This window comes from Silurus meridionalis, chromosome 14 (assembly GCF_014805685.1).
Source record: "Silurus meridionalis isolate SWU-2019-XX chromosome 14, ASM1480568v1, whole genome shotgun sequence".
In the NCBI taxonomy this organism is placed as follows: domain Eukaryota; kingdom Metazoa; phylum Chordata; class Actinopteri; order Siluriformes; family Siluridae; genus Silurus; species Silurus meridionalis.
This window is the reverse complement of record NC_060897.1, coordinates 9,029,556-9,173,734: the sequence shown is the minus strand read 5'-3', so window position 1 is coordinate 9,173,734 and position 144,179 is coordinate 9,029,556. Positions and strand designations below refer to the sequence as shown.

The following is a 144,179-nucleotide window of genomic DNA, read 5'->3' as shown; positions in this document are numbered from 1 at the left end:
GATCATATGAATTAGCATTTTGTCTGACTACTTGACATTTTCAACATTAGTTTGCTATACCGTGTCCCTATGGGTTTCCTCCATGTTCTGCAGTTTCCTTCCTCCCTCACAAATGTAATTCTTATTGTAGGCTTACTGTAGACCATATTACACATTAAAAAAATTCAATTGATTTAAGTGGGATTATATTTCATTAGCTCTTTATTCACACTTGTTTTGTACAATTCATTTACAGTCCAAAAATTATGTAAAATTTTATTTACAGTATTAATTCTAAATTTATTTGGTGGACTAGATTATAACCTGGATAAATGTAATCAGGCCATATAAATTAAGTTTAGAATGTAATCTCAGATTCTGATAAAGAAAAATACCAGTAATAATCTCCTGATTTTCTTACGCCTGACTAATAGACTCTCGACAGGTCCTGTCCTCTTTTTTACATCATGGTTTTGTGGATTTTACTTTCAATTTAATCTTATTTCTTTATAAATGAACAACTTCCTCCTTTTCTCTCTTAAATAAAACTAAGTGAGGATTTTTTTAGATTAATTATCTATGACAAACTCAGCCTTAATATATGCAGAATGTAAGCCTGAGAAATTTAATATAAAACGGGTTATAATTCATGGAAGCTATAAAATTGCAAGCAGAATTAAATTGTTGGGAAATTCATTGCCATCATAAAGATAGGACTAACTGATATGACCTCCACAAAATATGTGCATGAAAAGACATTATTATTTAAATTATATTATACTGAACCACTGGCTTACATTCTGTATTTAATGTGAAAGGAATTAGGTCTGTGCAGATATCATAGCAACATGCTTATCTTTGCGTATAGATAATAATGTCATTCAACCCGTTCTCCCTTTTTTTTTACTCTGTGCACACTGTAGCAGGTTAGAGGCTGTCTTGATATTCACCAACATAAAAATACTTCTGCAACTACAGCAAATGCTAATAATGCAACTTTTTGCTCAATTTTCTCAAAATTTCCACCTAATAGCTAGCTCACGCCATTACACAACAACTACCAATCGGAGAGGGTGATGGCTAGCATGTGTTCTCTAGGAAATAGGAATCCAGCAACCATTGTCATAATTGTGTAAATTCTGCATATGAGTAAAATTAAACAAGTGTACAAATACATCACCATGCATACCCTTCACAAGAGTCTGACTGCAAATATTTCTTTCATGAATTTCCTAGCGAAACAGTGAGAGAGAATGAGACAGAGTGAGAACATACTTGAACAATTGACTGTATTGTACATCTTACAGATGAATGAAGCAGAAAATGAAATAGCACAAGGATAAAAAAGATGAGAAAAGGGCAAACAGAGAGGAATAGAGAGAGCAAGTATGAGACGGAGAATTAAAGAGAGGAGTGAAAGGGCAAACGCGTTAGAGTGGGAGAAGAAAAGATGAGAGAATTTTACAGCTTTGTGTTTTGGGAAAAAAGGTCGAGAGCGAAGCAATGATGGAGAGTGAGAGAGAGAGAGATGGACTGGAGGAAGACAGAGAGTGATAGTGTGCAAGTGAGAAGGATGGATGAGGAATCAGACAAGTTGTGAGAGGTCTTGATGCACTTGTTCACACTTGACCTCTTGACCTTTGACTTAATAGCTTAGATCATCTCCACGCACACACATACGCACAGTGCTATCATTTCTGTTGCGGTCAGACACAGTAGTTGTCATGCTATCTGGCCACAGAGCGCTTTTGTCCATGACTGTTGCAACTACCCACACATTTTCCTAATGACTAACGACATATCAGGATTAGAGGATCCTGCAGCCTACAGAAGCTCTGCTCTCAAATGATTTTCATCTGTGGCATTATATTTCCTGTTTTTTTTTGTTTTGTTTTGTTTTTTATCTAATTGACATCATTTAGTATTTAAATTAATTCTTAGGCAACAATGGTTATTAATGTATTCAGTAAAAAAAATGAATGCGCAAGGAGAAGGGTACGCAAGCATGTCTTGAAAAGTGTCACTGGAACTATTGTGAGACTTGTTAAATGATTGTAGGCTGCATATTTTAAAAGCCTCCAAATGCATGGTCGAATATTTTAGTGGATTGTTAATGCTTTGAAGATGTTTTGCAGACATATTCATTCACTCTTCTGAACAACCCACTAAGGTTGTTAAAGGTAAAAAATAAAAGTAAATCCATTTTTATGCATTTGGGCACTTTTGCCTCATAGGTTTTGGGATTTAAACGTAACCTGTAGCTAGCCAGTTGATAGATATGTAACTATAGATAGAGAAAACGCTATTGAATGCTATTGATGAAATTTAAACATGGAAGCCAAAACTCTAAATTGTTTTACATAAGTAACAGGTTTTACATAAGTTTCTGTGACTAATTAGAGGTTCTTGTAATTGCATTTGCAGTTTACATTTGTGCGTATGCTAAATCATATTCATGCTTTTTAAGTGAGTGAATGAGTTCACTTATGACCTAATTCACTCCTAGTGAATCAGCTGAGTCAGATAGTTTAGTGAGTCCCATTCAGAAAGGGTGATTTCCAAGTTTTTGAGTTGCATGAGCAAAATGATTCTTTAAAAAAAAGACAATTCAAATACATTATATAATTCACGAAGTTGCAACAATTACTATCTATTTACACAACTCAAGCTGTGATTTATCTGCTATAGACTCTATATTATATGTGAACATATCACAAAACTAAAGAGATTCCACTGACTCATGGAAAACTCTCCAAATGTTCATCTTTATGAGAACTTTATTAGCCCAATGCTCTTGTGAAGATTGAAACCTACTTCAATGTCTATGCAAAAAAGATCTGCATTTTAAACTGGAATTATTCTTGAATGTTTTGGGCTGTTTGCAGAGTTAGTTGCATAACTGACAGTCCTATTATGCAAATGGGGTACACTATTTAAAAATAGTACTATCAGGATATTCAGGATATAAGCATCAGGATATTCAGATATGCAAATTACTTGGTACAATGCATTACTGAAATTTAGAAACTAAAGAAAACAAAGTTATACTTAAGGTATTATTTTAGGCATAATATATACAATATTTGATTGATGTCTTTATGTTGCTTATTGCTTATTCATATTCTATAATTATTAACTAACCATTGGGTCGATGGTTTGGGATGGATGATTTTGTTATATACATTGTTTTCTAATAGCAGAAAACCCCAATTAACAATATTTTAATATTTAATTTATGATCAAAGTGTCTATATTCAACACCACCAGTTTTTTGGTAAAAAAAACAAAACAAAACAAAACATACATTCTGATTCTGGTTCATTCTTTCACAGGAAAAACTCTGTTGGGACAGAATATAGTTATTGTTGTTGTTGTTGTTGTTGTTGTTATTATTATTAGCATTATTAGCATTCTTAATAGAAAATTGCTAATCTACTTCTTGAACAGCTGGGTCTTTAGACTTTGTGTGAACGTTTTCTAGTATCCTATGTGTAAAATTCCCTAAAATGATTGCACAAGTTTAGGGCTTCTTACCCCTCAACACACACACACACACACACACACACACACACACACACACACACACACACACACACAGAAAGAGAGAGAGAGAGAGAGAGAGAGAGAGAGAGAGAGAGAGCGCCCTGCCCTGAAGGGGCGGGATAGATAAGAGCCACCAGACTGATGCAGAAGCGCTCGAGCTCACCGTAATCAAGTCAGTGGGGTTGACACGCGCGCAACGACGCAGACTGATAAGCCTCCAAGGAATAGAGAAGAAAACGTTTTCAATGGAGTCAAATACGACGAAAAGGAGTACAAGTGGATGCTGGTGCGTCATGCAGCATGTAGTGAGGGCTACAGAGGGAAGTGTATAAAACACTGAGCATCAGCCGAGAGTGGACTTTAAGAGCAGGAATCTGCATAGCTCTGAAGATTTTGCAAGACCTTGTAACTTTGCTTTACTTTACAAAAGTAGAAAGGAGGAAAAAACAAGCCGTTTAGTTTATAGCTCAGTATTGGCGTGTTTTATAGTCTATTCAGAGTTTCCTGCTGAATTTTCCCCTCCGGATTTTTGCATTCAGCTTCAAGTATAACAGTAGACAGACTACTCCAGAGACCGTGGAGAATAATCCGCGCGTCTGCTTTCTGAGTGGAAGTTTGCGTGTCCCGCGCGAGCCGGCGTGCGTCTGGACCGGCCGTGTGCTCGCGCGCCGCTGTCCCGCGCTCAGAGTGCTGAGCAGAGCAAAGGGAATCAAGCGGGCCGCGCGCGCCTCTCAATGCAGCGGAGCGATGTGCACTGGGCTCTGCTGGCTGCGCGCGCTGCTGCTCGCGGCGTGTCTGCGTTTCGGCGGCGCAGAGGTAAGAGACCTTTTTTTAAATTTATTTATTTTTTTTGCATAGCAGTCTCTCTTAACCATCTATTCTTATAGCAGGAGCAATGTTTGCAAACGTCTATCACTGAATAATTACTCTCAATGCTAAACAAGAAAACTCACAGGATGTTATTTTGGGGGTGCACTGAGTTCGATCCTTAGTATCGGAACCGATACAATACCGAAACACTTAATAATTTTTAAATATGACACAGATTAAGGACTTGTGTGTTAAAGCGTACTGCTATCACACCACTAAATAAGATTTTAGTAAAACTTTGAAAAAGAGGCTTGAGCAGATTCATTACTAGTGACGTCAGTATTTTTTGTTTAGAAATTGTTACAAAAACGTAGCCGGTGCACCTTAACATTCACATTTCTTTGTAAAAGTATTCAAGAATAACTGATTAAGTGTTGCTTAGGTTGAGGGAATGTGATCATGCTTTTATAGTTGAGGGAGAATGCAATGTCCATGCAATTATGTGACAGTTGTGATTTTGTGGGGACATGTCAGAAGTGATCTTTTTCATGAGGAGGAATGATCTTTGAGACTATGGATGAAGTTAAGGTTAGATTTATGCACAGGAATTCCGTTAATTGGTTTCATTATTAATTATGTCAGTGTACAATCATCAGACGGATTGTGATATTTGTGTATGTGAGTGTGTGTGCTGCAAAATGGGGTTCAGAAATAATTTGATCCATGCCATTACTTCTTTGTTTTGTTCTTTTATATTTGTAGCTATATAAAAGAAATGTTTTTATCACAGAGGAACCCAAAACCTTGTTTTACCTTGTTGCACATTGGTAAAGGAGTTTATATGACATTCTGTTTGGAAAATAATCTGTATAGAGCACCACATTAGTCACATTGATCAGATGACAGTGCATAAAACGTAAGTGACAGCTATTCAACACAGGGGTTATTTGAGTACCAAGTGAAATCAGTATGTACACATCTCCCCATACCAAAGAGGACATTATTATGAAGAGCCGTAAAAAAAAAAAGATCTTATGATTTGTTAGCCTTACCTAGGATTTTATTGTTTCAAACCAGGGAGTAAGTCTTTTTTAACTGGAGTTGTGTTACAGTGTGCCTAAGGAGGGCATGGGTTGATGGGTTTGTGTGTGTGTTTGTGTGTGTGGGTGGGGGTGTGTGTGTGTGTGTGTGTGTGTGTGTGTGTGTGTGTGTGTGTGGTGGTGGTGGTGGTGGTGGTGGTGCTGGGGGGGTAGGGGGTTGTATGTCGTGGGTAGGGGTGTTTTAGTTGGGGCTTTTTTAGTGGGGGATAGATTTTTTTTTTTTGCAACATGCATTTTTTTTTATCTTTAAGGCAGATCCAATAGCTTCAGGCAGTGTGTATTTTAGCCTCTTTGACTACAAATGTGTGTCTGCACTTTGAGGTATACTTTTAGGAAATCCCCTAGTAAGAACACCATTTTATATGTTTTATAATGCAGATGGAAAATGTTTATGGGAAGACAAATTATGCAGTACTGTAACTAAAGCTAAGTGAGGGCATGCTTTATTAGGTTTATAATGTCAGCTAACGTGTATAAATTTGGTGGTTGCTTAATTCATATTTAGTCAAAGTGGTAAGTTGTAGCATATATATATATATATATATATATATATATATATATATATATATATATATATATATATATATATATGTTAAAGGGGGAAATTCAATTTTTAGAAAATCTCTTTTTATTTTATTTTCTTTTTTTGGGAGAAATTTGCTGAGAAGATAATATTCATTCACACCAAGAGAGAATGAAATTGGCCTTATTTCAAAATCAAGGTGAAAACATAGATAATATTTGATTTTTTTGATGTGTTGGTTATTAAGGGTATGTGTTCTGTACACATTTTCCATATCTAATTATGATGTACCTTCCAAAGTACTTTTTCCTTAAAGTATGCCTCCCACAGTTTCTCAACAAGAAGGCAGAATTTTGAGCTATAGTGACTGGCAAAAATTGTTCCAAAGCTCTGCAAAGTTAGTGTCAAAATTATTTCTTTCAAATTGATTAGTTACAAATAAAGCAGTGAAGTTTAGGATAGTCTATACTAATGTCATGCTTTATCCAAATCGAATTTAGTGCATACATCAGCACTCATACAGTAAGTTTCTGAATAGACAGTAAATTATAAAAGGTCCATGAATGTGTGCTCTTTTTCGATAGTAAAGTGCTTATTTAGTTCTACCTTCTTGCATACAAAATCTTACACCAGCAACTTTAGTGTACACAAAATGAATGTGGGACGGTAACTCTAATGGTTTGAGACAGTGTTGTATCCTAAAAAAACTACACACGGTACTCAAATGTTTCTGTGGAAATTCATAAGCTACCACGAGAATTTATATCCACATCTACCACACAGTAGTATACCCACTGCATAAAAGGATTTTTTTTCATCCTCAAACTATTGGTCACAGTTTAAAGTAAGCCAGCTATTACTGGATTTTATTTCCTTCTCTATATTTGTCGAGGTATATACATGATCTTTCACAACATCAGATACAGGATATACATTGTCCCAATTGAAATTAAATGCTTTTTTTACCCTTCTGTTTTTAAAACATTAAATTTTTCCAGACAGGAGTGTCCCAGTCTTTTTCTAAAAATAAATACAAGTAAAAAGGCAGGTTTACTGAACTGAATATCCAGCTGTGAAAATATCATTATATCAGTACATTTATTTCATAGGACACCACTGGACACACATATTATATGTATTTATAAAGGTTACAAAAAGTGACAAAAATATCTAAGACTTAATGCTTCATTGTACACAAGAGATCACTTACATAAAAATAAGCATTACAATTTATGTCAATATTATATTATAATGCTAGTAAACATCCAGAAGATCACCACTACCACCCAGTGAGAGAATACTACCTAATTATGTCTGACAACTTGATTATTAATTTAGCTAATGTTATATGGTTTATGGCTATTATCACTTTGAAATGCAAAAGAAAAGCCTTTGTCTCATCTTCCAGAGATTGTGTGTTTGTATATAAAATAAATCTCTGTTGTCAATCAAAGTGAGACTAGCCAAATCAAGATTGTGTATGTGGAAGGGGGTTAGAACTTGTGTTAGACCTTACCTCTATACATGACATGGAAAAGCTGGTGCTGTTTGGGTATTGATAAAGACAAAAGTAGCAAAAAGACGGAGAATTAAATGCCAGAGAAAAGTAGCTCAAATATTTTGAAGATATATTTTTACATTTCTGGATGCACAATCACATTTTCATTGAGTTGTATTGTTGGTTTTAGTTGTATTGTTGATTTTTTTTGTTGATCTAATTGGCCAGTAGGCTCAGTTGGTTGATTTGTGTCTATATATTTAACCTTAGATATATATTTTGAAACCAATAATCATTATTAGGAGAATCATAAGGTAGTGACTATGAGCCTGTGTTGTTTGGTTGGACTTTTTGGTGGTTATGCAGTTGAATGACCTGTCTCATCCCACATGGGTATGTGCCTGAAGCTGAAATGTCAACGGGTCTTAATGGCCAGCAGCAATTATGAACACTCAGGAACACACTCTTGAGATAAAGAGATAAGGAGAAAAGTGCATGAGGCACAGAACTGGTGATCTCCAGCTTTGTATGCTGCTTCAACAACTAGTGAAATAATAAATCAGCCACATTGGTGATTAAGAATACAGCCACTCTTTTATCCTCATATATATCTCTCAGTGATATTACTTCTATTCTTCATCTGTCCATCCCCCACTTCCTCCCTGCCCCCTTTTCCTGTCCTATGTCTCCATTAAGTGCTGCCATATGAGTAAGAGCAATAGTCACCCAGTGGCCTCTGTCTGGACCCATGCTATGAAGAGAGTCCTTGTGCAACTGAGACAAACCAGCTTCCTTTACTTACCTACACACTTGTGTATGAGTATTGTGTGTAGAAACAAACACCTTAACACACACACAAACATCTACAAGCATCACATATACCTTTGTTTAGTTTAGGGTCTGAGACAATGTGTTTGGTTATACAGTATATTTACAGTTGATAAGTCTTTCTCTCTCTCTCTCTCTCTCTCTCTCTCTCTCTCTCTCTCTCTCTCTCTCTTTCTTTCTCACCCACTCTCTCTTGATCTCTCTAACTCTCTTTTTCTCTATCTACTAGAGAGATCCTCTCCCTGTAGCTCTGGCTGAGCTGGTGAAGAGCAGCTCTGTCTCCTCTACAGAAGATCTGCAGCTGATGTTGCTCTCTGACTCCGTAGGTAAATCTGCTCCTTTCAAATAAATAAATTTTTTCACATACTGTTTTACATTAGCCCTATTCATGCCTTTTTCCTCATAGTCGGTGCTCTCTGTTAAGTAATGTTGCAGTTAATAAGCATTATGTCTAGCATGAAGGTACAGTAAAGCTGCACATCAGCTGAGATGAAACACAGTCTTAAAGGTAAACAAAATTATAAAAAATACATGACATATTTCCATTAAAAAACTATCATGTAAAACAGAACATGCAGCAAAAAAATTTTTCAGTAAACAAAATCTTACTCTGCTGGTGAAATCAAACAGATTTGTGGTTCCAATGCAACTGTTTTTTTGTCTTCATTATTAAAAACATAAATGTAGTAAAAACTAACAGAATACGTATTTACTGACATTACTCTTGCACCACAGCTCTTTTCATTACTTTCTGTAACGGCAGTTCTAAAAGTAGTTCTAGCAGACAGGAAACATTACTTAATATACAGATACAAAATTGTTATAATTTAATTACAATAATAAATATTAATGTGATAACAGTTAACGTGAACGATGTGTATTTTTCCCTGATGAGCAGCCATGGCGACTGTGTCAAGGAAAAACAACCTTAGATGTTATGAGGAAGAAACCTTGAGAGGATCCAGACTCAAAAGGGAACCCATCCTCATTTGGGTGATATCAAGAGTGTGATTATAATCTTTAAACAATACAGAACACTGGAGAGTGAGAACTAACATGAGCACTGGAATGTAAGATTATGAGTAATGTCCTTTCTACAGTCTTATACAGTCATTTGAGGTTATGGATCCAGGAGCTACTGAGCAACTCATAAAATAGCTCAACATTTGCGACCATCATAGATCCAACACCAGCTTCTCCATGCCAGAGCCTTTAAACACTCAAAAAGGTCCAATGTCCAAACTCCACATGAAGTGGGATCCAAATAGCGCTGGTATGTCTCTAGATGGTTCGGGATGTTTGCAAGGTTGGCATCTACTTCTTTAAAGGTCCACAGTCTTCATGAGGTTGGACGTGACTGGAGCTGGTGCAACCTCAGTATGCCTCGGGATGTGTAGAGAAAGGACAGTGTCAAACAGAGATACTAAAAGCTCTAACTTTATATTTTCTGCCATGGGAAAGACTTCAAGATGTAGGAGTTTTCAGTTACACTGTACAAAAACCATAAAAGAGACTGCTGAGGAAACAAGAGTCTATAGTTATTATAAACAAAACACATGTACATAAAATAAGGCAAATTGTGACTCCTGAGTGACATAAAAGAAAAACATTAGACTTATCTTTTTAGAAGTGTGGCTTTGTATCCTAACAATGTAGTAACCACCAGCTAAACAAGGGTGTCTATAAATTCATGTACATGGAAGAGTGGATAGCTCTGGGGGAAAAACCCAGAGTGTCATGCTGCCCAAGAACTTGACATAAGCAGTGAAAGAGCTGGCTGTGGAATAGGAATTAACAAATTGTAGAACGTTTAACTAAATAAAAATGTAAAAAGATCACAATTTAACTATTTTGAAGAATTAAATGTGTATCCAGAATCATATTTCAATTCAGTTAAATTACTGCTGTTGGAAAAACGGAGATTAATCTTACTGATCAAATAGGCCACTATGTTTAACACAATTGGCTGTTCTGTTTCTATATAATTTACACTAAACATACTACTACAACTGCTACTACTATTACTACTACTACTACTTATAATAATAATAATAATAATAATACTAATAATAATAATAATAGTAATAATAATAATAATAATAATAATGTTGTGACTATAAGCCTGTGTCATTTGGTTTGATTTTTGTTTGTCATTATGCAGTTGAATGACCTTTCCACAGAGTTATGTGCCAGAAGCTGAAGTGTCAACGGGCATTAATTGACAACAAAATTATTTAATGGCCCATTTGATATCAAGGACTTGTTTCAGGGACATGCCATGACAGTAAATGTAACCATAAATGGATAAAAAGTTTAATGTGTTCTTTAATTAACTGAAATTAGCACACTGTTGACTAATTGCTGTGGTATAGAAAAACTAAAACACTTACACATTAAGTCACCTGCTGCTGATTCTTTTTCTAAAACAACACATTTTATTTTGTTTTATTCCTGTTTTCTTTTCACCTCTCTAACACACTATTACATTTTCCAATGAAGATTTGTTACTGCATATCATACAAATTCTCATTAATGCCAAGGAATATTATTGTGTTGTAATGTATATGTGAGAAGTAGAATCTGCTTCTTCTCTATTTAGCTAATATGCTTAATAATGTTCACATTATTATTAGGCCCGCTATCAGTCTGATTTGTTCAAATACTAAACTTATTCACTTATTTATTTACTATAGTGTATTCATGTATGGAAATGTATGCAGTTATATGTGCATTCAGAGTAAAGCATGTAAGAGAAGACTTGTCTGTGTGTATCATGCCTGTAAGATCAGAACAGAGCAGTACCATGCACCATTCACTATTTTTATAGAGTACATTGTGTTCCCTTAATAGATTTATAAGGGCAGGTTATGGACTTAGCAAACTAAACACACACACAGCCTATATAACAGACTATAACAGAAATATTGCTACAGTGCTAACTGCTGAAGGACATGCAGGCAAACATAGAAGTCATAATAAATGTTGTCAAGATAGTATCACTCAGATTAATATGGAAGCTGATCTCTTTTTTTAATCGCAGATGATGATCCAGAAAGCAGCAATACCAACAACACCAACAACCGGCTGCCAAGAAGCCTTCTGGGTAAGTTTCAGGCAGCATGTTATTTATATATTGTTTTTTTTCTCTGCTATTATCTCTCTAAATCTTTCTTTGTCTGTCATTCTCATGTTTTTTCACTTGTTTCACACTTGTTTTTTAAGCTTCTGATTAAGATTTTGTGGCAGCTATAAATCATGGAGATGGCTGACAATAAATCTTGTGAAGAATCCTCAGAGGTTGTTTTAAAAATCCATTTGGGTCTGAGCGAATGGCTGATGCTAGCTGCCTGCTTGACCCGTGGTTCTGTGTGTGAGTGCGTACGTGCTTGTGCAAACGTGTGTTTGGCTGGTGCCTTCATCTCAGTGATAAGAGCCTTTCCATCATACTAAGCGCCATTACCTCATTCCCCCAAATCAGCAAATTGAACTTGTCAATCAGTGAGGTAAAGGTGTTTTTAAGGGAGTTATATCAAATCACTGTCCCGATCATGACAGAGAAAAATGTGGAGCATCCATGTAAAGTGGCAGGGCATTAGTGCCAGTGCTGAGTGAGCTCTTTTTAAAAGACAAAATGTATTCTGATGCATCTGTTCTACCTCCTGGCTGCTTATTTAATTGAAAGAGCTTGTCCTCCGAGATCTCTGTTTTCTAACTGAATCAGCCACTTTCACTTTGACTTAATTTAATACAGTTCAGTGCAGCTTCGACAACATTTTCTTATTAGTATTTGTACAATGTTATTAAATATTTACATACATACAAGAGACAAGATAACTGGTATGGTTTGGGAAAACCAATTTAGTGCTGTTGAATTCTTTTAGGGGAAATAATTACATTTTCGTTTTTTGTCCCAAGCCCGGATAAATGGGGAAAAAACATGTAAAAACGTGCCAAATGAAACATGCGGATGATCCGCTGTGGCGACCCCTGATGGGAGAAGCCGAAAGAAAGTTTTTGTTTTATTCAAACTTGTATTTTTTTTAGCCTACAGCAAACTTTAAAGTTTTAAGAAACATTTATCACTGAAACACTATTTAATGTGCCTCCTCTAACATGGATATCATGTACTTCCTCTATGATACATGAAGCCAGCTAAACAATTAACGGAAAGAAATATCTGCCCTCTTTCACATTCATGAGCTCATAGTAACCCATGATTGAACCACATTGCTCTGATTAACAGGGGAAAGAGAATATACCACTTTAACTTAGACAGAATGGCAAATTTCTCTCGCTCTTATAGGATGAATTATTCCACCTCACTGAGAAATGCATTTTGTGTGTGTGTGTGTGTGTGTGTGTGTGTGTGTGTGTGTGTATTTACATGAACTGCATTGTTTCAAAGTATTTGGTGTGTCCTCCATTTTTGCTTTAAGGACATTGTGCAGTTGACCTTGCATTTACTTCACAATTGCAATCCCTTACGATAAATTTAGACCAAATAAAACTAAAAAGATTTTTAAAAAATCTGACCTTTTGTATGTAGCAGGGAGCATGGCCAGTATCACAAAGTTATATATAGAGCATATATAGAATCTTCACTTGTTTTAAATATTTCTAAATTCTAAAACCCCATATTTAAAATATTGTCTCAAACTTCTGGACCCCAATTGGATTATTTTTTTGTTACTCCTTAGGATTGAACTTTTACCTCATCAGGACTTTAAAAAAAACCTTTCTTTCGGCTTCTCCCATCAGGGGTCGCCACAGCGGATCATCCACATGTTTGATTTAGCAGATGTTTTTACGCTGGATGCCCTTCCTAACGCAACCCTCCCCATTTATCCGGGCTTGGGACCGGCACTAAGAGTAGCTGGGGTTGGTTCCCTGACCGAGGACTTAAAGCATTACAAATCCAATTCTCTTCTAGTTATTTGAAGAATACAGTTTGCTTTCGTGATAGTGTCTTATGTATTTTAACCTTTTTGCATAAGTATTTATAATATTCCTGTGCATTCCTCTGTAGATGCTCAGCCTGCACAGCAAGCCCAGTGTAAAGTGAGGACAGAGGTCATGGAGGTAACCCGCTCTATGCTAGACCGTAGCAATGCTAACTTTCTGCTGTGGCCGCCATGTGTGGAGGTGCAGAGATGCTCTGGTTGCTGCAACACAAAAAACCTGAAGTGTGTCGCTGTACTCACTCACACACGCTATCTACAGGTACACACACAGATATATTCATATTCTACTAGCTTTTATATTTAAATGATTTCATTGTGGTTATGTTGTGCTTTTAACAATGGACATTGTCCAAAAGCAGCTTTACAGAAATAAATATTAAATAAAGTTTCATTGTGATCATACGTTTTGGCTCCTTTAGTTTATTAAATGACTGATATTGAGCAACTTAGATTAATAATAAATATAATCATCATCATAATCATTTATTAAAAAAAAATTAATAATAATAAATTAAAGATTAATTATGCATACTAAACACATTTTCTTAAACAAACAACATTAAAGTCATAAACAATACAAATGTCACACCTTATATATTAACAGCTGTGATTATCACTTTGCAATAACTATTTATTCAAACATGCTAAGATGATCCCTTGTCTGGTCTAGGTTATGAAGATCCAGTACATGAACATGCGCCCAGTTTACAACAAAGCTGTAGTCTCAGTTAATGATCATGTGGAGTGCCGCTGTCAAGCTGTTCCTCGTCCATCCTCCCGCAGAAAGTCTACTGCTAGCAAACAAGAAGCAAGAGATCGTTCGGGTAAACCTCGTTTTAAAGATGAGCTTCATCGGAGAGATGAGCTTAAACCCAACCAGAGGCTTAAATTAGAGGATCTGCTAAGCCACAGCTGGCCACCTCTGGAGAATGGACAAGATGCCTGGAGCCATAACAATACGCAACTAAGAATGAGCAGAGGTTATTCATTTGGAGATGGGAGGAAGAGTAACTCCAGCTCCAATGACACCAAGGGTTGGTCTTCTGAGAGACAGGCAAATCCTATACCCAGTCACATTAACAAAGAAAATACAGGTTTAATAATACATAATGTATTGAGGGCAAGTGAAAAAGTGGGAGAGACAGGAGACAAAGGTGTACAAACAAACAGTACAATAAATGATGATAGGCTGATTAATCAGTCATTAGGGGTCCATCCCACTGAAATAACCAATCAGATTCCACAGCATGAATCTGAGACAATACAATGCACAGAGCTGAGCAAGACTGCCAAGAACAGTCAAGTACACAAAAATCATACTACTTCCCAAATGGAGACCACCCAGAATCAGACTCACAGTGGAGCACACGCTGGGCAAGCTAATCAGACAATGGTTTCTAAACCTGCTGAGAAAACCAATCAGAAGCAAGGCCATGGCTTTAATGCAGAAAAAGAACCTAGTGTAAGGACCAAGGGAAATGAGACCCCAGAAATGGAGAGCACTCAAGAGGAGACAGAGGGGATCAGAAGCAGGTCCACTTTGCTGAAGGAAATTAAGGCTTTGGAGGAGGAGAAAGAGGAGCTGCTGTTACTTCACAAGCGTCTCGATGAAGAAAAGCTCAAACATTTCCTGAAAGCACAAAACAGTCCACATGAGGACCAAAAACAGCACCCGATGCACCACAAACCTCAGCAAACACATACAACTACACAACGAACAGGTAACTGACTTGGCTCATGACATATTTAACTCAGTTCTCACTTAAAAAATAATCTGGGGCACAGTAACTACCCCAACACCAGTTTGATTGCTACTGTTAATCACATAATGTGACAGCTCAGCAATACGTTTTCCTTAGTATGAGAGTGGTTATGGAGGCTTCATTATTTTTCAAGAATGTTTGATATACTTACAAACTAATTGAGTAGTGTGAAACCACTCTATGACTATTAAGTGCAGCACTGAGAAAGAAAGCTAATAAGCAGGCAAAAATTAAGCACATTTATGATGCTTTACCAAAATGGTTACTAGGAACAGAAAAACCAAAGCAATGATCAAAACTAACACACCATGAATTTTGTGGCACGCAGTATAGAAAACTAGCTTCTATTTTTATACTTCACCTCAGTTAAGTATATCTCTTTCCAGAACAGACAATCCTGCACATATTTTTCTTATTCTCTGATTTTGTATTGAACAGGAGCATGAGAAATGAGAAAATGGGTTTTGAAGGCACTTGAATGCAATCATATAATTGCATAGTGTTAAACTTGCCTGTAAGCAATTGTCTACACCCATTTGTCCAGTAAATTGTATTGCTAATCATTAAAGTCATGTATGCTAAGCGGATTAGCTTTTATGAAATTTTCATCATTCTTGCCCTGTGTGCTACTTATAAGTGTACTTATAATTTTTAAGAGCTAATATTAGTACGTGATCTCTCTGTCTTTGTTGCATTCTTAGAAAGCAGAACGACTACTCCAGTCAGACTGTCCACTCCACACACACCACCCCGACTGCCCCCTCGTCCACCAAAGAGATCGAGGAAACACCGCAATCGCATAAGCAAGGCTGTCATGAGGGCCATGCTCATGTAGCAAGCACAGGTGAGGTACATAACACACCCGTTTATACTTGCAATTCTAGAGAAAAGGTTTCTATATACATTATTATAGAACCCTATAACAGTGTATGCCTATGCGATGAACACTATTGTAAAAGTTGCAGGGATCAGGAATAACTTACTATAGTCAGGTATGTAATTCCTCTTTTTCTGTGTTCTCTCTTGTAGATGTGTGCAAGGTGCAGTACTTGTTCTTATTATTGCACTATCCTAAATAATATAATTTATTCAAGTATTCCTGTCCATGGAGCCCCACAGCCTCTAGTACTAATCATCTTGCAGTAACCCTGGGAGAGTCTGCATTTGGCAGAGATCTAGGGGCAGAGCTACATTCCTACCATATTCCCCTGATATAAATAACAGTGTTGTTATTAAAGGGGACAGAAGACATTAGGACAAACATAAGGTTTACCCTGGTTTCAGACTGTCTGTCCACTAGTAGCTAGAACTCCTCAAAACTACTCTGATGTCCTTTTCTTAAGTTATGCTCACATTTGGAAACCTGCCATGACTCTGCGGAACAGTGGAACTGAGGAGGTAGGCTTGGGAATGTCTTTGAAACTTTGAGGAAAGGACTTGCCTAGAAGTCAAGAATAAAACAAAAACACTGGAAGTTTGGAATGAATGGGACTGGTCTGTGGAAAGTCACAGAAATAAAAGAGACTGGTTCAGAAGTTTTCTGAACTCTTAGATAATGTTAATCAAGAAGCTCATTCAAATGGAAAAGACGTTTAGAAGATCCACAATGTGGAGATTTTAAGGTAAATATTTTCTGGATTTAAAAACATGAGTCTGCAGAAGATTGCTGAAAGAATAAAGACTGATCTGAAACTCTTTGGAATTAAAACACTGGCATATAGAAACAGAAATGTAAGAAACTATAGAAGAGAATAAAAATACTTATTTTGTAGTTCTTTTAAGTGGCTCCTTATTAGATGTTCTGTAACATGAAAATAATTGACTAAATGTTTGTGCTAAAGAGATGATCTGGGGAATGAAAAGCATTTTGAGAATTAGAGATTATATTTTTTGTAGATTAGAACATACTGTTTTAGAGAATTGCTTAAATTAATTGAGGAGCCTGAAGGATCTTTTTCGCCGTTTTGAATTGATAAAGAGTGTTGAAGAAACTTGTAATGTTTAAAGACACTAGAACAGAGAGCTACCATCCAATCAATTTAATATTCCACCCACCTGGCCTATTCAGTTTCTCTTCTAACTATATTTAATGCACTGGCGATTAGAATGATTGTTGTAATTCTGTCCATCCACTGAAACCACAGTGTAAAACCAATAGTTTCTCCATCCTACAAGTGTGCTATGTAGAGCACCCATTAGGTAGCTTAGAACCATTAACTATGCAAAGATGCCTTAAGGAAACCCCTTTTATTGGTAGAGATGTCAGGGTCTGAGAAATATTGGACAGCTTTTCCTCATCTAGTTGTAACACAAGTTTTTTAACACAAGTGTTTAAATTGTATTCATTCATTCCCAATGAGAAAAGTGGAAAAAAGAGAAGGGACATGATCTAGGCAAATGTTTTGTTTTGAACAGTGTTTCCAATATGTCTTGATTATTAAACATAATTCAATATCACAACCACTTAATAAATCATATACAATTCATTAACACTGCAACAATACTGTTTTAACTTTTTTCCTATTTAAGTTTAATTTTTTATTTAATTTGACTGCTAACACTGGAAATTCTCAGATGGCAAATTAAAGCTTGCAATTTTATTGTATTAATATGGACCTCTTAAAAATATGACGGTGCTATGTAATGATAAGGAAACAGCTTTACCATTAATGTTATTTATTCTCCTATGTTTGCTTTGGGATTAATGTCTTTTCATTAATTTGACTTATTTGTTTCTCGGCATTCTGTTAAAGGTGTATCTGCAAATTGTTTATTTTCATCTCCTGTTGTTTGTGAGGAAGTGTTTTGCACCACAGAAAAAAATCTGAATAAAGAACTAAAATAACCTGAGCTAAAGTTACATTTGTATTTACAAGTCTCTTTTTTACATGTATGCATTTCCTGACTTTTAATTGACTATTTAGTTGCAATAGAAATATGGAATAAGCATATTTCAAAGCTAAGCACAGAACACTTCTACTGTTTAAATTACATTTAAACTAAAAATTTATATATCTAAATCCATGTCCATTATAATTTTTTATGCTGAATTGTATGTGTTCCAGCATTTTCTGTATGTCTTGGAAAGTGTAGTTTATGTAAATAATCACCTTTTTCGAATTTTTATGTTTGTTTTTTCTTTGATTTACTGATTTGCTAATATTAAGCCTATGACACTTATACTTTTACTCATACTTCCTCTATGTCTCTTTTTACCCTCTTCATGCCACATCTTTCTTCCTCTTATTTTTGTTGACTTTGACTTGACGTTGTCAGAGCCCCACTCATTTGCCCAGTTCAGCAGTTAGCGACACAGGAGTGTATTAGCTTTGTCCCAGACAGTCTGATTAAAACAAAACACTTTGGCAGTATCGGTGCTGTTCACCCCCTTGGCCTAAAGCAGACCCTGTCTGCTCAGATGATCCTAGTTAATGCACGGAGAGGTGGGGACTAGGATTAATATACTGACGCATCTCAAATCGGTAAGGTCCTTGAGGATACAGCACACAGAAAATTATATTATTATATTATATTTATGAATTAGTATACAGTCAACCCCCAATAAATCACGGTTCGGAAGTCGTGGTTTAGAAAATTTGCGGGTACCACATTGCGGTATTAAAGTGACATAATGTCTAGATAATTTTACTAAGGTATAGGGGCTGCAGGGGTACGTCAAATATTTACGGAGTTCTAAGGTCTTATTACTGACAAATATATTAAGGCAAACAGTTCCCTGTGACTCTGTAAACGTTTATTTAGTCTAGGAAATGTCTCCTGAGGACAGTAAAACAATATGCCCTAATGTTTGCTGCAAAAAGTATTTTGTTTTGACAGTAAAGGAGTATCCTAGACATGTTGAGAGATAATTACAAACTGAATTGATTAGACTTGTGTCCATTCTATTATGTTAACAGCTGTTAAACAACTCAATCGAAGTGTGACAGTGGAAGTGAGATATCCTATTGTGTTAATGCCATGAGGACAGATGGATGCATGTGCCAGTGAATAGTCTTTATTAAATCATGGTAGACAAGTCCAATATGGGAATCAAACTTGTGGTAAAAAATAACAGAATAATGGTGTGTGATCTATAAACAGGACAAGGTGGGCTAAAGCACAATTGCACATGCAGGTAAAGGCTGATCTTGGAATGATTTCTAAGTTATTCTGGTAGTGTAAGATTGCAACCTGAAGCATCCAAATTTCAGATTATTATTTAAATCTTTATTATTTTAATTTGTGTTGCACACTGAATTGTGTAAATGTATTTTCATGTATTTTTAGTTTCAAGAAAATATCTTTTCGGAAAATTAATTGCCATATTTATTTTAAAAACAAAACTGAAAAATTCTCTCACCACCGGTCTGCATCTGGCTACAGTGTGGAATGCAGAGCACCAGTAATCCCACACACAATATACTGATATCATATTAAGGAGTTGGATATCGAGGGTGGGGAGTGAGGCTATTTTAGCAGGATCAGGGCAAACACGAGTCACAACATTCTTCCAAACCATTAAAAAACCAGAAAAACAATCCTGCAAGTGTGAAATGTTAGATTATATCAACTTCAACCTACTTTTTTTTTCAATGCATTTATTTTAAAGATTTTGAACATTGAGTCATGGAAGAAAATAACATAATACAGTATGATGTTCCTGACTTGTTGTGAGTCAGAGGTGATGTGTCATAATTCACAGAAAACCTGCATGCATGTGTTTTACACCAGCTCAAACCTGTCAAAAAGACTTAAGTTTGAAAGAAGTCTGACTACACAAAAAGCAAATAGCAATAGCCATTCAGGGAAAAGCTGCAGAAAAAGAGTATCAGTGTAAATAAATTCAATAGGACATGTGAGAGGAATTGCATCTTATTCATTTTTACCACCACATTATCTGTGTAACGCTGCTTTGAGACAATGTTCATTGTTAAATGTGCTATACAAATAAAAATGAATTGAATTCAATTAATTTCTGATATTTATGGCAAAATATATTTATGGCTTCTTTCTTGCTGAACAGACACTTTTTCCACAACTTTTTTTTTTCTAACACAACATTTATTCATTCTCTAATTGCTTGGAAAGTAATGAGTCAGTCGATTTGTGAAGCTTTCTAGCTACCGATATTTGTATATATCAAACAACAAGAATGTTGTTTTGGCTAGCATGCTAAAACATGTGTAATGTTTTACACAAGCTGTAAAAAGAAATACACAGAATACGACAAATAAAGAGCACATATAGGTACAAGTAAATACACACACTGGAAGTAAACAGAATTATATTTGTTATTTAATTATTATTATTATAAACATAATTTTAGCTAACTAGTTTTAATTAGTGGAGATTTGTAAATGTCCAATGCGGTCTCCATTGCTTATGGAAGCATCTGTTATTTTGAGAAAACAGCATCCAATAATTGGTCAGTACACCACTGGTGCTTTTACTATTGTCTACATACTGCTCATTATTGGGCCCTGAATTGTCTCTTAATGTGTTTTCACAACTGTAAGATTGCAGTTGGGGTCAGTGGTTAACTTACTAATTGGGAGGTTGTGAGCCTGAATCTGACACCTAGTTGTCACATATTATCCCAATTATAAATTGTTTAGGATTAAAGTGGCTGCCATATGAGCAAATGTAATCCAGATACGGAAAGACACAGAACAACCATCTACCAGAGATAGCAAAATTCAAACAATGTACATCATGTAGTGATCTTGGTACAGAGAAGACAGAGAGGGACAGCAAATACCTTTTCTTGTATTAGCAATTAAACAGAGATGTTTGAGCTTCAATGCTTTTGTTTCTATGCTATTTATTATGCAAAATAGCATGCAAATAAGACTGGTCCCTATTGAGTAGCCTTAGTAAGCCTTAAGGGACTTGATCAATGACTCGGCAGTGTTAGCTGCACAAACTAAAACAGAGCCAAGATTCTCCAAAAGTACAGAATGTTAAGAGAGCAGTATTGAGGTTTAATGTCATATTGTGTTTACAGTAGCTTTACCCAGATGTAAAAGCATTTCAGAGATAGTTGCTAAATTCCAATTGTTTTTACAAACGAGGTTTTGCACACATGCTATATTTACAATCATAGAACCATAATAAATAGCCTTTATATTCGTTACAAGCTCCAACACACAGTTGTGTAAGTCCTCCTGGAACCATAGTGGTTGTGAGTGTGCAGCTGCAGAATACTGTTGTTTACTTCTAATCCTTCTCACTCTGCCTCTCCAAACATCAGAGAGTAGAGACATTCAGCACTCGGTTGAAAAATCAGCCTCAAAGCTTTGTGTCTCTTCTCCCCCAGCATACACACACACACAACACTTTGCACCCCCAACCCCCACTGTGCTGGCTGTAAAAAACGCAGGAGGTGGGAATGGATGAAGCTCTGAAGTGAAACAACAATACTGTTATTAATGAACGCTTTATTCAAGTCATCTGGGTTGCTGTAATCCTGCTTCCTGGTATGACTTTTACTTCTTTAGTGACTTGATGGCGCGCGACTAATCCAAAGACTTTTTTGATGTGAGCAAGAACAATACATTCTCCTAATTCCACTAACATTCTGACTTATGTAAGACGTCTGTCAAGAGCTCTGATGGTACGATGCTTGTTTCCTGATGTTCTAAAGAACAATTTAATATATTATTTTAGTCTCAGTGTCCAGTCAAACAGGCTAATTTTGGTTTAAACTCAATAATAAATGTAATAATGGCAATAATATTAGTTTCCTATTATGGCAAATAAATAAAAAAATAAACCCCTGGCTATGCTTCACGAGCCCATTTTGAGAACTAAGGAAGGTATGTTTTAAAACTTCTTTTTTCATACTTTATAGTTTACTTTATACGTAAAATATACTTTTATACTTCTTATACTTTATTTTTATGTATTTAATTTTTTTATATTCTATTTCTATATGTTAACATATTGGACAGTCATAAGAAGAAGAAATACAATTTTATTTGATTTGAACTACTGTCCATATCCCAAATATTCAGCAGTGAGGGCCATTTGAATCCCACACCTGGCCAGTGTAAATATTTATTGTGGGCGATGGAGACCAAGAGCCACATGGCAGACTTCTAAACTGCTGGACAGTGTTATTTGTGGCACACTGTCACACAAAGATATGTTTGTATGCACAATTAAGTGAACACGGAAGCGCGTTTGCTTTCACACACCCAGGCCTTCATATAAGCAGCACATGCACACTCGTTAACAATAGATTAGATCTTTATCTCCACCGGCAGCACACAGCATCTTCCTGTTATCTTATTTATAACCAGGGCGGTGTGTGTGTGTGTGTGTGTGTGTGTGTGTGTGTTTGTGTGTGTGCGCAGCTACATATGCACCTGACTAAAGTTATGTATTAGTGGCTGTAAAATCTTGTAAAATAAGTAAATACTAATATATGTTGCATAATTATATACACTTGTATGTGTGCAAGCAATAGTACTCAATGGATGTGATGTGTAGCAGCTATGATTGAGATTTGTGATACATGGATTCAATATATGCTAATAGTTTTATTCAGGCTATAAAGGATTTCTACAAAGGATTTGTCTTATTCCTGCCTGTAGTCTGGATATGGATTTTTATAGGGTTTAAGTGTAGCTGTTATATTAATAGAAGCTAAATCACACAGAGGCTAGTCTCTCTCTCTCTCTCTCTCTCTCTCTCTCTCTCTCTCTCTCTCTCTCTCTCTCTCTCTCTCTCTCTCTCCAGATTTATCTGCTCTCTAAGCACTATTTCAAAAGCATTATAAACACTAACAGTGTGACTACAATTCACATCCAGCAATAATAACAACAAATCTTGCCCCTGTAAACTCTATGTTAGTGGGTGTGGTCTACTGCGACTAGGTGTCACGAAAGGAAAGTAAAAGCACATGGATGCATCCTCTCCAGCTTTCGTGGATCTGTAGACAAGGTTACCATTTGCACCATGTCCTTTCGTAGTTGCCAAATATCAGACGGGATTAAAGGGTATTAATTTTGGATTACGGAGCCAGTTTTTGAAATAAGTGTAGTTTAGAGGTTTGGCTTCTTTGGGAGTGAAGAGTTTTGAAAAAACTGTTAAAAAAAGCAGCCCCACTGTACAAAAAATAAGTTAATTGCAAACCTGTAGTTTAATCTGGATTTATGAAAATATTTACACTGCGTTAAAGAAAACTGCAAACTTTCTACTTTTCACCTCAGACCACTTGAGGTTGGCAGAAAACATAGACAGTCTAGTGCAGGGAAAACTGTCCTCATTATGTTCCTAAATATAAAAGGTGTTTAAATAGCTTTTATTCTTTACACAAAATCACAGAGTCTGGAAAAAGTAAAAAGACACTGATGATGTATTGTTTTAATTTAAATAAAACCCTGAAAATAATAACCTACACCATTACTGATTTTTACTTTTGCCAACAGATACTAAACTGAAATGAAGATACAATACCATAGCTCATGTAATTCAGAGAATCTCTGACTTTGTGAGAAATTACATGTTCTAGGGCACAAACTTCCAGATGTAGGAAAAAGCTCCTACTTTGTCATAAATGGAACTTAACTTTATAATCAAAGTACATGGTTGTGACAGTGTTTGAATTTGCAGATGATAAAAATATAGCTGAAAAAGGAAATCTGTTAAAATTTTTCAAAGAAATAAAAAAATAAAGAAAAATTGAAACTTACTACTGAACAGATCTGCAGATATTGGAATTTGAAGTAAAAGAAAATATTAAATAAAATAATAAAAATTTATACAAGAAACTGGATATACATATTTACTCGGTTTTAATTATGAGACACTGTTATAATGGAGGAGATAATAAAATGTAATAAAAATAAATAAATATATATATATATATATATATATATATATATATATATATATATATATATATATATATATATATATATAATAGATACAAATTATATTCAAAATAATAACAGCATTGGTGACTAAAAAGATTGTGTCGAAGTCGATATACTAGAAAGGTAGTGTAGAAGTGTGTATGACAGTCATATTCATTTATTTGCATTTACATTTTTAAATACAGTGAAGGAGTCTGTATCCATTTAAATAATCCTTATAGTAATAATTATAGTCAAACATTAAATCTGAAGAGTTTTTTTAGAACAATGTACAGCAACTGCTCATTATACCATAACCTGATTTGTCTGATGTGTTACTAGCAGATTATAGGTGATGAGTAAACAAGATGAGTAAACAAGATGCAGAGAGGATTTACACTGACAATGCAGACCTTCTGGATTCTTCTGAGATTATGAGTCATCAACAATAAACATATGAAAAATAAAATTCCACCCCAAGCCCAATGCATATTTTGTACAGTTTGTGCTTGTAGCATGTTTAATCACATACAGTCGCACATCAGAGCTTCTGAAAGCTTGCATACAGACGTTCATGGTTACATAAGTGTCTTACTGATCTTTTCCAAGCCACCTTTTAAAGGCTCTGGCTTTCCTGTGTTTATTTACAACAAAAGACAAGGGACATACTGTCCTTAGAGATTCCATCTCTCTCTCTCTTGCACTATATATAAATATCTCTCTCTCTTCATTCTCTCTGTCTCATATCCTCACACACACACTCCCATTTTGAACAATGGATTTAAAGACCATGCTGTAAAATGCCTCTGCTTTGGGCAGACGATCAGAATTCATCTGGAATGTGGTCTTGGTCAAGGGCATAATGATGGTAAGCGAGTCTAATGAGGGTATGTCAGGGCAACGTGACATGGAGAGAAATTGTTGGAAGAAAGCACTGGAACTTATGTGTGAAAACAGGAAGTATTTAAGATTTTGGAAGCTTGTTGGCAGAATTTGTGCACACACACACACATACACACACACACCCCTTAAAGCTGATAACCACAGCTGTTTCTAGCCATCAGATATATAAGCAGACAATTAGAGGCTTTTCAGGGTTTTATATGTGCATTCTAAGATGCTTTATTGTTTCACATGCTTGTGAAGAGTGGTTATTTAAGGTATTGTTGCCTTCAGCAATGATTTTTCAGCCAGCATAACTTATACACATGAAAAGTTTATTAATTATTATAATTAAAAAATTGTTTTTATTATTATTAGAATTTTTTTTTTTACATTACTTTATCTAAATGGTAGAGACTGGTGTACATAAAAGTATTTCCAAAATGCTTAAACCAGCTAAGCTAGCACCAACAAAAATGCCACACTAACCTTGATGAGGTTTGTCTCCTATTCTGATCATTAATGGCTTTTGTGCCTATATATGCATATGTGCATTGTGCTCGTCTCACATAATTGGCTGATAACAATTGTATGAATGTGATTGTGCTGATGCACAAGTATTCAAGTGTATGGTATGATAAAGCTGTTTTGAAACCTTAAAAAAACTGTATCTCTCTCTCTCTCTCTCTCTCTCTCTCTCTCTCTCTCTCTCTCTACACACACACACACACACACACACACACACACACACACACACACACAGGGCCGTGCACAGACCTTTTTAGGGGCATGTGCTGAAACTGAAAAAGGGCACCCCCCTCCCTTTTTTTATATCAAGATTATTTAGTAACACCACCAAAAAAAGGGCACTTCGGAGTGTAAGGGCAAAAAGGGCATGTGCTCTGCACAGGTTGAGCCCTACCTGTGCACGTGCCTGCACACACACACACACACACACACACACACACACAAATACACAGACACTTTATACAGAACTTCATACAGAAACTTTCACACTACAGCACGTGTACTAAAATATTTAACATCTAACTTATTAAAACATAAATATATCGGTTGAAATGTAAAATGCACTTTGTTTAATCATTTCAGCATTTTAAACATTGTACAAATGCAGCAAACACTTAGGACAACCTTAAATGAAAATTCATTTAAGTACATTGTACATTCAAAGTCGCAGGAATAATAATTATAGCTCAGGGTCCACAGTTTTCATAATTATATAATTCAGTGTGCAACATAATGCAAAGACAACCAATGAGTTTGGTTTAACAAAGTCAACAAACACTGCCATCTTCTGGACAGCATGGCATGATACAGAAAAATAGACATTAGCATTTTTACGTCGTTCACATGTAAATACTGCAGAAAAGTCAATAATAGAGTAGTGAGCTTTAAAATAGCTTAAAGTAAAATAAGAAATATGAATAGGCCATAAATGACTGAATAAAGGCAATGAGTTATCATTATGTAGATCAATTGTGTATTCACAAAACACTGTCTGACTTATGACAGCTATTAAAATGTTCAAATAAAGTTAGATACAGATCCACAAAGACATACTGAAGTCACAGGAGTTGCATTGGATTTACAATTAGTCTATATTTAGTCTAAAGACACATTTTGCCTGTTTTTCCCAAATCATTAACTAGTTGCCATGTTTCCAAAACATATGAAGTCATAAGTTCAAGTTGCATGATGCATGGGCAAGACGCTTTATTTGTGACCTTTAAATATTAACTTCTGGCCCTGGTTTATTAATGTGCTGAGTTATCGCTGAAACAAAATGTATTAGAGTCCACGCTGAGAAAGTGTCACATAACTGCGCTCAGGGGAATCTCCTTCTATCTGATGCAACTTTCGCTCTGTGTTGCCCTCTGGTAATGGAATGGAAGCAGACACCCATCCTGCAACAGTCTCCATGTTGGGCATCAGACAGTATCCAGATGGATGAGAAAAAATGGCACTGGAGGCCGCATCTGGGCTTGGGGTGTATGCCGGAGGATCGTCATTAGGGAGCTCTGACTTTTTAGACTCTCTGTTCTCACTAGATAAATTATCGATTTTAGTTGAGCATTCTGAAGCTGAATTTTTAGGAGGGGTTAAAACATAGCCTCCTTTTATTGACATAGAATCCTCGGTGCTTTCAGAAACGTATCTTTCATCATCACCGAAGTTTAAGTGGGATGAGAAGAACGTGTCAGAAGTTTCAGTTGTCGAGGAAGAGTCTTTGCGGCAGAGGATGTATGGTCCGATGAAGCTTATGCCAGATTTGTCTGTCATTCTGCAAATTGTCTGTCCTTCAACAAATAAAGATGAGTGGCTTGACCCTTGTGGCCATCCTGAGTCAGTCATGGCAAGGTCAATGTCACTGCTGCATGTTAAAAGCGGGTACTCAGAGATACTAAAACAAATGCAAAATCAGAAGATTAATTCTGTTATTCTCTGAACTCGATCATTCATTTAGAAAATAACTAATTATCAAAATAGCAGAATGTGGAAAAATTACAAATATCTGAAGGTAACATATTTAACACATGCAGTAAAGACAATACAACTGTATGATTTATGAAGTATAGCAATATAAGCTATCATACACACAGAAATGGTAAAAGATCTTGGTCTTGAGGCAATACAATACATACAGTGATACACTACATGTACAGTATTTGAACAGCAGTGAATATTTTTACATGTATATGTCAGTTACATGGATGAACCATTTATAATAAACTTGTATTAAAATTATAAAGTGATACACTTGAAGTGAAATGATAAAATACATACTAATACTTAATCTTAATGTGTGCTGTAGACATGATTAGATTTACTTGTCATTTAATCCTGAAAAAAAGTGTGTAACAAAAATATAATGTGAATATAAACCTGCCTTCTGTCTTACCTGCCCTTACAGATGATAGGGTTATCTGAAGTCTGTATAATAAACACTGAGGTTTTCTCGTTGTCAGTGTATGGATTATCAAGTAATTTCTATCAGAAAGAAAAGGGTTATTGAAAGTTAAATATGACTGACCGACATGCAATTCTATGGGAGTACAGTGCAGACCTTTCATAATGTGTGTATCAAATGTTGGTGATATAGTGAAACATTTTAAGAAGGAGTCTCCAGTTTCAGTATTTTGTAACAGTCAGAGAGAAAGAGAGGGAAAAGCTGATGTTTTCTTGCAAGGAAATGTCTTGAGGAAGAAATGGTTTATAGTTTGATCCAAATGTGACACATGTGCATTTTTTATTTATCTTTAAAAAACATAAAATAGGTGTTGATAAATGAATGCTTGTTTGTAGCAGCTAGAATATGTTATAATGGGAGCTAAATTGTTTTATGAATGCAACATGCTGTGTCATTCTTTAATGAATGAAGAAATTGCAGTCATGTGGTATAAATAATACGAACTTAACTATGATATAAATAATAATAACACTTTGGGACATGGTGCTATTGGATAACAATCAACCACATAATATCTGCATCATTACACTACACAATTGAGTCGCATTACACCATTAAAAAATATTTTCTTATAAACAGTACAGACATGTTTCATTCTTTACCAACATTTACAAATCCACATAGGAAAAGCAGAAATATTATTATTTTTTGAAGTAGAAAAACACGTTGAAACGAGATGCTGCTCACCTTATTGCTTATTTCTCCAAGAGCTTTGCTGTTAATTGGAGAAGGAATGGAAATATTCCACAGCACAAACCTCCTATTAAACAAGTTCACACACATACATTCACCCATTTTATAGCATTCAGGTCATGAGTGATTTAGGTTTAGTAGGCAATTGTATTGAGTGATTTACCTGTGGCAGGCTGGAAGGGCATTATACAAGATGATGAAAAGCACGGCCACTAACACAGCTATCAATATGTAAATTGGGGTTTTGGTCCCAGGAGCTACACACACACACACACACACACACACACACACACACACACACATAAATATATAAATATATAAAGAGAGAGAGCGAGAGAGAGAGAGAGAGAGAGAGAGAGAGAGAGAGAGAGAGAGAGATAGATAATATATTGATTTCGAATAAAATCAATCAATTAATCAAAAAAGTAGACCCATCAATTCTTATGAAAAAATGAAGAAAACAAATGAAAATAAGTAATTTGCTGTGGATGTTCTGAACATTTAAAATGATAAATTTTATATTTAATATAAATCTATAAATATCTTTGGTACCATACATTGCCTTTGTCCAAACTAAAGGCTAAAACTACCTTCAAATTCTTTTTTCTGTTCTGAACAGCTTTTGGATAATCTCAATTACAATATTTAGACTTCAGTTAAAGGTCAGAAGTCATTCTTACCTAATGGCGTGGTGAAGTATACAGGATCAGACCAATCAGAGGGTCTTCCAGCAAAGGCGGGGCCAGGAACTGCTCTCATCATAGCTATGTATCTTGTAGAGGGTCTCAGGTTGAAGGGAATATTTATACTGAGGTCTGGTTCAGAGCAATTCATGTTTACCTTCTCCTAAAGAGTGAGATTGAGAAATTGGAGTTGGCAAGAAAAGATATTGAAGTCTCACTGGCTTAAAACTATGGTAAATTACAGTTTTAAATTTAGATTCAAGTTAAAGTGTGTGGGTGCACTTAATAAATTGGTGATATTCAGGCTTATGTTTAGTTTGTACTGTATTACAATCAATACTGGCATGAAGTGGGAATATATTACAGTGTACCTGTTTGTAACTATCTTTTTTATCCCCATGCTCAAAAGAGAGATTAAACAAATTCAACATGCAAACGGATGTACATGAACAGAAATGCTTCCTACCTCTTTGTCAATACTCTCAAGGTACACCAAATAGGACAATGTGAGTTTTTCGCTAACACTCGGACGAGCCCAGCTGAGCTTTAAAACATCATCCTTCATATATACCTTCAATTGCAGTGGACGTGGTGGCTGAACTGTGAATCAGAAGAAGAAAATGAGATTCAAATAGTGCAATCTATTAGATTTATATTTTAGATTTACGGGTTGTAGAGCAAAACTTCGAATGGTGTCGGGCTCCATGATTCATTTGAAAGAGTGATTACTGTCTGTGGGTTGTTTTGTATGTTTTCCCGTGTCCCCATGTTTTTAGCTTCCTACGGGAAAGCTTTGCTTTATACTATAAAATGTTGGACTTCAGTAATAAGGATAAAGGATATCCTTATGCAACCAAGAAATTGAGACTTCTTATCACTGGATCTCCACACCAAATGGTCTATACACCAATTCTTAAATTGAATGGGTATACTCCAAACCTCAAGAACTGTATTATTACCATGAACATTGGTAATAATATCAGCAACTGCAAAGTTGTTTGATGGTGAGATATATCTGTATGTGTTTAGTCCCTTTTTGAGTACACTCACTATTGTCTGGGTTACAAATGGCCTTGAACTTTCGTAAGCTCCTGATCTCCATGGTCAGCAGTTCAGGTTCAGGGCTATCCATATAACATTTTAAATGAACAAAGTTTTCAAACTGAGAAGGCTCAACCTGGCTGTCACAGTGGATACATTTCCTATAAAAACAACAAATAAGAGAGAAATTACTCAGTTTATGTGTACATAAGGGTACAAATGATTCAAGCTAAAGTGCAGGGATTTAATACTCACATGTCTCTTCCACTGATGTGGCCACATAGGTAATATGAGAGGAACTTGGCTTGCGAACTCTGCACCAACCAATCACACATCACCCCTCCTTCCTTGAGCACACACTGCAGGTTAACGATACCTTCTATAAGACAGGATAAATAAGAAAAGAGTACAAAGGGACAAAGTAGAGAAGAAAAGAAAAGGGGAGATTAAGAGTAAATGAAATGGTGAGAAATACGGTCTCTTAGGAAGGAGACTTTATTTGTCTCATGTACATTATGTCTATATAAAATCATTACCAAATTTACAGTATGGTACAGTACAGTATTTTTTATAATATGAACAATTTATTTGCACTATTAAAGATTTAGCTTTGTGTACTGCTCGGTGCTCCAGTGGTATTGTTGTGTTTGGACACGTGCACTTTTTGTTCAGCTCTGTTTGTTTAAGTTAGTTTGGTGTTATCTTCTGTTCATTTATGTTGTTTTATGTAGCACCTTTGTCCTGGAGAAACATTGTTTTGTTCCACTGTGTAATGTACTGTATATGGTTGAAAAAACAATAAAGGCACTAGACTTGTTAGGAAGTTAGTGTCAGAGCACAGTGTCAGTGCATAGTGTCAGCTGTGATGCAGCATTATGCTAGAGAAGGATTAAGGGCTTTGCTTAAGTGCCCTGTAATGTTATCTTGGCAGTGCTGGGGCTTCTGATCAGTAATCCAGAGCCTGAATGTGGAGACCCACCCCATTAATATAGATTCAAAAACTGAAACTCACGTTTTTATCCAGACCCTGAAACTTAAATAACCACTTAACTCAAATAAAGTGGTTTTTTAATATTCAACTGTTCATGCATGTCGAATTCTGAATAAAAAGACTGAGATCTGGGTCAATTTAGTTAAGTACAAATATTGTCAGTTAATAATCTCATAGAAATGGCTTCTTGACAGCGACTTAAATAGTTCTGCAAAATGATTATCATCAAATTATAAATTCAGATATTTTTTGTTTTCGCATGCACAACCATGCACAGTGCAAGGTGCATTAAAATGTATAAACTGTCTGTGAAATAAAAATAGAATACAAATAAGAATTTACATACACCAGAGAATAATTTCACACTTTTTTTTACATAAAGTGGCGTGTCTGTCTATCTACCCAGATTAATTCAATTCAATTCATTTTTATTTGTATAGCGCTGATAACAATGAACATTGTCTCAAAGCAGCTTTACACAGATAATGTAGTGATAAAGGATGAATAAGATGTTAAATAAATAGCCTTTACTGATAAACACCGTCTGGGTTCTGGTCATATACTTTGACATGTTCTTCTGGTAGACCACAATGTAGTAGTGTTAAACAGTAAAATGTATAAATATGTTACAATTTGAGTGCTTTAAAGCTGTTCATTGCATGGTCCTGTTTTATTGAATTTGTTAAAAACTGCAAGCTTGTACCTTTCTCAATCATCCAGACCACTTTCTGACTCCAGCTGCCCCACGGGCCTACAGGACTCCTTGCTCGCACCCTGGCCTCGTATGAGTACCCCAGCAAGATAGTCTGACTCTCGATAACAAACTCTGTGACATTGATATCATCTACCACCTAGCATGCAAAGAGAGAAAGGAAAGATAAATTAGAACTGCAACTCGAACATACACAATGTCACATCTCAACCACAGATCGTTATCTGGTTTCAAGTAAATTCTATTGTGTCGCGTTATCTTGCATGAGAATCTTGATGGGTTTTGAGGTTGCTGTGCGCTTCTTCAGACCATTAGAATAATATGCCATGTCATTGTGTATGTCTTTTTAGAGATGCTGCAGAAAATGTGGAATAATACAGACAAGAGAAGATAGAAAGAGAGAGATACCAAAGACTAAAGGTTCAGCATTATGTGTGTTTGTGTGTAAAAAAATATATATATATATATATATATATATATATATATATATATATATATATATATATATATATATATATATATATATACATATATATGTATATGTGAAATTGTGTTCCCTTTCAGGAACTCGAGCTGCGTCTAAACGCTTTGGGAATCTGCCAAAGCGTTTCGACGCAGCATCTCGTCCCCTAATGGAACTAGGGTTACATACGTAACCTAGAGACGTTTCACTATAACACTGATGTTCTTTCAGGTTTAATTTAACTAATTAGTTACTTAAGCCTAATTGACCCTCAAACGTTCTTTGTGAAGCTACTTCACGCTGCATTCGATCAGGGCTAAGGATTGTTATTACTGTGTGTGTGTGTGTGTGTGTGTGTGTGTGTGTGTGCACTCACAATCCATTCATGATCATGTCTTCTGTACTTGAGTTGGTAAGTAAGGTTTAATGTGAGTGGAGATGAGGGAGGATACGGGCTACTCCAGCTCAGCACTTGATGGCCACTATTCTGTTTTTTCACAGAAAAATTAGCTGGGGGCAGGACCTTACCTATACAGTATACACACACAAAAATCCTTGTTTTATTTCTTATTAAAATAATTTTTCAGTATCTTATGAGTATGTAGATAAAAACATATTTTACTTTAGGTTAGCAAGTTCTGTTCAGCAAACACACACACACACACACACACACACACACACACACACACACACACACACACACACACACACACACTATGTGTCATTTTCTCACCTTGTGTTGCTATATTAAAAGTTGTGACTTTAGAGGGGCAGGATGTGTTGATGAAGAATTCATGGTTGCCCATGCTGAATACTTGTGTTTCATAGACACAACTCCGGCTAAACATTCCGTTAGACTGCAGCTCCCTGTTACTGTCTGAGACGCACTGTCCTTTTCTATAGTTAAACACACACACACACACACACACACACACACACACACACACACACACACACACACACAAATAATAATTGGGCTTATATGTCTACATTTTCTTAATGTCTGCTTTTGTCTTTTTTTATTTTAATAATTTTAAAGGATATATTTTTGCTCCTTACGTTCTTACTGCTATGTGTAAGTGTGCATCTGCCGGCTCCTCCCAGGTGCAGCGGATCTGAGTAGTGAAGTCATTATAGCACTGCAGTGATGCCAGGACAGGAGAATCTAAAGAAGATCAGAGGTCATGTACGTTATAGTCATCTGTCAGAAATGGCTTGAAGCCATGAGCATGTGTAAGTCTTGATGAGTTCCTGATTCTAATTGTTCAAAAGATGTTCAGAAATTTTCTTAATTGGCAGCTCACACCAAAGTTGTGTTTACATTAATACGTTCCTTTTCTACAGCAACAACTAGCACACAACCCTAACCCAACTGATATGATAAGGAGAATTTTGGGTTTTTTTCGGTGTCCTTACTTGTCTCAGTCAAATGCAACACTGTACCTGTATGTTTTTCCAACATAAGCAAGTCTAAAGGACATGGAATAAAACAATATAGACATCTAGTAAAATGTATCTATAGCACGTCTTTCCACATTTTATTTCTTCTTAAAAATAGAGATCTGCTATTTGAATGGTATGTAGTACCATATTCAATTTTGAACCTGAAATTATTAACAAATCCCAAAAACTTATCAGATATGTAGTTGGTTGGCTATCTATTTCTGGTCTCTCTTTTTTTTAAAAGCTTTCTCTTTCGGCACAACTGCCAGTTCAAATGGAAATGGCATTACAGTTTGGGTGAGGAAAATAAGTATAAATAATGTAGATAATTTAGTAATTGAATTGAATAAACTATTTTTTTTCATTCTCACATTCAGTGTGGTTTGGTGACATTATTCATAATTCAGAACTTAGTATTTGAGAATGTAACCAAAAAAGAAAGAAAGAGAGTCTCTCCCCTGGTTCACTTGGACAATTTTTTTTTATAAGAAAACACCTGTACACCTGTTCATTCATGCATTTATTCAATTATATTAGCCATTCAAGTGTTAGCAGTGCAGAACACAAAATTGCATAGCTGCAGGTCATAAGTGTCAGTAAATGTTTATGTCAATCATCAGAATGAGGTAAGGATGTGATCTCAATTATTTTGATGGTGGTATGGTTGTTGTTGGTTGTGTTTCAACCTGCATTAAAGCCAGAAACACATCTCAAAAAGCACAACACTTTAAATGATAGACTAAAACAGAAGTCTGCGTCGGATCCCACAGTTTTAATTTTCCCAGTTTTACGGTTAACCTAAATATAATCCAAAGCTGTTGATCTGTATTAACATTTATGCATTGTATATTTCATGTTGCTGACACGTAATTAGATAATTGTATGTATGCGTGTAGGCACAGGGTTTCCTTTTAAAGTGGCCAGTGAGTGTACATTAAATCTCATACTATAATTTGAAATTGTTATTAATTAGCTATGTGGTATATTTAAATTGTGGGAAGATTTGGGTCTAGAAAACTTATTTAAACTAGGCACATTTGCTTACACTTACTGTGACGGGTAAATTCTTGGAAAGAGCACTGCTCTGGCTCAGAGCTCAGGACCAGCAGAGGCAATGCTGCAATGAGCAGTGTCCTCAGAGAAAACATTGTACATGGAGTGGGACACCAGACAGGGCCGACTACACAGTTTCAGATTTGAAAACCTGGTGAGAACCTGTTAAAGATATTCAACAAACACTTACATTTGTAAATACTGTTTTGAGCAGCATCATAGAAGTGGACACATAGATAAAAGAAAAAGATGACGTTTTTTTTTAACTGTAAGAATCTAATTTTTCTTTTCACAGCGGAAACTTCACAAACCAATTTGACTAATGTTACTAATATTTTACTAATAAATTATTACAAAAATAATATTTATTACACTTTTTATCACATAATATATATATAATATTCAATATATATTGTATATAAAACTGAACTTGTCAATACAAAATGTACATTTATGCTGAATTAAAATGTTCTAAGATTCACTAAGCAAGCACTGACAAAACAGATTTTTTTATTTCTTTTTTTGTTTCATGTGATATTTATTTAATACGTCAAATGAAACTAAAATGGACATTTAGATTTGGTTCTGCCAGCATGTAACATTGTTTTAAAGAAGATTAAAAGTAAATAATTATGTATAAACTATTATATAGTTACTAATAATATACAAGGAAATACTACTAATACCACTAATCTGATTATTAGTACATTATATAATATCAATACTAATATAATTTATCCACAGATTATTAAATATGCACCAAACACAGCCTGCAATAAACAGTAATAATAGCATTTGGGTTAAACAGTTAGAAATCCTTACAGTAAAACTGTGTTGTTGTAATTATAGTTTTACATGTAGCAACAATTACAACAATCAATCAATCAACATCAATGCAGTTCCATCATTTAAAGTCATCTATTGCAATTAAACTGGAGTAATGGTAAAACATTAACCCAAAATCCCAAACCTCAAAATGAAAGAAACAAACACAAATCGTTTCTTATCTCATGGATCCTTACACCCAAAAGTCCAGAAAACATCCCTCCTTCTTTCGTGTATGAGTGTGTGCGGGTGCACCTCTTTGTCCCATAGTGGCACTAACGGTAAATCCAGCGCGCGCTTCCCTCTATTTACTTTCACCTTGACGTCACTGTGCTATCACATGACTGAGTGCTTCACTGTCTTTGAATAGATAGATATTAACACGCAGACATCTGTGCTAAATGTACTCCCCAACGAGTCTCTGCAGCATATTCTAAAATTCTACAAAAGCAACAAATTTCCTGATGGGAGGTAGATAAGAGTTTTGCGACTTCCTGGAATAGGAGGAGGGTAGAGGATTTCCCCTTTCTGAGACTAGCCTTGAGTGAGAAGAACAGAAACGGAAAGAAAGGGTTAGAAAGGGAGAAGAGGGTAGTAAGAACAAAGCGAGCGAGTCAATAACATGTTGAAGGACCGTCTTTTGTAGCTGTACATGTTTTGGTGCACTTTTGGTTCTCTAGCTCTGTAGGTTTAGATGTATTTTTAGCACTATGCAGATGAATAGGTGTGAAGCGTGAAGACTTGATAGGGAAATCACCTTGACGCACTAGACCATGTCTTTTCCCGGCACCTAGTAAAACACAAGCTCGCTTCATACTGAGAAAAGTAGGGGGCAACACGATGGCCTCAATTAAAAAAAAATACGAACTATAATGTTCCCCTTCCCCAACCAACCTAAATATATAGTATATAAGCTTTAAGGTCATAACCTAAGACACTTAAAAGAAAAAAGAAAATGCAAGAGAGTTAAGATATTATTGAGATCTTAAAAAATAATTATAAAATTTTTTGGAAAGAAAATATTATTCAACTGGTCCAGCGGAAAATTACACCTTCATTGGACATTATTACTTAGGACATAGTTCACATCTATTCCTGAACTTGAATTCAACGTAAAGAAAAGTTAAGTTTTCAGAGTCCCATCGGAACCATTGAAGATTCAGTTTGCTCAAATATAAGTTCCACTATAGCATGTTTAAGGGGTTTCTCTCTTCTGTATGTTGATTTAACTGTGATTAAACCGAATTAACCAGTACAACAAACCACTGCCTGGCTATAGAATCCTAGGTCAGATTACAATTTACGTTTTGACACATTTCCAGAATTTGCTGATCGGTTATCAGGATTATAATACACTAAAGGTAAAACGAAAAGAGGTGAACATGATAAACAACACTTACCTTACACAAGCTTTGTTAATCCATTTGCCTGAGACTAAAACAACTGGTTAGAATGTCATTTAGCCTGGCATGTAGACAGTGCCTTAAGTGTGTGTACAGTCTGTTTCGAGTGTGTAATGACAGTGTGTGTCTATTATTTAAATTCATTAGAGCTGTTCCTCTTTTTGTATTGTGGTCACTAATGCATCGCTTAGCGACATGCAAAATCTTGCTGACTGAACAGGGTTGTATAAACCTTTGGTATCTACTGAGCAATACATTTTGCCATATTTTATGTATCAATGATGATGACTGCAATTTATAGGAACAATGTCAACATGTTCCAGATGGGCTTATCCTCTGTAAAAAGGCTGATACATGGTCATGAACAGTTAGATTTTTATGGTATTAGTAAGTACAGAGAGCTCTAAGCTGAAGGAGGTCATCGGAATGAATCAGACAGGTCTGAAGAGGTTAGAGAAGACACAACAGTAGAAATGTGTCAGCATCTGACATCAAGTCAAGAGTGTGAGTGCACATGCAAACAGAAAGAAAGCAAATATGGATGATATGGATGATTACAGATGACAGAGATAACATACCTGAGTGAAACACTGTCCCATGAATAGTAAAAGAGAAATTAGTGCCTTATTTTTTCTTTTGTATCCTAATAAAAACCTACGCACTTAAATATACAATATAACAAATTAATTGCAAAACTTATATATGGTTCAGTGAGCCTTATATCATTGATTCTTCCTCATTTATGGCGTGCTAATTTGTGAAACATATAGATTCTTGTATATTATTCAGGGCCTCACGTCTCATAGCAAAAACAGTAGCTCGTCTTATCTGCATCGTTTTTACATGTCGGAAGTTAAACACTGGTTTCAGAATCTATGAAAGAACAGATACAATCATGAGTGGGTTTAATCAGTGTTAAATATCTACCCATTTTATTCCTTTTAGTCATCTTTACATTAAATAGTACAGACTGAACGCTGATACGCAAACATCTTCGGATGTTTAAATGTTTGTTCTAAACAGTACTTAAGAGAACTGTGCTTGATTCTTAATCTATAAAGGCTAAGATTAAGGTACTGCATCTACTGAAAAATTTAATGAAATAAAAATTGTTCTTTGGAAGTTCTATTAATGATCACTAATTGTTCATAAATTCTAAGACTAACTGGATGTCAGGTAATCTATTAATCTATAGCAAATTGTCTCATTGTGAGATGGATTTATTTTGCTCTAATGGTCTTTATTGACCTCAGTATCAGTACTGTGCACCAATACTATGAGGGCAAGAGGAAAAAAGTTGATGCGCAATATATTCAGCCTTTTATTGCATACTATAACCAAATATTATATATATACTAAACGTATTTTTCAAAATAGGAAATATATTTTTCAATTAATTACCTTTCATTTTACATGTTATTTCTGGAAACTGTCTCTTTTATATTATTAAGTCTTCTCTTATAATGCTTGACAAATAGAATATAGAATAGACCAAGGAATCCGAGCCAACTCTTCCATAAAAATTCATTTAGCATGGTTGTTTCAAAAACAAAAATCTTTCATCATTTAACCATTTTTGTTTTAATTTGGAAACATTCTCTGGACCTTTGTCCTGCTCGAACCATATGATGACCTATGACTCAGTCATAGACTTGTGTCAGAGGCAGTCAGAGTGTTTAAAAATTTTCCAGAAAAAAAAATCTCTGAGATTCTTTAACAGGCTTTTACTTCTCAGTTATACTCAATGGGTGTGTGGGTTAAAAAAAAGCACTTGTGTCCTTTTCCAGGTGGCTTCATTAACAACTCTACCTGTTTCAACTTTTAAACTATTGCCCAAAGAGAGGTTATGGGTATAATTGCTATAACAGAGAATATAAGTATTAGTACCCTAACAGAGGATATGACTATTACTGCTCTAGCAGCGAATATTGATATTATTGCCCTATATATTGCCTTAAAAATTATGTCATGGGTGACCATTAAAAAGGTAATATATTCAAATTAGAGTTAAAATACATTTTACGCATACTTTTGGGAGTCAGCACTTTCTTTAAAAAGGCATATCAATGAGCTTTTCATTAATCACATGCAAGTAAAACACTCACTTATTATCTGCTTATTATATGACTCCTACTACCATTCACTGGCCTCATCCCTGTTGTCACAATCTTAATTATACTATGAAAGTTCTATTAGTCATTTGCAAGTCAAAGTAACAATGCTGATATCACACAAAGGTGTTTATAATGCTGCCTATATATCTTCCTAAAGACAATTTGATCAATGAAATAGATAATAAAAAAGTTTTTAACTGGATTTAAATGTCTTATTAGGGTCTTGTAACATTTAAACCACAACTGAGTCTGTCTATAAAATTATAAGGCTAGAGAGGTAGAATGAGCACAGAGGAGAGTGGAGATACCACCTGGCACCGTTCTAAAGCAAATATATATTATGTATTGCAGACTGGTACACAGTAAAGAAAAGCCATAATGAGAGTGGTGCCTTAGCTCTTTGTCATGGTGGTGTAGGTCATTAGCAGGAAGCAAACAATCCATTCATCTGTGAATTGCAACAGTGTGAAACATTAATGTGCAAAAAAAAACTAAAAATGATGACAGCGATGGTGTGAAGATTGGTGTGAAGATTGGTGGGAAGACAGCAAAAAATGCAAGCAGCTTTAGGCATTTATGTACATGGTGGAGTAGGATTGCAAACTTAATTTTATTTCTACAAAATACCAGTATGGTGGCATGCCAAATAAAATTTCTTTTAGAGTTTATTATGGATACCTTATAAAGTATATAACAAGGAGGATCTCTTTAGGTCAATTAAAAGCATGAAAGTCAGCATTGTTCGCAAAGTGTTTTGCATGTTCACGCATGAATCGTCTGTTTTCTGTACCACTCTCTCGTTTCCCTCGAAAAATGTAGGAGCCATGAAACTTATAAGAGTATCTTGGTGGTTCTTTGTAATAGTTGTTGTTAATCATTAATAGTTAAGAGTTTAATGGTATCATCTAATCAACTGGAAATTATTGAAATTTTCTATATTCATACAGCATTATTTTGTAATGTAGTCTAATTAAGCATATTTTGTATTTTTTAACTTAAATCTGTGGATTTTTTTGCCGTCTTTTCAGTATTATTAAATGTGGATGCTCTGAAAATAATGCTTCCTTGTTGTTCATTTAAATCTACCTCAGAATAAAATTGAGGAAGGAACAAATAAGAGGAAGTAGACATCTAGACATTTTTTATGAGATAATTACACCCAGTACACCATGTAGAATATTACAGTTTTGGTTTTTCTCAGTTCAAGACTTCTATGCCACAGATGGGTGGCATTAAAAGAAAAAGTAGGATTGAGAACACTGTTATCCATTAGCTTCAATCTGCCATGATATAGATACAATTCTCTAAAACAGTACTTAATAAATGAAGGCCATTCTTTTAAAGAATCAATTCTTGTTGTAATGAGAGACATGTCTAGGAATCAGGTGAATATGAAGACCATAGTATATGATTCAAAGTACATCATGTTTAGTAATTGGGGTGGAGTCATCCTGAAAGTGTCCTTTCCCATCAGGATGTAGACTGAGTCTGTCTTGGGTTGATGACGTGGCTTAAGAGAGAAGTTGTTATAAATACAAGTGTTCATATGAAAACCAACTGAATTGAGACATTTGGAGAACAAACTTATTTTTGTAGCTTAATACAGTCAAAAATGCTACTTTGGTTAAAAAAACATGCTGTTTCTTGGCTTCTTTCTCCACAACATCACCATCTTGTGGCCAGCTAAAGATTTCTGTTACAACAATGTAACATTTAATTGACAATGGCATTGTTTTTGACAGTTACACAACACTGAAAGTAAATTTTTCTCAAAAAGTTGGTTATATATGATGTACCCAGTCATAGTTATATACATGCGCAGTTATAGAGACACACAGTGAACATCTACTTCCCCATCTTTCAACTCAATACCCCCACATCTTGAGCCATGCTTGAGCATTTGTGTGGTTTCCTGTGTCAAAGTTAAAGTTCCTCTAAAGTTGTGTGCTCATTTAGATGATACTCATTTTGATGTGTGTGACTGATTCTGAGAAGTAGGATCATTTCTTTTAGATGAACTGTATCAGAGCTTCGCCCTTACATTTAGTAACATCAAAGTTCTTTTATATTTTTGAGTTGTAGAGTTCACTTGATTTCAATTTGGTTTGCTGTTTGAGAATCATCATATTTTTGTAACACTTGTGAAAGTTGTAAAATGGGATATTTTAAACATAGTTAAGACATTTCTATTTAATATGGACCCTGTAGCCAAGCAATTATGTGATCCACAGACCCAAATAATTTTTATCAAATGAGTTTAGCCTTAAAACTCTTTTTCTTTTTCCAATAACATTCTTAACAAACAATTAATATAACTACAAATCTAGTTATTTTAAGTGTAGTTTCACTGGTCCGTGACTATTCATTGTGTTAGCTAGCAATCCCAAGCACTGTTAAGGATCTAGTCAAATTGAAGGCCTAACCTTTAAGGCTAATGCATTAGCCTTTTGAAAGTGTAGTTGTATATTTTGGCATGTTTGTGGGATCCACAAATACAAAATATCCAGTACACAAACATTTTGCAGTTAAAACATTGTGATGACTGTTAAGCAAAAGCACAATCATTTTTACGCTGCCATTCTCTGAATGGAAGATCCAAAAATGGAGGAAACAAAACTTTATAATAATTGGTTTTAAAATAGAATAGGTCTTCTATCAACCTAAGATTTTATAACCATTCAATAAAAAAAGGAACAGTTTAAAGTTAGATTACTTATAATTCTTGTTTTCATTTTTTGTTAGTTTTGTCAATTTGTTTCTAAATATAATTCATATAATACATGCTTAATCCAAAAGGCATCTTTAGCAGTACAGTAACATTCAACAGTTGTGATTCAGGTTGCACCTTATATGTACAGATGTGTACAGATTTAAGTTGGTTGTGTACAAGTGTGTTAAGGTGTTAGGGGAAAGTGTGAGTTCCGTGTCTTCTGCAAAGAGTACACAGAAGCTCCCCACATTCAGAAATTAGCAGACTGCTCCTCATCTCACAGCAAAGACAAACATATAGATAGATAGATAGATAGATAGATAGATAGATAGATAGATAGATAGATAGATAGATAGATAGATAGATAGATAGATAGATAGATAGATAGATAGATAGATACTTTATTCATCCCAATGGGAAATGTACAGCTTCCAGGAGTATCCACAAACATGGGCAATAAGCCATGCAGTAATACTTCAAAATACAAAAACTGTAAAGGTACGTTATAGAAAGGAGTAGGGGGAAAAACAACAACAAAAAAACAATACTGAGTGTTTGTGTAAAGTCTTGCTGACTCAAAGTGTTAATGTGCATAGTGTACAGTGTGTAGTGCGAAGGGTCTAGTCAAGATTGAGGAGATACCAACGATTGGGGGAGTCACAGTGAGTCAGGGGAAAATTTAGTTAAAATATCAATCAATTTAATCAAGTAGACCAAATTAACAACAAGGTGTTAATTGATACAAAGACCCACAACTCACTGACTCAGATTTGCATTATTGATTCCACCAATAGTTAGGCAGTTGAATATGTCTTCTAAGATTTTATTGTCTTATGTGTCAGTATGGTGACAAACCATAAAACATTAGTGTTTATCCAGCATACAGCAAATTTAGCATTTCTCTCAAAAGTGTTTTTCATGTTTGTGCCTGAATGGTTTGCACTCTGGCTTCCCCCTGGATTACCCAAGCAAAGTGAAATCATATCAAGCCTAATATGTCTTTATGTTTGATGGCTGTTTTTAATTTGCTTTAGTAGTTTAGAATTCTTAAAAGTACAAAATGAATCTGAATACGAGTCTACGAAACCATCCTTTCATAAATCTAATCGTTGTAAGCGTCATCAATCAAAAAAGTCTGAACCATTTTGTGCTATACTCCAGAAATAATGACATAAATTATGGAAAGATAGTAAACTGCTCTCTGTGATGATCACCAAGTAAAGATAAGCAATGCGTTAGAATGTGTAATCATTTCCTCTAGAAAAATGACTCCAACGAATTTTAAAAAGTGCTTATTGTTTCGGCAAATTTCACAATTTCCCTTAGAAGCTACTGTAATTGATATGTAAAGCTTCCGATCGGACGTTTCATTAACCAATAGAAATGAGTCAATTTCCTTATAACAGTTACCAAACAATGAAGCAACATCCTTTATGGGTTTTTTTGTTGTTGTTTTTTGTTTGCTAAATGTTTAGGAGGGTTCAGGGTATTTGAGACTAAGAAAAAACGTATTTATTATAAAGTAAAATGAATGCACACTTACTGTTAGATTGTTGCTTTAATATAACATCAAAAAGTCTCCGGAAAATATTTACTAAAAGGATCTGCATCATCTATCTATTTTAAGTGAATTACCTGAAATTGCCTAAGAGCAACCTTATTCATTATAAAGTAAATACCTACTGTTCAGATTGCATTAATATAAGCTGGAAAAGTCTCTTTGAGGTATTTACTAAAAGGGCTTCATCAAAGAGATTTTTCCAGCTTATATTCATGGTAGTTTAGAGTTCTTAAATGTGTGCTTGTGACAATAGAATACTTCTTAAAAAACATGATGCACAAGAGAATGGAACTGCAGAAAAATGTTTAAGATATATTTCTCCTAGAGCATTACATTGGATTTTTAAATACAATCAAAAGTTAGTTCTACATTTTCTCAAGCAGAAATGTAACAGGAATGGTGTAATTCTGGTAAAAGATTCACCCCATGTTCACACCTCAGGGCAATTTAGAGCATCAGTCCACCTATCTGCATTTTTTTGGACAGTTGGAGGAAATTGGAAAGCTTGGATTAAATACTAGTTAAACACATAGGCAGAACACATCAAGCTCTAAAAGCTGAGTTCAGTATCAGATGCTTGAGCTGTGAAGCAGCAGTGCTACCTGTTGTACAATCATTCTTACTTATAGTGTTGTTATTAACATGTGCACATACGATTAATAATACATGCACATACTACTCTGCAATAAGTGAATCATGCATGAATCATGCGTGAATCATACATAAAGGTCGAGATATTTCTGAGTCTGTGCAGTGCATGGTTTCAGCTCGGTTTCTGTTCTGCTCTGAAGTTATGCAGCAGTGCTGTTCTCTGCACCAGCTCTAAAGCAGTGAGCCTCTGTAGCCCAGCATGCATAAGAGAGAAAACATGGTGATGTAACAGCATGGAACACAGACACACACACACAAATCCACCACACTTACCCACCACATGAAAGCCTATACAAATACAGATTTGCAGACACAAAAATCAACCTAAAGTTTTTTTTACTAAAAAGGTTTATACAAAAAGAGTATGTGTGGAAGTGCTGTGCATATAAGTATGTTACATTATCAAGTCAGAATGAAACCAGATCCACCTCCACAAAGTCAAAGTTGAACCTCCACACAAAATCATGTAAATTGTAACCATGCATTATGTATATAAAACATTATGGATTATGGATTGAATTGTGTTAAAAATAAGAAATCACCACAAGCTTGGATTCTTTTAAAGCTGAAATTTACAATTTGTTTAATACGGTCTCCTCTAAACATTCCTCTAAATGATTCCTCTAAACATATAAAAAACGTTGTTTAAGCTATTTACCCTAATTGCAATATATCATGTATTGGATCTGATTAGTGTTTTAATCACAGTTTTTTTTCTGGCCAGAAATTATATGCATGCCTCAAGTTTGAATGGTGCAGCTCGGCCTTACATTTTATCCTTAAAAGGCAATTCATGAGGCAATGTGTACTGTTGGTAATTTGGGTCAGTTGTGGGGAAGGTAGTCTGCTACTTGTATTTTTTGAAACTAACTGTGGCCAAGAACCACCTACAGTATTTTTACAGACATTTCAACAAACAACAAAAATGTTTCCAGAAGCTCAGTGTCTCACCATGTTCAAAAGTCTGTTTTCTCATCCTGGAAAAATAGCAGTTAAAAAAAGCTGCGCAACTTGCAGCCTTTGCAAGTTTGTGAGGTTTGTACTAAAGACATCAAACCCTGCTTGAGCAGTGGCTTAAAGATGTGCACATGGGATTGTTTCTCTAAGCCCACTCCCATCTTCTTCCTGGGGGAGTTCTGACCAATCCTACCTGCTTCCACATACACTCTTAACTGTTTCTCAACTGATGGACACTTTAAATAGTCAGACAGAGTTACAATCCTTGTTCCTCAGAAAGAATAAAAAAAGTAGGCTGGGTGAAAGTAATTTGTGGAAGCTGGTAGCTTAATGGTTAAGGCATTGGACGTTGGCTGAAAAGGTCATGATTTTCAATCCCAGCAACACCAAGCTGCCACTCTTGGCCCCCTGAGCATGGCCCTTAACCCCATAGCTGCTCAGTTGTATGAATGAGATAAAAAGATGCTCTAGATAAGGGTGTCTGCCAAATACTGTAAATTTAAGGCCTCATTCATATTTCATTTACTTGCACAGAAAACAAGCATGTGCCGACCACATTTTGTTTTGTGTGGGAAGTTATTGACTGCGGAAACAATGAAACCATTGAAATTTAGTTAGCTATAAAGACAAGTCTTGTTTCTTTAAAAAAACATGCAAACAACAGGATATGGACACATCTTAAAAACTAATAAAAAATATGTGCACTTAATGCATCACACAGACCCACTCATTGCATTGCAAAATTGCACAGTTATTGCATGTATTTCCCTTCACACAGTAAACAACATTCCTCCAGAACCAAGGTGCTACATGTAGCTTTGTGTTGTGTTGTAGCTCTATGTTGTTTAGTGTAGCACTATGGTTCTGGAGGAACTTTTTTTTTTTTTACTGTGTACTGTGTACCACTGTGTATAGTAGAAATGACTATAAAAGCCTCTTGACTCGACTTGTCTTCACTCTTGTCTCTTAACTCTTGACTTGACATGACAATATAGATTAATAAAAACAACACAAAACATGCAACCACACAAAACTAGCAAGGCTGGTGATGGTACACACGAATATGTTTGCTCCAATGTCCATGTTTTCTTTTTTCTGTTGAAAAGGTAAGATGTAAATTTTGGGTCTAAATTGGTGGAAAGAACAGTAGAAGAGTCTTGATGAAAATGTATAACAAAGTTTGAATGAAAAATACTTTACTGGCTTCTTTTTCTATACAGATTTAAATTAGTAATCAATCTTCTGCTTTGTGGGTCTCAAAACATTACTTAAACACACTCAACACCCTTCAACCCCTTTCCCTTTACTCCTGTTTCCATCTGGGTCTCTGAAATGTGTGGTCAGAGCTTTACATATAATGATACCATTTTTTCAGATCACACAAATTCAAGTGTTAGACAGTGTATGTCAGTGTTGAATAAAAGCAGATGTACTGTACAGACTCTGGTTATATATTACTCTGTGAGTGTGAATAATGGTATATAGGGAAGACCCAGTCTCTATATCTTACACCCAGGTGTCTTAACAGAGTTCCTAATGAATGATTCTATTAATGGCTGGTCTTCACCAGGCACATTGTGTTTTTTCAATTAGGTTGAGACGTACATTTTGATTTGACGCATAGATGATAGTTAGCTGGTTAGCAATGTTGTGAAATTCTTACTTAGCTGTGATGTAGTTTAACCAGAGCATGTCTGCTTGCCATATTTAATGACCTGTTTTTTCTGTGTTGCATCTGAGTCATGGGTAAGTTTGGCTCCTTCATCTGAAATTCATTATCTATAAATAAAAAAACTGTATTCATATAATACTTCTTGAACAGTGGCACAGCGAGAGTAACCCGTTCAATGTATTCTGGCTGTTTTGCATTCTCTTTCCATGTTCACATGGGTTTCCTCTGGATTCTCTGATTTCTTATGACTGTCCAAACAAAGGCAAGTATAGGTGGACTCTTAAAGTAGCTTACAATATTATTTGATCAAATCATCCAAACATTTTGCATACAAACATATTTAACGGTAATTCTTTTGCCCTGTTTTTTTGTGTATTTTGTACTTGAACAGTACAGTGCCCCCTTTGGTTGTGCTGCAGATTCTGCCCCTTGAGAAGTTGAGCTTCATTAGTGGGCAACTTATTTGGGCTCTTTGCCTAAAAGCATTTCCTCATCAGCACTATAAAATCAATATTTCTCTCCAGTCAAAGAAACTGAATTCATTATTGTTTTAAAGTAAAAAAAAAAAATCAATATTATATATATCATTAAAAAATATTAGGTTACATTTATAGTATGTAAAAAAAAGTAGCTGTTTCGTTGTTTTGTTTAATCATTTAAGTTAGAGGGAACAGGGGAAAAAATCCATTATCCAGTAAAGTGAACAAAACATTCATAAAAAGATCTTGATGTCTGGTCTTGGGGCTTGGCAGAGCTCTGCACATGCTCCAAATCAACACGGTGAAGTATCACTTTGAAACTGACTTCAGCCTCTGCATTTGTAGTTGATTATTTGTGTGCAAATTTGTTGTCAAATACAATCTGAGAAATCATGTGAGATCCTAAGAACTTTTAGTAAACAGCAATTCAAGGAAATGTGTGAAAATAATATAATCGATATCCAAGGCAGCATGGTGGAACAGCTGCTTTACGTGCTCCAGGGTCTCCAGTTTGTAAAGGTAAGATTTTTGTTTTTGTTTGTAGACAGCCAGTGACTCAGCTGTTCTGACAGCCAGGGGAAGTTCTTTCCACCAGCTGAGGACCAGAACAAAGAAAAGTTTTGCTGTTGAGAAAAGACTTGCTTGTATCTAGGAGTGAAGGTGGGTCCAGTTGAGTTGTGCAAGATGCTTAAAGGGAGTGTGGTGTAGAGTGAGGCATGATAAATGCTGCTGGTGTGTGTTTGCCTTTTGTTCAATATGATTTGTGGATCTACTGGGAATCAGTGGGGGGTGTAGTGCAGTGGGGAGGTTGTGTGCTGCTTCATTGCCAATTCCAATACTCATGAGGATGGACAGCAAAAGTTTTGTGATTGAATGTGTAAAGGCAGGCAAAAGGTCGAGGAGAAGAGCATCAAAATGTGTTATTTTGATTTGTTTCTGCTTAGACGTTAATGAGTAAGTGCAGCTGTCTTTATTGTCCTCTTTTCTTTAAGAGTGGAATTAGGTAGTTGTAAAACTCTCAGCCCAGATCACTTGGCTGTGAATCATCTTTTTTTCCCCCTGCCCCCTCACTCACTCTTTCTTTTATTATTCAGTGATTCAATTCAGTATGTTTTGCTATTTTTCTGTTTTTTGTAAGTTCCCCCCTCTCTCTTTAACCTTTCTTATAAGCAATATTATCTTTATAATATCTATCTATCTATCTATCTATCTATCTATCTATCTATCTATCTATCTATCTATCTATCTATCTATCTATCTATCTGTCTGTCTGTCTGTCTGTCTGTCTGTCTGTCTGTCTGTCTGTCTGTCTATCTATCTATCTATCTATCTATCTATCTATCTATCCATCCATCCATCCATCCATCCATCCATCCATCCATCTTTCTATCTATCTTTATCCTCTGTTCTTTCCCCTTTTTCTTTATCTTTAATGTTGCTATTTACAGTCCATCACCTAATTTATTAATTTATTCTTTCTATTCATATATTTTGTCTCTTTCTAACTACCAACATTAATTTCATTCAAATTTTTTGCCCTTTTCTTTCCTTCTTTCTTTTTTTTTCTTTCTTTGGAAAAAACCCATTCGATTTCACTAACTTGACTATTTATGCTTTCTTTCTTTCTTTTCTCTTTCATCTCCTGTCGTTTCTTTCGCTTGCAGATAAACCCACTCCTACTCTCTCTCTCTCTCTCTCTCTCTCTCTCTCTCTCTCTCTCTCTCTCTCTCTCTCCTACCCTGTTCCTCCCTCCCATTTTCCCTTTAGCTTTCTCTACACTCTCTCCCTTCATCTCACCTCCAACTAGTCAGTGCTCCCTCTCCTTTCTGCTCTCTCCCTCTGTCTCTCTTTCTTTCTCTATATTCTCTGTGTTTCCCTCTCTCCCAGTCTTTCTCTCCCTCTCTCTCTCTCTCTCTCTCTGTCTCCTTAGTCGGTGTGCTTTGTCTCCCAGCCACTCAGCTACTCTAGTCAAGCCTATCCAGCTGCTCTACTCAAGCCAGGACCCGCTGTCAACACTCAACACCAGGTAAGAGACAGGACACACACTCCACATTGGGAAAGACACAGGACCCATAGTCCACCACTTAACTCTGGCAAAGGGACAGCACACACACTCCACACTGGGATAGAGACAGCACACACACTTCACCAGGAAAAAAGACAGCACACAATCCACGAGATGCAAAATCACACTTCCACTGCGTAAGACACAGGACACACTACACATTGTGTGAGGTGAGGGGCAGGACAACCTCCACACCAGGCAAGAAACAGGACAGACACTCCTTAAGACACAGTCCCACTAGCTAAGATGCAGGACACACTCCAATCTAGCTAAAAGGCAGGACACACACTGCGCAGTGGGTAAGAGGCAGAACATGTTTGTTTAACCCCAGGCAAGAGGCAGGGCAATCACACCAGCGAAGAGGGAGCACATATGGAAGGGGACAAAAGGAACACAGTATTACATCCAGGGTGAAATTGGACTAAACAATTTAAGTTAATAAGAAGAGATGAGAAGAAAAAGCCAAGAGAATGTGTGAGGTAAATGCATGGAGCAATGCAGAAGTGTTAGATGCAGTCAATGGGATGGAGGAAAAGCAGTGGTGTGGGAAATGCACCAAAGGAAGGTTGTGAATGGGAATACGCAAGTGAATAATTTTGAGAGCACTGCATGCCTTTTCTTGAAAAGAAGAAAAAAGAAAAAGAAAATGAAATGCAGAAACAGATTGAATGAGAGTAAGAGAATAGGAGGGAATAGAAGTGAATTGGACACAGAGAGGCGGGGGATAGAAGCCAAATCTCTGTATGGGTGCAGCATCATCTCTGTCTAATACTCCATTCACAAACCACAGCTGAGCTCTGACAGTCACCTGAGCTCTGTGTGTGCGTGTGTGTGTGTGTGTGTGTGTGTGTGTGTGTGTGTGTGTGTGTGTGTGTGTGTGTGTGTGTTTGCGTAAAAGAAGGTGAATGGACTGCACAAAATAAACGACCTACTGGTGACAGCTCACTGCTTTTCTTTCTTTCTTTCCTTCACTGAATGGAAAATTAGTTTTAGAGTAACAGGAGCCATGAAGCAAACAAAAACTATACCTATAAGCTTGTGTTGCAGTGCAGCACTGATGAAGGTTAAAAGGATGGAAATGGTGATGACCATGAAGGCTCTCTCTCACACACACACACACACACACACACACACATACACACACACCGTGTCTCCTTGGGTTAATCTGTGCAGCATATTGTGAATGCAGAAACAGCTGCATGGAGTGAAGGGCTTTAATGCTGCACAATCAGCAGGGTTTGTGTTTGGATGTGTCTGTGAATGCGTGTGTGTGTGTGTGTGTGTGTCAGCATTCCAGGTTTTGCAAATTCATGCAGGGTTTACAAGCCCAAATTTGTCTGCACTGTTTGCACATGATACACATGATAGCACATCTAAGACAACTTACTTTTAGTTCTTAGCTCTGTGTTCTATATGTAGCTCTATCTTATTTTATGTAGCACCAGGGTTCTTGAGAAACATTGTCTCATTTCACTGCATACTGCGTCAGTTATATATAGTTGAAATGACAATAAAAGCTTCTTGACTTGACTCCCAAATGACTTCACATGAAACCTGAAAGTACATGATAAAATAGGGCAGCAGGTAAAAAGTGCATGGAAGTAACATGAAGAGAAGATTATTCTAACTATAAAAATATTTAAAAGAAAGACAAGAATAGTAGAAATAGAAAAACAGTATGTGAGTTGGAAGCTGCAGCACTGCATCTGTGCCTGAATTGCTGCACTGGTGCTGACACATTGGCATGTCTCTCAAGACTGATGCATGCCCTCTCAGTCTGCTGCACTCAGTAAGCGTGTGTGTGTGTGCGCGCGCGCGTGGTATTCTTAAAGAAGACTGTCAGAGAGTGAAGGGTATGATGTGAAGCTTATCCCAGCAGAGACCTTCCGCAGTATTTGTGTGTGCGCGCGCGCGCGCACGTGTGTGCGTGGGTGTGTGTGGGTGTGTGTGTGTAAGATGCATCACTCCTGCAGGCACGCTCAAACTCCTTGCTGTGGGTAATGAAATGGATATAAGCTACCCTACCCATTCACACATTGAAAGAATACGTCATCATTTTTCTTCCTGTATCACCATATTTGTAGAACATGTGTGATTGCCATAGACAAGAACTGTGATGAATGTCCTTCTATTGAAAAACAAAACAAAAAAAAGTCCAGAAAGCCAGTTTGACCAAATACTCATTTATAATGGAAGTCTAAAGGCAGCTGGTAAATTCCGCTAATATATATATATATATATATATATATATATATATATATATATATATATATATATATATATATATATCACAAAAAAATTTAAATTTCATAGAAAATCGAACACTAAAGCAATAAGTAGTTTCCTCTACAGATTTAAAGTTTTGACTGAATTCACACAATTATTCTACATTATGTATGCAGTTCACCTTCAGTCAGGTCCACAAATATTGGGACATCTACAACAGTCTATTTAAGTTGTAATGTAGTGATGGTGTGTTTTTGACCTTGCAGTGTGTAAAATCGGATAAAGGGAGAGACGGGGAAGCAAGTAAAGGGTTGTGTAGCAATGTAGGTTAGGTTAACCAGTGCTGGAGAAACAAACCAAATTAAAATGTAATTGTCATTGTCACACTGCCATTGTCACGCTGTGTTTCAAGTATAAAGATGGACAAAAAAATGTGGTCAAGGAGAACAAGAAATAACTCCTGTTATTAATAACTTATAACTTAATATAATAGCTGAAGAAAAGTCTTCATTTATCCTCACATAACAGTTTATTGATTTTGCCCAACATTTGAATTAATCAGATTTGTTTCTTTTGGGACACAACAAGGGTTATAATCTCTGCTGCCATCACAACTGTAACCATGACATTTATATGTGCTTGGATGGAAATAAATTCTTAGCCTGCTAAAAGGGAGTCCTTTTTTGAAAGGAATTATTTTATCCTATTTTCTTATGACTTTTTTTTTAGTGACCCTGAACCCTGTCTGAGAATGCTGTAAGAAAAGGACATAAATCCTGTTTAATTTAAACACACTTCTAACCATAAACATCTTAGTTTATGGACAGTTGTTGAAATCTGTCAATCACCATTTACAGTCTGGTCCATAATATTTGGAGATAATATTTGGATAAAGTTAATGTTATGTTAGCTGTCTACTAGTGTTTATTTGAGCTGAAATAATAAATGCAAGCTCAAAGTATTCAAAGATGTTTAGCTTTATATTGAGGACACTTCCAAATGAACCATTGATTTTCCAATGAGACCTCAATGAGCCCTTAAAGATGAACCTTTTTATGAGTTCACTGGATCATTATGGATCGTTCACTGGAGTCTTAGCATCTAAAAAAGGGTTCTATTGTACACAGGATGCTTTTGTGTTGGAAAACACTTTGTTGTAAGACCTGTTAATGAATATTTAAGTACAAATAGAACCCTTTTGATATTTTTCTTCAGTATAGAATGAACAATTAAAGTATGATCATCCCCATCTTTCCATAATACATTAAGAAGTCTACATAATAGTCAAAATAACATAATAGTCTTTCTTTAAAGGAAAACCCTTTTTAAGCCAAGGGGTTAACTATCTACTGAACCCCTGAAAGAATCATCATCCTCATTTGTAAGGGGGCAACGGTTGATTTTTCTTACATTTTCTTCGCATCTAAACCCACACACACACACACACAACTTGGGGTTGAAACAGAATTCTTTAGAGTTACAAGTATAGTGACAACTGAAGAATCCCCCAAGGGATTGAGGGATTCTGTCTTGTTAGTGAAAAGCAAAATGTGTTTCTCTGTGGTGATCACACATAGAACAAGATGTGGCATGTAGAGTATAGACAGAAAAACAATGGGGCATTTCTTTAATGAAATCGCAGTGACTTCAAACACTCTGCCCATGCCCTGATCAATACCAATTTACCAACTGGAGCCCACCATCTGTACTATGTGTGCTTGGGCAAGTCTATAGCAGTGTGCATGTGTATGTAAGACTATGGTTTAAAAGCTTTCTTGTGGGTTTCTTGATAGCTGAAATTTACCTCTGAATGGAGATTGGTACATTAATATATTTTAGGCTAAAGATTAGCTCTTCCCGCCATCAGAGTTTGATATCTTTATCAATTTCTTGATTTTGGATGTACTGTAGATGGTATAATATACTGTATGTGGTTAAGAGCTGCACAGGTTTTTTTTTTGTTGTTGATATGGAGTGTTTTACTGTATAATGCTTTAGTGAACGGTGAGTGCAGAAACAGCATTTAATAATTTCTTTGCACTTGGTTTGTGTGTGTGTAGGTGTGAGAGTGTACAGTAGAAAAGAAAGTATGTTTGGATAGTTCAGATTAATTGAATATTGGCAAATTAAAAAATGCAAGTTTGATCAAAGTTGGTCTCTCTCTCTCTCTCTCTCTCTCTCTCTCTCTCTCTCTCTCTCTCTCTCTCTCTCTCTCTCTCTCTCTCTCTCTCTCTCTCTCTCTCTCTCACACACACACACACACAAACACACACACACACACACACACACAAAACTACTTGTAATTACCTGTAAAGGCCTGTAATGTTAGAATATATGAGTTTAGCAACTTTTTCAAACATTTTCACACAAAAAAACTAAATTCTACTTACATTCATTAAAAGTGAGTTTAAGCTAAATGTACAATAACAAGATTTAACACTCAATCAGAGGATGTTTTGACGGCTAATAATAATCTCATTAAATATCTGAAGTAGTTAGGGATTTGTCGAGGGAATACACAGACATGTTCAGGTAAAAAAATTAATAACCAAATTACCACTAAAATGCCCTTTGGAATGCTTAATGAGTGCTAATTAAAACAGAAAAGGGTGCAAATGTTAATGACGTGTCATTATAAGACTCTAGTTACACTACAATGTCAGCATGCTGATGCTCTTCCACATGAAGACTGACACATTCAGAGTTGAGCTGGAAACACTAATTGAAAAAGCAATAAAGCAAGCAATGTAGGCTAAATATCATGCACAGCAGGTTATATATAGATTGAATTTGGTAGGAATTTGGAAAAATGTATATTACCTATGGATTCTGTGATTTGTGTGCATCAATACTTTTACTGTTGTATAAGACCTAACCTAAAAGTTTTTCCATTTGTGAAAATATAAATTATACCATTGGTCCTAATTTGCAATTAAATCGAGGAACTGGAAACATATCTATTATTCAGAACCTGCTCTTAGATTTATTCTAAATGGGTTTTTCTGGTCTTTGCACAGTACAGGGAAATGTACCCAAGTTCATGTGGATGACAATCACTCATATTAGCGATATCATAGGTTAAAACAATGCTAAAGTGCTCCTTTAGTAAATATTTAAAAGAATAAGCCTCTAAGCACAGACATTTGCATTAACATTCTGCACAGTTTTATACTTCCAGATCTGCAGTGTTTTACACACCCTCCTGTAACAGCAGAACCATGCAGTGTCTCTGTGCAAGCCCCCATGCAGCTCCTGAGTTATAGCGATCTGTAGGTATAATCATCTCTATTTTACTTGCACAGTGAAAGATGGCATAAACAGCGATGGTCAAATGTGCTTAGTAATTCTGTTGAAATGCAATATTCATAACATCTATTCATTGGTCTGTACCTAACACCTACAGAGCTGATAAGGGAGTCATAAAACTGCTGCTTAATGTACATTCCATGTCTAAACAGCACGTCACTTTGCCACTTCATACAGATGTTTTATTAAACAGATGTGACCTGTGTTATTTCCAAGTGAATGAGCAATGATTATGCAGGCACTCATGCTTCCTGGTTTTTTCATTGGTTTGTTTCTCTGTTTTTTCTTGGCAGAGCTCCAGAGGGTTTTGAGCCCCTGCCTCTGTAATTTTTCTGTCACAAGCAATGAAAAATATCGACTGTGGTCCATGTCCTTGACAGGAACAAGTTGCATGTTTGTGGTTTGAAATCAGTTGGTGTGTGTGTGTGTGTGTGTGTGTGTGTGTGTGTGTGTGTGTGTGTGTGTGTGTGTGTGTGTGTGTGTGTGTGTCTTAATCAATCTTGCAGTTTACACATTTTCAAAGAGGGCAATATGGATATCACCACAAATTGAGTTACATATACTGACTAAGACAAAATTGTAAATATACTAATATTATTTACAGTTTCATATAGTGCATATCGAAAGTCTACACCTGATTAAACTTGCAGGTTTTTGAAACCAAAGTAAATCATGTTAGAGCTTTTTGTTATATGGCAATATATAAAAGAAATCTGACCATCATGCTTACAACCTATAAAATGCTCCTCCTGCTATCCCCATCGTTGTGTATATGTTTCAATTTCCCCTTTTTGCTATTATGGCTATTGGTCAAATCCACCATCAGTTTGAATGTTTTGGGGCATTCCTCATGACTGTCTATGTGTGCTGGGCTGTTCATCAATCTAAAAGTGTCACAAGCACTGTAAGACTATACCTAGGGATTCCCCAATTAGTTGGAAACCACAGCATACTAGAACATATATAAGAGGTCTACACACTACACACTATGGTAAATGTCCCCCCACTATGTAAAACAATAGACATGAACCCCAAATGCTGTACTCATAAAGTGCATGCGTTATCAATCAACACACAGTGCCTGAATTGAGTACCAGAGTTCAAATATATTGCGGTGTATCAATAATCAACTAATCTGTACTTGAAAGAAGAGAATGTTTACAGGCATTTTGCTTTATAACACTAAAAAATTTCTATCATCAGAACAGTATAATATCAGCACCAGGTGTATTTCTTGCCCTTGATGAAGAACATCAGAATGACTGATTCATATTCTCAATAAAGTGTCTTACATCTCATCCTCAGTAAAGTATAGTGCATTTCAGATACATTTTTTAATTTCATTTATTTTCATTTTATGCCATTTGCAATTATCTGGCAAGATGCACCACCAAAATGTTCTACGAATCCTACAGTAAGAGAAGTAGGAAGTTTAGATACACAGCATCCACTATTTCCAATAAAAACTACCGTGAAACAAAAGGAATTAGAATGGAAGGTTATTTAACAGTGGATCACTGGCTGAGTAGAAGACTCATGGCCACCTGGGTCACTCAAGTTGATGAGAATAGCTTGAGGAAGAGTGTAATGAGGTCAGTGTCTTGAGGTGACAACTTCACTGTTGGTACTCAGCAAAAAAAAAAACTGAAAATGAATTCCAAAACAAAAGAAACAACCAAGAGGTCACATAACCCCATTTTTGTACTGTAGATAACTTTTAAAATTTACTGCAATGATTTTGTTACTGCCAATGGTTTCTTCTGTATAGTAAATGTATCCTTCCTTGTATTTCAGTTTCTCTCTTCAAAATAATTGTAAATGTTTATATTATTTCATTTAAATAATAGATCTGAGGAAGTGGTCTATCTGGGTCTTTTTGTCTCTTTTTAGGGCAAGTATTTTGACCCAGTATAAGAGGTAAGAAAGTTATCTAACTATAGCTGACATTACGATCATCATGGCACTCTGTGAACCATGGACTTCAATTAACCAATTTCTGACCTGCTAAATGAGGTCCCTTCTTAGGCAGAATCGTGTTGGGAAAAGAAGCTAAAATGGTCTTTAGTTCTCTTTTCATTTGGTGAGATTGTAGGGGGAAAAAAAGGTTTGCCTTAAATAAATGCATTGATGTGACCTAGTTGTTTAGCTTTGGTCCTTTAAAAGTAAAACCAAGCCACAAGCGAGTGTCTACTGATATGTTTGCTTTTACTTTCACTTGGTGTTTTTTTTTTGTTGTTTTTTGACAGGTCATGCATTTATATGGTCACTGGGAATGAGACTAAAGAAGAAGAAAAAACAACAAGTGGAACAGAAACACAGAGACTGCTTGTGGAAAATGGGGATTTTGAGTGGGTCTGAGAAATGCAATCATAGTCCAGTCAATCAAACCTTGTTTTCTGATTAGTAACTGTGAAGCAGTGGGGATGGTATCAATTTTGAAGGGGTCCCTCTAGAATATACTGAAATTAAATCTAGTCAAGGAATCCAGGAAGGCCAGTCATGGACCAAGTAACACAATAACAATTAATCCCAAAGCTTCTTGCTTGTCTTTGACCTTAAGGGACCAATAGACTTTATTCTATCTCACTGAGGAGCCAATCAGGTTTTAGCTTGGTTTCTAAGTGGTCTCCTGACTTGCCTATTATTCACTTGTCAGAATCTGTCCCAAAACAAATAATGAAAATAGTGTCAAAGCAAGACCAAGACTAGATTCAGGTTAAGGTTTATTTTACACAGTTTATATCTCAGAGGCCAATGCAATACCAATATCAGAAAAAAGAAAATATGGTGTGACTTGTAGATAATATTTAAATATTGGTGGGGGGTTGTTTTGTTGAGAAGATTAAAATCAGGTTATTATTTCAGTTCAAAGAGTTCCCAAGGCAATAATAAAATTTTACTTAAGCCAGAAAACTTCTACATCTAGTGGCTGTATCTGGTACTAATAAATGACTTTTGTTAACTAATGCAGCTCTTGCCACCATAATGTCCACTACTTACTGCTAAACATTTCAGATCGATAGCTAAAACCATTCAGAAGCACTTAAATCCCTTTTAAAATGTGGTCTTATGCGATGTGCACTGAAAGCCTCTTTTATAAGAGGAGCTATAGGAGATGATCCATAGGTTCATGATTAGACTGCAGAGCTTAGAGTCTGGGTAGAATGGGAAATTCAAAGCATTCATAATGACTATCAGAGTTTGCCAGCCTTCTTTCTGCTTGTCAGTGTGTGATAGAGTGTGAAAAGAGAATTGGTCTATTATCTCGGCATGTATGATAGTATTTGTCACGGCTGGAGCTGAATGTCTCGCAATGATTAATTCATCTTCAATCTCAAACTTCATTTAAGTATATATCTTACTGGCTTTATATAATGGACCGTTTAGTCGTTTCTTGTGAAAGCATCTGTTTTTAATGACAGGTTTGACCTTGTCAGGACGCTTCATACAAAACATGCAGCACTTATTGAAAAGCTAAAATAGTCAATAGGATTTCATTTTAGTTACTGAGGTTTATGTAAGGGTTTGATTTAGGTCAAGGAGGGAGTAGATAAGTGGTTAAGGTATTGGCCTCTGTCTAGGAAGGTCACAATGTTAAATTCCAGCACCACCAAGCTGTCACTGCTGGGCCCTTGAGTAAGGCCCTTAACCCTCAACTGCTCAGTTGTAAGTCGCTCTGGATAGGGGGCATTTGCCATTTGCTGTACATGTGAAGGCGTAGCATACCTTCGCAGCATTCAGAATTATGTTAGACGATAGGTCCTCACAAGGATAGTGACATAAATGTGTGTTTTTTTTCTGAATGTAATGCTGCATTAGGATCAGAATTGAAAGGTCAGGATAAAATTATCTACTGCTAAAGGACTGTCTGTCATTTCTTCACATTTTTGGGAGTTTTGGTAAAAAAATTAATACTTTCCCTGCTTTGCATGGGTGAATCTGTGGGGACAGCTGTAGAATGATTTACTTCACTGCTTAAACTAATATAATCATGTCTAAGCAAATACTATGATGATATTCTCAAGAGCTCTTCTTGACTTTCCTCCTGCTAGAGGTGTGTGTCTGTGTGTGTGCCTGCGTGTGTGAGAGAGAGAGAGAGAGAGAGAGAGAGAGAGAGAGAGAGAGAAAGGAGGGGCAGAGGAAGAGGGAGTTTGGGGTTGGTTTGTATGTCTAAAGATCAACCAAACATGAAAATTGCTGACTTAAGAAATCCTCTGCGTAAGGACTTTAAAGTCAGGCTTTAACGTCCACCACACAAACACACACACACACACACACACACACACACACACACACACACACACGCACACACACACACACACACACACACAGATGCTGTAAGAATACTGATTTAATTTGCTTTTTTTCTCTTGAAGCTATGGACATGAAATGGAAAAAAGTGAATAAGTCCAGCAAAAAAACAAAGAGCAAGAAAGAGAGAAAGATGTGATGTGATGAAAAGAAGATGCTTTCACATCTGATGTCTGAGATGGAGTCCTTAAAATAAGTCAAAATCAAGCAGTTAAGTGCAAGGAAGCGAGGAAAGGAGGAGAAAGAAGAAAAAATATATAAATTTAAGAGCTAATGAAATGAACTACTACAACACAGAGGAAGATTATATATTTTAATGCTCTGTATTAATTTCTGGTCGTTCACTCATCGTGGAATCATATTAAGTGTTTCCACTTCTAACTAATAATAGAAGAAGTGCCTGTTCCTTTTCGTCTACCTATTTATTGTATAAAAGCTGAGCCAGAACATCTTTGTGGAAACTTTTTAAGGCTGCACTCATCATTAAAAACACACAAATTTCTTTTTTCATTAAAATGAGAAGCACCATATCTGGAAAATGTCTGGGAATATCCTGCTCAAAGAAACATATGTGTTGTGTTTGTATTTTATTATTATTATTATTATTATTATTATTATTATTATTATTATTATTATTATTATTATTATTATCATCATCAATAGCATGTAGTAAATGCATTCAGACTTCTATACCATTCTGGGCCTTTGGGACCTTTACAGTTCATCAGAGACAATTTCAACAATTCTGATGCTCAGCCCTTTGAAATAAAGCCAGAACTGACCTGAGATGTAGCGTGGGAGCATTTTGAGATCTTTTTCTCCATAACATAATCATCATGACACATTCTTATTTGACAAGGTGAGAGGTGAACACGATAAGCCCCTCGCCTCAGTAGCAGCATAGTGTAACAGTACAGTGATGAGGTTATAGCATGACTGATGGCTCGATATCACAGGCTGAAGAGGTTCAGAAAGGAGAATGAGACAGATAAAATAAAAGAGCAACTGAGGATCTGAATTTGGATGTGTAATGTGAAGTGTGTAAGTGGTGTGTACTGGAAGGTTTACTGCTCATACCCAGGTAGCAAAGACTTCTGGCTCGGATTTGGCATGAAGCTGGCACGGTTGGCATTCAGTCGGAACTGGCATGAGGTATGTGAACAGAACATGGCCCGGTTATGGTGGAGAAGGTGGTAAACAAGATCTGGGCCAGTTGTTAAGCATAATGTAATGTAATGTAATGTAAAACATAATAAAATAATGTAATTTCAGAAAGTTTAGATATTAATGCAATAATAGTTTCATCCACACAGCTGTTTCCCCCTATTCCTGTTTGCAACATGGGTTTATTGCTTTCTATCAACAAGGTTTCTTAAAAAAAATATTTAAATTATGAATAATGGTCATTTTTGATGAAAAATTAATGGTAAGTTAATTTTAACCTATACTGATATTGACCTTATTTCATATTTTCTCTAAACCTTTTCATGCACAAGATGAATTTCACAAATATTCCTTTAAAATGTCCTGTTATAGTAAAATAAATAAATAAATAAATAAATAAATAAATAAATAAATAAAATTGAATCTATCAATCATTTCACATTTAGAAAAGCACAATGGTTAATGGATTTGCAGATTTCACCTAAATGTATTGTCACACTCTCAATCTTGTACCTTTGTCTTTTTGTTCGATGTTCAAATAATTTTTCTTCAGTTGATAGTTTGCAATCTTGCGATTTAGCTGGTATGTTTCTTTAATGGTTTAGAACGGATTAACTAGATAAAAATAATAATAAATCTATTGAGATAACTACTACCGGAAACAGCGCTGTTAAAAAAATGTGCGGACACTAATGCACTTCCATCAAGGACTTCTCAACTCTGGAGCAAAATGAGCGAAAAAGAAAGTAAGTGATCATTTGAAAAAAAAATGATATACTTAGTTTGACGTTGCTTTTTGGATTATACAGTTAGTATGAGTTTAAGTCGTTGGAAAGTTAAATATTACATGTATATTTCAGCTGCAGTGAGGCATAACCACCTGACATCTGCTGCCACCGACAAGGAAATCGATTTCACCATTAAAAGATGGATATATCTGGCCTATATAGGGATTATGGCGGGAGAGAGAGGATGAAGAGAAAAGAGCGTCAGGAGAGTACAACAGGATAAAGCACTTGTGAATTGTTTGGATGTTGAGTTGTGTTCACAATGCCACTTGCTTATGAAGTGAAACTAACTTGTTAATACCAGAATAGGGCCAGCTATAGTCATACATTTGGATGGTATATGGCTATGCCGTGGGCCACATGTGGCCCGAGTTCTGGCAACCAGACCTGGTCCATTCATCTACTTTAATTCACTGCTGTATTTGGGCCATCACTGCTTTAAACCAATTTTGCTCTGTGGGTATTTATACTGAATGGGTGCATCAGAGTTTTATGCGGGAATAGTTAACTATCTGAAGATTTGATCAGAAAAGTCAGTTATTCTCACTAATGAATTATAAAGTGGAGTAGCATGCATTTACTTTTAATTGCCAATTATCTCCATTGCTCTAATTACTCAAGGTCAGTGTGTTGGTGCCAACACGAATACTTAAAAAGCTCCAACAAACAACATGGCTCTGAGTCACCCCAGTGTGTGTTTGTGTGTATGGGAGACTAAGCAGGTGGAGGCACATTATCAGTAATAGCACAGCAGCATGAGAGGATTTGGCTCACAGATTTCTCCCCAGACTATTCACTTTGAAGGATATGGCTTGGAATTCAACCCAAAGCCCATGTCATCAAAATCCTGATTCTTATTCCAAAGGATCAAATTGCACTTGAACCAAATACCCTCAAATGGTCATCATACCCAGAGTTCAAAGTTATCTTTCCCTTATTGTGATAAATACATTTTGCTACTGTTCTGCTCACCATCACCTTTACACACAACCGAATCTGTCTGTTTTCTCATCATTTCATCAACACATGGTTGGCGCTGCCCACCCAGTCACCTGCACGTGTTCCCATTAATGGCCTCATCATATTTCATTAGCTTGTTCATATGTACATGTTTGTTTGTCTGTTTGTCTAGTGTCTGTAAACTGTGTTTGTAAGCCATATATTACCAATTAGCCTGCGTGTCTCTCACACACACACCTGTGCTGTGTTACCCCTTATTAATGCCTATACTTAAGTCCTGATTTTGTCTTTATGTGTTTTACATGCTTGCTTATAGTCTTTTTGTGTTTTTTTTTCATATTCACTGTTCACAATTATTGTTGTTGCTTTATGGTTTGGACTATTTGTGTTACATTCTTTCAATAAATAACTGCATTGGCATGCGCTGCCTCTATATTTTACTGATTTCAAATGTCATTTTTCCAATTTCAAATTGTTCCCACTGTTGTTGTTTTTTGCCATTTTCTTTGTAAATAGTTTGTCATTTTAAGTGTAAAATTGATGTGATGTTAAAACACCCACCTGTTACTTTATTATGAACTGTATTGCACCTGTATCAAAGCAGCACAGTACAGAAACCCATGTAGATACAGGTCAAGAATATGTGAAGCTCTGATGTGACCTCAAACTTCAGTATTCAATTCAATTCATTTTTATTTGTATAGAGCTTTTTACAATGAACAATGTCTCAAAGCAGCTTTACGCAGATAATTAATTACGTGATAAAGAATGAATAAGATGTTCTTTATAAGTTTGTCCCTGATGAGCAAGCTGGTGACGACTGTGGCAAGTAAAAACTCCCTGCAGTATGGGGGGCAAATGTACTCAATTCCCCCATGTTCTCAATGACTGTGGAATGGTTGTTTTTGCCAGATGGGCTGCTTTAATTATTTCAAAAGCTGTTGATCTCCTGGGATTTTCACCGCACTACAACATCTAGAGTTTTCACAAAAGGGTGTAAAAAAAAAATAAAAAGCCAAATAAACATCCAGCCAGCAGCGGTTTGTATAGACTAGTTCAAGCTGACAGCAAAAGTATGGTAACTCAAATAACAACTCTGTATAGCCATACTGAGAAGAAAAGCATCTTAGCCATTTAGGAAATGCAACTTATGACATTGAGCTTAATGGGCTTTAGCAAAAGACAAAATCAAGCATCGCTCTGTTGGGCAAGGATAGGAATCTGCGGCTACAGTGGGCAGAGACTCTTCTAAACTGAACATTACGTTATTACTTTATTGCTCATTTGTTCATCTTGAAGGAATTTGTTTAGTAAATGCAATGAAATTAATAGCAAAAGTATGAATTTTTGAGAGTAAAGAAAGTCTGTGTGGAGTCAGTTGATTCTTATTCTAAATCCCTTTTACCTTTTAGTGCATAATAGGCAATAAGACTAAGTCAGTGTCACAGTAAAATGACACTTAGTATGTGTGTGTGTGTGTGTGTGTGTGTGTGTGTGTGTGTGTGTGTGTGTGTGTGTGTGTGTGTGTGTTGAGTCACTGTCAAGGTACAGAATGTTCTTTCTGTCATCATGTATATATCCAAACACCATGTTCTTCATCATCATCATCAGAACCCAGCAGCCTTTTAACCTTTATCAGTGCTAAATTGGAATTCCTGTTCGCATAAATGTGTCCTATTGTTGGGTACTGTCTAATGATAGGTCATTTGTCTTTCTGCTGAAATCGAGTGAGACAAAGAGACGGGACGACGTGTTCGGACATGCAGACATCTTAAACAGGAATTGACTTGTGTGATATAAAAAAATCATTCCGAATTCATATAATAGACTTATCCTAGAACAGTTTGTCTAAATATTCTCACATAGCAGGTGGAACAGGGTGAAACAATGAACTAGCAAAGAAAAGTTACTAGGAAGCGTATGCATGCTGCTGTAAGACAGAATGGAGACACTAGGAAGGTAAAGAAAAGGAAGCTTAGAAGAGATTTGTTTTGGAAGAAAGGCATTTCTTTTCTCCCCATTTTGTCTACCTGCATCTATTCATTACACTCTCTGACATCCATCTTTTCTTTTCTTTTCTTTTCCACTTTTCCTGTTATCACCACTTTTCTTTGCTTCTTCTCTTTTTATTTAATTCTCCCTCATGTTTTTGTGTGCCTTTTTTTCATTACAGCTGCTGTCGCTCCCCCTATGACAGACTGAATGATTAGGGGTGTGTAGTCAGGAATAAGCGAGTGTTGCAGAGAGCAAGTGCAGGTTTCTGAATACAGAATGCAGGTCTGGTAGGTAGTTCATTTGTGCCAGAGTCTCGAATTTCTGCTGCCTGGCTTTATGTCTTTAGAGGTTTTTCTGAAACAATGGCTTTGCTTTTTTTCTTATTTCACATGTTTTGCATACTCTCTACTTTCTAACTTATTTAAATCAGTACAATTGCTTTCTTTTAAAACATTGCAATTCTTTCTTATTGGTTGCAGTCTTAAAGAAAAGGTGGTCTATGGATGTATGTGTGTGTCCTCTAGCTTCGTTTAAAGAGATAATTTCATGGTCAGAGCAGACTCAGGCTGTCATATCACTAAAAAGGTCAAGCTATTGATCTTGCAACAGGCCAACACTTCAAAATCTGACAGAAGGAACACTTCTTCTTTTCTGCATGGCAGCAGTGTGAGTCTGTGTGTGCATGTGTGTTTAAGTTAAAGTTTACAATGTCATGAATATGTTACAGTTAGTGTATAAAACATATGATAATTTCCCTGAGGTGTTGCACACTTTTTTCAATATTTAAATGTTTATTATTATTTATTTTTAATTATCTTTGTTATGTATTTACATTTACATTTATGGTATTTGGCAGACACCGTATCCAGAGCGACTTACAACTGAATGTATGGTATATGGTTTAAGCTTTCTTATATGTCCTGTCATTTATTAGACATAGTTCACAGGAATACCCCAGGGTTTTCAACCTAATATTTATCTTCATTATTTCCTACATAAGCAGCATGAAGTATATAAAGTATAGTTGAATCCCTGTAATTACAGCTCTAAAAGGATGAATTTTGACAAAACTTAATTCACAATTACAAGCCACTGCACAATTTGTGCATGCATTTACTTCCACAGTTATAGTTCTGCTACTTATTAATGTGGAAAACAGCCAGCTTGACAAAAAAAAAAGAAAAATGTAATGTTTAGTGACATTTTATAATAGGATTGTATGTGTCTGTTTAGATAGCTATTTTATAGCCAGGACAAATTATTGAATGTTTGAAAATGCTGGAATGAGCCTGAATGAGACAGAATTGGACTTACTGACTACACTGAGCTGAAGAACAAGATAGGAAAGACTCTCGATCCTGATATAGGCACGAGTGAAAAACTCTCTTAGATGTTATAAGAAAGAAACTTTGAGAGGAACCAGACTCGAAAGGGGAACCCATCCTCATTTGGGTGACATCAAGAGTGTGATTATAAATCTTTAAACAATACAGAACACTGGAGAGTGAGAATGTCTCTAGGTTACGGATGTAACCCTAGTTCCCTGAGGGAATGAGACGCTGCGTCGAAACGCTTTGGGAACGCCACCCACTGGTTACTAAGGGCCAACTCGGCCAAAGGTTTGAAGTGGGGCTCAGTCAGAGCCCCCAGTGCGATGGGCAAATCCCACAGCGGCACTCTAGATTGAAACCCGGGCCTGTCACACATGTCATGAGAGGGTTTCCCTAGCGATTGCCCCGCTGGCGGGGTACAGTAAGCCGCAATAGCGGACACGTAAACCTTCAAGGTGGACAGGGCCAACCCTTTTGCAAACTGTTCGTGCAAAAACTGCAGAATTGACCCAACCGGACAGTTGACTGGGTCCAACTCGTGGTGCTCACACCACGTGGAGAACAGCTGCCATCTAGCGGCATACAACCTCCTCATTGAGGGAGCTCTGGAATGGAGGATAGAATGACCTCAGAAGAATGACCAGCTGCTAGCAACCGTGCCCCCTCAGGGGCCACAGACATAGCCTCCACAACTCTGGGCGGGGGTGAACCAGGGTTCCCCCGGCCTGTGAGAGGAGATCCCTTCTGGGAGGTCCCTCGAGGAGGGACAGAAAGTCTCTCCCTTCGGACCACAGGAGGATCCGGCACGCCAGCCTGTACAGGGGGCGAGACCAAAGACCCCCTGGTGGTTGATGTATGAGACCACTGACGTGTTATCTACATGAACCAGCACGTGGTGACCCCTCAGGTCCTGGAGGAAGTGGCGGACCGCCATTTGCTAAGCACAGCCATCATCTCCAGGCAGTTTATGTGCCATTCAGGATGCCGCTAGTCCCACTGACCTTGGGCGGAGCGGGCACTCATGACCGCCCCCCCCCACCCCGTGGGGGACGCGTCTGTCGTCAACATTACATGACGACAAGGCACTCCTAAGATGGGGCCTTGAGACAGGAATGTGCGTTCCCTTCATATATCAAAGGGTTGAAGAGCTTGCCTCGAAACCTTCATAGTACGTAGAGGGCTGCCACCTCGGGAGAACCCTCTGTCTCTGAGACACCACTGAAGAGGTCTTATACGGAGGAGGCCAAGTGGGAGAACGTTGGACGCTGCAGCCATGAGACTCAGCAGCCTCTGGAACCGCCGCACAGTGAGTGGCAGGCCTTCTCTCACTCCCCTGACTGCTGTGAGAATGGCTACAATCTGGGCGGGAGACAATTCTGCCCGCAGCACAGTCGAGTCCCACAACACGCCCAAGAAGGTGGTTCTCTGCAAAGGAGAAAGCACACTCTTCCCCACGTTTAGTCTCAGCCCCATCTCCTTCATGCAGGCGAGAATGAGATATAGTTCAGAATGCAGATGCCCTGAAGCCGTAGCAGGGCTAGAGCCACATTCATGCACTTCATGAAGGTGTGGGGCGAGAGTGCTAGGCCAAAAGGAAGGACCCAATATTGGTAAGCCTCGCCCCGAAGGCAAATCTCCGGAACCTCTTGTGAGCAGGAAGGACAGCTATGTGGAAATAGGCATCCCTTAGATATCAAGGAATGGTTCAAAGATCGTAGATCTAAGATCGGTCTGGATCCGCCATCCTTCTTTGGAACCAAAAAGTACCGGCTGTAGTAGCCTGACTCTAGGACCAAGGGGAAACCACCTTGATGGCCCCTTTCCTCAGGAGGGTGCGCACTTCCTCCAACCTCTCAAGGTTCTGACCCACGCAGAGCGGCTGGAGCAATGCCCTGCAGCCGTTAGAACCTCCAGAGAGGCGGCAGGTCTCCCCCACCCGCAGCAATCCCTTGGGCGAAAATGTAGGGAGACACTCGCTGGAGGGAGGCTGTGTCCCGAAGCACATCCTGCGACAGGGCAAACAGTGTGGCCTTCTGTGCTGAAGCATCCGATCGGGGAACCAACCCCTCGGGGTGGACCCAGACCTTCTCAGAGCGGCCGGGGCAATGCCCTGCAGCTGTTGAGGCCTCCTTGAGGCAGCAATGTTTCAAGCGGAGATGGGGGGGGAACATGTCGACACAACCTGAGGCAGAGATGAAGAGGCACGGGAACCACGCAAAGTGCTGGCCATCCCCCTCGAAGCAGGGCACTTCAATAGTCAGGGCCGCTTCACCACCCCCCGTTTGTTAGAGAAGACGACAACCTTTAGGTTGGCCAGCTCCTTCAAACCGGGCTTAGAGTGCCGCCTTGGGGGGCCTTTCTGTGGCCACTAAAGCGGCCATAGACCGACCCATGGCCCACGCCATGTCCTTGGTGGCCCTAAGTCCGCCGCGTGGCGCAACTCCTTCACATCTGCTGCATAAGCCTTACCTACAAAGGCTGAAGTGGCTTTCAACGGCCTAGTAGGCCTTCAGTTTCGCAACACCTGAGGAGACATAGCTCGCTAGCGTATCCTCAACTCTGGGCATCTCCTCATAGCCACAATCCTTAAACCCAATAATGTCTGTGTACAGTGAACCTTGTGGAAAGAAAGAACGGGCTGTATTTGGGGTCTTCCAAGACCTGGACACCTCGGTGTGCAGGTCGGTGAAAAACAGTTGGCACCGGCGCGGAGGGTGTTCCAGCTTGCTGGGAACGTGCTGCTTTTGCTTCTCACCCGGCCAAGCTTACTCCAGCTTGGACATGGCTCACATCACTACCTCCAGGAGCTCCTCAAACAGCCTATAAACATTTATATATAAATATATATATTTATATATAAATGTTTATAGATAAATATTCATTCAAAATCATGAAAAACCATCACGTAAAACCAAAAGCTAGTGTTCTAGAAAATTAATGAAAGTTAATTCTACAGACCTCTGTTGAGGATACTGAGCTTTCTGGGTGAAAATGGCGACCCAAAAGAGAGACAAGTACAGTGCAGTTGTGTGTTTAATTAGGCAAAAACCATGTAGTTCATTTTCTCTGATCCCCTTCTTTTTCACATTACTTTACACATCAGTTCAACCTTAACTGTATTACTTAGAGCTCAGAAATAAAAGATTTCTATTCATCCATAATTCAGCCTGCTCATTTCTCTCTCCAAAGCTGTATAGTAGTCAGTTACAGTTAATGACCACATTACCACTGGCTTGTTATGTAACATGTGTATGACCTTTTTTTTATTTTACAAAATGTGTAGGGGCGATTCATCATTTTTGTTATATAACACCTCTTTTCCTTTCTTTATTCATTATTAAACAAGGTGTATGAACAGATATTCCCACACAGGTCAAATGCAAATGATTCAAAACAAAGAAATAAGAGGAAATCTTTACAGAGTGTAGGTCTCTCCATGCTACCTTAGTTGTGTTATAATTATGTGATGGTGACCTTCTTTGGTTATAAAGCCTTTAAATGTAAAATAATAATAAAAATTTAAAGAAAGAAAGAAAAAGAAAGAAAGAAAGAAAGAAAGAAAGAAAGAAAGAAAGAAAGAAAGAAAGAAAGAAAGAAAGAACAAAACATAAAAAAATGTAAATAAAACAAAAATAGTATTGCAAATAAAGTATTTAATAAAATTCGAATTAGTTGGCTTTAATGTAAAATGATTTGTATTTGATGAATGCATTCACATTTCTATATGTACAATGTAGTTTATTTCATCACACGTTATCCACATGATGTCAGATCATGATTCCGGCATCAACAAGTTCAAGCTCACATATTATTTACATAATCAATTTATATTTATAGAACTTTTCTCAAATTACAAAGCTGTGTCTCACAGAGGATGGACGCACCCTGTGGTAACAAGAGCAGTACTGCATAAAGTGAATTGATTGTAGCCTATTTAAAGAAGCAGACTATAGTATATACCAGATGGCAGACTAATTTTGCTAAATGAGGTGAAAAACTAACATGTACAAGCAGCTGCTGCCCACTGAGCTGATATCTCAGAATTTATTTCTGTAGTTATTTGTACTTGAGTTCTTTTTATTGCTCTACTTATTAAGTTAATAAAGTGATTTAAAATTTACAATTCTTTTATTTTATATTTTAATCATCATAATTTTATGTTTAATATTTAGTTATCTAATGACCATTTTCTTAGTAAAGTTGGGCACAATTTCCATAACTAAAACTCTAGATAAATCTTTTAATTAAGTTTCGATTTTTTTGTTTGATTTTCAGTTTTGATGGTTTTTAAGGTAAAGATTATTATTATTATTATTATTATTATTATTATTATTATTATTATTATTATTATAAAATCTTTTTTTTATAGAAGTTAAGTGACAAGGTGGTTAATCAAGTAAGGTTTGTGAACCATAACAGCTCCTAGGTCCCTAGTTTAGTCCTGAGTATGGGTTACAGAGTGTGCAGAGCTCTGCATGTTCTCTGCATGTCCATGTGTATTCCTCTAGGTTCTCAGATTTCTCTCAATCTGTTCAAAATATCATTTTGGCAGATTTGCTTATCTAAACACAAATCGATTGGATGTGGTGGATCTGCCACAACCCTGATAAGCATAAAGAGGTTATTCCCTGCTACCTATCTGCTCTCTCAGAACAAGGTTAAGATTCCCAAAAGCATCATAGCACAATGATAAACACTAAACGGTAGAACAAGTATCATATTCAATATTTTCTAGTTTAGCTGACCTTCACTCATATGACCTTTGTTATGCTTTGTAAAGTTAAATGGTGCATGGTGAATTAGACTACACAATACACAATGTTTTATTATTTTTTCTTTTACACAAGCAAAATCTATCTTTTGTTTTCATAGCTTAAACATCCCAACGCATATGGTTAATGAATGAATGAAGAACTGAATCTCTGGGAGATGTGGCTTCCCTAGAACCTAAACCTTTGTGAAATGTCAACAAGTAGACTTACAGTACTTGCAGTAACCCATACCTGACCCGAAACTTAAGCTGAGCTAAATTTAAGTGGCTACCAATTAACTATTCATATTAGATCTTCGACCTATATCATTGCATAAATTTGAATTAGCACACAAATGTCTTGGAAGATGTCTTGTTTTGTTTCCTAAGTGCATTCTACCGCAAGTTGGTGCCTCTACTGCTGCATTCCATAGAGCCTGTGGGAAATAAATGGATCAGATTAAGCACAGAGCCCTTGAGTGCACATGAGCAGCTGGTGCATGAACTGTTCTTAATGGCTGCGTAGCCTCTCTCTTCATCTTCTCTTTCTCCTCTGTACCCATATCCCCTGTAATTGATGATAATTAGGATAGGTTGCCTTGGACTAGTCAAGCAGCTCTTGAGAGGGTACACCTGAGAAAAGCCTCTGAGTGAAATTAGATTCTGAGCCGCAATGCGGCTGAACTCAGTGCAGCCTGAAGCAGAGTGCAAGTAACTCTGACATCAAAGCAGGGGGAAAAACATATAATAAGATCGAGAGAATTACAAGCCAAAAATAAAAATGTTGTAATCAAAGCGTCCTCTGGGTTCAACAAAAGATTTATTATTTGCCCTATTCTTCCTGCTGCTGCAATCCCTGTGTATAACTTTGGACTTGCATGAGTAGTGCTGCATTGCTGGAGGGAGGATGTATTCTGTAGGCTGAACCCAATCAGAAAGCAAATAATCCACTGTGTCCTCGGTGCTATTCTCGAACGCCTGGGTGGACATCACATCCACTTCCAAAAATGAAGATACAATCTTGTTGAAGGACAGCAGCAGCTAAAAGTGTTATTTTAGAAAAGAGTGCGGTATTGTATGTGGTGCAAACACACACACACACACACACACACACACACACAGACAAACACATGCATGCTTCTATTTAAAGGTCATAGTGTTTGGTGTGAACAAGTTCAGACATGCCTGAATACTAACACAACAATGTATGTGTAAGCGTATGTGTGTGTATCCAGTGCTCAAGTGACACAAGTAATAAATGTCAAAAAGTGGAATACAAACACATTTTTGTGTTTCCTATCTCTCTCTCTCTCTCTCTCTCTCTCTCTCTCTCTCTCTCTCTCTCTCTCTCTCTCTCTCTCCCTCTGCAGTCATCTCCTGCCAGTGAAAGAAAACAGTCCTTGAACATTATGTTTGCTCTTAACACCAAATAACACAACGTCAGCCTCAGTAAATTACTGTAAATAATCAAAAAGGCTTCTGAATGATTACTGCTCTCGATTTTCACCCTTCTTATCGAGTTCATTTCATTTCCCTCCTGCCGTTGTATTAAACATATGGATTAGTAGACACAATTAAAGGAAACACAGAGGAGCAGCTGTGGCCTTGTCAAGAGTTCATTAATTCAGAGACACTATCTCTTTCTCTCTCACTTAGTCTCCTGACACCTGTAGTGTGTTTCTTGCCATTGTTTGCTGATACGACGTGAGTGACTGTCACATCAGAGCGGCTCAATAGTAGACTGTTGAAGCACGCAACCCTGGGGTCCCTTCTCTTATCATTTCTCTGGTCAAAAAAGTTTAAAAACAAAATCATTGGAACCAAAGTAAAAGTCATTTTTAAACTCATAGACAGCTTAGTGTAACATCATGTACCTAAACATCTGTTCCTCTCAGATATAAGTCCTTATCTGCTCAGTAAAGGTGTAAAGACCTGTGGTACAATTGCAGGAACATTTCCAGTAACTCACAAGCTTAGAGCAGATTTTGGTTTATTTTTAGTACCTGCTCCAAGATAGGGTATGTTAGGGTACAGTTTTTTTTTCCTTTATACAAACTGGCAATTATTTATGAATTTTATTAGAATTTTCTATGAATTGAGTTTTTCTAAATTCAGGTATCTGAATATGTTCCTCTCAAGGTTTGTTGTTTATGTACTTCTGAGGATCTTTCTTCTTGCCACTGTTCACTTTGGTTTTTCACATTGAACAACTTTAAACTAAACCCCCTCTCTGCATACTCTGAGTTGATGAAATGTCAAATGCATATTTCATCACAATTGCTACTGTATGTGATGGTGATCAGCCCTGCAGTCCAAAAACTGTGTACTTCTCATTCAAGCTTACTTGGTCTCCATGTAAAGGGAACTGAGACAATTTTAGGTGGATGTTGTTTGATATGAATATCCCAGCCATTAGGGAGGCACAAGCCAGTGCACTCTTAAATGGGGAGGGTTGTGTAAGGAAGGGCATCTAGCGTAAAACGTGACAAATCAAACATGCGGATCACGAATACAAATTTCATACCGGATCGCTCGAGGACCAGGTTACCGCTAGAAAGGTGCTTGGTGTGACATCTGGAAATAGAAAAGACAACAAAAAGATGTGATGGAGGAATGAGTAAGTGCAGGAGAGCATAAGGAGAAAGAGGTTGGCGAAACAGGATTGGAATCGACAGAGTGATGAGAAAAGTAGGCAGGAGTACAAGGAGATGTGGCAGCAGGTGAAGAGAGATGTGGCAAAAGCCAAGGAAAAGGTATTTTACCGATTGGCCAGGCAGAGAGACCGAGCTGGGAAGGATGTGCTGCAAGTTAGAGCAATAAAGGATGTAGATGGAAATTTGTTGACTAGTGAGAAGAGTGTGTTGAGAAGGGGGAGGGAGTATTTTAAACAACTGATGAATGAGGAAAATACCTAATTTCCCTGTACATAAAAATGAGAAAGAGAGAGAGAGAGAGAGAGAGAGAGAGAGAGAGAGAGAGAGAGAAGGTTGGATGATATGGAGAGAGAAGGTTGGATGCATTGGGTGATTGTGGATTTAAAGTAAGTGTTGGAATGCATCAAGGATCGGCTCTGAGCTCTTTTCTGTTTGTAAAGGTGATGGACAGGTTGACGGACGAGGTCGGACAGGAGTCTCCATTGACTATGGTGTTTGCGGATGATATTGTTATTTATGGCGAGAGTAGGGAGCAGGTTGAGAAGAGCCTGGAGAGGTGCAGGAATGTGCTGGAGAGAAGGGGAATGAAAGTCAGTAGGAGTAAGACAGAGTACATGTATGTGAAGGGAAGGGAAGGCAGTGGAGTGGTTCTGTTGTGGGGAGAAGAGGTGGTGAAGGTGGAGAAGTTCTGGTACCTGGGTTTAACAGTGCAAGTAATGGAGACTGTGTTAGAGTTTTCATTGGGAGTGGTGAGAATGGACAGGATTAGAAATGAGTTTATTAGAGGGACAGCGCATGTAGGACGTTTTGGGGACAAAGTGAGAGAGGCACGATTGAGATGGTTTGTACATGTGCAGAGAAGGAACATGAGGTATATGGGTAAAAGAATGTTGAGGACGGAACCACCTGGAAGAAGGAAAAAGGGAAGGCCAAGGAGGAGGTTTATGGATGTGGTGAGGGAAGACATGCAGGTAGTTGGTTTGAAAGAGGCAGATGTAGAGGACAGGGGGGTATGAAGACGACTGATCCTCTGTGGCGACTCCTATGGGAGCAGCCAAAAGAGAGAAGAAGAAGAAGTTGTTTAATATGACTAAAGATAAAGACACATATCAAATACCGTGGAAGCATCAGCATTTTTATTTCAAACTGTTTGTAGTGTATTTGTGTTATTATAAATCATTATATATAATAACAAGAATTATATATAATAACAATTATATAATATAGTAATTAAGTAAAGTATGTTTTACGTCTAATGGTTGCTAGTGTCTGATATTCAGGAACAATATACTATTTCAGAGCTGTTATTTTCAGTAAGGATAGCTATAAATATTTTTGATCGCAGTTAACTGCTCATGATGAATTTGAGATGTTTTATCATTAATTATTAATGATTGTTTGTCAGTAACGTAATACATTTATGTCTCTGTCAGTTTTGTATGTTTACATGGACTAGGCTTACATTATGTTGTATGATGTCTCAGTTCAATTATGAGTAAATAAACATGATATTAGACCAATATTCATACATCACTATAACAAGCACCTTTAACCCTAATCTTGGCCCTTTCATATTTTTTCATAATGCTATAAATTAGCAACTGTGATAAATGTGATAGTTCTTGAGTCCAAATATGGCTCCAAAGCAGATAAGCAGACTTGGGTGTGCTAGGAACTCCTAAGCACAACTTCCTGAAAATAATGAAATAAATAAAAGTAAAGTTAGTAACCATCCAGCCCTAAGATTAATAGTACAAACTACTATTAGCCATGCTTGGGTCATGTAAATGTCAATGTGTGTTAACCCTGCCAAGCAATTACCATCGAAGAGCCAGTTGAGCTTTGGCAAGCCTCAACCTTTCGTGTTTTTTTTTTTTAGGTTTAATTTTTGCTTTGTGTTGTAATGATGGTTCTTCTTTCACTACTCTTTCTCTTTTTTCATCTCACTCTCTTTTAAACCTCTCTCTCTCTCATCGTCTCTCAACATCATGCATTTTTTTCCTAACTTTCATAATTTCCCCTGCCTTTTTCTTATCTACTTCTTTTATGATGTTATTATTACTATTCTTTTCCTTCTTAAAATTTCTCTTTTGGTTTAAATTTGGATTTCTGCCGTCCAATGTGCTGAAATATCAATATAGTAAAACAACATTCTCAATGCCTGAGAGCACCAGTGGAGCAGAATTACAGGAGAGGAATAGAAAGTGAGACCAAAAAAGAAAGAAAGAAAGATGATTTCCTGTAATCTCTTTGCCATGTCCTGCTGGCAGGGTCATGTGATAACCTGGGGATTCCAGCAGGTGCCTCATAACAGCTGAGTTAGCTGGAGTCTTGCCATCTCATCATCAGTGTACCTGAGCGTGACAGCTTACCACTGTCTGCCTGCCATTCGCCTCCATTTATGAGTGATCTGTCATTTTATAAAAGTAACTCTAGATGACTATGTGGCAGATTAAGGCCTGATCTTGACTGCGTTGTTCTTTTAAATAATTTCTGTAATCGAGAGAAGGGTCTCTGTTGGTCGTTCAATGCTCAGTGTTGTAAAATGTTCTGGAAGGATTGTATTTGTTTTTTCTGTAAAAAGTGTCCCTCTTGTTTGTTGTTCAGAGCTGAGATCTGAAGACTGGTTTGAACCTGTTGTTTGTGGATGCTGTGAAAATATCAGGGCTTCTCCTTGTCAGACCGCAGTTTATCTAAAACCTTGTTTTTTTATTTGCTTCTTTACTTTGCGGTCTTTCTCTGATCCTCAGAGACTGGATGTGGGATTTACAGTCTAAAGCATTCATTTTAGGTAACGAGCCTATATCAAATGGGATGCACCGAAAATAAATCAAGTTTAGTACAACCATAACACATTGTCCAAAATCAATAAGTACACTTATCAGCATTTATTCATTTATTCTGTTTGCGTATATTGTACAGTGTATTGAATAATAATTATTATTTTCACACCCTTGCACATTTTGTAATGTTAAAATACAGAATTAAAGCAGACTTCATTAGGATTGTATGTTAACACTTTGACATCTGGAAGAGAAACAAATTTAGATTAGCACAGTTTGTCAGTAGCTGAGGCTATGGCCCTACTTTTATTGAGCTATTTTGCCCTCTAGTGGGATAACAAACACTAACAGGCTTTCTATTTTCTAATGTATAGATTTTTCTTTTCTTTTTCTTTTTTGCATTTATGTTGAACTCTTGACACTCCTGAATTCAAAATATTTAGAATTTCCCGAATGTAAAATATTAAAATAGAATCAAGATAATTAAACACCTCGAGAAACAACTGTATGTAATTCATTTTTGTAGTGGCAATAATTCAGGAAAGTTTTTCAATCCTTCATCAATTCAAACCAGCTATGTTTTATGAGCTTTTAGCATTGCAATATTATATAGCCATGTTTTTCATTGGGTTCTCTGAAATGTTACTCCATATTGCCCATCAGATGCCAAGTTCTGAATTGTTATAGCATTTTTTAATTTTTTTTGAGCTCTTGACATTCGTGCCTACCATGTATATACATATTTTCACTTTCCCTCTATATAGCATTCTCTTTAAATTTCATTTGCGTTATTCCCTCTTTGAGTAGACTTATTTTCTTTTTGTCTCCTGTCTTAAGGAGAGACCCAGAAAATACGATGCAAGAGTATCTGTTTAGAGCCAATATGGTTCTTAGTGTATCAGTAACATGTAATCGATCAATCTTTTACAGCCAACAGAATTTAATATTTAAGGTCCAGAGGTTGTGTTTGTTTATTTTTATTACACAATTGTTTATTAAAGGTAGTTTGTGCAGTGTGTGAGATGTTTTGACAGAGATTAGCAAATATATTGAAACTTCATTCATGCACCTTCTTAATTTGCACATAAAGCCATCGTCATCCTTGGGTTGTTCTTACACCGCTGTCCATTCGTCTCACATGGGAGAAAGACTTCCTGGAGTTGAGATGTGTTCAGTGGCCTTCACAGAGGCCTAATAAAAAAAATTTGACAGTGAAGGGTACACTGGATCAAGGATGGTAAGTGAGAGAGACGTTTAAATAGAAAGTATTGTTAATGGAAAGTGGAGTATAGGGAGAAGTTAGAAAAAGAAGTGTGAAAGATTTAGCCTGCAGGGAATGAGCACAGATTAGGCAGATATAGGGCAGAGCAGTAAGATCCAGATTTGTTAAAGGGAAATGTTCAAGCTTGAAGCGACAACTCGGAATATGATGTGCAACCTTTTTTTTGACATTTGAGTCAGTTATTTACACACAGATGAACACTACTCATTCATACTCATAATTAGTGAGTAGTCAACTCACACTCACAAGAGATGTTATTAGGCCTGTGTGAACCTTATTTTAACCTTAAACTTAAATATAACATAAAATCTGTATGTAACAATACACATAGTGATTATTTTTATCTTTACATTTACTTGTGGTCACATGAGATTTTCATTGGGAGTGACAAGAATAGACAGGATTAGAAACAAGTTTATTAGAGGGGCCGTGCATGTAGGACATTCTGGGGACAAAGTGAGAGAGAGGCCTGGTAGGAGGATGCTGAGGATGGAGCCACCAGGAAGGAGGAAAAGAGGAAGGCCATGGGAGGAGGTTCATGGATGTGGTGAGGGAAGACATGCCGGTAGTTGGAAGTTGGAAAGAGGCAAATGTAGATGACAGAGTAGTATGGAGACGGATGATCCGCAGTGGCGACCCCTAATGGGAGCAGCTGAAAAGAGAAGAAGAAGAAGAAGGAGAAGAAGAAAAAGAAGAGGAAGAAGAAGAATTTACTCACACAAGGTGAAGAGAAAAATTTTCTCAAAGTTTTAAATGAGTTGGTTTATTAATTGAGGCAGGGGATTTAACTAAGCAAATAGGTAAGAGCCTCCCATTGGATAATTACTGCATGGATGATTATGTTTCAGCTGGCAACAAGTTATTTAACCCTAAATGATGCAGTAAATAGCTTCTTTTTTCTTAAAAAAAAAAAATGTTGGAAGACACATCCTGTGGTCGTGGAAACATGTTGACCTGTTTCAGAAGGGTCAAATTATTGGCTTGCATCAAGCGAAAAAAACATCAGCATTTAGCAACAGATTGCTAAAAATACTAAAATTGGGTTAACAGCTGTTCAACGCATTATTGGAAGGATAGTGGGGAAGCATCATCTTCGAGGAAGAAAAAAAAATCCTGAATGATCGTGATCACTTAAACGTTTGTTGACCTAAAATTGAAAAAAACAACAGTAAAACTCACAGCTATGTTTATGTGAAAGTACGAGCATTTCCACGCACAGTGCGAAAGGAACTTAAGGGATTGGGACTAAACAGCTGTATAGCCTTAGGAAAACCAATTATCAGTGAAGCTAATCGAAAAAAAAGGCTTCAGTTTGCTAGCGAGCATAAATATTGGACTCTGGAGCAATGGAAAAAGGTCACCTGGTCTGATGAGTCCAGATTTACCCTGTTTCAGAGTGATGAGCGCATCAGGGTAAGAAGAGAGGGGGATGAACTGATGCACCCATCATGCCTACCGTACAAGCCTGTGGGGGCAGTGCTATGATCTGGGGTTGCTGAAGTTGGTCAGGTCTTGTTTCAGCAACAATATGTGCCCAAAGAATGAGTTCAGCTGACTACCTGAATATACTGAATGACCAGGTTAGGAATGACCAGGTTGGATTTTTTCTTCCCTGATGGTATGGGCATTTTCCAAGATGATAATGGCAGGATTCACCAGGCTAAAATTGTGAAAGAGCAGTTCAGGGACCATAAGACATATTTTCACACATGGATTGGCCACCACAGAGTCCAGAAATTACCCCCATTGAGAATCCTTGGGAAGTGCTGGAGAAGACAGTCGACTACATCATCAATACAAGATCTTGGTAAAAAATTACTGCAACTCTTGACAGGATTAAAAGTTGTGACATTGCAGAAGCTTATGGAAACAATGCCACGGCGAATGTATGCTGAAATCAAAGCTAAAGGTGGTTCAACGAAATATTAGTGTGCGTGACTTTTTTTGGACGGGCAGTATATATAGCAATAAAAATATAAAAATATGAGAAACAGTGCAGGCAGATATTGGGTAAAAATCATTTATATATATATATATATATATATGAGATACACGAGTTGGTATCTGTACCCGAAGCTATATATATTGTTGGTAAGCACACTAGCTGCAGGTCTGCAAGTGTAGTTTAGCTTGTGGCCATTTAAAAACAGAACCTCAACCTTCAGAACTCTGCATTGTCCTTGAGGCACCTGGCACTCATTTAACTTTCTCGTTGTTACTATCTGTTTCTCTCTTTCTCTGTCTCTCTAATCAGTTTTTATTAGTAATTGGATAATCGTGAGGAAAAAAACCATAAGGGCAAGATTGTGATAATCTCACCATTACCATACTTGCTCTCTGAACACTGATTGTATTGCTGATGAGCTGATTATATGTTTTTATTTACAGGATCTGAAAAAAAATCTTGACAGCCATCATGTGCATTTTATACAAAGAATGTGATAATTGATGTCAGCAATTAGATATTTTGGTGTTTGAACATAAATTCCCTTTGTTCCTTTTGGACAGGATAAGGCTAATGATGTACAGCAGGAAATTTAGTTTTTAACTGAATTAAGTGTTATAAAGAAGCAAATGACATGTCCTTGTTCACTGGAACCAATTAACCTAATCAGTGCACTAGCATAGAGTGATGGCAAACTAGGAAAGTTGCATACTGTTCATCAAGCAATCAAGGGTTTTAACTTTTAAGTGTAATAGGTGTAATAACAACTGAGCAAACATCACACAAAATAAATTGGTTTCTATTCAGCAGTTAGTCTATACTAATACAATCATTACAATTGAAATTAATACAGTAAAAAGATTACCTGTCAGGAAAAGGGACATGAATTACATTTCCTATCAGGCTCTGCACCTCACTGAACCATGTCACATTAATATTGGCATACCTGCTCAGGTTAATGTTTTGTTGTTAATATGATTTTAGGGTTTTCTTTTCATGCCAGTGTGTTTTACTGTTGCATTTAAAATAAAAAATAATATCCTTACTTGCATCTGCCTCAAGCTGTACATTAATTTCCAGGACACAGAATGCTCACTCTGTAGCAAAGTTACAAAAATCTACATCCACACAACTAAAGTTTAAGCACTAGCAATTGTTCTTTCAGTATTTTCTTAGCTTACAAAAAAAATATTTACAGTATATTGTGTTTTACTTGTTGAGCTACATGAAACGAAACCACATGTAAATAGTTACCCATACTCATGTGACTGCTGCTCACAGGATGTTTTTTTTTGGTTTTGACACCATTGTAAAAAGACTGTTGCATGTGAAAGTCCCAGGAAATCAGCAGTTTTCTGAAATGCAAGCTCAAACCAGCTCGGGCACAACTCACCAAGCCATGTTTGAAGCCACAGTTTTTAATGTTAAATATGAATATTACCTCAAAACTCGGGGCCTGTATCATTATTAACTCAAGCTCTTGACCTGTATTTAATTGTTGTGTTGCCACATGATTGACTGATTGGATTAATTGCATTTATAAGCAGGTGCACAAATGTTCCTAATAAAGTGGCTGATGAATTTCTATTCACTGTTTATTAAAACAGCTTCCATTTAAATGATTTATGTAGGATTAGCTTCTTATAATTCAAGTGCACTCTGATGTGATGCTGTGAATGTTTGTCTTTTTACCAAAAAATCATCGTTTTTTTTTATGCTGTTTATTTCACAAGTAGAAGCATTTAGCTATAGGTAGTGCTGCCTACAGTTTATTCACCCTCAAAGACACGAGATTACAGCGGAACAAACGGTGCTTAGGCCGTTTGGAGGTTAGCGTTCCGAAGCTTAGATTTTAATCGATAGACCTTTAACTGATCATAGGACGGCACTGTGAAACGGCAGCTAAAAAAAAAGCTGCAAGGTGTGCAGTTCCCTGTGCACCTCAACATCACCTGCACAAGCAGCTGCTCAAGCAGATTTTATGCAGTTCAATGCAGCAAGAAAAAAGGCTTGTCAAAAGGTCAAAGGGTCATGGCAGTATTGTCCTCCTGCGCTGTTTTTCAAGGCTAATGCTAGTTTTCTGGTTTTCTGCTGCTGGATGCAGTGGCAGTGGTGTTAATAGTGCCATCCCCTTAAGCCACAAATCTTCATTCTTCTTAAATTGAAATGCATCCACTTCCCAAAATAAAGAACTTAAATGGATTGGCTATGAATGAATAGTTGAATGAATAAACATAAAGTGATTCAGGATAAACAGATCAGCAGGCAAAAAAAGAGTGATATTGAGGCAGAAATGTACGGAAGCGTATTGCATTCAGAAAGAAAAAAATTACAGAAAGGATCTCCTGATCTCATAATTATGACTTAGTATCTCATAATTATGAGATAAGTTGCGGCAGTCTGTGGCAGGGGAGCATTTTAGCGCATAACACCGGATCTGACGTTACTGCATTCTTTGCTCGGAAGCGCCTCATTGTGCAACCATGGAGATGTAGCAGCTATCAGATGGTTTAAAACGAACTTTTAAGTGGACAGTGGACAGTCAGAATGTGTAACATATATTAGTAGTTAATGTTAAAATACGATGCCCGTGGTGCCTTTTCTGATCAGGGAAGAATCACACAGCACACAGCATGGCGCAAATGTTCTTCTTTAGTTTAATGCAAATAACAGACAAGTATATATACACACACTGGATTGAACCTGATCTAAAACTGTTCCTGATTGGGTAAGAAGACATAATAACTGGAAAAATGCTAAAATGCTCCCCTGCAACAGACTGCCCCAACTTATGTCATAATTATGAGATACTAAGTCATAATTATGAGATACTAAGTCATAATTTTGAGTTAGTAAGTCATAATTATAAGATCAGGATCTCATAATTATGATATATTAAGTCTTAATTATGAGATAATAAGTTGTAATTATAAGATACTGTCATAATTATGAGTTAGTAAGTCATAATTATGAAATATTAAGTCATAATTATGAGATACTTTCTGAGATTTTTTTTTTTCTTCGTGAATGCAGTGTGCTTCCGTAGATATGATACGGACAATACAATTTAAATGATAAGTATAATCCGGTTTATAAAGGAAATGCCTAGTGAAAAATTTAATTACATTTAAATACAATTTAAATGAGGTCCTGAAACTAAATAAAATGCTGCACTGAATATTTCTTGTGACAATCTTGAACATAGCAATGCTGAAACATAATAAAAGCTCTGCAGATGCCTCTATAACTTTAACCAAAGCCCAAACATTAAATCCCACAAATGCCCCTGTCAAGGATTATCATGAGACACACAGTAAGCCCTGCACTAGCATAGTTCTAGAAGCAACTCTTTTATCGCATCTTTAATCAAGGTTTTGCAACACATCCATTCTGTCAGGCCAGCTCAGTGCAAGTGTACAGTTTTTTTTTTTTTTGGTGTTCATTGAGGGCAGGGAGGAAATGAAGCTAAGATAATACTAGGAATGGAAAATCAAGAAGAGGAAGATTTAGGGGTTCCTGAGAAGTAAAATCATGAAACAACATTACACAATGTACACCGTGGAGTCGTTGGTAAATGCGCGTAGGAGTGTCAGACTGTGTTTCTGTGGAAGGTTGCACATTTCTGATGAATAAGGAACTGAATTTCAGCTGCACATAAAAATTAATTCACACAAACTGCAAACAGACATCTTAGTGAAGTTTCCTTGCACTATTGTCTATACGTTTAACACTTTAATCAGTTTGTCGTTCCTCAGCCTTAAAAAAATGTACAAATCAGTGAAATGTATTTTTTCCTTATTATTTTTCTCTTTCTCTGTCTATGTGTTTTTATATCTAGCTGCAAAAATGGCCATGAGCAGCATTCTGAACACTGATGACATTAAGAAAGCTCTGGATGCATTCAAAGGTAAAGAATGCATTTTATTCTTTTTTTTTTTTGTCACTTTTCTTCATACACATTCACAAAACTGATCCATCTTGGAAGCAAATTATGGCCTAACAAGGAAGAACCCCACTATGTGTGATCATAATAGTGACGATTAGCCAAAAAATAGGCTTCATCTAGCTAATGTGTAAAGACTGTGCATCAAAGTTCTGCTTGAAATGGACTGTGAATTGGTAAGGTTTTGCCAAGCGACTATAAAATGAGAACCAATTTAAGATTAGTAATTAAAAATGTAATTAAATTAATTGGAGAAGGCTACATATGTATACTCATTTCATTCTTATAATTATGTTTTTATTTTCATATTTCAATTTCGATTTTATTTTATTTCACTGCAGTTTAATTCTATATTTGATATATATATCTCTTTCATTCCTCCATTTTATTTTAGTGTTTTAATTAAAAATTAAAATTATTATTTACTTTTTTATTCCTTTTTATGTCATTGTCCAGTTATAAATATGTCATATGTGACATGTCATATGTCATATTCATGTCAGATTTCATACATCATATTCATGTATACATGCTATGGATGTGACAAATATAATTTGAATTTTGATGTGTACACAATATACCTGATGTAATTTTATTACTGTTTTTTGTAGCTGCAGACTCATTTGACCATAAGAAGTTCTTTGAGATGGTAGGGTTGAAGGCAAAGTCAGCTGATGATGTGAAGAAGGCCTTCCACGTACTGGATGCAGACAACAGCGGCTTTATAGAGGAAGAAGAGCTAAAGTAAGACATGCACATACAAACATATGTGTCATTTGTCTAATTAGTAAGTGTTTGAGGTTCAGTTTCAATGTCTAGACAAATGCACATTTGCCGCAAATGCAAATGTAAATGTGTGTGTGTGTGTGTGTGTGTGTGTGTGTGTGTGTGTGTGTGTGTGTGTGTGTGTGTGTTTGGGTGGGTATGAAATGAATGAAGATTTGTGCTGAAGGGCTTTGCAACCAGTGGAAGAGATCTCACTGATAAAGAGACCAAAGCCTTCTTAAAGGCAGCTGATAAGGATGGAGATGGCAAGATTGGAGTGGAAGGTGAGATATGCAACAGCAGATTGCCAGGATCTTTCTCCATTAAAGCCCTTGTCAGCTTATATTCTTAGTTAGCTTATTGCTGTCATCTTTCTTTTCTTGGGAGAATTGCAGAAGGAAGATGTTAAGATCTTGTTAACCTATGTGCATTTGAGAGATATAATGTCACCTACGTGTAAAACAGAAAAAGGAACATGAATATGTCAGATTAGTTATTAGACCAACCACAGAAGCCTAGAAACTGACACTGCCTTTGCTTTTGGGAATTGTACAAAATAGACAACTGAAACAGTTTGTTTTCTATCCATAAACATAAAAAGAGCTTTAGGTTTTTTAACACCTTTAACGATCTAACCTTCTTCCTGGTTCTTGACTTTGGTTTAGGTTTAGTTACAAATCTACAAAAGGCTTTTATATTGGGCAAAGTTGCATTCAAGAAGTACATTATATAGGATTAAAAGAATGTTAACACCTGACCAACACACCCTTAGTTCTACCCAACACACCTACTACTCTGGAAAAGTTTTCCACTTAATTGTTTATTATGCTCATTTTAGCTCCAGTGAAATCTTATTTTGGAAATATTTAGAAAATCTTAATATCTTGATTTCCTTGCCACTGTTGCCACTGGCATGCTCATTTGGGGTTAAAGAGGTAAACCGATATGGACAGATTTATAAGTTTAATATGTACATTCCTAATCTATTTATTCTTTAAAGCTGCTTTGGTACAATGTACACTGTTAAAAGTGCTATACAAATAAAATTGGCTTGAACTTATCTAACACTAAAGTATACAAGGACATTCTTGTCACTTATGGGCTATTAAATTTGTGTCAGCAGTAATATATAGTGGTGATGATCAGGTGTGCAAATATATTTTTGGCTATAGATTGTAATATTTATGATTATATATTACAGTAAAACATTTTGCTATACAGTTGCAGTAAACATGGCTTATATCTGGTCTTAAACCAATTTGTTAAGAATTGGGAGAAAATATATATATATATATATATATATATATATATATATATATATATATATATATATATATATATATATACTTATGCTAGCTTATAAACTGAACTTTCCATAACCCTGGACACATCAGTTTGACATAGAAACAAAATTAAAGTTAAATATGCAATTCCAACATGTCCGTATTTTATGGAATGTTGTTTCGTAAATGTTGACATTTTCAGAAATACGTAGTCTATCACTTATTCCTTATAATATGGAGGCCTTGTAAAAATGCAAAGAAATGGTTGAAATCATGAGAGCGAGATCCTCATAGTATAACAGTGAAACAAACGTAACAGATAGACTTGTATATTTTGTTGTTGTTGTTTATGAATTCAATTTGTTAACCTGTTCTCTGTCCCTCTTTTCTTTCTTTTTCAGAGTTTACTGCTCTTGTCCATGAGTAAACAACACTGTCCAGGCCATGCCATACCCTAATGACTACTGACACACACTCCACCACCAAATCAATCTCTCTTTCTCACACACACACACACACACACACACACACACACACACACACACACACACACACACACACACACACACACATATGCCAATACATTTCCATTCACCTCCTAACAATCATGCTATTTATTTATTTTTTCGTTTTTTTATACAAATGTGTGTTTGTGTTAGTGTACAGATGAAGACGTGCAAACCTTCATTTTGAAATTGTGTACAGTAGATTACTTTAAGAGAAACAGCCCACCCCCTTCAACTGTATTATTCTGCATTCCCTTTCTCTTTTTCCCTTTCTCCCGCTATCATTTGGTCGATTGCTCTTTTCCCAACTCTTTGGCATCGCTTTGCCCTTGTCCTGTCTTCATCTCACTCTCTCTTCTCTCTGGTACAGAGCCGCTGAGAAATACACCAAATAAAGGTCAAACTGTGAACGAATATGAATAAATAAAACAAGACAATATGCCTCGAGGGCTTGGTCTCATTGTGGAACTGTATTTATTGTGTGTCTTTTTAACTGTGTATATCTAACATAGCTATTTTCTAGATACTTATACATATGAGTGTATTGTACTGTTTCAGACAAGCTTTTATCTTTATCTAGATAGATAGATAGATAGATAGATAGATAGATAGAGAGAGAGAGAGAGAGAGAGAGAGAGAGAGAGAGAGAGAGAGAGAGAGCTTTATCAGAATATCTGATTTGTCCAAGTCAAATTGCCATTAACCAAATCACTTTCAAACAAATATCTTGTAACAGCACTCATAAGAACTAATCATGCTCATTTGTAGAAGATACACAATTATGTGGGAATAGCAATAATGTGAATAATTAGTTTAGCTTTAGTCATTATAGTTTTATTTCTTATGGTCATTACTCCGAAAAATGTGAAGCCTGAAATAAACCTATTTTAACTTGCATCAGATTTTGACTGCAAGACACACAAGAAAAAATGCTTTTTATAAGAAAACAAACTAAGATTTTACATTTTTAACTAAAAAACAATACCAGTCAACACTTTGATCATACATGCATATAGGTTTTTAACTATTATTTGTGAAATACTTTTTGGCTTCTTTTCAGTTTCCCTTAAAATAAATAGAATGTACTCTTTTGGGGAAGTACACTAAATGGACAAATGTTTGTGGACCCTTACTATAAGATGTGCCTTTTATACATTCTATTCCAAATTTAGTCCCCAAAGTCATGTAAGGTGAGGAGATCTGGGGTGCAGTTAGTGTTCCAATTCATCTTAATAGACCTCTATAGCAGGCCACTCAACATCTTTCACTCCAACTCATGTAAACCATATCTTTATTGACCTGGATTTGTACACATGGGCATTGGTATGCAGCAGCAGATTAGGCCTCCGAGTTCTGGATTGAAAATTTGGTGCTACCACATCCAAAGACATCCTATAGAATTATGTGTTTCTTTGTGGTAACAGTTTGAGTACTGCATATGGTTGGGAAAGTTAGGTGTTCCAGTACTTTCGTCTAAATGGTATATTATTATTTGTTAAAGAAAAATGTGTGTGTGTGTGTGTGTGTGTGTGTGTGTGTGTGTGTGTGTCGTTGTTTTGTCTTGTTGTTTTCTCAAACGAATAACAAAAAAAAAACTGTACAAACATTTCCACCCACTCACTGCACAGAGATTATTAAAATATTTAAACAAATTATAGAAACATTATCAACAATATCATGCTTGCATTAGCTAACATTTCATGGCAGCCAAATGCAAGTTTAAATACCAGCTTTCTGTTAAAGGCACAGTCCTTTTGGAACATTTCTTGAAGTAAAAATAAAATTACGCAATGGAAATCATACTAAAAGAGTTATTTTATTGAGGAAGTCAAAGACTCATAACACAAATAATGTACAGGCAGTCAGAAAATGACAGTTAAGTAGTTAAGAATGACTGTATTATTTTTCCATAACATCATGTCCCACAGTGTTTTATTCAAATTAAAAAAAAAAAAAAAAAAACAGCAAGTTGGCAACAATTTTTTTTCTATTTTTCTTTATAAAAAATGTATCATTATTTTTCAATGAAGTGGAACATCCATATTCTTATCATTACTTTAATAATAAAAACTATAATCAGTTGTTTCTTGTCTGTCATATTGCAGTTAGTTAGTTAGTACTAGATATTTAGTTGAAAATATTCAAAAAACAACAACAAAATAGTTTACAGAAAACACAAATCCCTCTGACTTAAAGAATTCTTTATTTAAAGAAAATATCAACTGCGATTAAATATGACACTGGCATCTCCTAAAAGAACCATCACCATAATACGTTTAGAATTTTCTTATTTTTTTATCTCTTTATTTATTTATTAGGTCTTATTTTACATAGATTATGCAAAAAATACAAAGCCATGAGTATGAACTTTTACTATAGAAACTGTAACCCTCATCACACAAATTATGTATTCTCAGCATATTGTAATTAAATCAAATAGGTATAAAAATGATTAGTGATATGTTCTCTTTGCTCTGACATGGATAGACCTTTTGTCCAGTAATGTATAATTGTGAAAAAAAAGGTTTTTATGTTTTGCATTAAAATGTACATTTTTATATTAACATTTATAAAATAATACATTTTACACTAAAAAAAATAAGGAAAGAATTTAAATCCAAGTTGCCTAACAGGCTCAAAGCCCCATCTCGACTTTCCTTCTTTCATTCTGTCAAACAAGTTCATATCCCACCCCAGCAAAAACTTCTTCAGCTAAAATATGAGGAAACAACATCTGAGACAGTTAGTTACAGCTGCTAAATCTGCAGCATGTGTTGTGTTGATTTATGATGTACTGCACTCTGATGGAGCTGTGTTTTGATGTCTATCATCTCTCGTTGCTTGAATATATTAGAATACCCGTGGAGCTGATCTGTCATTGGTTGCAGTGGGTTTCAGTTTCACCGTCGCAAACGGGTTTGTGCCTCTGAAAAAGACAAAACTCAAAGGATTGAGGAATTACATGAAACATGAGGAAAGTCAACTCAATATATATATATTTTTTTCACTCAAACTGTTGCATCAAACATTCTTTGTGTTTTATTTGTACCTGGGGAAAAGTTCTGGTCGAGGGCCATAGTTGTCTTGTTTCTGCAGAGGACAGAATAAAGAATGTTAGAACATTAGTGGTGTAGGTAATAAATTCCACCAGTGTTCCCTCCAAAACCATGACTTGCAAAGTAACATGACTGACAAAGAAAGGTCTCCTTGTCCTCATCAATCTGATGTTTCTGAGATGTATCTCAAATTATTTGTATTTTATCTTAACTCTGTGTGAATACACACACACACACACACACACACACACACACACACACACACACACACACACACACACACACACACACACACAAACACCAAGTAGCAACAAGAAAACCACATAGCCTTGCTGTGAATTTACAAGACATGCACTGGAAATCCACATGAAAAATACCATGCAAGGACAAAAAACACGCACACACAAACAGAACCTTAGCAGTTGGAGCTGCCACCTTGCATCCACCAGAAAGACGGCTGAGGCGTCATGGAGAAGAGAACTTTGCCACAGTGCCTCTGCTGGCCAAAGCAATTAACTGAAACTTAGCTTTTGACTTGCAACACACCTCAACACACCTCATAAACACTTAACATATTGTATTGTGACCACGTTTTCAAACAGATACAAAAAAAAAAAAAAACCTACTAAAACTGGAATGTGGAAATAATGACCAGTCTTTGTGATCATTCTTTTGTCACTACCTTGGCACAAAATGTTTGAGAGAGAGAGAGAGAGAGAGAGAGAGAGAGAGAGATACTCCATACAGGATATATTTATATAACACACATACATCTTTTTATATATCTAAAATTGTTGTGTTATTACAACGGGCTGTGCATTTCACACCTAGGCCTTCAGTGGTGTCCTACTTTGATCAATCCCTGCTTTATTGGCCCTAATGTCACCAGCTCAGCAAGGGACAACCAGTCACTGAACAAACTCCTGTCAATCATGAAAAATCCATCCCACCCACTACATGATCCCATACAGAGGCAGCAGAGTTCATTCTCCAACAGACTGATTCAGCTTCGCTGTCACAAAGAACGGCTCAAGAAATCATTCCTCCCATACGCCATTGCACTGTACAATGACTCACCTCTATGTAACAGATGATATTAGCAATTCATATACATATCCCCTAATTCACTATTACTTTACACACACATACAAACACAAAAAATTTGCCCATTTAATTTCTTTTTCTTTTCTTTCTTTTTGAATTGCCAGTTTGCACTCTTTTTGGATGTAACATCATCTGCAATATTGTATTGATTTATATAAGTCACAATTATAGTTAATAAAGTATTAAAGTTTTAATTAAACCATTTCTAATTCCAAGTCCTACTTGAAATCTGATTGGTCAAAGCAACAGCTTCAAAGTAACTTTTTTTCCCTCTATTTACTTTAGCAACTTTGCTCGCTGATTTTACACTTACTTTATTTTCAACAGTAGTGGGTGTGACTGAGCGTGAGCTGCTGGATTTGTTTGGAAATGGTGGTGGAGGTGGAGGTGGAGGTACATTTGCTCTGCTGCTAGATGTTTGGTCAAGAAGGTTGCTCATGCTGCTACTACTTCTAAGGGCACTACAGCAGAAAGAGGAAGTCAAAGGTTCAGGAACAAAAAATAACATAGTCTGTGATATTTGATTTTGAGATCTTGGCTCACCTGGGCTCAGGCACATGAGAAGTGTCTTCCATTGGACCAATATAGGCAGCTGGAAACCAGCCTTGCCTGCACACATATTAGCATAATCACACCATTTATTACCAGTTGTAACAGATATTAGATAATATAAATGTGTGCATGTCAGCTTGTTAATAGTAACAATACTGCTCAATATGAAAAGGTCATTTGTATCTATTACAGCAGTTTTAACAATAAATACTGTTATTTATAATAGCATGTCCATCTATTTATATTTAATCATTTCTTATGTAATATTGAATGTGGAATGCATTTACTTCGATTATTATCCATTACTAATAATTAAAATATTCAATAATGTGTTTTAACAAAGAAATATGTAGACTCATTCATATGCTGCAGATAACATTAGAGTCTCTATTTTTAACAGAAAGAAAAATGTTGTAACTTTAATTTCTGTCATGGGAATTTGCACTTGCTGCAACAACTTTAAGAGAGAGAAATTAGAGATGTTGATAAGGAAATAATCATTTATAGCCGCTACAATGTAAATTAGATCTTGTTTTACAGACACTCTACGGCAATTAAGTGTAACAATGATCCAATAAAAAATATCTGTTTTTTTAATTAATACAGTTTAAATGTTTGGCAAAATTGCTGTGGGATTGGAGGAATAAAAAAACCTTGTGACATGCTGTTGTAGTTAAGTATTTAATATTGCATCCTGTATATCCAAATAGATCTCCTCACCGTGCTGAACTCTCGGAACAACCATACAGCCAGCCATTTCGGGGCTCTGGTACAAGTACTGTAATGGTTTCTCCTTTGGAAAATGATAAGAGGGTGGAATTGGAAGCAGGGGTATGTGGCACCAACGCTCTCATCATCCTAGCACCACCTGATCTACGTGTTTCTCCAAATGAACCGGAGCGGGATCGAGTCGGTTGGGGGGATGGCCCTAGAAAAGAGAGAAACAGACAGACAGAAAAGAATCAATATATAATAGAAAAGTTATATTATAGACTGAGGATATATTTTTGTTTTTGCTTGTGCTCTCTGTAGTCTCACCTCTAGAGGGCACTCTGCCTAGAGGCTGTTCTGCCTGAGCTTGACTTTGATCATCAGCCTGCACAAAGCAACAACATTACCAAGTTTGACTAAACAATTAAATAAAAATTTAAGCAGGTTTATTTTATTATTATTTATTTTAAGAAGATTCTCACCACAATGTCTGCAAGTCTGGATGCAGTGCCTGGACGGGATTCTCTTGTCTGATTCACCTGCTCTCTCCATCCTTCTGCTCTCTGCTGCAGAGTGTTGCCTGTCTTTCAAGTCAATCAATGAATGTGTTAATAATACTGAATATTCATCATCTGCAGTGAGCTTCTCATGTAGTTAGATCCATAACTGTTAATTTGCATTCGTGTGGATAAGCCACCAAACTGCAGGATTGAATTTGAGCATGAGCCCATGGCCCTACTTCAGAATATTTCAATAAATACATTTTTCAATATTCCCAAGTGAGTATAGACTTATGTGAAATGAGGTGTCTTTAATAAGGTGTTCACCTAATTCGAAACAGCATGCTGGGGTAAATTTTCTTAATTTGTTAATATTACCTGGTCATACAACTTTCTTTCGGCTTCTCCCATTAGGGGTCGCCACAGCGGACCATCCGCATGTTTGATTTGGCACGTTTTTACGCTGGATGCCCTTCCTAACGCAACCCTCCCTATTTATCCGGGCTTGGGACCGGCACTAAGGCTTGTGCAACCCTAATGGCTGGGGTTGGTTCCCTGACCGGGGATCGAACCTGGGCCGCAGCATTGAGAGCGCCGCATCCTAACCACTAGACCACCAGGGAACCTATTACCTGGTCATAATTAAGGCCGATTTTTTTCTTTGCTGATAGTAACTGAGGTGAATATCAAGGAGCTGATAAATCACCTTTACAGAATGTGAAATAGTTCATTGCAAATACTGATTATTCACATGATATTCATTAGCAATTGATCAGCAAAATTATAGACCAACTTATTTTTTAGGTAATGTCAGTTGCTTTAAAATTAAAATATTAAGTAATTACCACATATTACATTTATTGCAGCAGATAAAATCAAACTTGTAAATACATTTCACTGAATAAACTTCAGTTTATTTTAAATGATTTAACCTTTTTTACTCTCTTCGCTGGATATTGTAACTTTTATCTAAGTAAGAATTTAAGAAATGGTTTATTAATTTACTTAAGTATAAGTATATACTAAGTATAAGTATATACTTTATCCATCCTTGTTTAAAAAACTGCACTGTCTCTGAAATCCACATACTCACATATTTACTGAACAAAATTATAAATGCAACACTTTTGTTTTTGTCCCCATTTTTCATGAGCAGAACTCAAAAATTTAAGACTTTTTCTATGTACACAAAAGGCCTATTTCTTTCAAATATTGTTCACAAATCTGTCTAAATCTGTGTTAGTGAGCACTTCTCCTTTGCCTAGATAATCCATCCACCTCACAGGTGTGGCATATCAAGATGCTTTTTAGGCAGCATGATTACTGCACAGGTGTGCCTTAGGCTGGCCCCAGTAAAAGGCCACTCTACAATGTGCAGTTTTACTGTATTGGGGGGTTAAAAAACCAGTCAGTATCTGGTGTGACCACCATTTGCCTCACGCAAATGAGGCAGAGAGCACCTATCCAAAGTGCCAGATGCCATCGAATGTGAAAATTTTCCCACTCAAATCGGTTACGACGATAAACTGCAGTCAGGTCGAGACCCCGATGAGGACGACAAGTATGCTGATGAGCTTCCCTGAGACGGTTTCTGACAGTTTAAGCAAAAATTCTTTGGTTATGCAAACCGATTGTTGCAGTGGCTGGTCTCAGACAATCTTGGAGGGGAAGATGTTGGATGTGGAGGTCCTGGGCTGGTGTGGTTACACATAGTATTTGGTTGTGAGGCGGGTTAGATGTACTGCCAAATTCTCTGAAACGCCTTTGTAGACGGCTTATGGTAGAGAAATTAACATTCAATTCACGGGCAACAGCTCTGGTGGACATTCCTGCAGTCAGCATGCCAATAGCACGCTGACTCAAAACTTGCGACATCTGTGGCATTGTGCTGTGTGATAAAACTGCACATTTTATAGTGGCTTTTTATTGTGGCCAGCCTAAGGCACACTTGTGCAATAATCATGCTGTCTAATCAGCATCTTGATATGCCACACCTGTGAGGTGAATGGATTCTCTCGGCAAAGGAGAAGTGCTCACTAACACAGATTTAGACAGATTTGTGAAAAGATTTTGATAAAAAAAAAAAATAGGTCTTTTGTGTACCTAGAAAAAGTCTTAGATATTTCAGTTCAGCTCATGAAAAATGGGGACAAAAACAAAAGTGTTGCATTTATAATTGTGTTCAGTGTATTTAGACAGAATTATGTTTGAGTGCTGTGTTGAGTGTTTGAGTTTTTCTTATTTGACAGAATTACTATACTGTAGTGGTGGTTAAAAAAATTTTCTTAGTTTAACATTATCAAATCAAGGTTTTCTACATGAGTCTTTCTTAGGTGCTGCTAGGGAAACCTTTTATTGTAACATACAGATAATTGAGCTGAGAAAGTTTTACCTTGTTAATGAGATAGACTACGGATTGAGTAAGTCCACAGTGTTTCTCAGCCAGAAAGCGATATCTTCTCTCCTGTTCCTTCAGGGCCTCTCTTTGGCTTTCCCTCAGGAACTGTACATATTCATTTCCATCCTACACACACACACACATTGCATTGGTATTATTATCCTATTCCTTCACCACACTCATACACACTTAACACATCTCCTTTACTTTTAAGCCAACCATCTTAGTACCAACATATAGGGTGTGCCTTAATCAGCTCCCTATTTCATGACACATATATGTGAGTCAGCTATTTTGATGGCTGTCGGAATTGCAAAAATCCTTCAGTGGCCTGGAATGTTCATTCCTCCCATAATGCTTCACAAACACCAGGGAGCACCAATGTGCAACAATGTTTACTTGCCGTTATATTTTATTAAGACTCTGATCTTATTAAAAAAATTGATGCAGGAACTCTCTGGAGCAAGTTCCTCAACAAATGCAAGTAGCTTATAATCAGTGATGGATTGATTACTACAGTGCCTGACAAAAGTTTAGAAACACATAGTCTTTTTTTGGTTTTTGAAATGCAGATTCATGTTCCATTAGTTGATATGCAACAAACTAGGTAAAAGGCAAAAACACATAAGAATTTGAATGAACAAAAGAATGTTTTGTTGACATATGAGTCCAAATAAGACATTTTTGGCTCTAACAAAAAAAGAACTCATGTAACTTAATTCCGAGCTTATAATGCTTAATGTATTTCTTGGTTGTTTTTTTGGCACAGGGAAGGTTGGAGACTTATTTCAGGTGAAAGGAATTCTAAACCAACATGGCTTTCATATTTCAACACCATGCAGTCTCAGCAGGACTATGGCTAATGGGATTCAACTTCACCATACAACAAGAGCATGACCCGAAGCAAACTTTTGAAATGCACTGTACATTAACGGTTTTCAAATGTATGAATGTTCAAAATATATTTTCACTGAATCTAATGCCTTTTAAATGTTTAATTATTTTGTTATTTTTTTAATTTACTAGCTATCCTACAGTCATACTTAAAATAGAAATCCTGCAATCCTGACATATGTGTATTAAGCTTACAAATTTATATAGCAAATCATTTTATATGTTTTGGTTTTTGTGATGATTGATGAGGAAATTAAAAGTTAGTCAATCATTTCACTGGAGATGAAGTTTAAGTTTCTCAACTCTGGTGACACATGATTTACCAGTATGTACTGATTAACAAGGGAAGTAACAAGCTGATTGAGACCCAGCCACACACTCACTTGTAAACCTCCTCTCCTCAGCTGTCTCTCCCGGACCATCAACTGGTTCCTCACCTCCATCTCATAGCGCCTCTTACTTTCCTTTAGAAATGATATTGCAACATAAAATTTTTATTTTTATTTTTGATGGGTTTTAATGCTGTGAATAAACTGTGCAACAGTTACTGACAAATATGTAATCTTTATCCAGCCTGGTGTTGTTTTCCATTTCCTGTAGGACTTCGTTATGGAACCAGTGAAACTATAATACAGAGATACACAACACTTAGTGAGGTATTGTGACCAAAACAATGGTCAATGTTACACTTAGGTATAGTGTAAGTACAGTATAGTGTAGTCTTTTAAGAAAGAAAGGTGAATGTAAATGAAATTATAAATCATGATTGTTAGAATTGACATACCCCAGTTTGTGTGAAAATTGGATTGGATTGGTTAAGGTCATAGCATTTTTTTACTTATTATGCATAAATTAAACAAAATACTATATATCACCTAATTGCAGCCACCAACCATGTAAATAATAATACCTTTAACCCTGCTCACACATCCAATAATCCAATCATCCAGCCAATCATCAAATACATCCAATCAGCCAATGGGAAGTGGTAACACAGTAGTTAAGACATTGGACTTATAATTAGGAGGTTGTGAATTTAAATCCCAGCACCAACAAGCTGCCACTGGGCCCCTGAGCAAGGCCCTTAATCCTCAACTGCTCAACTGTATAAATGAGATAAGGGTGTTTGCCAAATGACCTTAATTTAGATGCAATTAGAGAGAAGCAGTGTCTTGCACATCAGTAATCAGATTGTAAGTGACATTAGTCTTGTTGGGATTGATGGGAATTGCAAATATTCTCAGATTTTTACACAAAATACTCTCTATTTTTTAACACAGATTCCTGTTCTTTAGTGACAGGGGATCATGGTTTGATGAGATGATTTTCTGATCCTGTAGCATTCCTGTCCCAGTGTACCTATTCTCTTCTGTCTTCTCTCACCAATAGGACATTTCCAGCCACTAAACTCTTGAACAATATATTATTTATTGTTTAGTTTTCACCCCGTTATATATTAACTCTAAAAACATCCTCAATAAAGTAGTCAGTGTATGTATATAAGTGCAATTACCTAAATACAGTCCAGATCTAATCACAAATAGATATTGTATAATTGTAGAGTATTAAGGAAGGAAAATAAAAGAAAGGAAAGGAATAAAAAAAAGAAAATAAATGGAAAGGAAAGGTACATACCACCCCTGCGAGTTCATTGGTAAGTCTTCTCTGACTCTCAGAAATCTTTATTAGTATGTCACCTGTCAATACACACATTGTACAATCATAGTTGCACAAAAAAAGAGTTTGTGCATGTCTGTGTGTGTGTGTGTGTGTGTGTGTGTGTGTGTGTGTGTGTGTGTGTGTGTGTGTGTGTGTGTGTGTGTCAGGTGTGGTATGCCAGTTATCATTTATAATTTATGATTACGAGGTTACCTCCAACTGATAGCACCACACTATAATACATACATGTGTCATGTTTCTTCCCACCCCCTCTCTATCTATCACACACACACACACACACACACACACACACACACCTCTTTCTCTCTTTGTGTTTCCTATTCTACAAAATGTACATACCAACAAACAGACACACACACACACACACACACACACACACACGCTAATCTAGAAAGAAGGATTTAGAAAAAGGATGCCATGTAAATAATAAAATGTGCTCTCTATCAGTGTGTGTAAAAGTCACAAAACTAATAGCAGCAATAAAGACACAAAGCTTAGTAGTGTGTGTGTGTGTGTGTGTGTGTGTGTGTGTGTGTGTGTGTGTGTGTGTGTGTGTGTGTGTGTGTGTGTGTGAATGCTCAGCGGCCTGTATGGCTTTGATAGCTAATACATCAGCAGGCACTAGTCCACACCCAGTCCACCAGGTCAGTCAATGAGCCTTTAGACAGATTACAATGTGGTAGCTGTACAATGTGAACAGTTCACTTGACTCGATTGTGTAAAATAGTCAAGTCAAGTCAAGTGTATTTTTATAGCGCTTTTTACAACAGACATTGTCTCAAAACAGCTTTACAGAATTCAACAGTTAAGGTAAACGATGTGTATTTATCCCTGATGAGCAGCCATGGTGACTGTGGCCAGGAAAAACTCCCTTAGATGTAGGAACCAGACTCAAAAGGGGAACCTATCCTCATTTGGGTGATATCATAAGTAAAATACTTCACTCCACTCTTTACAGCTCCGCTTAGCAAAATTTTAAGAATAAAATGTTCAAATTGTTGAGGAGACAGATCTTACCTAGTGAATGGGATGACATCGTCTGCATGGCATGTTCACCCATCTTACCAAGAGCACTAAAGTAGGCTTCACTAGTTGCAGCTAAAGCTATACACAGAACAACAAACCTGTGAGAAAAATGTATGCTCTTCAATGTTTAATTCAATTATCTTTCCAAGGAGATGTACTTTTTTCTTTGTACATAATCTTGTGCACCTCCTTCTGTTGTTTTTTTAACCTTGACTAAATTTCTAAACTATATTTTAACGATCCAATTAACTTTTTTTTCTCTTATGAATTTGTTAGGATCTCAAAACAAATCATCTTGTTTTTGTTCTTGTTTTTTTTTTCATCTTTGCTCTTTGTACATTAAATGCACTTTAATGAAAAAAGTGAACTATTTATTTGGTTGTACAATAGTAGACTTGATCTAATATTTACAAATGAAGTTTGTAAATATAAGAAAATGGAATGTATAAATGCTAAATCTAAACTTTAAACTTTGTATGCAAATTGAATGCAAAGTGTTATTTGTGTAAAGTTTTTTAAATACAAGAGTATGTTTAATTGAGAACTTATTTTAAATGGTACCATTTTGATTATCAGATATTTGCAAACTTACCCATACAGTACCCATGCTTTCATTGGATTGTATAATTTTCTTCCCACCCGCTGTTAACAAGACTATGACTTGAATATAAATAAATGCTATTTTAAAACGTAGACAATCAACAAATCAGCAAAACAAATTTTTGCTTTTTATAAAAAATTGGATAACTTTAATTTAACTTTTTTATTGCATTATTTTATTAGCAAAAATTCTATTACAGTATGTTACAAAATAGTAAGAGCAGAAAAAGTACTGTAAATATTGATACTTGCTTTAAGTTATAAATTCTACCAGTTAATAATCATTTTTATTACAGTGTATCTCACTGTGGATAGGATAACCTTTGCTTTATACAAGTGTTTTATTGTTTAAAGTATAAGGGTGTTGGTTATTTTGTTCATGATACTAAATACTGCATCATACCGCATTGTTGTTCATTTTAATTTTATTCACTGTTTTGAAATCCCTTTTCATCTTTGCTTTATGTCAAAGACTTCTTTATTACCTGTTATTACCTATTGTGCATCATATTTTAGACAACTGTTGACACATATTACTGTGGCTTCTTTTGAATTGTTTGGAAACCAAAGTTCAGCATTCTCTTATTTCCAGCTTGACCTTAGTCTTTTACATGCCGTTTATTTCACTTGAAATACCTTGGAAAGCCTGGAAGTAGTTATTGCCTAGTGCCACTAGCCTCTGTAGGCTCGGGTTAAACTGGTCCATTAGAGTCTGAGAGCAAGAAAGAGAGAGTGTGTGAGAGAGAGAGAGAGAGAGAGAGAGAGAGAGAGAGAGAGATTTTTTATCAGGGATGGGGTTTCGGTTGCACCAATTAATCTAGAGTTCAACAAAAGGGTAGCCAACAAACTTTAGCCTGACCCGTACTGTACATGCTCTCTTGGCTTGAAACATTTCAAATAATAGACACTTTGACAATGGACACATCAGCCGATCAAATGTTCACAGGATCCACATTTTCAATTATGTTCACTGGATCACAGTTTTGCACACATGATAGAAGTGTATTTTGAGTCATCAGTAAAATAAATCTTTCCATTAAACAGACTGTTCCACTGGAAGCCTACACATAACAATACATTTCCTTGTTGCTGGGGTAGGACCCTTAAGTGTTTTTTGAGCATCTATCTTAGAATGCTAAACGTATACCAAAAGAGCTAAAAGTGTACAAGAGACACTTTTAGCTCTAGAGTGATGCTATAAATGTCATTTTTAATTGCAGGCTAATTATTTACCATTAATATTTTGTAACAATGCATTATATCCATTACATCAATTAAGACTACCACCCCAGGGAAAGGTACACTTTAGTACCTTGTTTGTCTTAGACGGTAATGTAACTGCTCCTCCAGATTCTGCCTACATTCTTCTTTTCAATTAAAATGTACTGCTAAGGTTGGACAAATTAAACTAAACACGTAATATTAACAACAAAGTAGCGTTTGGGTAACTATGTAATTATTTCTACAAATCATGGGTATGGAGTATGAGGTGTACAGTTATAAAAAAACTCACCATGTAGATTCCGAGTGTGGAGCGATGGAGTTGGTCACTGTTCAGTCCTGACATCTTTCACTTCAGTTATTTTGAAAAGCCAACAAGTAAACAATATCCTGAAAGCAATAAATAACCTTTTTAGTAAATAGGTGTCCAACTGTCCAACTGCTGTTTGTCAACTGTTGCACTCCGTATCTATGTGTTTGTGTGTGTTTGAGAGAAGAGAGAGAGCGAGAGCGAGAGCGAGAGCGAGAGAGAGAGAGAGAGAGATTATTGACACTATGCTGTAAATTATTGAACAGTGGATGGCAGACAAGTTGAGGGTGTGGACTTAACCACCTGGAACAGAGAGATCATTCTGTCCAAGCAGTAAAATATTTCACTCTGTGTGTGTATGTGTGTGTGTGTGTGTGTGTGTGTGTGTGTGTGTGTGTGTGTGTGTGTGTGTGTGTGTGTGTTAAAATAAAAAATTATTAATTTAATCTATATTGAAATAAGGCTGTGGCATAACAAAAGTGTGAAAAAAGTTAAGCACTGTGAATACTTTCCGGATGCACTGTATGTTAAATAGCAGTGTTATAACTGTTTAAACAGTGTAATTAAGTGCCTTTACTAAGAGCATATAAAAGTATTTTATATGTCTGCCTTGTTTATACCATCTCGGTTGTTCCCTTCTCTGATGATTATATATTTATTTCTATAAATAATCTAATCAAAATCTAAACAAGTTATTATATTGCATTTAAATCTAAATCACATGTAATCGTGTGCTATCACTTTTGAGTTCACACCTTAGGCTCAAGGAAAGTGGTTAACATGGCAAAGTGTATTTGAGCTACAAAAGCTTGCAAAACATTATATACACACACACACACACACACACACACACACACACACACATACACTCCTTAAACATTCCACTAATCTAATGTGTCTGTATATAATACACAATATATATACAATGTGTGTGTGTGTGTGTGTGTGTGTGTGTGTGTGTGTGTGTGTGTGTGTGTGTGTGTGTACTGAATAGTCAAGTCATATTGGTATGCTTATAATATAATAATTAATACAATTTATTAAAAGAATTATATAAATACACATTTTACAGAACAGCAGAGTTTAGAAACACACTACTTTTACATATTTTTATTTATGAATATGTATTAATTTATTTCCAATAGCCCATTCTCTTCATTTCTTAGTGTTTTTCTGTAAGACACTTCTGCAACAAGGAGTGTCTGTTTACGCAATCCAATTAGATTTTAGTCATCACTTTACATGTTGCTAGCGGAAAGGGAATTTGCCTTGAGCATTCGGAATAAGCACAGCGAGTGCTTACAGCATGAAGTTAATTTTGCTTTAATTCTATTGCTTTAACCAATCAGATTTGGAGCTGGCTATACTGGGGCCATCAAGCAGGTGTAAAGTAGCAGCGGCATTTTCATGTCCTTTGATTGGATGGCCAGAGAGCGTGCTAGTCAGAGCTTGCATCTGTAGCAAACTGTACAAGCTCAAATATATTTGCGTGGATTTAAAAGCTGTTTTTCATTTCACAATTACTGACAGAGGAAAATAAATTTCATTAGTTGCACTTACAAGGACATTTACAAGATGGTCTTAAACAGTTGTTAAGACTTTTATATTTTATAAAACTTATACTTGTGTATATTCTTTTCCCATAGAATTTTGCACAAAACCACACAATTTGCCATAATATCACAAGAATTTGCACAAAACTGGTGCAAAGAAAGGTTATTATTGATGCGTGTGGTAGAGATGGTGTATGCAGGCAGTGAAGCTGTGGCTGCAGTGAAAGGAGACTTGTTGAATTGTGTTCATTGGATTTCTTTCTGGTTGAGATACCTGCTGGTTGAGGTTTCCGTAGCCGTGGCGTCATAATGTAGCATTCAGAGCAGGATTAATTCAGGCGCGACACCACTGAAGGGCTACTGAATTCGGAAATATATAGAAAAAACGCATTGGCAATAAGGAAGTTCTAAAACTGCCTCTATGGAGCTACATTAAACCCCTCCCACTTTCATTAGTTCCCGATTCTGTTTAGCATATCGAAATGCGATTGTTTGAGAGCCGATATGATTGACAGTTGCCCCGCCTTTCGCCCCGCCTACCGCACTCCTCGCTGCTGCAGCAGTTCGCCGACTCGATGTCACGTGACGCACTCCGCCCACCATCACTGGTCGAGCTGCGCGCGGCTCTCTGCTCCTGCCATCCATCCTACACCCCCCGCCACCCCAACCCCAACCCCAAACACACACACACACACACACACACACACACAGACCATCCCGCCCTCAGTCTTACCCTATCTAACCCTCCTCCTCCCCCTCCTCCTCGGGCACAGCGGGGCTCCTTTCCTTCTCTTCAGCGGGCGAAGCGTCCTCCTCCTGGGCCACACTATGGAGCTTTCAGCGGCGGGGGACCGCGTGTTTGCCGCCGAGGCCATCCTGAAGCGGCGCGTCCGCAGGGTTAGCGTGTTCTCAGTTCCATTCTGCGGCCTGTGCAGAAACTTTGCTTTCTGTCGCCGCACACACACACACGCACACGCGCGCGCGCACTGAGTGAATTTATTTTAGTGACAATGCCGTGTTTTAGGTGCGGTTCCTATGAAAAAGCAGGGATTTATACGCACTTTTGGTGGTGTTTAAGACCGAAATCCATGCACCTGAGCCTGATTTGGTGTGTGTACTGGAGGGGCTTTAGATGAGCCTAGCCGTGCTTGCTCTGCCTTATTTGTTAAAAGTGTTGTGATGCAGAAAGCATTAGCCAGCAGGCTAGCGGTGGATGTATATGTGTGTGCGGCTAGCGTTAGCCTGTAACACACAGACAGCTGTTTTGTGTCTGCCCGATTTGCTAATTTTGACAAAGAGCAGTCCGCCTGCACTTAGCAGGGCCACGGGTTATCTGGAGCAGAGAAATACCTAAACTGAGATCATTTCTACCCTGCTCTCTGACCATCTCTCATATCGTGATGAGCTCTTTGTTGGGGAAAAAATGCCTGTTGTGATTCAACCTTTCGAGGAACTGTGTAGATCTCTATGTAACACTCTGGTCTGCCTTCAACATAATCCTGATGTGCTGGAGATGTGTGTAGACCCATTTCTCCATGTGCTTTTGTTTTTATTCCAGGGACGCATGGAGTACTTGGTGAAATGGAAAGGCTGGGCTATTAAGTAAGTGATCTGAAATGTTCACACTTTTTTATTATTATTGTTATTTTGTTTATAAAGAGGTATAAAATAACTACTTTTGTTGTGTGTTTGTAGGTACAGCACTTGGGAGCCAGAGGAGAACATCCTGGATAACCGCCTCGTTGCTGCTTTCGAACAAAAGTGAGTGAAGTTCATGTATCACGTATTATTGCCAATCTGATGCAAATCGGTGGTTTTCATGCGTGGATTTCACAGTCAGATTGGATTTGCACACACCTAGTTTGGGGTTATTATGTGCCATGCATCAGTTGCAGTGACTGACACAAGGCAGGTCTTTCACTAAAACCGAGCACAAGTGTGAATCGTTACGTCCGTGATGTTTTGTAGAACTTGCCAACAGAAGTTTCCAAGAGTCAGCTTGTTTATTGTGAGGATGTCAGAATCGGTGTTTGGCTGATACTCAGAGATTTAATGTCAATATTTTGTTGGGAATAAAAACTTGAGATCGGTGCATCCCCATGGAAACGATACAAAAATTTAACAGCAAATGCAAGACATACATACTGGTTTAAAGCCTTTTGTAAATAAGTATTTGTAATAAGTAATTTTATTTTTTTTTCAATATGGAAACAAACTTTGAATGCAACTTGGATATGAATATGCACATGTATATGAAACTTTTTTTGATACTATTTTAATGCTGCTGGTTGTGTTCTAGTATTTTTTTTTTTATATCAAATAAAATCAGTCCCATGCCTAGGTCTATGGAAACTTTCAACAGTTTTAACTGTATTATATGCTTTCTTTCCGCACACATGCTGGACGCTAGTGTCATTAATCTGCCATAACCCAACAACGTTTGTGGTGCAGGAAAGTGCAGAATCATCATGTAGAGGAAAATGAATTGGGGGGAAGTTGTTGTCGCGCTCTGTGATCTCTTGTGAACATAGATGAGTGTGCTCTCGCTGCAGTTATGGCTGTTTGATGTGTGACTGATTTCAAGTGGTCTGTATGAGTGAATGGTGACATTATGAAAGACTCTTTCAGGAGGTAATCAGTCATCGTAAACTCAGCCATGGGCCCCTATGCTGGTACATCCGGTACACCAGTATTAGCAGGCCTGAGATTGCTAGTGGTTTGTTGAGTTAGGTGTGAAAATGGAGATAGAGCAAGGCTCTGTACTGCTTGATCTTTGACATTGGTAGGCAGTGTAACAATTTGAGTATTGGGGATTATGAATACTAAATTATGTGAATGTATTTAGAGGTTTATAGAGATTTTAATTTATACTTTCACCAGAATTGCCAATAAAGAGGGAATTACAGTAATCTAAGGGGTAAGATTATGAAATTCCTAATCAAATAGCCATCAATTACAGCCGAATGTTTTGTCTGAAGGAGCAGCAAGCAAAATGCCTTCTTTGTTAGGGAACAAAACATCATCTTACTGAAGCTGCTGTTCTGTAATAATTTTATTTTTGATAAAATTCTTGAAAAACGTCTTTTGTTACAACAAAGTAAATCATTGGTGACTGTTGCAAAGCAGTTTCAGTGTTGTGTAAAGCTGATTCGTAGTAAGATAATCTCTCTTTTCAGTTGGGAGATTAAAAGTGGTCAATAATTAATTGACAATATTAAGATTTAAGATACAGTAATATTTTGTTAACTTCCACCTCACATGCCTTTTATATATGCTTCTCCTATATATAGAAAGATAAAAGTAAATATAAAGACTTAAAATGTGTGCTTCTCCAATGTACCTGATGATTGTTTCTTATAAATTCTATTAAGAAACTTATTGTTTCTTGAAAATCTTTTTTTTCTTTTTTTTTATAATCCAGAGAGAGAGAACAAGAACTCTATGGACCAAAAAAGAGAGGACCTAAACCTAAAACACTGCTTTTGAAGGTTGGTTTATGTACTGCACGTGCTTAGTTTGTTTTTATCTGATTCAATAGACCTGTTGTGGAACAAATATACTCTATTTACCTTCTTTATCCTTTTCCCTAGTCCCGAGCACAGGCTGCTGAAAGCTCACCCAGAGTCCTTGAGTTTAAACCTATTCGTCCCCAGCCATCCTCGAAACCCCAGCCTGTACCTGCTCCAGCACCTTCATACCATCCCAGTATCCCTTCAAATGCTAAGCTGCAGTCGGGAGCTGCCCAGCCTAAATTGAAGAAAGACATCCACCGGTGTCATAGGATGGCACGACGGCCTTTGCCCCGCCCTGACCCTTTAGCTCCTCCAATCGGTTCTTCTGGTCCCTTCTCATCTCGTCCTCCAGTGAGCCCCTTCTGTGAGACAGTCCGCATCCTTAACCGAAAGGTCAAACCTCGGGAGGTCAAGAAGGGACGAGTGATCTTAAATCTAAAAGTAATGGACAAGGCTGGGACAGCCAATAACAAAAGGACTCAAAATTCCAGTCTTCAGTCCCATGTTGGGCGTCCAAAAATTCCCTCTCGGAACAGAGTGATTGGAAAGAGCAGAAAATTCGGAGAGGTGTCTTTTAGATGCCTACAGCAACCTATGAGCGGAGCTGGATTTTCAGTTTTTAGAAAGCCGATAGAGGCTTATTCGATGGACACTTTTGAGGAAAAGCCGAAAGCGGACCAAAGTGGTCACAAGCCAGGTACAAATCCATCGGCATCATCTTCTCATAGTTCAAAAGTCAAGACCTCAGCTGTGTCCGAAGCTTTTGTCGAGCCGCCTCGATCTGCCTCAAGCTCAGAGGTCTCGGATGGTGAACCTCATCTCCCACATCCACCCCAATTCCACCCCAATCAATTACCCCAATCAGGTGACTCCATCTCTCAAATTTCACATGCTGCCAAATCTACTCCTCAGCTAACAGACTCGAAAGCCAAATTGACTCAGTCGGCTATGCCTTCCTCCCCAATGTTCTCTTCTTCCTCCTCTTCTTCATCATTATGTTCCTCATCTGAAGACAACGAGCACATCCTGGATCTCTCTGTGCCTCATGGAACCGACAGGCGAGCCAGACAGCGGCAACACTTTCGTGGCCGACGGCAGCCTAAAGTTCCCGAAATTCCGATATCCGAAGAGCCCTCGGAGGAAGACCAGGATCTGGATTGGCACCCGGAGATGGCTGCACAGTGTGCCAATGTGGTCATTACGGACGTAACAACCAACCTCCTTACTGTCACTATTAAAGAGTTTTGCCATCCTCCAGGACTGCCGGCAGTGGCCTCTTCTCCCTGCTGCACCAATAATTTATCTTCAAAAAAGACAAACCCTTAACCAACAATAAAAAAAAATGCTTTTTGACCTCCCAGGCCACACAGACTGTCTTTTACAGTGATGATGCTTGGAAATAGGTTTTACATTACATATTCTAAGTGTATGCAAATCAGAAATGTCCCAAGAAATGTCCTATGAGCCAAATGTTAAGATTTGGCTCATAGATCACAAGAAACGAAGGACAAAATAACATGTAAGCACTATTCAAAAACTCAATTCTCCCCTGATAGACTGTCTTGCCTGGTCTGCATTTGCATATTGAACCATGATTGGCTTTTATATTTATAACATTATAACTTTTCAGTCTGCTGCAGTGATGATTTTGCACTTTGACCAGTCAGTGCACTTAAACTGATTCCTCAAATGGATTTAATCATAAAAAGCATATTTGAAAGATGTTACTTACTGTCTTCGAGTATTTTGCTATAGCTTTTAGATATCAGGGGGGAAAAAGGAATGATTATTGTGGTTGCTGGCCCCATCATGTTTTCGACTAATGCAGGAGCCGATGTAGTACTTACTGTTCTATTTCCATAAAAACGGTTAATGAATATATACGGTATATTTTCAAGATGAATAGAGAAGGGCATTAACATTACCACCTCTTCACCCTATTCTAGGTGAAGATTAATGTTGACCTTTTATTGAACATCTGTGCCATCTTTAGTGTGAAGCAGACATGTATTTCTCATGATTCGCTTATTATCTTTTCTTTTTCTTTTGGTTTCCCTACATTTTAGCTTCACATTGTATGCAGCTTGTGGGGATGTACACTCTGGTTATTTTTGGCCAACTGGAGAGTCTGGTGTAATGATTAACTACCTGAAAGCACCTAACATTTTTATGAGTGTGTAGTAATAATGTGCTTATCTCAGCTGTTTATTGAGTTATCTTCTTTTTTTTTTTCATCACATCCCACAGGTAATAGTTCACTGTTCAGAGGTCTACTGCTAAGATACATATTTGCAGACTTTTCCCTTCTTTTTGTTACTATTCTGTATTCAGAAGAATGATTATCTGGACTCCGGGTAGATGGTTCATATTGCAGAAAATTGGATCATGAATTAATCTTGTAGATCAGGTCGGATTGTGAACATTTCTCTCATTTGGGTTACAACTGTTCTTAAGCTTCTTGGTAAAGATAAATGCTCTACAGTTTAGACTTCAAATGTTGGTGAACAGAAGATTCATTATATTTACACAGCATAACTCAGGATAGTCTTCTCTCCTACTATTGGAATCACCCATGTCTATGTTTCTTCTTCCAAAAATCTTTTGGGGACGACTGCATAAGCTTTACTGGATGTTGATGGCTGCCATGTGGCAGTTGTAAAGGAAACACTGTGTTTGATCTCACTCCCATGCTGATATAATTTTCTTTAGTTAGCCTCCAGTAAGGTCGTAATTAAAGGCAAGCGCCAGCTAGACAACATGTTCTTAACACAAATCAGAGACGTGTAGCAGGAAGGGGAGTAGATTTGCAGCAGAGAGTTAATTATGGAGTGAATTGGTGCAATTGCAACCAAAGACAGCCTTCAATATTGTCGTGTCTCTTGATAAAATCTGTCAGACTGCAGCTTCGCCGAACAATGTTCCTCTGAAAGTTACCAATAGGATGACGGCATAGGATTATGCAAAACTCTCACAATGCATTGAAACAATAAATGGAAATAGGGAAAGAAATATCTTTGACCTCACACTTACTTTCAGCATGTTTTGTTTGTGTCCTCATTTTTTGGTGCAAACCTGCTACCTGCTGATTGATGAATTCAAAGGGATTGGCGCATACATCTCATACAAATAATAACGCTGCTCTGATGCTGACACAGCACTGTCTAAATCTGCCTTCAGTTTTATTTGCGAAAAAGACTCGACCGACAACACGGACATCTGTGTAAACGGACAGAAAAGCCAGCTCTTACAAAGCGAATCATTTGTTGCTTCAGGCTCGAGTTATAAACTGGCGCTTGCATCAACTTCCATTACAAACCCACCCCAACCCCCCAGAACTCCTAAGCTAATACCCTCCATGGTTATTACTCCTAACATCCGAGACCCAGAGAATTGCTTTGAGTTGTTGTCCATCCCCAAGTTTTTACATCTTTGTACCCGAGTAACCACATATTTCACTGCTTTGTTATGGGATCTGCCCCACAAATCTACACTTATCTGTAATTGTTATGTATCACAGTCTTGCTGAATCATTTCATATGCTTGTTTAGTGCACTTAATAGCTTCAGTTTTGTTTGGTTTTTGCAGTGCTTGTATTATTGTGATGCCATTTTTCTTTTTTTTTTTTTTCTGACATTATTTATGACCACCCATAATAATGTTCCTTAGACAGAAAATGAAGCTTAGAACTTGTAAAATGGCATTTTTTCATTTATTTATTTGATGAACGTATGTGCCTATAGTGATATAGCAATATAAGCACTGCAAAAAATTTAGTGACATGTTTACTTTCTTATTTAATTGTAATGGTTTGTCATGATTCCAGAGGGTTTTCTCTTAGACTCTAAAACCATGTCCTGCACTTTGTAGTATTTTCCCTGCTCTAACACCCCCGCTGCAGATAATTAACAGCCTTCCCAATTTGGTGAGAACAGGAAACACACTAACAAGTGTTTTCTAGAAAAGTCCAGAGTTGGGCATTTAAGCTCTAACACATTAAGAAGCAGCAGGTTGATGCCATTCGGTTTTAATTTTAAATGGGACACATTCTCACTGTGTAGATCACAAGCTCTGATGTTATGTAAAGATTTTTTTTTTTTACACAAAGCTCTTCAAATCAAAGCATGACTTATGGTTTTTGTTTGAACTATACATTTAACTTTTGTGTGAGCGAGTGAATGAAGGCACGGAGAGCAAGAGATTCTGCCTTATCTATTTATAGTGCTGCAGTATTAATGCTGATGAAATTGTACACTTTTTTTAAAACCAGTTTTTGTCTGTAGGTCTTGGTGTGGTCTTTTCGCTGATGTAATCATCAAGCCTTTTAATATTGATCTATCTATGTATTGAGTTTGAACAAAACAAAAAAAAAACTTGTGAATTTATTTTTTTTTTTTTTGGAGTTATGAATGATTTTTATATAATAATTTAAAAGTTAATTTGTTTGACTGGTTGAAAAGAAATTAATTTTATTTTGATTGTGTATTCTGTATAGGTTTTTAATTGTCTGGCAAAAAAAGAACTTTTGTACTGCTCTGAAGTAGAATAGCTTGTAAAAGAAAAAGTTTGAATAAATGCTTGTTTGTGGTTTTTGCAAATGAATGTGTAGTGCTTAAAAAAATTCCCATAGTCTTTACCTCTAGAGTGTAATCAGTTCAACTGACAGAACCAGAATGAGAGTACAAAGGATGTGATTGTGCCCAATTTGACTCTATTGTGCGCACAGTGAGACTGAAACTCAAAGTGCTCTGGTTTTACTCGAATGTGTGTGGCAGATATGTGAAGTCGCCAAACAGACTGTTGGCACCACAAAGTTTCACTTTTTTTTTGCTATTTATTCCGCACACTGATTTTTTTTTTAAGTGGAAGAATGTGATTTCATTTGTAGTTGCATTCTTTGTTTTTGGAATGTAGCAGCTAAAATTCATTTCTGCTCATTTCTAATTAAAGAAGAAAAAAAGTCTCTTGTGGTGGAAAAATAACTGATCATTACAATTGACATTGGAGACTTATTTCACCTACCGTATGTTGCATTAATGTATTTGATAAATATTTAATAATTATATATATATATATATATATATATATATATATATATATATATATATATATATATATATATATATATATATATATATAAATTAATTATTGTGTATCCTAATAAAAGTAAATATTTATTATTAATAATAATAATACTATTAAATATATAAAACAATTATAAAAATAATATAAAATAAGCAAGCACATTGTTTAAAATATATTTGTTTAAACAATGTGCACATATGTCCTTTAAAGTTGCATCAAGGTCAAATATTCAGGATTAATGTAAGACATTGTGCATCAAATTAAAGGGTTATGGTTACCTAAAAATAGGGCTGGGTTTTACATAAACATTAGGTTATTATTTTATTAATAACCTGGGATGATGATTTATTCTTCTTTACTACTGCTAGGGCTCCTATTAGGGGTCACTACAGAGCATGATCAGTCTGTCCTCTACATATCCTTCTTTCCAACCAACCCCCTGCATGTCTTCCATCCATAAACCTTCTTCCTCCTTGGCCTTCCTCTTTTCCTCCTGCCTGGAGGCTCCAACCTCAGCATTCTTCTATCGATATACCCCATGTCCCTTCTTGCACATGACCAAACCATCTCAGTCTCATCTCTCTCACCTTGTCTTTAACACGTCATCTGCGTGGCTCTTCTAATAAACTTTTTAATCCTATCCATCCAATGAAAATCGCATCTTCAATTCTGCCACTTTCAGCTTCCCCTCATGTCTTTTTGTCAATGCCCCTGTCTCTAAACCATACAACATAAAAGGTCTCACCACAGTCATAAACTTTCTTATTTACTCTTGGAGATACCTTTCTATCACAAATCACTCCTGCCACTCTTCTCCACTCACTCCATCCTGCCTGCATTCTTTTCTTCACTTCTATAAAAGTTAACCCCAGGGATTTTAACTCATAATATCGGAAGATGTACTGACAGAAAATCTAAAGCAATAGGGTGTAGAAAGATTCAATAAACCATTATGCATCCAGTACATAATACATGCAGGAAAAATATCAAATATAATGCAGTCTATTAAGATTTAATTCTGCATTTATTATCCTGATCCTGCTTTAGCATTTTCCACAGTCAAACAAAAAGATGTGATACCATAAGCTGTGATTTTTCCAGCTATATGTTTTTTCCTAAATTGTTTCCAGAAAGTTAGAGGCACACGATTGTATAGAATGTCTGTGAATACGTTACAATAAAAATGTCGCTTTACTTAAAAGAGCCAAACATGTTCCAACATGACAATGCCCTTACGCACAAGAGATCCCTTAGAATATGGTCACATTAATTGGAAGTGTGAGGAAGATCTTGAGTGTCCTGCTCTAGAGTTTTGACCTCAACCCTACTGAACACCATTAGGATGAACTTGAACAATTGGACTTTACTAAGACCCTTGTAGCTGAATGAGCACAAACTTTCACAAGCACACTCCAAAATCTAGTGGAACATCTTACCAGAAGAGTGGGTGTTATTGTAACAGCAAATAGGGACTAAATGTGAGAGGGGTTTTTCAAAAAGCACATACAGGTGTCATATAATCAGGTGTCTACAAACTTTTGTACATACAGTGCATGTGTTCTGTCTTGGAAACCCACAAAGCTTTTACACACTGTAGTCTCAGGTGAATTTGGGCATACTTGTGTCCCAAGGACATTGTTGTTCAGCTGGACACTAGATGGCACTAATCTACCAGCATCTAAAGAAGAAACAGCATCTAGCCCTCAGGTGTCTGCTTCTTTCCTCCCATTAGTTGAAGATTAATGTTCCACAGATGCTGCTGTACCAGGGTGTAAGCTCGATTCTGTTCCATATTCATTTCCATGAGAGAGGATTCATGACCATCACAAGTGATGTAAGGATTCACAGGTTACATGAAAGTCACAGGTGACTTTTCTTATGTGTTGTATGAAATGGTGGCCTACAGGAAGCTATTAAAGGCAGCATAATCAAAGCTTGGCTGTCTACTGGGATAGCTGAAAATAGACTTTCTGCTCTACAGGATCTAGCTTCCCTCAAAATGAGGTTGCAAAGTGATAAATCTGTCAGCCCTGACTAAAAAAGAAACTGATTAGGAGAATGTGTGCTGCAGAGAACTGATGAAGCAGATCTATGTGTGAGTGTACATACATTTGTTTTACTTAACACTGCAGTTCTTTTTTCCATCATTCTTTCTTCGGTTTTGTGCAGCACTGTATCAAGATAGATTGATCAGATTCCTCAAGAAAGCTGGGAGTTTAGTGCCTTACCATTTGCAAGAATAAGGCTTTTTATATACATTTTCACATGTAATAAATAATGAAACATTCATAGATTTTTCATAAATTTAATAACCCAAATTCTAAATCTATTTCTTATTGTAATGCAATCCTTATATAGCCCTAAACCCCAACCCTAAAACTCAAGCTTATGTGTATTTGTTATTTTTAAAAGGGATTATTGCCTAATATTGGCAGAAATCCTCTTTATTTTCCATATATACTTTCAAAGAATTGTTTTGGACTACATTAAGATTCATTTTAAAATCGTTAATTTCTGTCACTGATCTCTGTACTCCAAATATTATATATCTATATTAGATATTTGCAATATTTTATTCCCTTATACCTGTAGGAAAATGTAATATTTTGTATTGAATTTTATTTCAAGAGCAGTTTATAAATTTACATATATATAACCAACAACTTGCATTTTATATTTTTTTACATACTGTGTCCTTTTTATTACATTACATTTTCAAATAAACAAAAGTATATTTATTCCAGCAGAAACAAATATTTGTTGTCTAGACCTTTAGGTTGTTTTTGCGATAGATTTCTTATTTCAGGATGAACTATTTCATAGAACAGGTTAGTAGAGGAAAAATATATACAAAAATCTATTTTTTTATAAATAAATGATATTTTAAGTGATGATAAAGTGAAAGAAAAATGGGGTGTCCCACAGGAAATACCCTCTGTAATCGATCTCCCTTGTCATAGGAAAAGAGCTTTTTGGTAAAACAGATCCAAATGGTTGTTGATCTGAAAATCTTAGCATATTTTCAGAAAGGTGAGTCAAATGAAAAACTGCAGCATAAATTATGGAAACAGTGTTTACTAGTATATATGATTAGTATATACTAATGGTCGATTGTTGTTAAATAGTACTACCTTAAACCTCATACACTGATATAATATCTAAGTTTTCATATAATTCTGAAAAAGAACAAATAGAAGCAGTTACAATATTAAGCACTATCAAAGCCATGCAAGTTTCAGGAACAATTAACGTTGCCTGGAAATTGGATACAAGTATATTGAGCATATATATAGTTGCCTCTGCCAGAAGGTTACGAATTAGCTGGTGGTAGACCTTTCATCAAGATATAATCTGAATTCTGAGTCTGAATTCTCCAACAGTTCACACTTACAAACCTGAAATAAAATGTTCAATATGAAGGAGCGGTCCATGATCCACTACTAGTATTCTCTGAAATTGTTAGACATTGCAGGACTGTTATTTTCTCCAGCAGAGGATTTTCAAAATGATTGGCACCCCCACAACTTTGTAGGATAATGGTCTTAACTGATACAATGCAGCAACTTTGCATGCACTCACTAAACACTTTATTAGAAACACTATTGTAATACTGTGTAGAGCCACCTTTGCTCTCAAAAAGATTTAATTATTTTTCAAATCCATAAGATGTAAAAATATTCCTTTGAAATTCTGCTCTATTCTGACATAATTGCATTACACAGTTCCTGCAGATTTTTTTCACTTGCACTTTCATTCTGTGAATCTCCTGTTCTACCACAACCCAAAAATTTTAATAGGATTTATATCTAGTGACTAGGACAGCCACTGAAGAACACTGAAGTCATTTCAATTTATGTCATGGTGCATCATCAAGCTGGAAGTAGCCATTAGAATTCAATTTAATTTATTTTTATATGTATAGCACTTTTAACAATGAACATTGTCTCAAAGCAGCTATACACAGATAATGTGGTGATAAAAAATAAACGTTCTTTATATGTGTAAGTTTGTCCATGATTAGCAAGCCGGTGGTGACTGTGGCAAGGAAAAACTCCCCAAAATGGCATAAGGAAGAAACCTTGAGAGGAACCAGACTCAAGAGGGAACCCATCCTCATCTGGGTTGCACCGAATTTCCATTAATTGCAGATAAACAATGTTGAGGGGTACAGTGATGGTGATCAGAAGCAAACTGTAGTCCTGAGTCAGTGTAGCAGACTTTTGACATTAACTACAGTTCAAATCCATCCTCAAAGCTCCCGTTCATACTCCAGAATTTCATGGAACCACCCAAGGCATTGATAAGAAACCATCCCCAGCTGGCCTCCAATCAAAGAGGACACTGTCCAGAGGCAGGCCTAGACAAAGTGAGAAGATCTGCAGAGGGAAGAGGGACAGGATCAAGGGATACACATTGTCAACAACAATACAAAATTATTATGTATTAATATTCAAACTATGCTTCATTAATATTAACAGCCAAAACGTGTGCCATGAAAGTATTCCCCACACCAACACACCACCTCCACCAGCTTTGACACAAAGCAAGTTAAGCCCATAGATTTATGTATGAAATTCTGTCTGCTTCAGCAAAAAAAATTTAGACCAGTCTATGTTCTCACAATTTTCAATGGTTCCTGGAATCTGATAATGCCTTTTGCAGATGTAGCCTATACATCTCAAGGTTCAACATGCTATGCATTCTCAGTTTTTTTTTCTGGTTCACACAATTGTAGAGTGCTTATGTGAGTTTCTGTAGCCTTTCTGTCCGACACAGGCTGGTCATTCTCATTTAACTTGTGGAAGACTTAATCTTTGGATGAAAAAAAAACTCTAGAAATGATTGTGTTTAAAGACCTAAGGGGATCAGCAATTAAAGTATCAACTAAATACAATGCAATATTATTTTCCTATTCTGATGGTTGATGTGAACATAATAAACTGCTGACCCTGTATGTGTGCTTGTATTTGCACTGCTGCTATGTTTGGCTGATTACATAATTGCATAAAAGAGTTATAGGTACAAGTATTATAGAGGTGTGCAGGTGCTTCTAATAAAATGTGTGCCAGGTGTTTAAGCATGTGTTAATTTTTTTGGCTCATTTAAGTCATTCTGTACGTGAAAGCGGTATATCAGAAGTGTACGCGAAGTGGCGCACTTTTGAATTGTCAGTAGGGTAGCGGTATGGTGATAGTAGATGAAGAGATTTGCGTTGCTGTGAAGCAGAAAGAGGGGGCGGGGCTTTATAGTGAGATCAGACTACCCTGAAAACACTGGTGGCATCATTAGGAAAGGAACCCGCTAGTGATCTGCTTTCCTATTATCGTTATTTAGCTTCAGATCAGACGGAAAATTCTGCAAATTGATAAGATTCTGTGAGGCGTTTTATTTTGTTATCGTTTTTAATTTTTCTCATCTTTACCGCCTGCTCCAACCGCAACCCTGAAGTTCATCGTTGTGATCTTGGCCGCCGGGATGGTGGCATTTGTCGGAGCCGTGATCTGCATCATCGCCGCGGTGCACGGCGGCTCTCCATCGCCCGCAGCCGCAGCCTCGACCGCCACGCAGCCGCTCGCCGAGAATCAGTCGCTGACCGCGGGTTCGAGTGTCCTCGCCTTTTCGTCGGGCTCCGTGGCGCGTGTAGGACCGATAGACGCGCTCCACGGGAACGGGGAGAGAAACAGCCCGGGATCTCCAACCTTTTACGGTATCACCGGTGTCAGAACAGGAGGAGATGGCGGACAGCAGCAGGTGGTAACAGTAAGCCGGCTGATCTGCACTCCGGTTCCGCCTGGAGAGTGCAGACCGAAAGGCTTCCAGGCGGACGGGCAGTCCGTGTACGCGGCGGACCAGTGGGGGGATCTCCGTGCCACGGCCGAGGAGCTCAGGCGCACTGTGGAGCAGCAGGAGGAGGAGATACGCGCCGAGCAGCGCACCATCCGCCAGCTCACCGGCAAACTCTCCGTCTGCGAAAGCGGCACACGCATGAGCGATGGCTTATGGGCTGGAAGAAGAAACAGAAGAGACGGACTCATGCTGCAGGACGACGCCGGAGCTCCTGCACTCACCGTCCGGGAACTGGAGAAAGCCATCATGCACATGCAGAAGCGCATCGAGAAACTAGAGGTAAACAAGCTAGGGTTTTCAGAGAGATGTGTGTGTGTGTGTGTGTGTGTGTGTGTGTGTGTGTGTGTGTGTGTGTGTGTGTCAGAAATGGTTTTAAAACACTAACAATGAATAGTCAGCACGTATAAAATATTGCAATATACCATTTGCAATAAATACCTTTAAAAGTGTAAATATAGTTTGCCTTTCTTTGTTCACGTGATGTTCACATAGTAGGTTCCTTAAGGTATAGTATAAGGTTCCCTTAAAGTAGAACCCATTTAGAAAGTTGGCATTCATTCAAAACAATCTTGTAGAAAAATTGCTTCTTGGAGAAGCTTTGAAAGTAACTGCTACACATTTTGTTTGTTGGAGGTGGATAATGTCTATTCAGCATTCATATATGCAAACAGTTTGGTCTGGTTGTGCATGTGTAACTTATATACCTTCAGTTGTATATTTAATGCATATACAGAAATTAAAATGTTCAATCATGGATTATGTGAAGGTTGAAAATGAAAGAGAAAAAGGAACTATAATGCTGGTTGCAATTTACTTATATAAAAATATATATTATTATTCTGGCTCTGGGAATAGAAAGACAAGAAAAATAAGAAAATGAACATGGGCACCAAATATCCAATATCAGTCTGTCAGTAGACTTTCCCAAAATAAATCGCACACAGTTTTGTCCTCCTACACCAATTCTTCCCGAGGAACGCATCTGCAGAGCTGCATAAAACAATTTCGTGCTATTTATGTTTCAGCATAAAACTACAATCTCTACAATCCACAATTGTGAGTATAAATGATCTTGTCAGAAACTGCTTGCAGCGCTTGAAACAACCTGTAGCATGTGATTTCATAGTGTGTCTTATTACCAGAAAATGCCTCCAGCATTCAATTGTGGCAAAGAAGCATGATAGATGTTATGGTCGTGCAAAAGTGAAGCAGAAACCCACGCAAGGCAGGACAGTCTGTCAGAACGCCGGCATTTGTACACGCGCGCGCTCACTCGCGCGCACCTACACAAACACGCACTCGTACACGCGCATGCACGCGCGCACAGACAGAGCGACGATTTTGCAGAGGGCTGTTAGGATTTTGAAAGTGATTGTGATGTGCAGTTACACATATATAGAATATATAATATAAAAGATTATAATTATAATATAATTGTATTATAATATATTACCAAATATACAATTAACATAGATAGATAGATAGATAGATAGATAGATAGATAGATAGATAGATAGATAGATAGATAGATAGATAGATAGATAGATATGCAATCCTTTCCCTCCCTCGTTTCTGCTCCGCTCACGTGTCGTGGCCGCGCTGATGATTTACGGCTCTGCGCTATAGAAACGCGTGGCTGTGATTGGCTGCAGATGCAGCGCTCGTGCCTGTCCCGCGTCTGATCACGGGAGTGCCGCAACGGTCATCAGCGCGCGTGCGCTCGCTCTCGCCACCTCTGTTCCGTGATTAAAACCTTCGTTCGAAACCCAGAACGTCGATATTATTCCTCACACAGATATTAAAAAGCTGCGTGTGAGCAGTGCATCAAGGAAAATGTGCAAGAAATACAGTCTTCTACTGTGAAGCTACCAGGACTAGTATAACCATCTATCTATCTATCTATCTATCTATCTATCTATCTATCTATCTATCTATCTATCTATCTATCTATCTATCTATCTATTAAAGCTCAGTAACACAATGGAGCATGCGTGATCGATCACATGGGTCAGAAGATGTATGGGATCTGTAGCTGCTGCAGTGTAGAGTGCTACTGTGCCTGCTATACCCACAGTCCAATCTGATGATGCAATGCGGCTGAGTGTGAATATAAATGTGAACATTTTCAGCCAAAGTGTACTAATCCCTCCTTTTTAATGTTTTTTCCATATCACATTAAAGTCAGGCTCTGGGTACGGACCTGAAACTGATCCAATACTCACTTTTCTTCTCAATATTCAGTTGCACCTACTTTGAAGCATGCACTGATATGTGTTCATGCACAATTCCTGTTAAGGATTTTAACAATGATTTTGGTCCCAAAGCAGCACTTCACCTCAGCCTCACTTCAACAATGTGAAGTAGTTTTGAAAAATAGAATGAAATCTATCCAATACAGAGCCAGTAACAAGCCAGTATTTCTGTATATCTATCATCAAGTGTGCCCTGTTCAAGACTCATTAATAATGCATGAGTGTTCTTGTAGGCAGAAATGGCTCCACTGGCTCACAACTACAGCGAGTCAGGGCAGAAGGGCAAAGGCAGTGTCTCAAGTGCAGTCACGGTGCAGGGAGCTGCAGCACAGAGGAGTGTAGAAAACCTGGAGCGAGAGCTGAAGCGGAAGATGCAAGTTCTGGAAGAGGAGAGGAAAACAATTCGTAAGGAAACGCAGAAACACCAACAGCATATTGACCATGGACTGGATGCCGTACACCAACGAATCAGCAGCCTTGAGCAAGGTGAGGGAGTGATTTAACAAGTGGTTTTATAGAGCAGAAGGGTTTTCATCAAGTACTTGTACAGGATGATTATTTTTGTATATACTTATTATTTAATGTTTAAAAAAATAATTGAAATAATGTGAATATAAATATTTGAATGTGCACAACTCACTGGTTTTCATGTTTGTTCTCATGTTTTATTTCCAGTATTTGTATTCTCAGTCCAAATTTATGATCAGTTTATATTTATATTCTTTCATTCACTTACAGATTTATGATTGCATTTTTTTTTTAAATGAAGAATGTAAATAGAAATACATTTAGTGATTTCTTAATATATTTTTATATATATAATTACATGGTATATGTACTAACTATATATATTACTATAGTTTATTATATGCACTGTATTTTATATATATATATATATATATATATATATATATATATATATATATATATATATATATATATATATATATATATATCCTTTCCCAAAGTATTTTGAATATATAAGCAGGGAGAAGCTTAATCTTGTTAATTCCTGTTAAGTGCTGTTTCACAATCATAAAACACAAAACTGAAAAACTAAAGCTGGTGGTAGTCACTATTTGTGCATGTGTGTGTGTACATGTGTCTGTTTGTCAGGTCTGTCTGAGAATAGGTTCCCAGAAGGTTACAGACTCTCTTTTCCTCTGAGGAGCAGTTCTATGTATGCTTTAGTAAAGCGAGCAATCCCTACACTCCATGCCCTCACTGTCTGCATGTGGCTCCGACCTGCGCAGAGCATCCTGGGAACTGCAGTTTCATATGCCGTGTCAGAGGACCCCCATGAGCTGGTGCTGCAGCAGTTAGTGAATGGCCCTGTTGAGCTCCTCATCAAAAATGAGGTATAAATGAGTGTTGATGTTTTTTTCAATCAAGATCAACTACTTTCTCTCAGCCAGCTGAAAACCATGTCTCGACATTCATAGCCTGTTAGGTTTATATTGGATTTTAAGTTTTGTGATTTTGAGTAATGCTTGCCAGAAACTTGCACAACACAACCTTTGCTGTGATGTGTTTAAACTATCAATAAAGTAGAACAGCTCTTCAACTATGGGTCTGGGTTTCTTAACAGGTACCTTAGATACAGTAGGTCTGATTAGAACCTGTTGAGTGTATGATAAAACCTTGTCAGACTTTGTTGGTGATTACCTTTTATTTTCATAAAGCAGTTTGCAGTTGTTAGCAATTGTATCATCCATACGAATTCATATTTAATTTGTCACTGATATAACCATGTGCAGTGAAATGTTCACAATAGGTCGGTGACAAAAATGGAAATAAAAGATTAAAAGAATACATATATTCTTGCATAATTAAAAATGTTTAAGGCATTTAATATTTAAGATATTTCAATAATAGACATTACAGAGGAATACAATAAAACTACTAACAATATAATAAAACTGTATTTCTATAAAGCTGATTTAGGACAATGTCCAGTGTTAAAAGAGCTATGCGAATAAAATTAAATTTAACTGAATATGATTGCAGTGCCAAATAAAATTGCAGTGCCAAATAAAATTTACAATAATATAAATAGAATATAGAGTGTACATATGTACTAGCATTTATAATCTTTGGATGTACTGGTGTAATCATATGACTATAATTGTATGTCTATTTTTTAATTAGCTATAGTATTTAAAATTATAATTATGCTATCAAATGCTATTATAGCTCCATTTCTTGGAACGTCTTGTAAGTCATGTGAGTTGACAGATCAGTGTGATTGAGAATATCATGTGTCCAGTTACGACAATTTGTCTATAACCTACAAATCAGACTAAACATTGGCCAGCATCATTAAATGGGTTGTTTATCTATTAATTGCTGTGATCAAAACACTGTGCTTGTATTTTTATATCTTCCTTTTATTGTTGTTGCTGGCCTTTAAATGTATAAATACAGTTTATTTATAAATATATAAATTTATAAATACAGTCTCTTTGACAGCCCAGCGTATGGTTAGAATTTCACAGAGATTGTAAATCTATAAAAAACAGCATAATTGACATTCATCAGATCCATTCTCTGTCCCGTGGCCTCTCGTTACGATCAGCAGATCAGTATGAAAATGTTTAAGCATACTCTGAAGCCATGTTGGGAGGAAGGATGCTGATGAAATATTCAATAAGTTTTCCTTCCTCCTGTAGGTGGCACAATTCTATCTGAACCTGACGGCGGGTTCTTGGCAGCACGTGTGCGCCAGTTGGAACAGGAGAGGAGGAGTGTGGCACGTATATGTGGGTGGCAAGCTGAAAGGTGAGGGGAAGGACCTGGCAACCCGCCACTACATCCGTCCCGGGGGAACGCTTGTCTTGGGCCAGGAACAGGTGAGTCATATACTGGCTAGTGCACAAGACAACCGGCTGAGCTGAGAACTGAAGATCTCATTTTGCTCTATTAATCCTGATTCCATTTCTGAGCCTGCCATCAGGCCCCTAATGGACTGTATCAGATTTTTTTGAATGTTTTGGAATGTATTAATCAGGATTTCATTTCATCATGAATTTCCCCCCTGCATTAAAGAATACCATATAAGTGAACTTCTTTGTTTCTACGTTTTGCTCAAACAGTTGCTAAACTTTAGCGAAAGTAAACGAGAAAATGGTTGCACAGAAGCTCTCAGAAGTGCAATAGTTTAATTTTGAGACCAGCAATTTACTGTTAAGACCATCCAAACATTTTTTTTTAATTACATAAGCTTGGTCCATTGTTTTGTTGCCTGGGGGAATATATGGGCATGTTTCTGATCGAGGAGAAGTTTCTTGTGTGTCTTTTGGCTGACCATGTGTCTTGGAATTTATCCATCAGCTTGGGAGTGAGAAACATAAAGTGCTTTAAGCAAGTGGGCAGCAATATAGACAAGACACACATTTTATTTCTATTATACACTGTATAAAACAGTTGAAAAGAAATGTTTCTTTGGTTTAAAACTAAATCCTGACTGCTGTCATCTCTTCCATACAGGGTTCAGTGGGTGGACTTCGTTTTGAGGCATCACGGGCTCTTTTAGGTGACCTGTCTCAGTTTAATATGTGGGACCGGCCTCTGACTCGTGCAGAGCTTTCAGCTCTAGCTCACTGCAGCACAGGCATGCTGGGTAATGTAGTCCCTTGGACCAGCCGTGAGGTTGAAGTTTTTGGAGGGGTCACCAAGCAGTCGGCCGAGCAATGCAGTCATCACACTAGCGTGCAACAGTGAAGGGTGACAATTAAATCAAGAGGTCATATGATGAGAGGATTGTGTGAAGGGTGTCAGAGACAATGTCCGGTGAATGGAAAGTTTGTGTGGAATGTTTCTATAATTTAATCACTTAAAGTCAAAATATAAGAAAAAATGTTTATTGTTTATTTTTACCAGAAAGTTTTTTTATGTTTTTGAAAAGAAAAATGAGAAAGGTTGGAACTTCACAAACATTCCATGTTCAGTACTTTCCATTGTTTATTTCTTGCACTTTATATATTTTTTTTACTTCTTCATGTTGAAGATGTTACATAATAAATATCTTCAGCAAAATTAAACCTGATTGCAATGCCTGCTGATAGGGAAACAATTTAAGGTACTTCACGTAAAAAGTAAAAATGCAATGAAATATATACAGTCAGGTTCATATTTATTGTTCAAAGCTGTAATTAAAGTGTAGACTTTAAGCATTCATTTAGGGGGTTTAACCAAAATATTTTTCATTAGCCAATCAAGCCATTTACCCCCCTAAAATAAACGCTGAAAGTAATAAATCATATTTTGTAAGTCATATTTTTATTTCATATCCATCTTGATGGTATAGAGTGGCTAAATTACAACAATTGTGTCAATAAACAAAACTCTATGCTAAAATATGGTCCCATGTTGTAGATTAGTTTTTAACCAATAAGACACCCTATTATCTTCTCTAAACCTGTTAAACTCCTGATTAAATGCATTATTTATATTGATAAAACAGCCTGAATTGTTGTTCTTATACTTTCATGTTCAGTGCCTACAACCAGCTCTTGGATGCTCTGACATAATCAATACAGAATCAATTTCTGCTTTTGCAGAAAGACACTCTATTTGCCAACAGAAGTTATATGGAGATTTTGGACACTGTCATCACTCAGACATCTATAGGGTAGATATGCATATTTGTGTCTGAACAGCACAAGAATGCAAAGTTGTTTTAAAAAAAACATTTGTTAAAACCATAAATTGTTAAAATATTATATACAAATTAATGCCCAGGTTTTAAAACTTTTCCATTAAGGTCTCTGGGGTTACTCTTTAAAGCCTGTTACTTAGTAAATACAGTGAAGCTAGTAAGCATGTTAGGTAGGTATCCTTAAAGAACTTGAAGTCAGTTATGGAATTATTAATAATATTTTTTTTCTGTTGAAAATTTTGGCTCAAACTGTTTTCCTACCTGACTAGCCATAAAGTCCATAAAGCATTAATTAATCCATGATGCAGTGCATTTCTTTTAGCCATTGTTCTTGATAATTGTATGTTTAACTTTTGATAACTGTGATTCAAACCACATTCCATATAGAAATGAGATTGAATAGTAAGTGTACTATGTAATATACTGTGTATTTCATTGATATATATATATATATATATATATATATATATATATATATATATATATATATATATATATATATATATAAAATAAGAAAGGTGGAAAAGTTCTGTTGAGGTGTCCGTCCTGAAACTGAACACGGAGCGGACGCCAGCAAACAGTGGACTTGCACCTGTTATAATTGCAGAAGATATGACTGAGAAGATATGAATATTGTTTTGCACATTTTCATGAGCGATATTTGCAAGCGGTAGCAGCATGCAGTAGCACAAGAAGGAAATTCTGACAGCTGAACTGAGAAGAACTAACAAGTTATCATTTACCTTTATGGTTTATCTTTTTTAAACTTTACAGATGTCCAGTTGTTTATTAAGTTTAATGTGGTGCCTGTTATTTGTTTCAAATTTAAACTCATGTGGTCCCTGTGATGTCATGTACTTGGTGTATACATAAAAATATCTCGTTAAAAAAAATATTGCTTTAAAGCTTTTCTGCTCTCTTTTTTTCTACACAAGATTATTTTCTAAATTCTTCTCATATCTCTAAAGCTTTTACTGCAAAACATTTTACTATAAGGAGTAGAGTTGATTTCACTCTTAGGAACTGTCCTTTCTTTTACAGCCTTGGCTGCTTAACGGTGGGTGTCACGCACACGTGTACTCAGCCGCTTCTCATTTATTTCCTGGAACTGCTGCCGTTACTTAGCAACTATTCTTGTTCACTATCACATCTTGCTAGAGCAATAAACACAAGCATGATACACAACTTTCAGGTCACATGGCATGCTCTCTAAAAACATGTGCTCATTGTACCAGTTTCATCACAGATATAACATATATATAAATAACACTACATGCAGATTTTCAAAGGCTTTTTACTTCCTTTTTCACATCCTTCCATCTCCTGCTTCTGGTGCTGTAATGCAGTTCAGAATGATAAATGAATCTATGAACAATACTCTGCTGCAATGTATTATTAAAATGTCAATAACAACAAATGATACGGTTAATGAAGAATGCACAATGCCTGGAAACGACTACACTGGAATGGACTTTTACAGAACAGATATGCACAAGTATGTACAGAAGTGTGTTGTTTAAGAGGTGCAGGTTTAGGGATTTTACAATCTCAAATTTCAGCTGCTCTTCAGGTATCTGAATGTACATCTCTAATGCACTCTGTATATATAGTTTTTCAATCGGTCATAACACCCAATGACATTATCACAACTCGCAGGTGTTCCCATTTGTCTTTTCTAATCTAATGTCAGAATTTGACAGTCCTATTATATTTTCTGTCTGCTCCTACAATTTCTCATTACCTACCATGTGGGTTCATGAAGGAGTGCACAATTAACAAAATCTCATCTAGCAGCCTTACCAAGTAGTCCAATAACAAAATGTTAAGCTTTTAATTGTTTAAAAAAAGAATTTTTGGACAGGCAAATGTGATTAAATAAAATAATTAAACTGTAGGTTAGTGCTATTATTCACAAATCCATAGTTCAAAGAAAGCAATGAAGCACACAGCTGTGGGCATTTGTTCCATACTGTGGTACTTCTCTGGGGTTAAGCATTCTGCAGTGTTTCAAGTACATTTTACATGTGCACATTACCTTGCACTTGCAAAATCTTCCTACATGCTACATCTAATAAAGGAATGTCTAGGTCTTGTTCTACTATTTTTTTTTCTATTTATCTTCTCTATTTCTCCATCAGTAAGATCACTACTGGAACTAGGGTGTTGCTGTAAATGTGTCTGTTGGCATGTGTAATTGGGGCAGATAAAATGGTAGTAGTTTTTTTTTTTTTTTAAGTCAATTAGTTATTTCCGACAATCCTCCTCTTACGTCAGTGGTGCAAACCTACTTTTGAAGAAAATAGGCCACATATTCTCCTTCCAGTCCTCCCAAATTGGAAACTAGATTGGAAGATTCGTCATGATAATGTAAAAGCAAAAACTTTATTATAGTTTACTTTAATATAGTTTACTTTTATTATAGTATACTTTATTATATCATAGTTTACTTCAGGAAAGAGCTATGAATTAACACTCACATCTAATCTCACAACTGAGAACATTTAAAAATGGGTTTTGAAAAAAAGGTAACATAAATTGCCTACGTCAAGCAGTTTAAGTTCATCGCAAAAGAAAATCTACAGTTCTATATTATTTTACAGCTTTCAGGGTAGTAGATGAAAAGCAAGTCCTATGTACCTAAATAGTTTGTTCATTATTCTTCAGTAAATGCATTATACTAATAGGAGAATTGTGGATTCAGAACTGATCCCAGGAACCATAAACTCAAGGAGGAATTACAGCATGGCTAGAAGCCAGGCCATCACTACACTGGGCTCACACACTTAGAGGGCAATTTAGCACAGCCAAATCACCCCTGGCTTGGTTTTTGGGAGAAAAACAGAGAAGTCAGCAGAAACCCACACAGGGAATGAACATAACTTAAGCTGAATGCCACACTGCCCACTGCTATGTTAGAATAGTATGTTACAATATACTAATAAGTACAGAAAAATGCCATTTTGGAAATATGCAACATCCATATTCATTATATCGTAAGCAAATCTGTATTTTATCAATGGATAGTAGGGGTGTAACGGTACACGCATTCGTACCGAAGGTCGGTACAGGGCACTCGGTTCGGTGCACACCTGTACCGAATGCAATCCCTTTTACTTGTGGAACCTAGTTAAAATCTGGGTTTCTCACGGACGTATAAAGTAGCGGACCGCAAGTTTATTTAGTCTCTGCCTCGCACTTTGAGAGCATTTTTATTTATTTAAAAACATACAAAACAATGCCAGGGGTATAAAAAAGAAATGAGAGTAAGCACACTGTCACTCCGTACAGGAAATAACATAACATTTGTTTTGTGCATGCATGAAAATGCTAAAGAATCAATAGCGCTAGCGTTAGCCGCTAACCAGAAAGTGGCTAGCGGCTAATTCTAACGCTAGGGATTCGAGATTTTATTTATTTATTTTTTAACTTTTAATTTCACTGCAAGATGTATCCTGCATGTAACTATGTTTGTGACAAATTAAAAATTTTTTTGAATCCATAGCGCTAGCCATTTCCTGGTTAGCAGCTAGCACTATTGATTCTTTAGCGTTTTATGTCCAGCTTCAAGAATATCTCTTAAAAGGGGAAAATCCTGACAATTCCACATTTCGAGGTAGTGAATGCATAAAAGATGGAAGGAATGAAGACATTTGTTAAAGTCTGCTGAAATAAGCAGAACATTTAAGTAGATCATATCTTTAGAACGTTTTATATTACATGTAAAACACATAAATACACATCTGTATTACCCAAATGGGTCTAACAAAACGTTTTTGTTTGTTTGTTTTTTTTTTTATTTAAAAAAAAAGGAGGGATATATGGGGTATACATGGGGTATATGAGTAGGAGAATGCTGAGGATGGAGCCACCAGGAAGGAGGAAAAGAGGAAGGCCAAGGAGGCGGTTTATGGATGTGGTGGGGGAAGACTTGAAGGTGGTTGGGGTGAAAGAGGCAGATGTACAGGACAGGGGGGTATGGAGACAGATGGTCCACTGTGGCGACCCCTAACGGGAGAAGCCAAAAGAAGAAGAAGAAGATTATTTGTAAATACATTTGGGAAAGGGTATTTGACAATATTGATCTGAAACAGTGCTGTTTTCTTTAGATTTCACAGTTAATCTAATATGCAGTGTGAGCATTGGCTGAGCAGAAGTCATATATCTTTACTCTGCCCTTTGCTATCCTTTTAAGGAGGTGATCAATAAAAACAAATGCTTGTGAACCATGTTCTGTGTTGTTCAGTGGAAACTACATTATATGTGGGGGGAAAACCTTTAACAAAAAAAAAAGGACCAGCTTCATATCTCTCATTAGAGATCACAGAACAGCTGTATTAGGCAATGAATATATTGCATTATTTATTAACTACAAAGAAGTTATTTTTAGAAAATTCTGACATCATAAATGTGAGAGGAACCATGGCAACCTTCCTTTTATTATTGACTTTATGTTTGGTATAATAATAATAATAATAATAATAATAATAATAATAATAATAATAATAAAATTCAACCCACGGCCCTTAATCAAGTTTGCTTTTTGGCTACAGCTTTGTATCTATTATTCCTACAGAGAGTACACCGGAAGTACTACAGTCACGTGGGTTCCCTCCTCCGTGGTTGCTATGGCCGATTTGTTTCCATGTCAACGGTAGCTAAAACAAGTAAGTTTCGACGCAGCGCGCGACCGTGGTCAGTTTCGTCTGTCAGACGACGCACGCGAGGTACATTATGGGTTTGTGAAGCTCGTGCGGCGTTTCTTGCTGTGTTTTACTTGTTTGTTAGCTACAAAACCAGCCTGGCTAATACCTGTACGGTTACTATGTTAGCTCGTTAGCATTCAGCCCCAAGCAAAAATTGTTTGCAGACCGTCGGATGGTGACCAGTGTTAACACGCAGCTCCTGAATCTTCCACATGTTCCAATATCCGTATTTTACAGCGACCAAAAACCCGAAATGAACTAGTTTATTAACTGTCTAACTAGTCTCTGTTGTTGTTAGCATAATATACTGACTTTCATTGTTCTGCTCGCGCGCTAGTCACCCAAAAGGTAACTTAGCTAGCTGAGAGTAAAGATGTTTGTAATTATTTCATCTAAATTAATTTTTTTTGTAACGTCGGTGAATTTTTTGGAATGGCTGGTGATGTAGCCTGGTAATGGAATGGAAATGGAGAAAGTCTATCTTTCCCTTGTTGACCTAATTAGAAATAATAGGGTATTTATTTTCTATTTTCTGGTGTGTATTTTTATAGTAATATCTTTAAATAAGAAGTTATTGATCATTCATCTTCAAACCTGTTTAGCTTGAAACTGCAAAATTTAAAGAAATAATATGTGCAATATGTGAACCTTTTGGCATGCAGATGCTCTCACTCACATCATGTCCTGTGCTTGTTTCTTCTCCAGTAAGACATTCAAATGGCGGAAACAGGAGAAAGTAAGAAAGAGGAAGCAGATTACAAGAGACTACACAGCTTTCCTCTCATCAGGGTGTGTATTCAGGTTTTTTCCTGCTCCACACTTTAATCATTCAGTTAGTAGAATGATTTAGTGTTGATGGTGTGCCATGCAAATAATCAACTGTCAACAGCTGTATTTTATACTTGCTCACTGATTTTGCATCAGTTTGCTGAAACAAGTGTTATTTAATCTTTGAGTCCTATCTGATTTAATCCACCTCTCAGTACCATCATTATGACACCAAGGCTATAAAAACCATCAATACTATAGAGAAATGCAGTATAACAGAGCGCTGCATCACAGACAGGTACTCATGAGGTAAGAATGAATGCTATTACTAAAGCAAGAAACCCAGTTAACACAACTCAAAAAGTCTCCTTTCACTGCAGCCAGAGCTGCACCATATACAAAGTGGAATCAAAAAGTATCAAGATAGTTTATTTATCTATGTTTCCTTTAAAATAGTCCCCTTGCACAGCAATACAGTGTTCCCAGCATTCATAACACGGTTCTGGAATATTGAATACACGCCAAACACCTTTTGCGATTCGCGCTGGATTTCCACATTGGTATCAAAATGACAACCCATGATCTGGATCTTCATCTTCGGGAAGTGGGCGTCCACTGGAGCTAAATCTGGCGAGTAGGGTGGGTGCGGAAGTGAGGTCTTGTGGATTGTTCTTCGACGATTATCACACACAAGTTGCCGATTGGCTTCGACATTTTTGGGGGCTAAGTTTCTCAAACCCTGTTTCACTCAAAACACCTCAAACAACTCATTGCAGCATCGCCGTATGTCAAACGTATGTCATGTCAAATGTCTCCAGATTTGGCCAGTTTTATGCAGAGTTTCACGTTTGCTTTTTGTTCTACCATGCTGTCCATGATGAAATCACAGTGGTCAGAATAGCACCAGTTGGCACCAGTCCTGAAACTTTTCGATACCACATCATCTCAAGTCAAGAGTCAAGAAGCTTTTATTGTCATTCCTACTATACCCAGTGGTACACAGTACACAGTGAAAATGAGACAACGTTCAACCAGAACCCTGGTGCTACACTAAACAACATAGAGCTACAACCAGTCGTGGACTGTGCATTTGGTACCTGGGCCTTCAGTGGGAACTTACCTGACTTAATCCAACACTATCACGTTGCAATTATAGAAACCATCAATAAAATACAAAAATGCGAAACCGTGAGGCGAATATGAAATCTGATTGGTTAAAAAAACAGAGCTATTTATTAAGGAGACTATGGTACAAATGTCCAGCAGAACAGACTTTTTGCAATCCCTGGGCAGATTAGATTGACATGGCAGCACATAAAGGCGGAAATCTGATTGGACAAAAAAAAATTCTAAAATCCACATACTTGAAGCAATGCAGTCAAGAGAAACACTACGGAATGAAGAGAATAAACTGTTGGGAATAAATTAATACAATTTCATGGAACAAATATTAGAATTTAGGTTGTAAATGAAGGTCAGTGCTTCTGATGGTGTTTAGGCCAGCAGAGAAGGCTTTGCTGGCCCTGACTGACCACCACTGGCTACAACACACAACATAAAGCTACATAAAGTGCATCGAGTGCAACCTAGTGCAGACAAAAAACAGTGCAGACAAAAAACAGTGCAGACAGACAACACAAGACAATGTGGGACATTTACACATAACACAAAATACAAAAATAGCGCCGACCAGTAAACCTACTGTATACTCTGATTATACAGTACTGTGCATGACTATAAGAGACTATGAACAAGAGAATATGTAAACAGAAACACAATGCAGTGCAAAAACAGCAGTAGCAGCAGTCAAGAGGTGCAAAAAACAGCATGTAAATCGTATAATATGGTTAAGTATAAATAATAAAAAAAATGGTGGTGGAATGGATTGAGATGAGTAATGAGTGTGTTTTGAGTTCAGTTTGTACAGTTCAGTAACACCCAGTTGAATGAGTGTGTGTGTGTGTGAGTTTCAGTTTTGTGTATTGAGGCCCCTAATGGCTTGCGGGGAAAAAGCTGTTGCATGGATGTGACGGCCCAAATGCCGTCTTTTCTGATGGCAGGATGGTGAACAGTGTGTGTGAGAGGTGTGTGGGGTAGTCCACAATGCTGTTGGCTTTGCGGATGCAGCGTGTGGTGTAAATGTCTATGATAGAGTGGAGAGAGACTCAGATGATCTTCTCAGCTGTCCTCACTATCCTCTGTAGGGTCTTGCGATCCGAGACGCCGCAGTTCCCAAACCAGGCAGTGATGCAGCTGCTCAAGGTGCTCTCGATAGTCCATCTGTAGAACATAGCAGAAGCATCAGTTTTAACCTCGTAAAATGACCCAGGGTTTTATGTCCATTTTTGTGCATTTTTTTTGGCGCATTACGGTTTCTCTGTGAGTTTGAAATAAAGTCAAATTGTATGTTTTGTGCAAATCTCGATGTTAATGTGCATCTGCTCGATATCACTGGTTCTGCCAACTCGAAATCTGATTGGTTAAAGCAACAGCCTTTAAACAACATGTACTTTATGCTACAGGTGACCGCACTGTTGATTCTAAAGGCCTCACGGCAGATTCCTTTTGCCCTGGCAACACGTGATGTGATAATTAATATCTGATTGGATAGAAACACTAACATAAACATAAATACACTATTAAAGCAGTCCACTGAAAGAAACTCTATGAAATAAAGAGAATAGACCATTGGGGATACATATTAATAGCGAAAAATATATTAAAAAGTAAGACAGTGATTACGATCGTGACGGCAAAAAATAAATTTTGAGTAAACAGTTTATCTACAATTGTAGTAGAGAGAAAAGTGTGGAATTGTGCACACACTGCAGATGCAAAAGCAGTGGAACAACACTCCCACACAGAACAGCATGTTACACCTAGTCATGCTGCTTTGTTTCAAGGGAGGTCAAGAGTCCCATCTGTGAGGGACTGATTTTGACACGTATTCATAAGTACAGTAAGTATGTTGTATATGTGGGTATGTATTTTTTGCAATTACTTTGCAGTCAATGACTTCCTGAACCCATAGCCCTTTACCAGACAATGAGTTTTTTCCCTGGTGATGCTCTGCTCTGTCTCTACTGCAGCCATCATGAATAAATGCCTATTCTTTGCCTTCAGCAAGTGGTCAGGTCATTGACTTGGCCTTTGCAAAACAATCCAGTACATTGCCTTGTACAGTTTTGGGCTGGTTTTGAAGTATGCTTCAGGTCATTGTCTATCTGCACCGTGAAGTGCCATCTAATTAGTTATTAATCATTTGGGCAAATTGAATAGTATAATCAGATACTTTAGCTTTATACACTTAAGAATTCATCCTGCTGCTTTAGTCATCAGTCACATACTGTAATTTATAAAAACACGACAGCCATTTTCAGTGGCAGTTCCCTCACCATAAGTCAAGATGGTATGCTTCAGCTCATGAGCAGTTTCTTTCATTCTCTGTACTTACCTCTACCCATTATTCTGGTACAAATAGGCATTTGTTTTATATGGTTATAGGATGTTGTTTCAGAGCTCTCAGCAATTTTTAGACTTCTTTTAGACTTGGAGATCTTCTCTTGATTTGTTGAATTCAAGAGTAATGAACCTTTGTAGGATGTTGTAAACTGAATTCTTTTTATTTACCACATTTGAACTTTCAGGCCTTTTGCTGTTAAGGAGTTTAGCAGTGCATTAGTTTTTGGATTTTGCCACACTAATTTATTTTTTTTTTTTTTCAGTTAGTTTACAATTGTGATCAACTGCTTGACTAGCAGTCACAGCTCTTTGTCTTCATAGTGAAAGTTAACCACAAAACACACATTCCACACAATTGTCATGCTTAAAATCAACTCTAGATATTTACTTGTAAGTGAAATCCTGAGGAAATAAAACATCTTGCCATAGAACATTTAAGCAGTTATTCGTCATTTACTTTTGATTTCATTTAAAAGGGTGCACTACATGTAAAAATAGTTTTAATCCCTACACTGTATACGAGATCTGGATGTAAATGGGCTGATATTTTTTTTACTCTGTTTCTCTTATAGCACACAGACATGCCAGAGGAGATGAGAGTTGAAACCATGGAGCTGTGTGTCACAGCCTGTGAAAAGTTTGCTACTAATAATGAGGTAAGCATTTGCAGGTAAGGGGTGGAGTACTGACTTGGCTCTCAACATGACTCTGTTTCGCAGCCCACGCTCGTAGGAGTGTTGACTGATTCTCAGTCTGTCTGGCCCGGAGTCTAAACACTTACATCATGCCAGACCCTCATAGTGAAGCCATCTGGACTGTTAATGTAGCCTACGCATTTTATGAAAGCTAACATCCATTCTGTAAGCTTTGATAAATTCAGTAATGAGGGTTGATTGACTCAAAGCGATCTGGTAGTCAATTCAGGGTTGCCAAATCTGCTAGAGCAACACCATATCTCTTTCAAATGAAACCCCCAAAAATTACAAGCCAATACCAAAAATCTAACAAAAAAGAGCCTATTGTCCGAGTGTCTTTTTTAATAAACTGGGTTTCACCCATTCATCAAGGAATTGTTGATTCACTGCATTTGATTTAGCTCCACAATGTCAAATACAAAGATTTTAATGTAAAAATCACAAGAGTCGTGTAGTGTGTTACATTACTTCACATTATTGTCTTCCTCAGAGTGCAGCTAAGATGATAAAGGAGTCAATGGATAAGAAGTTTGGAAGTTCCTGGCACGTCGTAATCGGCGAAGGTTTTGGATTTGAAGTGACTCATGAAGTTAAGAATCTGCTGTACATGTTTTTTGGCGGCAGTCTGGCGGTGTGTGTTTGGAAATGCTCCTAGTGCTGATATTTTTCAGCTTATTTCTAATCCATCCACACACTACCTACTTTTATAAATATATACATAACTGCATTTAAAGTACTGTTTGAGCTATGCAGATTTTTTTCTACTTGAACTTTGTGTGCATGTGTGTTTATGTAATAATGTTTGTATGTCTGAAAGAAAACCTGACAGTATAGACCATTTATAGTTCACCTTCTCTACAACTGTATTTTTTAATTATTATTATTTTTTGCTATTTTACTTTGAATGGAGTGGATCATAATGGAGTTCGAGTAGAACTTCTTCTCAGCCTCCACCTCCAGTCTGGACTAATAACTTCTACTAATTGTCTCAGTGATTTATATGGACGGCTAAGTTTGCCAGGAGGATGAAAAATGAATGACACACTGGCAGTGAGATTTCTTTTAATGTCTTGTGGACAGATTTCTAGAACGTTCTCTTGGTCCATGTACCACTGCGTAGCACTGCTGTAGTATTTGAACCCAGTGTAATTTTTTTAAAGTTCAGTTTGTAATGTGTAATCATTTCTCGACCTGTAATAATCGCATCATTTCAAAGATACCTTAGAAAACTGTGATTTGCGGTATTGGCATGGAGTGGATCGGCTGGTCTCTTTTATCTCAGGCTTCTGTTTACACTTCTCTGGCCCGGAAATGTACTCCACCCCCCAGCCAGATCAGAGCTGCTCAGGTCTGCCCCCATTTCATGCCTTAGGAGGCAGCAGAGGGCTCTAAAAATTACAACCTGCTCCTTTAAGAACACGTGTGGTGATGTGTGTGAGAGATGTTGTCTTCATGTACCTTCACATCAGACACCTTTCTAAAATTACAAATCGATCATATTTAGTAATACCTCTTACTTTTCCCAATCGTTTAACCCTTCCATGCAAGCCGTTTCAAAGAGCTTCCTCTGTATTATATTGACAGTTTTTTTTTTTCACCTTTGTCTCACTGTTTTCTTTACTAAACCAGCGTTTCTATGAAGTGTGTCCTGTTGGTTTACTTGAATACAAGTGTAAATCTTTTTAAATAAACGAAACTGTCAATAGATGTCTTTTGTTCCATCATATTGTTTTAAGATATGAAGGCTAAACACTTTTACAACTTTTCTAGAAGTCGTCGTGAGGATACTTAGATGATGATAAAATATCTATTTAGCAGTTAGATCTTATCACTTTCTCTGATTAATAGTAGGGATGGAAAATTTGTATTTTTTTAGTCCATATTGTTTTAATTGTAAATATGCCTATTCTTGGGTTTTGAATCTAGTTACATAAGATATATGGCTACAGATTTGTGGACACCTGACCATCATGCCTATATGTGGTTCTTCCCCATACTGTTGCAAACACAATTGTATGTCTTTTGTATGCTGTAGAATTATAATTTCTCTTTACTGGAACTAAGAGATCCAGCATGTTTCAGCATGTCATTACCCATGTGCACAAATTGAGGTCCATGAAGACGTCAAGGTTCGAGTGAAAAATCTCAAATGTTCAGCACAGAATCCTGACCTCCACCACACTGAACACCTTTATGTTTGTACTGGAATAGTTGTATAGTTAAAGTCTTTATTTATTATTTTATTATTTAGATTATATATTTATAGTTTTATAAGTGTTAGCACCAGCACACCATTAAAAATTACTTGTACATGCAACCCATGATACTTTGCAATAAAGATGATTTTTATTTTCCAAGTTTTTACTCCCAGCATCAGTGCATGAAAGTACATTTAAAATCTAGCCAGTAATAAATCGGAATTGTGTTATTCTAAAAGCTTGGATGTTCTCAAACCTTTGTCTATACAAGTGTACCTCAAATTACATTTATTTCCCATGGTTTTGATGCATATTGTAACAGCAGCTCTCACAGTAAGTCTACCTATAAGGCAAATGTCAGGCTTATATCAGTGCACTTATTAACATTGTTTTTTTTTATGATTTTATAATAGAATTTGAAAGTGTTACAACTTTCTTAAAACCCTGAAGGTCATTTTTACTCAATGATACCTTAAGATGCACTGTTTTGTCATATTTTATTAAACCAATTTTATTATGTAATGTACATACTGTATGTGTAACTAAACTAATTTAGTTCTTCAATTTAGAGTAATTGATCAATTCAGAAATGATTGATGTTACTTCTTTTCATATAACGGAACACGTGTAGCTGTGTTGAAGAATAATGCTTTTACAAAGTCAGATTACTGCCAATGTGTGCAAACTGAGAAAATAATATGGGCATGATTTTTGTTTTGAAAAAATCATCCCTGAAAAATGTGGGTACTATATCAACTTCTGTTGTTGTTGTTGTTGTTTTTTTTTAAGAAGATTCACAGGTGCTTTGTGGTTCCTTATTAAATAACACCTGAAACTATTCAGCTATGTCAAGTACTTGAATATTAGGGCAGGAAAAAATAAAACCCTTGGCAGGCATTTGCTCCTTTTTTTAGCAGAGGTACATATTTACATAGTGCTATGTAGGCAAAATCCAATGCTTGTAATGTGCAGTCTGAATGTCCTGTTGTTGATGATCTGCTATTAGGGAGTGTTTTCTGTGTGTATTTAAGCACTGTCATTTTATGTCTCCTGACACACTATTCTCTTTATCTCTCTCAGCAGCAGCCACGCATTGATTTTACATTCATCTTAAGGAGAAAAACTCCTTAAAAATTCCTTTACCAGTTAGACATTTGTGTTTATTTCCATTCCAGGCATCTTAACACCATTCTATTTTAGAATCTGAGATGATCTCTGAAGAAGCGTGACTGATCCCACAATATCCAGTACTGCTCCGGGTTTGTGCACAGATTGGTGCTCACCAGGAGAATTTGCCTATCACACTGCTTCTCTGTGCACAATGGAACCAGACCAATGGAATGAGGGTCGTGTGGGTGACAAGACTGGGAGGAGAAATCAGCAGGGAAAGGATTAAAAGTCATGTAACTAGTATTAAGGAAGCTTTTCATAAGCCATCAACATATGGTATTCCATTTTTATCCCAGTTCTGCTGGTATAATGTGGTAATGACAAATAGGCTTGTCACGAGCATTCGAAAAGATTTGTACATTTAAAAGGATTGTCTAGCAGTTCTTTATGTAATTGCAGTGTTGTACTGTATCTATTAGACAGATAGGATTTTTCTGCAGATGCTGTTTTTTTTTTACTGAGAAGTTAACATACATAATCAATTACAATTGGACAATTACAGTTAACAGTCCCAATGGAAGGGACAAAAAGGGGTTGTTGACATGTTAGGATAAGGTATATGTGATAAACATCTTCCCTCTAATAAACAGTTGAAACAACTACATACATTTTCATGTCTTACACTGCAAATACCATTACAAACCATTAGTTCTTAAACATCAACATTACCAAATGCTTTATTTTATGTGTTATCAAACTAAAGAAACCCTGGATCTGGATAAATAGATAGCAATTTCTATCTATTATAGATAGATTTCCCCTATGAATAAAAAACGTTCTTGCAGCATATAGAAATTACATTAAAAAGAAAGCTGTGCAAATATTCTATTAAAGGATTTAGTACTAGATAGATTGATAGATCGATAGATCGATAGATAGATAGATGATAGATAGATGATAGATAGATAGATAGATAGATAGATAGATAGATAGATAGATAGATAGATAGATAGATAGATAGATAGATAGATAATTCATTCATCCCAATGGGAAATTTACAGCTTCTAGCAGTATCCAAAAACATAGGCAATAAAGCATGCAATAAATACTACAAAATAACACCCAACCCCCCTATTTGGGGAAGGAATGACTTCCACAGTCCATCAGTGGAGCACAACACAGCAACCTTTTACTGAAGCTGCTCCTCTGCCTGGAGATGATGCTGTGGATGCAGCAAATTGTCCGCAATTGACAGGAGCCTGCTCAGCATCCATCTCTCTGCCACTGATGTCAGGCTGTCCAGCTCCGAGCCCACAACCGAGCCCACCTTCCTCACCAGCTTGTCCAAACGTAAGGCGTCCTTCTTCTTGATGCTGCCTCCTCAGCACAACGTAGGGGTTTCAGCCGTGGTATTGCCAAGCTATTACCCTTGGGGCCTCTGAGCAAGGCCTTAACTCTCTGTGCTCCAACATGGCTGATGCTGTGCCCTGACCCCAACTTTCTAACATTTGGTGCAAAATACAGTATATTGCCACAAAAATAAGAAAATATGATTGGTTTTATTAAGTTGATCAACCATTGACATATTATTTTCCCTTTATTGTCACTCTTGCCTTGTATTTAAGAATCCATAAAACAAACTGTGCACCTTATGTACTAATACACAGTGCCATGCTAGGCATTTTAAATGCAACAGAAAAGCATTCATCCTATTGATGAAGGATCTTCAAACATTGGGGAAGGGCAAATATTGGTCACTTGGGGTGAAAGGGAGGCTTCCCTTCCTGTCGATTGTAATGCAGTAAGGGATAATACTGTTTTAAAAACTGGTTTATTTTGTCTGTTTTTCTCAAATAAACAACATGCTCTTCAGCGCTTTTTTTTTTTTTTTTAAAGAAAGCATTGATTTGATTGATTGGTAAGCCTTTTTTTCCTGACAAAGTATTTAATGTAGGGCTCTAATACTTTTTCTCCTTTTTTGCATATGTAGCACTGGTACTCCCATTTCGAAAAAACAAACTGAGAGCTCTAACAAAATTTCTGAAGTACCCACTAAAGGCTTTGAAGCACCTTTATACTGTATATCACACTCTGTCTGCTCAATTAGCACCATTGAGTGAAGCCAAAGAGATGAAGTGTTACAAATGTGGTTTAGTTGCCTGATATTATTAGTTGGTAGCAATTAGTTGTTTAATATAGTATCTAAAAGCCATCATACCAGTTTCCCACCACATGTTTCAACCAACATTTCAGTTTAACACATGCAATGCATTTTACTCAATTAGTGTAGCTGCTCCATGTGTGTGTGTGCATGGTTGTGTGCATGAGTATGTACATAAACCTGTCACTGACTGCAGAAATAACCTTTGTCCCTGCAGCGTAATTGGAATTACAAAATAATATAGTGGGTGCCAGTTTCTTTTTTGGTTGTTCTTGCAGGAATAATGCTTTAATGCTGTGGTGTTCTCTGGTCTGTTTTGTGCAATGGTCCTCATTCAGCACAGTATGAATGATCACTCTCTAAAGTCATTTGCATGTGCACAACACAGCCTAGTGCTTTAAATTAATAATTCAATATACTGCATTACAAGGGTCCAGAGTGAATTGTGTCCAAAACACTGTGCTACTGCACTGAATATTTGTATAATATGTATGTCACTATGTGTTTTATAGATGCAGGCAGCAGGTATTAAGGTATAATAGTAAATTCCACTTCCCTTCCTCCTGCTAGTTCCTCTCAGAGTTCATAGCAGGGGCACATGACTGTACAAAGTGGGGCTAGGAGATCAAAAATAATGGCAAAAAAATAATTTGAGAAGCTATAAAAACTTATGTTATATAAGCTGGTATCTAGTGATTTATTAAAGTAACCGTATAAAAGCCTGACAGCATACACGGTTTTAGTCATAGCCAGGTTTCATTTAAAATCTCTAGGTCAACAAAATTTCTAAAACAGTCCAAAAACCTACCTAAAAACTTACAGGTAGCCAGTGTAGGGACGATAAGATTGGCGTTATATGATCATATTCCTCAACCTTGTGAGAACTCTGGCTGCTGTATTCTGGACTCACTGTAGCTTGTTTATTAATGATGCAGGACATCCACCTAGTAATGCATTACAATAGTCTATTCTGGATGTCATGAATGCATGGACGAGCTTCTCTGCATCAGATATAGATAACGTTTTTTTAGCTTAGCAATATTTCTAAGGTGGAAGAAGCCTGTTTTTGTAACATGGTTGATGTGATTTTTAAAAGACAAGTTGCTGTCTAAGATAACTCCCAGGTCTTTTACTGTTGAACTAGTAGTTACAGACCATCCGTCTAAATGCAGGATTTAAATTAAGTATTTTATTAACATTACTATTTGTTGAATGACTAATATACAAACTCTGGACACATAAAAAGGAACCACTTTACCCATTGATCATGCAGATGCAGGCCATGAACTTCATTTACTGTTCCCATTAAACATCAGAATGGGAAAGTGGGAATTGTGATCTCAGTGTCAGATGGAGTTTAAAGCAGTGGTTGACAGTAACGAAGTAAATGTAATTTGCTACTGTACTTTGCTACACTACTGTAGCTTTTTCTGACTCCAACTCTACACCCCTGGTCTTATTTGCATTATTTTGAAGTAGTTGAAAAAAATGTTTTGGGCTTATGATCATTTTAATAGACATCAATCAGTGTTTGACTAATTATTATTATTCTATTAATAGATTGTGTGCTAAGAGTTAAATTAGAATTTGAAGAATTATACTAAAAACATCCAGTGTGTGGCAGTTCTGCTAACAGGAATTAGTTGTTAAAAGGTGAAAGGAGAACGACCAGACTGTTTTACGCTGGTAGAAACACTACCTTTAAACCTACTCTTTAAAATTTAGCTAAACAGAAAAGCACTTAGCTTTTCACATCTATGTGATTGCACAACATATGTGACCTTCAAGCTGATGGTCTACAACAGCAGAGGACCATATCAGATTCCACTCTAGTCAGCCAAGAACAGGAATCTGAGCCTATAGTGGGCACGGGCTCACCGGAACTGGACAGTTTGGAAAACAGCCAGGTGATGAATCAGTGTCCAGTGTAGCCTCAGATTCCTGAGGGGACACCAGAGAATGTTAATAAACATGAGTGAATGTGTGTCACCAGTGTAGCTAGTGCCAAATGTATGTGTTACAACTGAATACACTTTACCTAATACATAATATTGTGTAATACACTTAGGTTAGCTAATAAGGGGCACAATAAGACTCCTTTGGCTTCTCTGTGCATGTTTGATCCAGAGATCACAATCAGCAAAGGTTTCAGTGAAAGGAGAAATGTTTAGTACAGACAAAAATGACCAGTATAAAAAGGAGGTAGCGTACACAGAGCTTTGTTCAGATTCAGATTTAAACTAATGTACACGCTGCCATCTGGTGCAGAAAAACAGTTATGCAGTGAGGCCTTTTTTTCTAATATTCTCTCTCTACCTGAAACCTTAGTATGTAACAGGTCTCTAATTGACTCTAGTTGTTAATATTCAGGTGATACTTGATCTGGTCAGTGGTGGGCACCTTCACACCTGGACTTTTCTCTTAATTGTGAACTGTGGCATGTGCAGGACTTTATTTTTGTATCTTCTGGAATAGCATTCTGGGTGTAGTGTGTTGCCAGCACTGTGCTTTTTTGCACACAATGAATCCCATTTGAAAATGTGCCTCTGAGTCCAGTGTGGGGTAATGGCATCGAGCAACGTCTTATACCAGTGGTGTCAACCTCAATCATAGAGGGGGCCAAATGCTGGGTCTGAGTCGAGGCCAAACACTGTCACTGTTTAATGAACAACAAGACTGACCGAATAAATTGTGAAAATAAAACAGTACATAAATGTAGTACATTCTGCTCTTATGCACACTCACCTGAGCAGGATGCTTGACATCGTTTCTTGGCTGTAAGTTCATTAATGTTTGGGTTTAGGTTCTGTGCTGGGGCAACTCTCAGGTTAGAGTGAATGTGTGTATCAGTAAGACGCCTCCTGCATGTGCTTTTGATCATTTTCAGAACAAAAATAAGTTGCGCTCACATATATGTACTTCCAAACATGCAGAGGGTGCACAAGACTGTTTAAAAGATAATATACAATATGATATGCAATAGACAATATTTTATATACAAAATATATATACCGTAATTTTCAGACTATAAAGCGTACCCATATATAAGCCACACCCACTGAATTTTACAAATATTTTTATTTTAAACATAAATAAGCCGCACCTGTCTATACATGTGTGTAGGATGAGGATTATGTCCTTATTATTTTCTGATGCTCATTTCTAAGTTTCTTTGACTAACCCGTAATGCTGTTGCCAAGAAAAATAAAAAAGCACGAGTTTTGGAAACCTGTCTGTGCTTATATGATTTCTATTGTAACTGGAGTTAGTGAGCTCTCCCTTCACCCAGACTTAACACGTTACAACGGCTTGTATCTAAACAGTAGCCGACCAAGAAAGTCATTGTTCACTGTCTTCCCTCTTCCTTTCACAACTATTTCTCTCGGGAGTTTATCTTGGCATGTGGTTTTGCCGTAGGGGTACTACGCCTCCTCCTGCCCTTAATATGCAAGGGGGCTATTCTAGAACAAGTCACTGCTTATAACTACTTGAGCATCTGGTTGGAAACCTCACTTTCTTTCTCTATCCACATATCAAAGCTGCAATCTAAGGTCAAAGCCAAGCTTGGTTTCTTTTACAGAAACCGCTCTTCCTTGACCCCTTCTGCCAAACTTATTCTTATTCAAATGACCATTCTACCCATGTTAGATTATGGAGACACTATATATAGGGTTGCTTGCAAGTCCCCCCTATCAAAACTTGATGCTCTTTACCATTCTGCTATCAGTATTGCCACAAATGCTCCTTTTAATACACACCACTTTGCTTTATATTCATCTGTTAACTGGCCCTCCCTTCACAATCGCCGTAAAATTCACTGGTTCACCTTCATTTATAAGACCCTTCTCGGCCACTCACCTTCTTACTTAGGTCACTTGCTGCAGCTAAAGGCTGTCACATATAACACCCGGTCCTCAATTCATTTTCAATTAAGCATTCCTAAAACCAACTCTGCGTTTGGTTTTGCATCTTTTCAATCTGCTGCCGTTCGGGACTGGAATGCCTTGCAAAATAATCTCAAACTGGATAAATTCATTTCAATTTCATCTTTTAAAAATATTATATCATATTTGTTCACGGACATATGCAGTTGCTTCTCTACATAATTTTGTTTTAAAATGTATTTATGTAATTGTTAACCTGTATGTATTTTTAATGTTTTGTATTTATTTTAGTCCTACTTTCCTTTCCCTAAGTGGTTATTTCACTTGTCAGGCCGCCATTGTAAATATGAACCTGTTCTTAATGACTTGCCTGTAAAAATAAAGGTTAAAGAAATCTTTTGTCATCGTCGTGCGTTTAAAAAAAAAACGTTTTTTCTCCCAATGCCGTGCATCTCAGAACACAGGTGAGGTGCGTTTTTTCGTTTCCGTTCGGAAATTTCATTGGTCTAATGTTATGTCGCTCAGTTTTTTGGCTTGAAGTTTGTGAAACCGGGAAAAACCCAGGAAAAATCCTTAAATAAGCCGTTTCAAAACATGGGAAAAAAGTAGCGGCTTATAGTCCGAAAAATACGGTATTACAAAAAACAACTTTCTTCCACCTTAGAAATATTGCTAAGCTAAGAAACATGTCTATATCTGATGCAGAGAAGCACATCCATGCATTCATGACCTCCAGAATAGACTATTGTAATGCATTACTAGGTGGATGTCCTGCATCATGAAAAAACAAGCTACAGTGAGTCAAGAATGCAGCAGCCAGAGTTTTTACAAGGTCAAGAAAATATGATCACATAACCCCAATCTTATCGTCCCTACACTGGCTACCTGTTAAGTTTCGAATCGACTACAAACTACTGCTGCTTACTTACAAAACACTAAATGGTTCACTCTGGTCCATATTCTCAAATGACTGTATAAGACTGTAGAAAGAACATTACTTATAATCTTACATTCCAGTGCTCATGTTAGTTCTCACTCTCCAGTGTTCTGTATTGTTCAAATATTATATTCACACTCTTGATATCACCCAAATTAGGATGGGTTCCCCTTTTGAGTCTGGTTCCTCTCAAGGTTTCTTCCTCATAACATCTAAAGGGAGTTTTTCCTGGCCACAGTCGCCACGGCTGCTCATCAGGTATAAATACACATTGTTTACCTTAACTGTTAAATTCTGTAAAGCTGCTTTGAGATGATGTCCGTAGTCAAAAAATGCAAAATATTAACACCAAGTTATAGAATAGAGTATGACCTCAGCATTATGATTAACATTGCTGTTGTGTAAGTATATGCCCAATGTGGTTGGGTTCTTACCGGGATGTCTCTGTAAAACACTATTTTTCACTAGTCAACAAGATAAAGCAGGTCTGAGCAACCAAAAAAGAACAGATTTTTGAGGGTCCAGTCAGGATCCTGCCCGTTTTGTTTCTGTCCCTGTCGTTCTTTCGTTTTCCCACCAGATGGTGCCATTGTGTCCCTGTGTCCCACATTAGTTAACCATTGTTTCCACCTGTTCCAGTTGGAGTTCCCTTTCTGTCACAGTTCCTTTCTTGGTTGTTAAAGTTATGTAGTTTGTCTTTTTTGTGGTTTGTTTACCTGTGTCTCCAGCCCTCTTTTTAGTTGCCCTGTGTACGTTCTTGTGTTTGAGGCTGTTTTTTTTTTTTGCTTTGCTTGGCCCTTCTTTAAAAGGAGACTATGAGTATTTTTTATTTCATTTTGGGAAGTTTTTTTGCTTTATATCTTTGACTTGGTTTTGTAGATTTCACCCCTTGGCCTTTTATTATTCTTATTTATTTATTTTGAACCTATTCAAGACTAAATAGCCAACTGAAAGCAATATATATATATATATATATATATATATATATATATATATATATATATATATATATATATATATATAAAAAAGTTGGTCTTGGTAATTGCCATGCTGTAATATCGGTAAGACTGATTTTGCACCTGCAGAACTCACTCACTGATGCTCCATGATGTTTATTGAAGTAAGGTGCTTGTCAAGTGACAGTATCATTGATGTCAGGAGTGGGACATTTCAAATTGTAGAGAGCATTTGATTAGATTTGTCTGTATTTTAAAAATACTTGATTTAATAAATCGAGTGTCGCGTTGCTGCTGGGCTTTTATTTTGACGGGCTGTTAACCGATTTCCGGCTATTGTTACTCATTCAACTAGAAGTCACGTCATTGCCGGGATTTCCCCGCCCACAAGCCCACCCACCTCCCACCACTGCCGGGCTCTGATTTGATCCAAAACAAACAGCCACGAACGCAGCAACGTAATGAAGACATAGGAAGTAGGGGATGGAAGCCACGCCTACCTTGCGCATCGACACGCCCACCTCCCGGACATGACACGCCCACAACGTTGAGGCGTTAAAGAGACTGGGATCCAGGTTTGTTTTGTGATCTTGGCACAGGCGCTTCTTCCTAATTCACACCGAATCTCACAGCAAACTCTCCGAAGCAGTAAGTGTTGATCTTTCATTTGTATTTTCCGTATAATGCACAAACCTGTATTCACCCAGCACCCGATGATCTGTGTCGGATTATTGAAGTCTGCGTTTTGACAGCAGTTGGAAAAGGCCACCAAACACGGAAGAACATCAGAATGACTTGCAGAAGCTTGAATAGTGAAGACTTTTTAAGTTGATTATACAAGCTTCATCCAGATCAGGGGTCACCAACCTTTTTGACACTGAGAGCTACTTCTTGAGTACCGACTAATGTGAAGGGCTACCAGTTTGATACACACTTCTAAAATAACACATTTGCTCAATTTACCTTTAATTATATGTTATTATTAATAATTAATAATATTTATCTATGTCAAACTCAATTGCACAGGGGGCCAAAACTCAAAGCACACTTTGGGATAAATATTTATTGAACACACTAAAACAATGTTTTTTGAATATGAATAAAAACA

At 36.8% G+C, this 144,179-nt stretch overlaps 7 protein-coding genes across 16 annotated transcripts in view; 5 read left to right on the top strand and 2 right to left on the bottom strand.

Moving 5' to 3' along the window:
- The first annotated feature begins 3,672 nt into the window (after positions 1–3,672).
- Positions 3,673–17,855, top strand: pdgfbb (platelet-derived growth factor beta polypeptide b). 3 transcript variants are annotated; one of them, XM_046866317.1, is made up of 7 exons: positions 3,673–4,338; positions 8,511–8,607; positions 11,322–11,384; positions 13,308–13,501; positions 13,913–14,963; positions 15,707–15,849; positions 16,035–17,855. In XM_046866317.1, the coding sequence occupies exons 1-6, from the start codon at positions 4,270–4,272 to the stop codon at positions 15,838–15,840; spliced, it is 1,608 nt and encodes a 535-aa protein (XP_046722273.1). In that variant the 5' UTR covers positions 3,673–4,269; the 3' UTR covers positions 15,841–15,849; positions 16,035–17,855. The 3 variants fall into 3 exon arrangements, with proteins under 3 accessions (XP_046722273.1, XP_046722274.1, XP_046722275.1); XM_046866318.1 differs by having other exon boundaries at positions 15,707–15,854; XM_046866319.1 differs by having other exon boundaries at positions 4,323–4,338; positions 8,511–8,603.
- Positions 17,856–25,819: 7,964 nt separating this feature from the next.
- csf2rb (colony stimulating factor 2 receptor subunit beta) lies at positions 25,820–37,149 on the bottom strand. 5 transcript variants are annotated; one of them, XM_046866904.1, is made up of 14 exons: positions 37,039–37,149; positions 34,806–34,975; positions 33,377–33,482; positions 33,051–33,214; positions 32,694–32,845; positions 31,846–31,993; positions 30,407–30,530; positions 30,161–30,312; positions 29,577–29,710; positions 29,108–29,273; positions 28,591–28,684; positions 28,422–28,494; positions 27,666–27,754; positions 25,820–27,167 (listed from the first exon to the last, which is right to left on the bottom strand). In XM_046866904.1, exons 2-14 carry the CDS (start codon positions 34,906–34,908, stop codon positions 26,555–26,557), a joined length of 2,118 nt encoding a protein of 705 aa, XP_046722860.1. In that variant the 5' UTR covers positions 34,909–34,975; positions 37,039–37,149; the 3' UTR covers positions 25,820–26,554. The 5 variants fall into 5 exon arrangements, with proteins under 5 accessions (XP_046722860.1, XP_046722864.1, XP_046722862.1 ...); XM_046866908.1 differs by having other exon boundaries at positions 34,812–34,975; XM_046866906.1 differs by having other exon boundaries at positions 34,806–34,964.
- Positions 37,150–48,946: 11,797 nt separating this feature from the next.
- On the top strand, positions 48,947–85,698 carry pvalb6 (parvalbumin 6). Its single transcript, XM_046865400.1, has 5 exons — positions 48,947–49,211; positions 82,584–82,652; positions 83,300–83,432; positions 83,628–83,737; positions 85,138–85,698. Exons 2-5 carry the CDS (start codon positions 82,592–82,594, stop codon positions 85,161–85,163), a joined length of 330 nt encoding a protein of 109 aa, XP_046721356.1. The 5' UTR covers positions 48,947–49,211; positions 82,584–82,591; the 3' UTR covers positions 85,164–85,698.
- Positions 85,699–87,039: 1,341 nt separating this feature from the next.
- baiap2l2a (BAR/IMD domain containing adaptor protein 2 like 2a) lies at positions 87,040–101,256 on the bottom strand. 2 transcript variants are annotated; one of them, XM_046865991.1, is made up of 15 exons: positions 101,122–101,256; positions 99,277–99,374; positions 98,400–98,475; positions 97,155–97,241; positions 96,093–96,154; positions 95,010–95,081; positions 94,841–94,921; positions 93,558–93,689; positions 91,148–91,249; positions 90,993–91,050; positions 90,675–90,882; positions 89,946–90,011; positions 89,716–89,863; positions 88,292–88,332; positions 87,040–88,168 (listed from the first exon to the last, which is right to left on the bottom strand). In XM_046865991.1, exons 2-15 carry the CDS (start codon positions 99,328–99,330, stop codon positions 88,093–88,095), a joined length of 1,263 nt encoding a protein of 420 aa, XP_046721947.1. In that variant the 5' UTR covers positions 99,331–99,374; positions 101,122–101,256; the 3' UTR covers positions 87,040–88,092. The 2 variants fall into 2 exon arrangements, with proteins under 2 accessions (XP_046721947.1, XP_046721946.1); XM_046865990.1 differs by lacking the exon at positions 101,122–101,256 and having other exon boundaries at positions 99,277–99,493.
- A 257-nt stretch (positions 101,257–101,513) lies between these two features.
- cbx6b (chromobox homolog 6b) lies at positions 101,514–123,102 on the top strand. The gene is made up of 10 exons (XM_046866681.1): positions 101,514–101,744; positions 102,406–102,449; positions 102,543–102,608; positions 104,269–104,335; positions 104,438–105,676; positions 114,854–115,567; positions 117,774–118,026; positions 118,657–118,898; positions 120,210–120,389; positions 121,027–123,102. Exons 1-10 carry the CDS (start codon positions 101,676–101,678, stop codon positions 121,258–121,260), a joined length of 3,108 nt encoding a protein of 1,035 aa, XP_046722637.1. The 5' UTR covers positions 101,514–101,675; the 3' UTR covers positions 121,261–123,102.
- Positions 123,103–126,770: 3,668 nt separating this feature from the next.
- On the top strand, positions 126,771–133,532 carry dnal4a (dynein, axonemal, light chain 4a). Of its 3 annotated transcripts, none has more exons than XM_046865437.1 (4): positions 126,771–126,861; positions 127,606–127,689; positions 131,703–131,786; positions 132,316–133,532. In XM_046865437.1, the coding sequence occupies exons 2-4, from the start codon at positions 127,618–127,620 to the stop codon at positions 132,478–132,480; spliced, it is 321 nt and encodes a 106-aa protein (XP_046721393.1). In that variant the 5' UTR covers positions 126,771–126,861; positions 127,606–127,617; the 3' UTR covers positions 132,481–133,532. The 3 variants fall into 3 exon arrangements, with proteins under 3 accessions (XP_046721393.1, XP_046721392.1, XP_046721394.1); XM_046865436.1 differs by having other exon boundaries at positions 126,776–126,921; XM_046865438.1 differs by lacking the exon at positions 126,771–126,861 and adding an exon at positions 126,928–127,248.
- A 10,031-nt stretch (positions 133,533–143,563) lies between these two features.
- Positions 143,564–144,179, top strand: part of LOC124397065 (major vault protein) — a 15,020-nt gene continuing 14,404 nt past the window's right edge. Inside the window, exon 1 of the mRNA XM_046866521.1 lies at positions 143,564–143,719. The gene's annotated coding sequence lies outside the window, so the exon portion shown is untranslated. The remainder of the gene's footprint in view (positions 143,720–144,179) is intronic.

Excerpts from the sequence above, each read along its gene's own strand:
- pdgfbb (XM_046866317.1), top strand. The coding sequence starts at position 4,270 with ATGTGCACTGGGCTCTGCTGGCTGCGCGCGCTGCTGCTCGCGGCGTGT. Across the intron at positions 8,608-11,321 it reads GTTGCTCTCTGACTCCGTAG|ATGATGATCCAGAAAGCAGC; the intron begins GTAAATCTGCTC and ends TTTTAATCGCAG. Across the intron at positions 13,502-13,912 it reads CTCACACACGCTATCTACAG|GTTATGAAGATCCAGTACAT; the intron begins GTACACACACAG and ends TGTCTGGTCTAG.
- csf2rb (XM_046866904.1), bottom strand. The coding sequence starts at position 34,908 with ATGTTTTCTCTGAGGACACTGCTCATTGCAGCATTGCCTCTGCTGGTC. Across the intron at positions 33,483-34,805 it reads ATTTACCCGTCACAGTAAGT|ATTCTCCTGTCCTGGCATCA; the intron begins GTAAGCAAATGT and ends GATCTTCTTTAG. Across the intron at positions 29,711-30,160 it reads CATTTGTAACCCAGACAATA|TTCAGCCACCACGTCCACTG; the intron begins GTGAGTGTACTC and ends TCTGATTCACAG.
- pvalb6 (XM_046865400.1), top strand. The coding sequence starts at position 82,592 with ATGGCCATGAGCAGCATTCTGAACACTGATGACATTAAGAAAGCTCTG. Across the intron at positions 82,653-83,299 it reads AGCTCTGGATGCATTCAAAG|CTGCAGACTCATTTGACCAT; the intron begins GTAAAGAATGCA and ends TGTTTTTTGTAG. Across the intron at positions 83,433-83,627 it reads ATAGAGGAAGAAGAGCTAAA|ATTTGTGCTGAAGGGCTTTG; the intron begins GTAAGACATGCA and ends AAATGAATGAAG.
- baiap2l2a (XM_046865991.1), bottom strand. The coding sequence starts at position 99,330 with ATGTCAGGACTGAACAGTGACCAACTCCATCGCTCCACACTCGGAATC. Across the intron at positions 90,883-90,992 it reads AGGCAGAGTGCCCTCTAGAG|GGCCATCCCCCCAACCGACT; the intron begins GTGAGACTACAG and ends TCTCTTTTCTAG. Across the intron at positions 89,864-89,945 it reads TCTCATGTGCCTGAGCCCAG|TGCCCTTAGAAGTAGTAGCA; the intron begins GTGAGCCAAGAT and ends TTTCTGCTGTAG.
- cbx6b (XM_046866681.1), top strand. The coding sequence starts at position 101,676 with ATGGAGCTTTCAGCGGCGGGGGACCGCGTGTTTGCCGCCGAGGCCATC. Across the intron at positions 104,336-104,437 it reads CTAAAACACTGCTTTTGAAG|TCCCGAGCACAGGCTGCTGA; the intron begins GTTGGTTTATGT and ends CCTTTTCCCTAG. Across the intron at positions 118,899-120,209 it reads AGCTCCTCATCAAAAATGAG|GTGGCACAATTCTATCTGAA; the intron begins GTATAAATGAGT and ends TTCCTCCTGTAG.
- dnal4a (XM_046865437.1), top strand. The coding sequence starts at position 127,618 with ATGGCGGAAACAGGAGAAAGTAAGAAAGAGGAAGCAGATTACAAGAGA. Across the intron at positions 127,690-131,702 it reads ACAGCTTTCCTCTCATCAGG|CACACAGACATGCCAGAGGA; the intron begins GTGTGTATTCAG and ends TTTCTCTTATAG. Across the intron at positions 131,787-132,315 it reads AGTTTGCTACTAATAATGAG|AGTGCAGCTAAGATGATAAA; the intron begins GTAAGCATTTGC and ends TGTCTTCCTCAG.